Source organism: Staurois parvus, unplaced genomic scaffold, assembly GCF_062004578.1.
Source record: "Staurois parvus isolate SC_StPar_1 unplaced genomic scaffold, SC_StPar_1.0 ptg000151l, whole genome shotgun sequence".
Lineage (NCBI taxonomy): Eukaryota > Metazoa > Chordata > Amphibia > Anura > Ranidae > Staurois > Staurois parvus.
In genome coordinates, this window is record NW_028317947.1 from 18285121 (window position 1) to 18429299 (window position 144179).

At 42.5% G+C, this 144179-nt stretch overlaps 3 protein-coding genes across 5 annotated transcripts; 2 read left to right on the top strand and 1 right to left on the bottom strand.

Moving 5' to 3' along the window:
- Positions 1-36457: 36457 nt before the first annotated feature.
- On the top strand, positions 36458-61304 carry HIGD1B (HIG1 hypoxia inducible domain family member 1B). The gene is made up of 4 exons (XM_089674572.1): positions 36458-36548; positions 37353-37506; positions 53449-53583; positions 58819-61304. Exons 2-4 carry the CDS (start codon positions 37410-37412, stop codon positions 58911-58913), a joined length of 327 nt encoding a protein of 108 aa, XP_089530698.1. The 5' UTR covers positions 36458-36548; positions 37353-37409; the 3' UTR covers positions 58914-61304.
- A 27-nt stretch (positions 61305-61331) lies between these two features.
- Positions 61332-98997, bottom strand: EFTUD2 (elongation factor Tu GTP binding domain containing 2). 3 transcript variants are annotated; one of them, XM_089674568.1, is made up of 28 exons: positions 98853-98997; positions 92391-92512; positions 89883-90048; positions 88885-88963; positions 88720-88795; positions 86297-86362; positions 84176-84211; positions 83999-84089; positions 82650-82732; positions 82162-82328; positions 80375-80499; positions 79497-79560; positions 78199-78289; positions 77982-78117; positions 75249-75376; positions 74138-74331; positions 71963-72074; positions 71327-71467; positions 70980-71081; positions 68832-68914; positions 68583-68669; positions 68098-68224; positions 66787-66874; positions 65469-65587; positions 64008-64102; positions 63775-63928; positions 63293-63400; positions 61332-61710 (listed from the first exon to the last, which is right to left on the bottom strand). In XM_089674568.1, exons 2-28 carry the CDS (start codon positions 92499-92501, stop codon positions 61615-61617), a joined length of 2925 nt encoding a protein of 974 aa, XP_089530694.1. In that variant the 5' UTR covers positions 92502-92512; positions 98853-98997; the 3' UTR covers positions 61332-61614. The 3 variants fall into 3 exon arrangements, with proteins under 3 accessions (XP_089530694.1, XP_089530696.1, XP_089530695.1); XM_089674570.1 differs by lacking the exon at positions 98853-98997 and adding an exon at positions 98818-98837; XM_089674569.1 differs by lacking the exon at positions 98853-98997 and adding an exon at positions 97064-97196.
- A 113-nt stretch (positions 98998-99110) lies between these two features.
- Positions 99111-109236, top strand: DNAAF19 (dynein axonemal assembly factor 19). Its single transcript, XM_089674571.1, has 4 exons — positions 99111-99231; positions 100225-100376; positions 104669-104801; positions 107648-109236. The coding sequence occupies exons 1-4, from the start codon at positions 99190-99192 to the stop codon at positions 108053-108055; spliced, it is 735 nt and encodes a 244-aa protein (XP_089530697.1). The 5' UTR covers positions 99111-99189; the 3' UTR covers positions 108056-109236.
- The last annotated feature ends 34943 nt before the right edge of the window (positions 109237-144179 follow it).

Sequence of the window (144179 nt, forward strand, 5' to 3'; positions counted from 1 at the left end):
TACCCCATCCATATCAGTATAGAGATCCAGGAGATTTTTCCCCATTGAGATCTGATCTGTTTTCAAAGTGTTTCTTAAATTTTGAGCAGTGTATAAAGCGCTGCGTAAATTGATGACGCTATACAAGTACCTGAATTAAATAAAGGCAAACCCAAGGCTCCATGGACACTAGCTCCTAGAAGCTGTTATCAGCATTTGTTTCTGCTCCTAGGAGCAGGGAAAAAAATGTTTTTTGTTTTTTGCTCCATGCAAACTAGTTTTTTTTAATGCTAAACAAGATGCCTGAAAATGCTGGATAGAAAAAGCCGGTAATAGAATTTTTTTGTAGTGTTTTAGTAGCATTTTTACACTACATGTAAGAAAAAAAGAAAAAAAAGCTAGAAAAAAAAAGCTGTTACGACCATTTTACCAGCATTTAGGAGCGTTTAGAGTTTTGTTCTGCTGGAAAAATGCTCCTAAAAACTATTTTTTTTCTGCTCCTAAATGCCGAAGCTTGAAAAATGCTACTAGCCTAAAAAAAGTGTGCATGAACACTTTTTGGGAGTGTTTTTCCAGCAAAAAACAAAAAACCACTGAACGCTTCCGAATGGCACCTAACAGCTTTTTCCCAGTTTTTTTGTACAGTAAAAACACTACATGCTCCTAAACGCTACTAAAAAACAAACACTGTTACCAGAGTTTTTATCCAGCGTTTTTTGAGCTAAAAAAAAAAAAAAAAAAGCTAGTGTGCATGGAGCCTTAATGTAATCTCTGGCATCCTAATTCCTGCACCCATAAAACATGTAGATGTACCTACTGTAACGATCAAACGTCATCCTACAGACAGGCTACGATAAACCACCATTTGACAATATTAATATGCTTTTCTCTTCAGACTGCAAGCAAATCTCACGAATTGAGGACAATGGAAATGGTAGCCAAAACAGCTGCAACTGAGACGCATGAAATGCACTAAAAGCAAAAGTAGCGCTCCATCAATATACAATTAACAGCAAACGGTCAAACAATTCACAGAAAAAAAAAAAGAGCTGTAGTTCACAGGGTTGTAAAATGACTGTTGCTTCATTCCTTATAGAATGAAAAATCTTACTATTTTACTTTTTTTTTTAATGCCATGCCTCCTGCAAAACTGAAGGACCAAAAAGTTCAGGTAAAATGTTTTACCGGGAAAAAAAGTGCATTAATCCTTTTACAATGTTTTGGGGCCAAAATGATCACTCCACTGCAGGGGCGGACTGACCATTTGGAAACTCAGGCACTGCCTGAGAGCCCGGGGTCAGTAGGGGGCCCAATGAGATGCCCCTGGTACCTTTTTCATAGGCTTTTTTGAGTTTGGGCAAGGACACAGGGGCCCCATGATCCCCTATTGCCCGGGGGCCCCATGAGTTGTCAGTCTGCCTTTGCTCCACTGTGTAATTCACACAGGCCCAGAGGTCCTCTTTAAAGTTTAAATCCTCATGGTAAATGTACATTTGTTTTACTTTATCCCTACTGATATCCATTTGTTACTTTCCTTCTGTCTGCTGCCATGGTCCTGCTGACAATGCTGCCTTTCCATGCACTGCATGTGTACATACCCCAGCAGGGACAGGGAAGTGGAAGGCGTCTTGGGTCATATATCTGAATCTGGCCAAGAGACCTGCACCCGCCTGAGATCTTTATGTTAAGCACCTTCCCTTTTTTTTTTTTTGCTTAGACATTTTAATAACCTGAAGCTTAAGAATAACATTCCAACCATATTTCCTTAGAGCCACAAAGGATCAGCCAAATTAATACCAAGGCAAGGCTCCCAGTATTACTTATGAAGGTTAAGTGAAGGGAATGCCATTCTAGGTTTTTGCAAAGCAAAGTCTAAACATCTGCTTTAAATTATTATTATTATACAGTATTTATAACGCGCTAATAGTTCGCTCAGCGCTGACATATTTACAGGCTAAAGAAAGAAGAAGAAAAAAATACCTTGTGCCTCTCACCACTAGTGCAGGGGTGGGCAACCTGCGGCACTTCATCTGTTGTGGAACTACAATTCCCATGAGGCATTGCAAAGACCTGAAGTTACAAGCATGACTCTACAGGTCCCATGAGACATTGCAAAACTGACAGTTACAGCTATGACTTGCAGAGGCATGATGGAACTTGTAGTCCTGCAACAGCTGGAGAGCCGCAGGTTGCCTACCCCTGACCTAGTGTGTGACAATGGCCTGTCATGCAAACTAAGCAAGGCAACCTACAATGACAGCTAAAGTGTTACTAAACCCGCAACAGTAAAATCAGTCTGTATATGCAGTAAAGCATGCTTGTTGTACTCACTTTGGGTTTAACCGTGTAAAAACGCTGTTTGATCCTGTCTTCTCTGATCCTCCTCCAGAGAGGTTTTTCCTTTTTTCTTGGGAGAGTGCATGTGATCAGCATAGGGCCAATCAGTGCTGTACAGACAGAGGTACAGGGTTCTGCATCCTCCTAGAGCACAATGAAAACTCCTCCTACAAGCGTTAACCAGTGTTGTGCTGGACACAGATAGAAGTCACAAGACTTAGCCATTTATATTTACTAAATAATTGCATTTCCATGTTGTGTGTACTGTGGGAGATCAGATATAGTGACTGCAGGGTCCGGGGAGATCACATATAGTGACTGCAGGGTCCGGGGGAGACCGGATATAGTGACTGCAGGGTCCGGGGGAGACCGGATATAGTGAATGCAGGATCCGGGGGAGACCGGATATAGTGAATGCAGGATCCGGGGGAGACCGGATATAGTGACTGCAGGGTCCGGGGGAGACCGGATATAGTGACTGCAGGGTCCGGGGGAGACCGGATATAGTGACTGCAGGGTCCGGGGGAGACCGGATATAGTGACTGCAGGGTCCGGGGGAGACCGGATATAGTGACTGCAGGGTCCGGGGGAGACCGGATATAGTGAATGCAGGGTCCGGGGAGACCGGATATAGTGAATGCAGGGTCCGGGGAGACCGGATATAGTGAATGCGGGGTCCGGGGAGACCGGATATAGTGAATGCGGGGTCCGGGGAGACCGGATATAGTGAATGCGGGGTCCGGGGAGACCGGATATAGTGAATGCGGGGTCCGGGGAGACCGGATATAGTGAATGCGGGGTCCGGGGAGACCGGATATAGTGAATGCGGGGTCCGGGGAGACCGGATATAGTGAATGCGGGGTCCGGGGAGACCGGATATAGTGAATGCGGGGTCCGGGGAGACCGGATATAGTGAATGCGGGGTCCGGGAAGACCGGATATAGTGAATGCGGGGTCCGGGAAGACCAGATATAGTGAATGCGGGGTCCAGGGGAGACCAGACATAGTGAATGCGGGGTCCGGGAAGACCAGATATAGTGAATGCGGGGTCCGGGAAGACCAGATATAGTGAATGCAGGGTCCGGGGAGACCAGATATAGTGAATGCAGGGTCCGGGGAGACCAGATATAGTGAATGCAGGGTCCGGGGAGACCAGATATAGTGAATGCGGGGTCCGGGAAGACCAGATATAGTGAATGCGGGGTCCGGGAAGACCAGATATAGTGAATGCGGGGTCCAGGGGAGACCAGACATAGTGAATGCGGGGTTCGGGAAGACCAGATATAGTGAATGCAGGGTCTGGGGCGACCAGATATAGTGAATGCAGGGTCTGGGGCGACCAGATATAGTGAATGCAGGGTCCGGGAAGACCAGATATAGTGAATGCAGGGTCTGGGGAGACCAGATATAGTGAATGCAGGGTCCGGGGAGACCAGATATAGTGAATGCAGGGTCCGGGGAGACCAGATATAGTGAATGCAGGGTCCAGGGGAGACCAGATATAGTGAATGCAGGGTCCGGGGAGACCAGATATAGTGAATGCAGGGTCCGGGGAGACCAAATATAGTGAATGCAGGGTCCGGGGTTTAGTAACACTTTAAATATAAAACAACTAAAATATTTTGTGTTGTGTCGCTTTAGTCCTCTTAATTGAAAGCTGGTTAAAATTGCCTGAAAAATTGCAGTCCGCAAGGGCAGCATTAGAGGGGACAATGGGACAGAACGCAGAGGAGATCTTTTCAACAGGGACACAGACAGCATTAAATCCAAGTCTGAGGTTGTAATCTTCCCCCCACTCTACCAGGTCGATTGAATACGCAGTAAATGGGTCTTTTACTTAGCCAACAGTTGAATGGGGAAGGGAGTATAAGTTGGTTGGGGGGCCCTTTGCAGAGACATGGTCACTTTGCCCTGCATGGTCAAGATTACAGGGTCTCTTAAGCAAACCATACTAAAATGCATTACAATGCAAGTGCCAGAGCCACCTATGAAGAGTTTGAGTCCTCCTGGAATACACTAGATCCACAAATACAGGTGACACCATACTGTATGTACAGTCTTAATATTTTCCGTTGCATGAAAACAATGCTTTACTTTTTTTATTTTTTTGTAAATTAATCAAGCTCTATTTGAGCTGGGAATAGACAAGTGTATTAAAGTATATGTAAAGCTTCACCTTGTAAAAACAACCCAGTCAGTTTAAAATAAAAACAAAAAGGCAAAACATTTGTGCATATATTAATTATAAATACCTTTTTCCCTCTGTTCTTAGCTGCATCAGAGTGGAGGGGGCTGGGTTGGGGGGAGAAATGGCAGTACACTAATCTACCCAATGAAAGGCTGTGTATGTGGTGGGGGTATCTGTTAGGACAAGTCTGATCATTGGAGGAGAGCAGGTATATCACACAAAGGAAGCAAATACAAAGAGAAGAGGATACTTTTTTATACAAGTACATGACACAGCAGGCACATATCAGGAATATGAAATGTTGGGTTTACACATTCTTTAACAAAGTAAAAAAAAAAAATGATGTAGAGGCCGGTATGATATTAACTGAAGTAAGGGGACCAGCTCTTGCTTTAAGGTCTAAGGCTCCGGAGCCAAATCTTAAGATGTGTCCATCTCCGCTTCGCTGCAGAAACTTACAAACTACGTTTAATAGAACGGTCAACAATCCTTTAACCACCTTCCACCCGCCATATAGTACGACGGGTGCAAGGCGGTTCTCTCGTTCTGATAGGACGTCATATGACGTCCTTCCATTTTCACCGCGCATGCGCGGCTCAGGGAGCGTGCAGCGTGGCGATCGCGGGAGCGCTGTGTCCCTCGGACATGAAGAGCGGTCATGTGATCAGCTGTGTCCAATCACAGCTGATCACATGTAAACACGGAAATGCCGGTTATCAGCAGTTCTCTCCTCTCAAGCTGTCAGAGAGGAGAGCCGGTAATCGGCTTTGCGCAGAGGGGACATGTGCACTGATCATCAGGGCACTGATGATCAGTGAGCCCTGATGATCAGTGTGGCCCCAGAAGTGCCACCTGTCAGTGTCCATCAGTGCCAGCAGTCAGTGCTCATCAGTGCCACGTGCCAGTACCCATCAGTGCCACATATCAGTGCATACCAGTGCACATCAATGCCACATATCAGTTCCCATCTGAGCTGCCTTTCAGTGTCACCCATCAGTGCCAATCAGTGCCACCTATCAGTGCTGCCAGTCAGTGTCGCCTATCAGTGCGCGTCAGTGCCGCCTAACAGTGCCATATATCAGTGCCATGTATCAGTGCTGCCTTTCAGTGCCCATCAGTGATGCCTGTCAATGCCCATCAGTGCCATCTACCAGTGCCTCCTCATCAGTGCCCATCAGTGCCACCTATCAGTGTCCATCAGTGCCACCTATCAGTGCCCATCACTGCAGCCTCATTAGCGCACATCAGTGAAGGAGAAAAATCACTAATTTACAAAACTGTATAACAAAAACTAAAAAAAAAACATTTTTTTCAAAATTTTCAGTGGTTTTTGGTTTAAGAAAAAATAAAAATCCCAGAGGTGATTAAATACCACCAAAAGAAAGCTCTGTCTCAAAAAAATGATAAAAATTTCATATGGGTGCAGTGTTGCATGACTACGCAATTGTCAAAGTGTGACAGCGCTGAAAGCTGGAAATTGGCCTGGGCAGGAAGGGGGTATAAGTGCCCTGTAGGCTAGTGGTTAATAAAAAGATGAAAATGGTTATAACCCAAGCAGAGCTGAAAGACAAAAGCATACCACAAAGAGCAAAAGGCGTAATAACAACCTTAGAAGGAAACCCAGCACAGAATTAGCATGAAGTTAATTTAGCACATACTTGACAAGCTTCCAAAAGCTCCAAACTTTTTCCCGTAGGCTACAACAACAGAATACATAAACAACTTTAAATCTGTGCCAGTCTAGCAAAAGCAGGAACCTTCGAGAGCTACATATTAAGATTCCAAGGTCCAGCAAGCTACTGACATGGAAACCTCGAGTCCCTTTCAGCAAGATAAAATGTGGCAGGATCTTTACATTGGGTCACGTATAGGAGAGTGTTTGATATGAGTATTAACTCAATACTTGCACAAAAGGAACATGAAAATATTTGCAGTGACACCTGTCAAAAACAAATCCTAAGCAGACACCAGAATCATCTTCTTTAATTAGCTCATCGAAAACGTTGATGTCAACAATTGTCGCTGCTGAACGTCTTTCTGAGCTGACACGTTGTGAAGGGCGTGCTGACTCTGCAAGAAGAAAAGGCGGCATGCAGATTCAAGCACTGTATCATCAGCACTGTGTACATAGACCAGATCATCGGCTAGACATTAAACAAGGTCTGTGATCATTTCTGGTCATATAAACAAGTGAACACTGGTGTATCCCTCAGTCTGTGTGGAACTACACTGAAAAGAAAAAAAAAGTTCGAGTTTGGTTTTCTGTCAACCAAAACTAGTGCCTCATACTCTTGATTAGGGGCGGACTGACAACTCATGGGGCCCCCAGGTAATAGGGGATCATGGGGCCCCTGTGTCCTTGCCCAAACTCAAAAAAGCCTATGAAAAAGGTACCAGGGGCATCTCATGGGGCCCCCTACTGACCCCGGGCCCTCGGGCAGTGCCCGAGTTTCCAAATGGTCAGTCCGCCCCTGATCTTGATAATGATACATTCAGGATCAATTACTTTTTTGGTTACCTACTTGTGGAACGCCTGCCTGCAATGTACTGCAGATGGGGGCCCATACAGGCACAGAGACATACGTGTACATCTCTGGCCTCTTCCGGGCGTGCGCCCCCCCCCCCCCCCCGCCGACCTAGAATGGAATGAGTCAGATTTGGCTTTTTGTTTCTCCACTTTTTTGTGTCATGCCAATACAAACAAAAGAAATAAACACGAGAATGCCTAAATATTTGTAATTGCAACAATTTTCTGGGCAATGCAGTGCATGGACTGAAAGAATTGCAGGGCTGCCAGTATTTTTGACCATGACTGTATATACCATAGTCTGTAGACGCTATAACTTTCAATCAATATATACTAACTGGGATTTTTTTTTTTATTAAAAAGGTATGTAACAGAATACATTTTGGCCTAAATTTATGAAGAAATTTAATTTTTTTACTGGATGTTTTATAGCAGAAAGCTTTTAAAAAAAAAATAAAAAATGTTGGGTCTTATTTCGTTTATATAATAAAAAATAAAAAAAAACCCCAGCGGTAATCAAATACCACCAAAAGAAAGCTCTATTTGTGTACAAAAAAAAAAAAGAAGAAAATTTCAATATCATTTTGGTACAGCGCTGCATGACCAGTTAAAGTAGTGCAGTGCTGAATTGCAAAAATGGCCTGGTCATGAAGGGGGTGAAACCTTCAGGAGCTGAGGTGCTTATTTTTGAGGATTTTTTTTTTTAGGTCTAGATTTAAAAATCTCTAAATTGAATATCCAACCAAAGTGTGGAATTTAAAGTTCACCTTTGGTAACATGCCCGTTTTTAGAGTGGAACATGTAACGCACGGGTGTCAAACTGGCGGCCCTCCAGCTGTTGCCAAACCACAAGTCCCATGAGGCTTTGCAAGATTGACAGTTACAAACATGACTCCCAAAGGCAGAGGCATGATGGGACTTGTAGTTACTCAACAGCTGGAGGGCTGCCAGTTTGACACCCCTGATGTAACATGTTCCCATAGCTGCAGCCACAGCCTGCTGCCCCCCCTTCCTCTGACAGATAGTACGGGGAGACTTCTCTCCGTACTGTCAAATTTGCAAACAGCGCGGCCGTGCGGGGCTCCGCCCACATGGCCACATCATTCATTCATTCATGGACTTCTGTGAATGAATGAACTACAAGTCCCAGCAGCCTTACCAGCTGTCTGCTTGTAGTTTTCAATGAACTACCACGGCGCTGTGCAATTTTCACCCACACCAGGTGTCCTTAAAGCCATCACTAGGCACGGAGAGCCAAACCACAAAAAAAAAAACAAAAAACAAAAAGTAAAAAAAACCCCAAAAAGTAAAAAATAAATAAATAAATAAAACCACACACGCACCTTTTGCAAATAGGTTTCTATTTAGGTGTACTGTAGTAAAACAAAATGCGTAATAAAACGCCTTTTTCTGTGTTCCAATAAAAGTTAAAAAAAAAAAAAAAATTATATATTATATATATATATATATATATATATATATATATATATATATATATATATATATATATATATATATATATACACACATACATACATACATATACACATATAACTTTTCAAGTTACACAAGTCTAGTCAGGTCACATTGATGACATATGTCTGTAGATATGTTGTAAGGAATTGTGGGAAACATTATCCCCTTTACGGTCACAGGGGTAAAGGATTAACATAGGATTGCTCTATACACCAGTTTCACATACAACATTTCCATGATTATGCATCGTCTATAATTTTGGCACATCAGAGACGGGAAATGCCTAATTTATCAGTTCATCTGACTCAAATTTTCCATTCGTTTTCAGAAACGTAACAATGAGCAGTAAATCACCACGCATGACTGTATACGCTGTAACCCTTCTGAATCTTTCTCTGTACAAAGATAATTGTAAACTACACAAGATTCGTTACCATCACTGTCTGGACACTGAAAGCTGTAACCCGTGTCACAAACAGTCTCTTGATAGAATAATAATCTCCTAAAGGCAGTTCCTTGGGAAGAATAGACTGCAACAAAAGCAGTCCTGAAAGAAAAATGCCTTTGTTCATCGCCTTCTGAGAAGGCTAACTGGTTGGTTGTCACGCTTGTCCTGAGGCTTCAATACTTAAAGCGGCTTCAGCCTGCGGGCTGAATGGAAGAAATCTAAAGCTGGGTATACACTAGGAGTAGAATTGTGAATGAAAATTTGTAGGAAAGTTCTCAAATATTCAAAAGATTTTGTTTGTTTTTAAACATTTGATTTTGGAATGAATGGACTTAGGTGCATAAAAACCACATTCTTTGTTAGAAATGTGTACATTCAAGAAAAATGTTTCATCCTGCTCCAGCAAATTTTCTTATCTCTGCGGTCGAAAACAAAACGTCAATTTGACTCCAATGAACAAATTAGAAAAATTCAGTTACTTTAATTAACCACTTGCCCTCCAGAGGATTCCCCCCCCCCTTCCTGACCAGGCCATTTTTTGTGTCACTTTGACTGACAATTGCACGGTCATGAAACGCTGCACCCAAATGAAATTTATGTCCTTTTTTCCCCAAAAAATGGAGCTTATTTTCCATGGTATTTGATCACCTGTGCAATTTTTTTTTGCGCTATTAAAAAAAAATAATAAAAAAAAGGTGAATTTTGAGAAGAGAAAAAACAATATTTTTGACTTTTTGTTATTAAACAAGTCCAGTAAAAAAAGATTTAAAAAAATTAATTTCATCATAAACTTAGGCCAAACTGTATTCTGCAACTAAAAAAAAAAAACCCAATACGTGTAAATTAATTGGTTTACATGAAAGTTATGGCGTTTATAAATGGAGGTATAGATACTGGGATTTATTTATATATTTTTTTACTAGTAATGGCAGTGATCAGTGATGTATTGTGGGACTGCGGCAGACATTCTGACACTAGAGGGAACCGACTTGGTGTCCCTGACATCCCCAGTGACACCTATACAGTGATCAGTGAAGGAAGAAAAAAAAAAAAAGCAGACACTGTACTAATGGCACTGGGCAGGAAGGGGTTAACAGGAGGGTCACTCAAAGGGTTAAGTGGGTGCTGGGAGTGTTTTACTAGGGAGAGGTGTCTGTGTGCTTCACTGTAATCACACTGCTTTGGATGGCTGTGCTGTGCACAGCCATCCAAAGCAGCGTGCCTGAGCTGACAGCGAGGAGAACTGTTAGCAAACAAAACAGTTCTCCTCTCCGTCTGAGATCTGCGGAAATTACCAGGCGCTGGCTCGTGCCCCCCTCCACCTGGTAATGCAAAATCACGGGTATATATATATATATATATATATATATATACATACAGTTGCAAGAAAAAGTATGTGAACCCCTTGGGATTACGTGGAGTTTTGCATGAATTGGGCATAAAATGTGCTCTGAACGTCATCTAAGTCACAACAATAGAAGAACACAGTCTGCTGAACATAATACTACACAAACATTAGATGTTGCCATGGTTTAATTGCACATAACATGTAAACATTCACAGTGCAGGGAGGAAAAAGTATGTGAGTCCCTAGCTTAATGACTTCTCCCAGAGCTAATTGGAGCCAGGAGGGAGCCAACCTTGACTCCAATCAGTGTGATGATATTGGATGTGTTGCTGACAGCTGTCCTGCCCTTAAAAAACACACACCTGTTTTGGGTTTACTGGTTTCAAGAAGCACTGTCTGATGTGAACCATGCCTCGCAGAAAAGAGCTCTCAGAAGACCTATGATCAAGAATTGTTGACTTGCATGAAGCTGGAAAGGGTTACAAAAGTATCTCCAAAAGCCTTGATGTTCCTGTGTCCACGGTAAGACAGACTGTCTACAAATGGAGAAAGTTTAGCACTGTTGCTACTCTCCCTAGGCGTGGTCGTCCTGTAAAAATGACTGCAAGAGCACAGCGCAGAATGCTGCATGAGGTAAAGAAGAATCCCAGAGTGTCGGCTAAAGACCTACAGAAATCTCTGGCACATGCTAACATTTTTGTTGACACATCTACAATAAGGAAAACATTAAACAAGAATGGAGTACATGGGAGGACACCACGGAGGAAGCCATTGCTGTCCAAAAAGAATATTGCAGCACGTTTGAAGTTTGCAAAAGAGCACCTGGATGTTCCACAGCACTACTGGCAAAATATACTGTGGACAGATGAAACCAAGATTGAGTTGTTTGGGAAGAACACACAACACTATGTGTGGAGAAAAAAAGGCACAGCACACCAACATCAAAACCTCATCCCCACTGTGAAACATGGCGGAGGGAGCATCATGGTTTGGGGCTGCTTTGCTGCCTCAGGGCCTGGACAGATTGTTGTCATTGATGGGAAAATGAATTCCAGAGTTTATCAAGACATTTTGCAGGAAAATGTACGACCATCTGTCCGCCAACTGAAGCTCCGCAGAGGATGGGTGATGCAACAGGACAATGACCCAAAGCATACAAGTCATTCAACAAAACAATGGCTGCAACAGCACAGAATACGCCTTCTGGAGTGGCCCAGTCAGAGTCCTGACCTCAACCCAATTGAAATGCTGTGGCATGACCTTAAGAGAGCGATTCACACCAGACATCCCAAGAATATTGCTACACTAAAACAGTTTTGTGAAGAGGAGTGGTCCAAAATTACTCCAGATCGTTGTGCAGGTCTGATCTGCAACTACAGGAAACGTTTGGTTGAGGTTATTGCTGCCAAAGGAGGGTCAACCAGTTATTAAGTCCAAAGGTTCACATACTTTTTCCTCCCTGCACTGTGAATGTTTACATGTTATGTGCAATTAAACCATGGCAACATCTAATGTTTGTGTAGTATTATGTTCAGCAGACTGTGTTCTTCTATTGTTGTGACTTAGATGACGTTCAGAGCACATTTTATGCCCAATTCATGCAAAACTCCACGGAATCCCAAGGGGTTCACATACTTTTTCTTGCAACTGTATATATATACACACACACACACACACACATACATACATACACACATATATACACACACACACACACACATATATACACACATATATACACACATATACATACACAAACATACACGCGCACGATTTTGCACACCCGTGCTGCCCTGTAGCAGTATTTCACCCCGGACCCTGCACTCACTCTCTCTGGTCTCCCACAGTACACACAACATAGAAATGCAAATATTTCAGTAATTTTAAACTGCTAAATACCTTTTCTCATCAGCAGTATATAGCAGTCTTGTGACTTCTATCTGTGTCCAGCCGAGCAGATGTTAAAGCTTGTAGGAGGAGTTTTCATTCTCCTTTGACTGTCTTATGAGGCTGCAAGACCCCTGAACCTCTGTCTAGACAGTGTTGATTGGCTTTGTGCTGATCGCGTGCACCCTCCCAAAAAAAACAAAACAAATACACACCAAACAGAGCATGTGCAGACTTGCCACTGCTGCTATGTGCTATGGCAGATGGATTGGGGACAGCAGAAGAAGGAGAGGATCAGAGAAGACAGCATCAAACAGCCTTTTTACACAAAGCAGGGGATTAACCCCTTAGGTTCCACAGTGAGTATAACAAGCATGCTGTACTGCATATACAGACTGATTGTTGCTTGGGTTTAGTAACACTTTAAATTCTAAATGTAAAGATATTAGTCATGTAAGAAGTGAAGGAGGGATAGCAGCATATCAAAGATACAGCAAGTCAGGCAGTACAATCTACCCTTTCTTGCTCATTAAAACTTGTATCCATTTAGAAGTGAAAAGGTCATACTTGGTACCCTGCAGTTACCCAGTGCTTCCAAGGCTCCATTCACACTAGGGCATTTCAAAATCATGGGCGGAATCGCCATGATTCTGCTCGCGATTTCAAAACGCCCTGTTAAAGTGTGGTAATGCGCGATCGCGTGTTCAGGTACTATTCATGTCAATGGCACCTGTAAACACAGGGCATTTTTGATGCAATTGTGGCGTGTTTGCTGCAAACAAAATCGTGGGACGTGCGATGGCCAAAAAAGGTTCCAGAACCTTTTTTTGGGCGTCCTGCAATTTTGTGTGCTCAATCGCACATTTGCCGCGCTGAAAAACGCACCGTGATCGTGGCAAAAACACCCTGCGTTCTCAGGTGCCATTGAGAAGAATGCCACCCAAACATGCGATCGCACGCATTCACACGTTAAAAACGCATTGTCAAATTGTGGGCAGAAATCGTGGCGACTTGGCCCGAGACTCGTTACGCCCTAGTGTGAACGGAGCCTTACGCCTTCACTTTCAGTGAAGTCGCACGATTTCAAAGTCGGATGGTATTCCAACTTGAGGTGTGACTTGCATACAAGGAAACAAACAGAGGGCACACGGGCCTAGTGCATTACCTATGGAAATTGATTTATTATATAAAAAAAGTAATATACTCACAAAAAGGATAAAATATCAAAGGCACATCATAATTAGTATAGCATGGTCCAATCTCCCTAGGTGGTATCTTTATGGGGACTATTGACCTCCAACTGGCTCTGATGAAGAGGCAAGGCCTCGAAACGCGTCAGCTATAGTCCCCATAAAGACACCATCTAGGGATTTGTACTTCTTATGATGTGCCTTTGATATTTTATCCTTTTGCGAGTATATTACTTTTATATATAATAATTCAATTTCCATAGGTAATGCACTAGGCTCGTGCGCCCTCTGTTTGTTTCCTCTGTTTGTTTCTTTGTATGCAGTTCATTTGGATTTCGCTGGTCCGGTGAGGGCAGCAAGGCGTGCATCCTATAGGCTTTGTGTAGTTATAGTTACTGTGGAGTCCATCGTCCAGCGCAGGAGTCGAAGCGTTTGCTATTTTCTGTTTGAGGTGCAGCTTGCAAGATGCCTATGCAAGTCCAACCTGAAGTAGTGCATGCCCTACTTTAGAAAGCGGCTCCGACCAAGTCTGAAATCGCACCGATAGGACCGTTTTAATTGCGGACAATAGGGTGCAACTTGCCATGTGATTTGCAACTGACATGGCATGGAAAATTGCATGGCAAGTCGCACCCGGTGTGACCGGGGTGTTCACATGGAACTAAAAAGTCTCAGTTTTAAAGACTGCGAAGAGGCAGGCTCGTTATTGCAGAAGCCACATGCAATGACTTAAAGTTCCACCTGAGAAAAAAAAAAATATAAAAGTCAGCAGCTACAAAAAATGTAGCTGCTGACTTTTAAAATACAGACACTTACCTGTCGCTCGGTCCATCAGTGTCCTCATCACGGCTGGTTTCACCGGCTGTCTTCTCTCCCTGGCGTCGCCATCTTCAGTGTGGGCACCCAGCTGTGACAGCTTGAGGCTTCACAGCCGGGTGCCCACTGCGCATGCGAGAGAAGCGCTGCGCTTTGTGAATGGCCCCCACACCTGCCACGTGTCCCAGAAGACTACGGGGAGGACAACCTTCACTTCCGATCGCCTAGGCAATCGCAGCGGGTAATCACTAAAAAGTTAGTTACCAAAGAAATGTTCCAATAAATACAACACTTCTATTATACCAACATCATTGCGCCAATATAATAAAAGAGAGGAAATACACTCACTGGATGCTGCTATTATTAAAAAACTCAAAATAATAATAAAAATTTGAAAAATATACAAATCACAAATAATAGCGCAAACCAAATCACACAACTAAATATAACCACCACCAAATAAGTGCATATTAATAGTGCAAACAAAAAAATCAATAAATAGGGAATCTCAATATAGTCCATATAAACATGATCCTCAGTAAATGAAGTAATGAGATCCTCCTTCATAAGCAATGTGGTATTCAGTGCTCAAAAAAACCCCATCAAAATGCACACTCACCATGTGCTAGTAATTAACCAGCATGTCAGTATATATCCAGCATTCACCAAACAGACTTCAAAGGACGATCCTCATGTGTTGGTAATTACTCAGCATACTACTATGTATCCAGCATATCACCAAACAAACTCCAGAGAAGATCCTCTCATATCCAGATTAGCACATGTGGGTAAAGAAAATACTCGCCATAGTGCAGTATCATCCAACAAATTTATTGCCAAACAAACCCCCCTTAAAATCACACTCACAATAAGCAAATAAAAACAAGGCGTTTTGTTATATCAGAGCTCCAGTCTCTGCATCCTGTGTCTCATCGGCCAGCCCGCATTCAAGATGGTAATGGCGCGATCACGTGATCCGGACACGTGCATCAGCATGAGTAGCGACGTCACAGGAAGGCCACACTCTGACGCGTTTCGTCCAATGACTTCTTCCGAGGGAATCGCAGCGAGTACCTGTCAAATTCAGGTACCCGCTCCCCAAAGCTGCCAATCCTTAATGTGGAGCGGAGGACAACGGCTTAAAGCAAAATTTCCCCTTTTGGGTGGAGCTCCGCTTTCAAAGAATTTTAAATTCTCTCGCACTTTTTTTCTATGTTGGGTTCCAGGGCAGTGACTCCATATGAAAGCCACATGCAGCCAGGCAACAAGCATTTTCAGGACAACAGTGACAGTTTTAATATACCTCTCATGGCAAATTTCTAAAACTGATTAACAAAACGCGGCCAAGTTCCCTAGTGATTTATAGCAATAGATTCACGTTAGACATCTAGGCACAGTTTACACTAGGCTATAATACCAAGCAGGAGCGCTGGGATTCCAGAGAAAGCAAAACACATTCCTTCTCCAACATCTTTACCAAAAAGCAACTTTATTTATGGATAATTGAATTATAGAAGTCACCAGACATACTGGCTGTGTCCTAACAACAAAAAAATAGAATTTTATGAAAGAAAAGCTCTCTAAGGATGAAATCTCATTAAACAGATACTGGGACAAATGTACAGATAAAACAGTATAAAAAGCATGCAATTCATTAAGAATACATAAAACATTAGGCTCCATGGCCGGCTGTCCCCTTGGAAATCTCTTACTGGAAAGGCAATATACCCAGATATTCATAGCAAATACCGTCATTGCCTTGTATCTACAGACAGGGGCGGACTGACAACTCATGGGGCCCCCCCACAATAGGGGATCATGGGGCCCGTGTCCTTGCCTAAACTCAAAAAAGCCTATGAAAAAGGTACCAGGGGCATCTCATGGGGCCCCCTACTGGCCCCGGGCCCTCGGGCAGTGGCCGAGTTTCCAAATGGTCAGTCCGCCCCTGTCTACAGACATCTACACTGGGCTACACAAAATCATGAATTTTGAACCTTTGTCAATATTTGGTTGAGGTTTCTGTACCACATGAGGACCCACTTTTTTCTTGGTGACCATTGCAGGAGTTTTGGAGCGCTTTCGGAAAGTGCATCACACCCAAAGGATATAATAGAAGTCCATGGCAAAGCGCAGCTAACCCGGGAAAGATGGAGATGTACGGCACTGCACCCACGGTGCGGGTAGACCGCAGCACATCAGTGTGAAAGCAGTCTTCTAGGGGGCGCAGAACAGTAAGGGTTTACATTCACAGTTTGAGGGGTGGTAACCCCCCCCCCCCCCATTGTTGGTGGGTGTAGACTAATCCAACATCTAGAGAACATTGACACTAGAACATTTTAGTTGCAGGTTACAGGCGAGTGCAGCAGGAGAGGGGGAAGAGAAAGTCAGGTACCTCTGAGGGTTCCCAGCCACTTTAACAATCTGAGTGTACAACTAACCGCAGACAAAATATTTCATTTACTAATGGACTGAACACGGCCGTGATGCTTGCCGTGCACAAGAGGCATGTGTTGCTCTGGAAATCTATAGTCTGGGAAAGTGGCACATATAGATTTTGTGCTATGCATCGTCCTAGTTTGACAAACGCCTTAGGACCCCTTCTCTCTGCAAAAAAAGGAGGACCATCCTATGTGTCACTTACTGGGATATTCGGCCTGCATAGCCTGTCAGTAGAGGTTCCAATGGTGCAGGAACTAGGTAAGCGGTTAGGGTTGTAGGATTGGAATTGGGGGGGGGGGGGATTGGTAGAAGAGCTAGGGGGGTGCATTAACCACTTGCCCTCCAGAGGATTTACCCCCCCCCCCCCTTCCCGACCAGGCCATTTTTTTGCATTACAGCACTGCATTACTTTAACTGACAATTGCGCGGTTGTGCAACGCCGCACCCAAATGAAGATTCCAGGGAAAGAAGATGGCCAGTGAAACCAGCCGCGGTGAGGACGCCGCTGGACCGAGGGACAGGTAAGTGGATGTATTTTAAAATTCAGCAGCTACAGCTGTGTATTTATTATTTTTTGTTAAGAGGTGAACGTATACATTAACAGCTTGCCTGCTGCCCCATAGTAGAAGTACTGCTACAGGGCGGCAGGGCTGTGCAAAATCATGTGTGTATGTATATGGATAGACAGACAGACAGACAGATACATAGATAGACAGACAGACACATAGACAGACAGACAGACAGACACATAGACAGACAGACACATAGACAGACAGACACATAGACAGACAGACAGACAGACAGACACATAGACAGACAGACAGATACATAGACAGACAGACAGATACATAGATAGACAGACAGACAGATACATAGATAGACAGACACATAGACAGACAGACAGACACATAGACAGACACATAGATAGACAGACAGACACATAGACAGACACATAGACAGACACATAGACAGACACATAGACAGACACATAGACAGACACATAGACAGACACATAGACAGACACATAGACAGACACATAGATAGACAGACAGACACATAGACAGACAGACAGACAGACACATAGACAGACAGACAGATACATAGACAGACAGACAGATACATAGATAGACAGACAGACAGATACATAGATAGACAGACACATAGACAGACAGACAGACACATAGACAGACACATAGATAGACAGACAGACACATAGACAGACACATAGACAGACACATAGACAGACACATAGACAGACACATAGACAGACACATAGACAGACACATAGACAGACACATAGATAGACAGACAGACACATAGACAGACACATAGACAGACACATAGACAGACACATAGACAGACACATAGACAGACACATAGACAGACACATAGACAGACACATAGACAGACACATAGACAGACACATAGACAGACACATAGATAGACAGACAGACACATAGATAGACAGACAGACACATAGATAGACAGACAGACACACAGATAGACAGACAGACACACAGATAGACAGACAGACACACAGATAGACAGACAGATATACATGTGATTTGCATTTCCGGGTAGTGGCACACCTCTAACCCTACCTGCGCTGTGATTGGAGGCTACAGATGTCAATCACCAGGTCCCAGCTGGAGATTCCCCGCCGGCACCCAGCAGTCGCTGAGTAAACACTGACAGGGGAGAGACCTGTGTGTAAGCAACACAGCAGAGAAATACAAAGCAGCATGTCTCCCTAGTAAAACACACACAGCACACAGTTAACCCTTTGATCGCCCCTGATGTTCTCCCCTTCCTGCCCAGTGCCAATAGTACGGTGTCAGTGCTTTTTATTAGCATTGATCACTGTATTGGTGTCACTGGGGATATCAGTGACAGTTAGTCAGTTCTCCACCAGTGTCAGCATGCCCACTGAAGTCCCGTTATAAGTCGCTAATCGCCGCCATTACTAGTATATAAAAAAATTAAAATCCCAGTATATATACGGCCATTTGTAGACGCCATAACTTTCACGTAAACCAATTAATTTACACGGATTGGGATTTTTTTTGTTAGCAAAGATATGGAGCAGAATCAGGGGCGGACTGACAACTCATGGGGCACCCGGGCAATAGGGGATCATGGGGCCCCTGTGTCCTTGCCCAAACTCAAAAAAGCCTATGAAAAAGGTACCAGGGGCATCTCATGGGGCCCCCTACTGACCCCGGGCCCTCCGGCAGTGCCTGAGTTTCCAAATGGTCAGTCCACCCCTGAGCAGAATACATTTTGGCCTAAATTTATGATGAAATTTGATTTTTTTTTTTTTTTACTGGACATGTTTAATAGCAAAAAGTCAAAAATTGTTTTTTTTTTTTCAAAATTGTCGGTCTTTTTTTTTGCAAAATATAAATACCACTGAAAGAAAGCTCCATTTGTGGGGAAAAAAAAATGACATAAATTTCATTAGCGTGCAGCAATGCATGACCGCGCAATTGTCTGTTAAAGTAACGCAGCGCCATAATGCAAAAAATGGTCCGATCAGGAAGGAGGGTAAATCCTCAGGAGGGCGAGTGTTTAAAAGGGCAAAGCTAAGAAGGCCATACATGGGTCAAACTCTCAACGATTTTTCGATCAAAAATATTGTTCGTTCTGTAATCAATGGTGCCACCAATGATTTTGAAAATCGGTCATGTTTCAGAATTTTTCCGACATGCCCGATACACAAAATGGGGAGGAATCATGAAAATCGGCCGGTGCCATTGCCACACTAACAGAGCAAAAATTGGTTGATTATTCTTAGGTCCGATTTTTGAATGAAAAATCGTCCAGAAATCGCCCCATGTATGGCGGGCCTTATGCAGGCCATAGACAGGTTGAAAACCGGCCGTTTTAAAAAAAAAAAAAAAAAAAAAGAAGAAAAATCGGTCGTTCAATAGGCCGACGTTACCACCACTGGTATTACAAAAAAAAAAAAAGCCATTTTTCGTCCCGTCTACGGCCGGCATTTAATTACTTCTGTCCCTGCAGAGAGCTCCGCCATTATATTTGACATGAAAAGGTCTTGCGGTTGCAACAATGTATCCATTTGTATCCATTTCGTATACAGATGGTTTTATTCGGATACAAATAGATACAATGTTGCAACCGCAAGACCTTTTCATGTCAAATATAATGGCGGACTGGAATGCTTCTTCTTCTTCTTCTTCTTGCAGGTCACGACTCAGGTGCAGATTTTTATCGGTAGATAGAAAAAATGTGCCAAAACCCAGAAAAACGGCAGACCAATTAACCCATTAAAGGTGCGAAAATTGGCCGATTTTTTTTTCCGGCCGAGAGATCTGCCAATTTTTGAGCAGTCTATGGCCTGCATTAGGGAGCCAGGAAGCTGGACTTATTACACAGCACCTGAGTGTAGAACAGATCAGAGCACAATCCCTCCAGGTGGCCAATCACAGTCATCTACTACAGCTGAACATTCTACACACAGGTCACACGCCTCCATACAGAGGACACGGCTCATTACACAGGAATGGATCGCACAGAACTTGGGGAGGGGCTTCAGCGTCTTCCACCTCCCATCCTGTGTATATCATACAAGGTGTCCCTCCTCGGTCCCTGTGTGTACATTGCTACAGTTCTATGACATAGTCCTCACCAGTCCATACATCTCTGTGTACTGACCCTGAGCGGGGAGATGATTACAGATGTGTATTCCTACCTCCAGCCACACATTTCATTTTAATCATCTATCCCATATACAGAATCACTAGGTTAGTCACAGTGTAGGAGCCCGGTCTGTACAATCTCAGTCACAGTGTAGGAGCCCGGTCTGTACAATCTCAGTCACAGTGTAGGAGCCCGCTCTGTACAATCTCAGTCACAGTGTAGGAGCCCGGTCTGTACAATCTCAGTCACAGTGTAGGAGCCCGGTCTGTACAATCTCAGTCACAGTGTAGGAGCCCGGTCTGTACAATCTCAGTCACAGTGTAGGAGCCCAGTCTGTACAGTGTCAGGCACAGTAAAAGAAAAAAAGTCTATACAGTGTCAGTGGGTAAGTTACAGTGCACAGTCCAGTCCATACAATGTATAATACAGTCAGTGTATAGTACAGTCCATACAGAGTACAGCCCAGTCAGTGTATAGTACAGCCCAGTCAGTGTACAGTCCGTACAGCCCAGTCAGTGTATAGTACAGTCCAGTCAGTGTACAGTCCAGTCAGTGTACAGTCCGTACAGTCCAGTCAGTGTACAGTCCAGTCCATACAGAGTACAGCCCAGTCAGTGTATAGTACAGTCCAGTCAGTGTATAGTACCGTCCATACAGAGTATAGCCCAGTCAGTGTATAGCACAGTCCGTACAGCCCAGTCAGTGTATAGTACAGCCCAGTCAGTGTACAGTCCAGTCAGTGTACAGTCCAGTCCATACAGAGTACAGCCCAGTCAGTGTATAATACAGTCCAGAGTACAGTCCATACAGAGTACCGTCCAGTCAGTGTATAATACAGTCCATACAGTGTACAGTCCAGTCAGTGTATAGTACAGTCCATACAGAGTACAGTCCAGTCAGTGTATAGCACAGTCAGTGTATAGTACAGCACAGTCAGTGTATAGTCCAGTCCGTACAGCCCAGTCAGTGTATAGTACAGCCCGTACAGCCCAGTCAGTGTATAGTCCAGTCCGTACAGCCCAGTCAATGTATAGTACAGTCCATACAGAGTACAGCCCAGTCAGTGTATAGTACAGTCCATACAGAGTACAGCCTAGTCAGTGTACAGTACAGTCCATACAGTGTACAGTCCAGTCAGTGTATAGTACAGTCCATACAGTGTACAGTCCAGTCAGTGTATAGTACAGTCCATACAGTGTGCAGTCCAGTCAGTGTATAGTACAGTCCATACAGAGTACAGTCCATACAGAGTACAGTCCATACAGAGTACAGTCCAGTCAGTGTATAGCACAGTCCGTACAGCCCAGTCAGTGTATAGTACAGTCCGTACAGAGTACAGCCCAGTCAGTGTATAGTACAGCCCAGTCAGTGTATAGTCCAGTCCGTACAGCCCAGTCAGTGTATAGTCCAGTCCGTACAGCCCAGTCAATGTATAGTACAGTCCATACAGAGTACAGCCCAGTCAGTGTATAGTACAGTCCATACAGAGTACAGCCTAGTCAGTGTACAGTACAGTCCATACAGTGTACAGTCCAGTCAGTGTACAGTACAGTCCATACAGAGTACAGCCCAGTCAGTGTATAGTACAGCCCAGTCAGTGTATAGTACAGTCCATACAGTGTACAGTCCAGTCAGTGTATAGTACAGTCCATACAGAGTACAGCCTAGTCAGTGTACAGTACAGTCCGTACAGAGTACAGTCCAGTCAGTGTATAGTACAGTCCATACAGTGTACAGTCCAGTCAGTGTATAGTACAGTCCATACAGAGTACAGTCCATACAGAGTACAGTCCATACAGAGTACAGTCCAGTCAGTGTATAGTACAGTCCGTACAGAGTACAGCCCAGTCAGTGTATAGTACAGTCCGTACAGAGTACAGCCCAGTCAGTGTATAGTCCAGTCCGTACAGCCCAGTCAGTGTATAGTACAGCCCGTACAGCCCAGTCAGTGTATAGTACAGCCCGTACAGCCCAGTCAATGTATAGTACAGCCCGTACAGCCCAGTCAATGTATAGTACAGTCCATACAGAGTACAGCCCAGTCAGTGTATAGTACAGTCCATACAGAGTACAGCCTAGTCAGTGTACAGTACAGTCCATACAGTGTACAGTCCAGTCAGTGTATAGTACAGTCCATACAGAGTACAGTCCAGTCAGTGTATAGCACAGTCAGTGTATAGTACAGCACAGTCAGTGTATAGTCCAGTCCGTACAGCCCAGTCAGTGTATAGTACAGCCCGTACAGCCCAGTCAGTGTATAGTCCAGTCCGTACAGCCCAGTCAATGTATAGTACAGTCCATACAGAGTACAGCCCAGTCAGTGTATAGTACAGTCCATACAGAGTACAGCCTAGTCAGTGTACAGTACAGTCCATACAGTGTACAGTCCAGTCAGTGTATAGTACAGTCCATACAGTGTACAGTCCAGTCAGTGTATAGTACAGTCCATACAGTGTGCAGTCCAGTCAGTGTATAGTACAGTCCATACAGAGTACAGTCCATACAGAGTACAGTCCATACAGAGTACAGTCCAGTCAGTGTATAGCACAGTCCGTACAGCCCAGTCAGTGTATAGTACAGTCCGTACAGAGTACAGCCCAGTCAGTGTATAGTACAGCCCAGTCAGTGTATAGTCCAGTCCGTACAGCCCAGTCAGTGTATAGTCCAGTCCGTACAGCCCAGTCAATGTATAGTACAGTCCATACAGAGTACAGCCCAGTCAGTGTATAGTACAGTCCATACAGAGTACAGCCTAGTCAGTGTACAGTACAGTCCATACAGTGTACAGTCCAGTCAGTGTACAGTACAGTCCATACAGAGTACAGCCCAGTCAGTGTATAGTACAGCCCAGTCAGTGTATAGTACAGTCCATACAGTGTACAGTCCAGTCAGTGTATAGTACAGTCCGTACAGAGTACAGTCCAGTCAGTGTATAGTACAGTCCATACAGAGTACAGTCCATACAGAGTACAGTCCATACAGAGTACAGTCCAGTCAGTGTATAGTACAGTCCGTACAGAGTACAGCCCAGTCAGTGTATAGTACAGTCCGTACAGAGTACAGCCCAGTCAGTGTATAGTCCAGTCCGTACAGCCCAGTCAGTGTATAGTACAGCCCGTACAGCCCAGTCAGTGTATAGTACAGCCCGTACAGCCCAGTCAATGTATAGTACAGCCCGTACAGCCCAGTCAATGTATAGTACAGTCCATACAGAGTACAGCCCAGTCAGTGTATAGTACAGTCCATACAGAGTACAGCCTAGTCAGTGTACAGTACAGTCCATACAGTGTACAGTCCAGTCAGTGTATAGTACAGTCCATACAGTGTACAGTCCAGTCAGTGTATAGTACAGTCCATACAGTGTACAGTCCAGTCAGTGTATAGTACAGTCCATACAGTGTACAGTCCAGTCAGTGTATAGTACAGTCCATACAGTGTACAGTCCAGTCAGTGTATAGTACAGTCCGTACAGAGTACAGCCCAGTCAGTGTATAGTACAGCCCAGTTAGTGTATAGTCCAGTCCGTACAGCCCAGTCAGTGTATAGTCCAGTCCGTACAGCCCAGTCAATGTATAGTACAGTCCATACAGAGTACAGCCTAGTCAGTGTACAGTACAGTCCATACAGTGTACAGTCCAGTCAGTGTATAGTACAGTCCATACAGAGTACAGACCAGTCAGTGTATAGTACAGTCCATACAGAGTCCAGTCAGTGTATAGCACAGTCCGTACAGCCCAGTCAGTGTATAGTACAGCCCAGTCAGTGTACAGTCCAGTCAGTGTACAGTCCAGTCCATACAGAGTACAGTCCATACAGAGTACAGCCCAGTCAGTGTATAGTACAGTCCAGAGTACAGTCCATACAGAGTACCGTCCAGTCAGTGTATAATACAGTCCATACAGTGTACAGTCCAGTCAGTGTATAATACAGTCCATACAGTGTACAGTCCAGTCAGTGTATAGCACAGTCCATACAGAGTACAGTCCGTACAGAGTACAGTCCATACAGAGTACAGTCCATACAGAGTCCAGTCCAGTCAGTGTATAGCACAGTCAGTGTATAGTACAGTCCATACAGAGTACAGCCCAGTCAGTGTATAGTACAGCCCAGTCAGTGTATAGTACAGCCCAGTCAGTGTATAGTACAGCCCAGTCAGCGTATAGTACAGTCCATACAGAGTACAGCCCAGTCAGTGTATAGTACAGCCCAGTCAGTATATAGTGCAGTCCATACAGTGTACAGCCCAGTCAGTATATAGTACAGTCCATACAGTGTACAGTCCAGTCAGTGTCCAGTCCATACAGAGTACAGCCCAGTCAGTGTATAGTACAGCCCAGTCAGTGTATAGTACAGCCCAGTCAGTGTATAGTCCAGTCAGTGTATAGTACAGTCCATACAGCCCAGTCAGTGTATAGTACAGCCCAGTCAGCGTACAGCCCAGTCAGTGTATAGTACAGTCCATACAGAGTACAGCCCAGTCAGTGTATAGTACAGTCCATACAGAGTACAGCCCAGTCCATGTATAGTACAGCCCAGTCAGTGTATAGTACAGAGTACAGCCCAGTCAGTGTATAGTACAGTCCATACAGAGTACAGTCCAGTCAGTGTACAGCCCAGTCAGTGTATAGTACAGTCCGTACAGCCCAGTCAGTGTATAGTACAGTCCATACAGAGTACAGTCAGTTACAGAGTATAGTGCGGTGCCCAGTCCATAGAGTGCGGTGAAGTGAGGTGTCGCAGTGTGTACTCGGTGTCTGTCACTCACTCAGGTCGGTTGCTCGGTGCTCCCATGTAGTGTCCGGTGTCCTCTCCGCTCTCTCCGGTTCTCCCATAACAGCGGCATCAGCGAACCCCGAGCCGTCCCCCTCACGCTCCAACCCCTCCCACTCCCCGCCTCCAATTCCCGCCTTTCTATGCTTTCTTTTTTTTTTTCTGTTACCAGCGGTTCCAGCACTACCGCCCTTTTTGCTCCGCACCAATGAGCGTGCAGCACTGAGGTGGTAGAGGAGTCGTGCGCAGTAGGCGGAGCTGTCCACAGGTGTAGGCGGAGCTGTCCACAGGTGTGTGTGGTGGGCGTGGTCATGTATTGTACTTGGTGTAAAAGTAATCCTGATACTGGAGAACTACAGAGCCCAGCATTGCTGACCTGAGTGTGGACATTCCACTCACCTCAGTTCTATGCCTGTATTTATGTTTATATCTAGCTCTGGCAGTGTATGCAGTGCTGCACATCCACATCAGTCCCCGCTCCCAAGGAGCCAATGAACCTATCAGCAGGGGAGGACTGACCATTTGGGAACTTGGGCATTGCCCGAGGGCCCGGGGTCAGTAGGGGGCCCCATGAGATGTCCCTGGTACCTTTCATCGGCTTTTTTAGGTGTGGTTTGAGTGTGGGCGAGGACACAGGGGCCCCATGATCCCCTATTGCGCAGGGGCCCCATGAGTTATCAGTCCGCCCCTGCCTACCAGCATGTCTTTGGAGTGTGGGAGGAAACACACACAGGTACAAGGAGAACAAGCAAACTCCATGCAGACCATGTCCTGACTGACAGCTGAACTGAGGACTCAGGTGCTGTAAGGCAGAGATGTTGGTCACACAGCCAACTGTCCTGAATCCCACTCCAGCCAGGACCATCTCAGCACTGGAAGAGAATCCCATAAGCCCAGGAAATGTCCTGCCATAGAAGCCAATGGACAGACTCAGGTCATGTTTTGCACTGTAGAAGTGAAGGAGCTGCTGCCAGGCCAAGCTGTCCACCATAGAAGTAAACTTGTGGAGGCCAGGGTAAGTCATCCTCCATAGAATTGAATGGGTGGAGGCCAGGCCAAGCTGCCCACCATAGAAGTAAATTTGTGGAGGCCAGGGTAAGTCATCCTCCATAGAATTGAATGGGTGGAGGACCGGCCAAGCTGTCCACCATAGAAGTAAATTTGTGGAGGCCAGGGTAAGTCATCCTCCATAGAATTGAATGGGTGGAGGCCAGGCCAAGCTGCCCACTATAGAAGAGAATTTGTGGAGGCCATGGTAAGTTGTCCTCCATAGAATTGAATGGGTGGAAGCCAGGCAAATCTGTCCACCGTAGAAGTGATATAGTGGAGGCCAGGGTAACATGCCCACCATGGAAGAATTAATGGGTGGAGGCCAGGTCAAGCTGCCCAACACAGAAGTGAATTGTTGGAGGCCAGGCCAAGCTGCCTACTAGAGAAATAATGGGCAGCCACAAGGCCAAAACTGTCCACCATAGAAGTGAACAGGCCAGAGTCTAAGAGGGTGCTGGGATGTTTTATGCCCCCTCCTCCAACCTCTGAGAGTGCATCCAAAAATCCATGAGACCTGATGGGGACAGTGGATGCAAAGGGGGCACTCTGAAGGGGGCAATTGATGTGAGGGGGCACTGTGGAGAGAACACTTGATGTAAGGACGCACTCTTTAGGAGCCTAGATGTAAGGAGGAACTCCGAGAAGAACTCCTGATATAAGGGGCACAGGTTCTGTTTAATCACCCTAAACTAATGACAGCATTCCCAGTTCACTCCAGCACCACCTCTGCACTGCCTGTCAGATGATACTTCCGGGTTATGGTTTCGAGCTACAGAAGTGTGCCGAGTGAACAGGGAATATTGGTTCCATGTGTCGCTGTCACACTACTGACATTATGCCCCCTGACTTTTTTTTTTTACTGCGCCCCCAGATCAGATAGGCTAGATCCGGTCCTGGAAGTGAGTGGGCAGAGCTGGGGCCGAGCTGTCCACCATAGAAGTGAAATAGTGGCTCCCAGGCCAAGCTGCCCACCAGAGAGGAGAATGGGTGGAGGCCAGGCCATGTTTTCCACCACAGAAGTGAAATAGTGGCTGCCAGGCCAAGCTTCCCACCATAGAGGAGAATGGGTGGAGGCCAGGCCATGTTGTCCACCACAGAAGTGAAATAGTGGCTGCCAGGGCAAGCTTCCCACCAGAGAGGAGAATGGGTGGAGGCCAGGCCATGTTGTCCACCACAGAAGTGAAATAGTGGCTGCCAGGCCAAGCTTCCCACCATAGAGGAAAATGGGTGGAGGCCAGGCCATGTTATCCACCAGAGAAGTAAAATAGTGGCTGCCAGGCCAGCTGCCCAGCATAGGGGAGAATGGGTGGAGGCCAGGTCATGTTGTTCACCATAGAAGTGAAATAGTGGCTGCCAGGCCAAGCTTTCCACCACAGAGGAAAATGGGTGGAGGGCAGGCCATGTTATCCACCAGAGAAGTGAAATAGTGGCTGCCAGGCAAGCTGCCCAGCATAGGGGAGAATGGGTGGAGGCCAGGTCATCTTGTCCCCCATAGAAGTGAAATAGTGGCTTCCAGACCAAGCTGCCCACCAGAGAGGAGAATGGGTGGAGGCCAGGCCATGTTGTCCACCATAGAAGTGAAATAGTGGCTGCCAGGCCAAGCTTTCCACCATAGAGGAAAATGGGTGGAGGCCAGGGCATGTTGTCCACGAGAGAAGTGAAATAGTGACTGCCAGGCAAGCTGCCCAGCATAGAGGATGATGAGTGGAGGTCAGGCCATGTTGTCCACCAGAGGGTTAATATTAATTCTTACAGGGTCAGAATGGTAAAGAGCAGGCAAGCAGTCTATGATAGTTCTGGTAACACAGGTGAATGGCTGGAGGGATCCCAGGCCCAAAAACACAGTGCGGCCACCCTACTGCAACTGCAGTACTTTGATCACAATCAAGGAGAGGCTCCCCACAGTAGCTAGGTCCTCCAGAAAAGCTGTATGCTATTAGGCTTCTGCCCAGCTGTCTGCACGCCGGTTCTGACAGTGTAGGGCCTCTCACCAGGTCGTAGATCACTTGCCCAGCTGCCTCTGCCTTATCAGGTGTGTCCTCTCTGACCCACAGAGGGAGGGAAGCTAAGAGACTTATCTTCTCTGACCAGGGGCGGACTGACCATTTGGAAACTCGGGCATTGCCCTAGGGCCCGGGGTCAGTACGGGGCCCCATGAGATGCCCTTGGTACATTTTTCATAGGCTTTTTTGAGTTTGGGCAAGGACAGAGGGGCCCCATGACCCCCTATTGCCCGGGGGCCCCATGAGTTGTCAGTCCGCCCCTGTCTCTGACTATGTCCGAGAACCCAGGGAGTTATTGGAAAAGGGGTTAAAGGGCCCTGCTCCTGCATCTGCGCATGGTGAGTGAATGGGCACTACAGGCCTTTACAAGATACTTTGCCATAAATGGGTCAGATGACAGTGCCTCTTTAAAAGGAGGCATTGATGATGAAGTTAGGGGGTAGAGCTTTATGGTCCAAAACATGGACAGTTACATGTTAATATTAGAACATTGATAGTCATCAAGTGGTCGGTGTATAATATTCGTGAACTAATGGCTTAAGAGACAGGAAGCATTGCTTCTCCGTAGGGTCTCATTGCTGAGATTCCCACAGAGAGGGACTAACCTCTGAACCTAAGCCGTGTGTCTATTCAGAAGTTGCTGTCGGCAGAAATTACATGCAGGAATGCTAAACTGCCAGTAATAGGGAGATAATATAAAAGGACAGTGCAAAGAAAACTATTTCTCAACATACAGTGCCTTGAAAAAGTATTCATACCCCTTGAAATTTTCCACATTTTGTCATGTTACAACCAAAAACATAAATGTATTTTATTGAGATTTTATGTGATAGACCAACACAAAGTGGCACATAATTGTGAAGTGGAGGGAAAATGATAAATGTTTTTCAAAATGGTTTACAAATAAATTTGTGAAAAGTGTGGCGTGCATTTGTATTCAGCCCTCTTTACTCTGATGCCCCTAACTAAAATCTAGTGGAACCAATTGCTTTTAGAAGTCACCAGTTAGTAAATAGAGTCCACCTGTGTGTAATTTAATCTCAGTATAAATACAGCTGTTCTGTGAAGCCCTCAGAGATTTGTTAGAGAACATTAGTGAACAAACAGCATCATGAAGGCCAAGGAACACACCAGACAGGTCAGGGATAAAGTTGTGGAGAAATTTAAAGCAGGGTTAGGTTATAAAAAAATATCCCAAGCTTTGAACATCTCACGGAGCACTGTTCAATCCATCATCCGAAAATGGAAAGAGTACGGCACAACTGCAAACCTACCAAGACATGGCCGTCCACCTATACTGACAGGCCGGGCAAGGAGAGCATTCATCAGAGAAGCAGCCCAGAGGCCCATGGGAACTCTGGAGGAGTTGCAGAGATCCACAGCTCAGGTGGGAGAATCTGTTTACAGGACAACTATTAGTCGTACACTCCACAAATCTGGCCTTTATGGAAGAGAGGCAAGAAGAAAGCCATTGTTGAAAGAAAGCCATAAGAAGTCCCGTTTGCAGTTTGCAAGAAGCCATGTGGGGGACACAGCAAACATGGAAGAAGGTGCTCTGGTCAGATGAGACCGAAATTTTGCTTTTTGTCCAACAGTCAAAACGCTGTGTGGTGGAAAACTAACACTGCACATCACCCTGAACACACCATCCCCACTGTGAAACATGGTGGTGGCAGCATCATATGGTGGGGATACTTTTCTTCAGCAGGGACAGGGAAGCTGGTCAGAGTTGATGGGAAGATGGAAGGAGCCAAATACAGGGCAATCTTAGAAGAAAACCTGTTAGAGTCTGCAAAAGACTTGAGACCGGGGCGGAGGTTCAACTTCCAGCAGGACAACGACCCGAAACATCCAGCCAGAGCTACAATGGGATGGTTTAGATCAAAGCATATTCATGTGTTAGAATGGCCCAGTCACAGTCCAGACCTAAATCCAATGGAAAATCTGTGGCAAGACTTGAAAATTGCTGTTCACAGACGTTCTCCATCCAATCTGACAGAACTTGACCTATTCTGCAAAGAAGAATGGGCATAAATGTCCCTCTGTAGATGTGCAAAGCTGGTAGAGACATCCCCAAAAAGACTTGCAGCTGGAATTGCAGCGAAAGGGGGTCCTACAAAGTACTGACTCCGGGGGGCTGACTACAAATGCACACCACACTTTTCACAGATTTATTTGTAAAAAATGTTGAAAACCATTTCTCATTTTCCCTCCACTTCACAATTATGAGCCACTTTGTGTTGATCTGTCACATCAAATCCCAATAAAATACATTTACGTTTTTGGTTGTAACACGAAAAATACAGAAAGTTTCAAAGGGTATGAATACTTTTTCAAGGCACCGTACTAACATTCAATTACCTGTATAAACCCCAAACCATACAAGTACACAAACATACATTTTAAAGTGCACCTGTCATAGAAGTACACGGCTGCCATTTCCGGCTGTGCCAGCTTCTACAGTTTGAGTCTCCAATTCTATAATCTAATAACCTTCATTTTTGTCCTCATTTTCAAAGAACAACATGTACAGTACATGCAGTATCTCAGGATGAATAGCTCTGCAAATGTTTTTATTGATACATACCTCGGAGCCTTTGTCAGTTTTGCATCAGTCTATGTCCCCATTGGGAGAATTTGCCCCTCACTTCCTATGTGTTCACTAGGAGCAAAAAAAAAGTCTTTTTTTTCTACTAGTTATTTTAATATAGTCATCCTAACACTACCCTAGCTAACAAAGGAAGTACACTGGAATGCTCAAACTTCCATCATTGTCATATGGTTTATGTATGTTTTTGTTCATTTTCCAGCTAGGCAGGGAGTCCATCAGTCAGGGATGTGGCTGTCTTATCTCATCCGTCCCTGTCCCCCTCGATCCCCCCTTCCCCTCATAGATACACAGTGTCCCCCACACCCTCTGAGAGCAAAGGAGACTCATGGACGTCCGTTTATGAGTCTGTCCCCGTGTGTAAACACAGGACCATGAGAAAGAAACATGCGGTCACATCCGATGGGAACTGCGTTTCCTCACAGCTGGAGGAAGACTGCACATAGCGTGTCACCCTTCTTGCCCCACTGCTCCGGCTACCACTAGCCTCATCATCAAACGACAGTGTGGTGTGGAATGGGTTAAATCTAGATTTCCTCTTCAAGACAAAAAAGCAAAATGAAGATTAACTTCAAAGCGGGACTCATTTATGTAGTTTAACCACTTCAAGTCCGGACACTTTCACCCCCTTCCTGCCCAGACCAATTTTCAGCTTTCAGCGCTATCACACTTTGTATGACAATTGCGCGGTCATGCAACACTGTACCCATATGAATTTTTTAGCACTTTTTGAAACAGATACAACTTTAGTTTGGTGGTATTTATTCATCACTGGGATTTTTATTTTTTTTTCTATATAAATGAAAAAGTCAAAAAAATTTGAAAAAAAGGTGTTTTTCTTATAAAATATGCAATCTATCTTCATAAATCTTGGCCAAAATGTATTCATCTATCTTTTTAGTAAAAAAAAACAAAATTAGTTTATAACCAAAAATTATAATTTTTCAAAATGTTTTTTTAATTTTAATTTTTTTTAATATTATTGTTTTTTCTTTTGGTTTTTTTTTTTTTAGCATACTGTCACCCTAGCAGTAGTGTCACCATAGTGACACTGTACTACTTGTGGGGGGGTGATGATTTTTTTTTTTACACTGTTTGCTTTTACACCCATAAAGGCTGTAATAGCAATCGTTTCTCCTTCTCTCTTGCTGCATTCCTGCAGTCATTGAGAAATACTGTGTGAGCTGTGATTGGTCACAGCTTGTCACATGGTACAAGGCTGTTGTGAATAGCCTTGTACCATGTGATCTCTGTGATCATTCACAGATTTCACTAGCAGTAAGCAATGATGTCAGGAAGCGAGATCTTGTTTATTACTATTCATGTGGTCACTGATTGGCCAATCAGTGATCTCATGAATCGGGACCTCACACAGAGGTCCTGTACAGCAGTCTGTGTTCCGCTGTGTCCTCCGGACAAAGCGGGCACCTATCGCAGTGCCGCGTGCACAGGCAATGGCTGCGGGGGGGCATTTAGAAACGTCCACCAGCATCGGCAGCGATCCCGTCCGGCCGTTTATCGACATGGGCTGGAAGAGAAGAGGTTAACATGCATGCAGCTAATTCCATGCTAAAGTGGAAAGTTGAAAATAATAAAATGTGAACAGGCAGGCTCTATATTGCATAGTAGACATACAGGGGTTTATTTACTAAAGCTGGAGAGTGCAAAATCAGGTGCACTTCTGCATAGAAGCCAATCAGCTTCCAGGCTTAATTGCCAAAGCTTCATTGAACAAGCTGAGGTTAGAAGCTGATTGGCTACCAGGCACAGCTGCACCAGATTCTAAGTGAACCAGCTTTAGTAAATCTCCCCCGCAATGCCTCTCCTGCAATAAAATACACTGTCTGAAATTCCCAGTAGAATGTACATAGAGCTGTGCATGCGCAGCTCATTTAGCATCCAAGCCTGTGTACCTGCAGAACTGCACTGCTTCGCATGCATCGGAGTGACGTAATTCCACGTTGACCAAGACAAGAACCCGGAAAAAGCAGAGGAGAAGTTGCTGGCACCAGCAAGGAACCTCATGACCAAGACAAGAACCCGGAAAAAGCAGAGGAGAAGTTGCCGGCACCAGCAAGGAACCTCACAGGTGTCAAACATTTGGAATTATGGAAATTATTTTTAGCCCCACTTTTTTAGTATCCAGCACTCAGAGCCAGCTGGCCTCTCTTGCTTTCCATAGTGCCGTCAGTCTACGGGCCAGTGTTGGTGAGCGTTTGTTCATATCAGAACTGCTTTTCTTCCCATGCAAGTCCATGGGAATGCAAGCACCTTGAAGCGGGTCCAATGGAGATCAGAAGGAAAGAGGTCAACAAATTCTGAATGATCCCAGAAGCATCTCAGACTGATGTCAAAGGCAAACTGCATTTGGTTATTGACTCAAGGCCTAAGCCCATCCACACAGGACCTAAACAGGTTGGAGGGTGAGTGAAGGATGACCTCATCGGTGGGGTGTGTTCTTGACCAGACTGTACTGCTGAGTAGTCTGTAGGGAGGTCTAGAGTCAGGCTATGGTCTAACAAGGGTACCAAGGACATGTGGGTCACACAGTTTACATATGTATTTCAGATGTGCAAATAGCTGTCTGCCTGCAGATCCACCTCAAGAATCAGTCAAGTAGAACTGAAGAGCAGGTTATAACCCCTGTCGTTTTTTGTCATCTGTGTCTCACAGTGGAGTATCCTAACACTTCCTGTCCCATATCCAAAACAAGCTGGGAAAGGATATCCCTTCAAAGTGAGGGAATCCATGGTTGTCACCTGAACTGGTGTCTTTATTATTTATCACAGATACTTATATAGGCACCGTCACTTTACACAGCGCTTTACACATATATTGTACATTCACATCAGTCCCTAACCCTCAAGGGGCGTACAATCTAAGGTCCCTAACTGACATTCATACATACACATACTAGGGCCAATTTAGGCTGGAGCCAATTTACCTACCAGCATGTCTTTGGAGTGTGGGAGGAAAGTGGAGTACCTGGAGGAAACCTATGCAGGCACAGGGAGATTATGCAGACTCCAGGCAGGTGGTGCCGTGGTTGGGATTTAAACCAACGACCCTAGTACTGCTAGGCGGAAGTGCTAACCATTTAGCCACTGTGCTTATTGGAGGGTTTCTGTTCTATTTCTGTTGTGGTGACAATTTGTCTTGGAATGAAAGTTTTATGTATCTTTGGTTTCTATTTTTTGTTGTGCTCCTATTAGTTCCAGTGTAACTGTGTCCCTTTGAATGGAATGCATTGTTGAAATTTCTTACAGTATGCAGAATTGGGGGGCTTGCAGGTCAGTGTTAAGTGGACGAATTCCCCCTTGGCCACTCTTATTTGAGAGAAAAAGGGCAAGTATTGGTGATAGGTCCAACTCTAGGCTATTTTTGTTTTAGTGTTCTGCTGGAGGTCCCCCTACAATACTGATTTCCAGCCTGAAGTTGGCCCCTTTAGTACCTCTGCTTTGCCACAAGATGTCCTCAGCCTTCCAGTGTCACTCAATCCAGAAGACTGAGGAAAGACTGTGAGTACAGGGTGATGTGACCTCAGCCCCCGAACACAATACCATGCACTTTCAAGTGTAGTGATGCTGGGACTCGCGCTGATGTCATCACAATAGCACCGTTTTCTGAATCATCCAGGAACAGGAGCAGACCAAAGAGGAAAGTGTCTCTGCATGTCCATAACTGGTAAGGGGGCACCAGGAAAAAGTAATGAAGAAAAAAAGCATAACATGCTCCTGGCATGAAACCTCAATAGAGGAAGACAGTCTTCAGAGTTGGACTTCAATAACATAAAGTGATAGTCTTGACAAGTTTATATTATATATTGAATGATATAGGCTGAAATGCCACTTTAGAAATGATCAAAAACAATGGTACAGCAAAGGGTTAACAAAGACACACAGTGTTGCTTAAATTATCATCAGTGTTGAGAAACCGCATTACTAGATGACATGATGGGGTACGCACGCAAAATTCAGCTATGTTCAATTACTTTTAGCTGGTAAGAAAAATAACATACACCTTTCTCATGCCCCATAGTAACCTGCACAAAGACCAGTCCGCCCCAGTGACGTTACATGGATTGCCTGGGATGATGTCTTGTCTTTCTTGGTATGTGGGACTAGGGTGTTGGGTGCGTCTTAAGAAGAACTGCCAATGTTGCTTATCCTTCATTTCATGCAGTAGCAACATGAAAGGAAGTATCTGATGACTGCTATGAACTACACATGGTCTTCTTTATCAAACTGGACTTCCTTAACAATGCCACATGGGTACGGCGTGGTCATATTTGATGCGGTAAATGTAAAGGGCTCTATTTGATTGTTTCACATCAATTTTTTATCAGTCTGAAGATTAAAACAAAAATACATTGCAGGTATATCACAGATGGGGAGACAGAACTAATAAGATTTGTTGGGTCGGTGGTGAGGGGAGATACTCTGGTGAGAGAGGACTAAAGGAATCAAAAAGCCCTCCTACCAATATTTATATGTCCAATTTCAAAACATATCCCAAAAGATAAGAGGATCATCCCTCATTTGAGGGCAGTGGGTGAAATCATGCAAATCATTCCATTATGCTCCAAAATGCCAAATGCACATCCAGAACCACTGGTATATAGTGCAAATATTGCTTAATATTACAGAGCCATTTATTGTAAACTTCATTTTTGCAGTGTTAAGAAACCATGGCTTCTCCAATGAGACCCAGACAGTGTAACCATACAAGGTAAGAAAGGACTAAAAGAATCAAAAAGCTCACCAACCAAGGCAATGTGTAGCACAGTAAAGTATTCTTAAAAACTTTTAGAAAAACAAACTTTTACTGGCCCCTGCCCATCCTACAGGTTTCTACTGCTTAATCATTGGCATAGAAAGTCCTATAGGTCGATGGAAGTTGGTAGGGTGTGATGGCATGGGCAGTAATCAGCAAATGTTGAACATTATACATGGGATTTGGGCTCTTAAGCTACAGATAAATGCAACTAAAGGTTGGCACTACTTGGTGCCTGTGCATTGCAGCACCTGAGCTTGTTCAGTACCTTTACGTACATACAGTTCTGACAGGTACACTTTAAATTGGAAGACACATAGAACAATTTATGTCTACTTTAGGCGATCACCTGAATTGCATATTAGCAGCTTCACCAAAACAGCCCTGCTTCCTTGGGTTTTAAAGGTTAAAGCTTCAGGGCTTCACTATCAGAGGCAGGAAGTGATGGAAAATGTCCCCAGTGGGGACACAGCCATAAAACAAAAACATATTTTTAGTCGATTGGGAAAAGGGTAGAACTTCTGAAATGTGTTTATTGCTACTTTGTCTTCTGGTCTCTACTGCACTCCTTGTTTTATGCATGGGTGTCATAGGGACAGAAAGGAAGAAAAAAGATCCCCAATAGTGTCACATAAAAACAACTTGATCACAACTCTACCCCACTCTATGCAAAAATGTTAAACCGTTTTGGCTGGAGTTAGGCTATAGGTAAAGTTGTGTTGAAATGAAGACAGTCTTACAGATGGTAGGACTTGTGTTTAGTGTACAAATAAAGATAAGCGGCTCATCTTTAACCTCCCGCTGTCAGGTCTAGAGGGTGCCATTAGGTCGAGATATGAGGTGTTTGCCAAACTGAATTCTCTCTTTCTTTTCATGTGTGTGATAGAAGGTCAGCCGGCGACCTAGGCTAGTCTTCCCAGGCTCTCCATGGAAAGCAGCCCAGTCCTCCTCGTACATAAAGCACCTCTGTGAGAGAAGCATCCATTCCTCCCAGAGTGACCTGGAAAGAGGACAGGGCTGTGTGCTCCTCAGATGCATCACTCATATAGGTGGGTATCACTCATTATCTGTCTCCTGTGCCTGGTTATTATCCATGTGTGTACATAACCTGTCTATTAATGTACATGTTATTCTTTGGCTGACATTTATCTTGTCTTGTATACACCAGTTTGGAATCTATGTATACATATGATCATCACCAATCTCTTGAAACGCTGTCCAGACCCTTCATCAAACTGACAGAAAATCTGACTTTGTTACTATCAGCAGGTCAATATGAGAGAACCTGGTCAATTGATAAATTAAGTGGTTGGGTCAGATTTATGGAAGCTAAAAATAATGTGACATGAAACAACCATTTAGATGCTGCCTTTGCTTTCCAGCAATATCAAATGGCTTTTGAAAAGTTGCGGCTGTTATGGGCACTGCAAACACTTTATATTTGCCATCGAAAGGCTCATATACTTGAACAGTCTTATGTGCAACTTCCTGGACATTAAAGGGGGACATATGGCTCAATTTACAAAGCTTTAACAGCAGTCTAAGCTGCTCTACTTTCAGCCCTGAGAATATTCAAATGTCACTAGACTTACCTGAAAAAACTGTCTTTTTTTTTTTTTTTAAATAAAGTTGCTTATCCTGGTATTGTAAACTGAGCCCACAGAGTGTTATTTGCTTTTATGGTCGGAGCTGGATGTATCTCTATTTCCAAAGTATGTAAAAAGAAAGTCTTTTGGGTGCCATGGAGTATGTGTTCCTGGAAATCCCTTAAAGGTGGCAGTAACAGATATACTCTGGGTTTTGTTATCCCTTTATTTTATTCCACATTAATGCCACTTTCTCCTCTTTTGCAGATAAGTTTGAAGTCTGGAGCTGGACACCATGTGACAGACTGGTACAAAGGTGGCAACATGTCTGCAGACAAGGATGAGTGGGTACCGGAGGAACAGGAGACTGTCACCAGCAGATTGCAACGTAAAATAAAACAGTCTCCTCTCTTCCCAGTGGGTAAGTGAGCATCACAATATGTATCACACTTTATGCATCACATTAGGTGTGACATACCATCTTACTAGACATTTATAATTCCTCTCAACTATATTCATATTCACTGCCCCATGTATTAATCTAAACATTTCATTTTTTTGTTGCTTATTCAATTTTGTTCCAAGTTCCATTTCCCACTTCTCCAAAAACCTTTGGGACACTGGTCCATCTGTTTCGAGAAGGGTTTTATAAATCCTAGAGGTAGCGTGCTTTTGTATTCTATTTCAGCGAAACAATTGCTCTAAAAGGATACATTCCTTCCTAGGTCCTTAGTGGCTGTGGGAGCTTTCCAACAAAATGTCTTATTTGATAATACCAAATATAAAAAGGGGGGGTGCAGCGCTATATAACTTAGCAAAATAGTAATGAATAAACACCGATAATACACAATAATAGTGACTGTGTGTTAATAGCGCCACTGAATGGTGGCTATGGAGTGAGGGAAGTGAAACAGTCCAATGGAGGAGTGCTCTTAAGATCCAGGATGATCTTCAGACGTCCAATGCTAGGGACCGTCAGGTGCTAAAATATAAAGATTGCCCACTCACCAGATACGCAATCTTTATGCGCATTTGTGTAAATATCACTGGACCTCCTGTGTCATCATCCTGGTCTGGTCAGATCTGGTCAGCATATCCCTCATGGCCTGGTACCCGGATAGATGCAGCTTTTCTGTGGATTTGGCCGGTTCTCACCAGAACTCAAATAAATAGAAAGGGCCACATAGTGTAATATCCTTGGGTATCTTTATTATAGGCACAGGATAGCAGAAAATCCAACATACAAAAATAGTACTGACCCAGATGCAAATCAAAGATGGCCGCCGGGGCCCCTCGTGGCGCCGGCGGTGAGGCATCCAACCTGCTGTAGCTTTCACTGACGCGTTTCGAGCGAAGGCTCGTACTCATAGGGGTGCAGCTTACAGTGGTGGACGCAAGTGACAGTGTTTAAATACGGAAGATGGCGCATGTGCGATACGACATGCGCCATCTTCCCTATGCTGGATGTCCGCGCGACGGGCGCCATTTTATTGTAGCCCGACCCGATGGCGCATGCGCAAACGCCCAGTCATCGGGTGCACAGAAACAAACGGCAGAAATAAATGCTGTGAGCACCAGGGATGATTCAGTCAAATACTATGAACACCAGGGATGATTCAATCCATAGATTATAGATCACCTGTGTGGAATCCAACCCAGGTAATATAACTGTGGGCAAAGACAAAAATGGATCTTAATTAATGGATCCAGAATCATATTATATAGCCCATATTTATCATGACAACAGTAATGTAAGTATATAGATCCCATATATGAATAGAAAATATATTTACGTAAAAATAAAATTAAATTAAAATAAAATTAAAAATTCATGTAAAAACCTGGTAGTCATGCATACATAAATATTGGCAAATATATACAACCTGCCACACATAAGTATAAGTACATCATAAATACCCTTATGTATAAAAATCGTATCTAGAACCAGTAATAATTGAATCAACAATATATATATATAAATAGTACAGCTATAAAATATAACGTACATCTATAGGTCATTAGTGCATTAGTGCATGCAAAATATTAAAATAATAAAATGTTTAATAAAATATTAAAAATCACCTACATGTCAAGAATATATCGTCATAATGGCAAACGGAAACCCTCATAATTTTAATAAAATAAAATACACATTAGGATCAATGGCAAAGAGTTCATATATAAATATACATATAGAAGGATATCTAAATAGTCCCAATTAGCTGTTATCAATAAAACTATTGATATCCAATTCTATATTAAGTCCCTTGGGGCGCATACAGTCCATCTGGAATATCCATTTCGTTTCCATTTGCGAGACTGCTCTTTTTTTATTCATGCCTCTCCAGTGGGCTTGTACTGTATCAATACCTACAAACTGTAATGAAGATGGGTCCCTATTATGATGGGTCCTGTAGGGGACCCGGATGGTGATATGCCTGATATGCGCTTATGAAACTTGAAGCACATACCCAAGGGGCGATCTGGAAGGTGTAGGATTCTATCCCTATCTTGGCAACGGATGATCGTTTTCTGATATTACAGGATAAAACCTACATGCGTTTTTTTTTGACGCACTTCTGGTGAGTGCGTAATTCTTACCTCAGATTCACCGTGTGCTGCACAGAATCTTATCCCACGCACCTACTAGGATCGTTTGGATCCCCACTTCTGATTAATTTTGAGACTATTATTCATCTCATCTAACTTCACCGCAGTGTGATTTGATATTGGCACTTTTGTGTTTTTATATATTTATATGTTATTATAGCGCTGCACCTTATATATGGTCTCTATATATATATATATGTCTATGTACTTTATTTGAAGGTTTTCTCTTGGTTACCTTTTGGTGTTCTAGCCGCTTTCAGATTTCCGGATAGCGCTCGCTTTTTATTTATTTTGCATATAATACACCTGTTGCATGGGAAAAAAACGGTAGTATTATTCAAAAAGGAAGTATTTCTAGGAGGGTCGATAATATTTGGGGCTATAAGATTTCTCAGAGATTGCGCTCTTCTATAGGTGATCCCAGGTCTATCTGGGAGGATTTTGGTTAACACTGGATCCGCCTTCAGAATTTTCCAATTCTGATTAATAATTCTAGAAATAGTCTTGTCTAGAAAACGTAGTAACAAAAGGACAGATTTTTTGTGACTTTTGTGAGGTATTGTTGGCAAGCAAAGAATCTCTATCCATATTTCCTATCTCATGCATAGTGCGGGTAAGACATATCTCGTCGTATCCCTTTTCCAAGAACCTATTTTTTAGTATAGATGCTTGTGAAAAAAAGGTATCAACAGAGGTACAATTTCTTCTCAGCCTTAAGAATTGCCCTTTCGGTATGTTTGAAAGCCATAACGGGTGATGACAACTGCTAGTGGGAATGTAACCGTTACGATCTGTTCCTTTGAAAAAGGAAGAAGTTATGATGGTGCCTTCTTGGTTTATTAATGTCAAATCCAAGAAATTCACACTAGTTTTACTATAATCAAAAGTTAATTTGATATTTAAGGTGTTATTATTAAGGGTACCGAAAAAATTAACTAATGTTTGTTCATCCCCTTTCCAAACAAGCAGTATATCATCAATATATCGCCTGTAGAAGTATAGTTCCGGCCAGTCTCTGGCGTATATAACGTCCTCCTCCCATCTAGCCATGAACAAGTTTGCCAGGCTTGGAGCGAATCTCGCTCCCATAGCCACGCCCCTAGTTTGTAAATAAAAATTACTGTCATACCAAAAATAGTTTCTAGTCATAGCAAAATCCAAAAGGGTAAGAATGAACTTTTTATGTAAAAGAGATAGAGTAGATTCATTAAGATAAAAATCTACTGCTTGCATACCCTCTGTGTGATCAATGCTCATGTACAAAGAAGCCACGTCAGCTGTAACTAGAAATGTGTCATCATCAACATGGAGACCTTGAATATCTTGTAACACCTGTTTAGTGTCTCTCAGATAAGATGGTGTTTTCCGTACTAGCAGTTGTAGGAAATAATCTATGTATTGTCCTACTCGAGAACATAGAGATCCAATACCGCTTATGATGGGTCTACCGGGAGGGTTCTCTAAATTTTTATGTATTTTAGGGAGAATGTACATGACTGGTACCCTAGGAGCCAATGGACATAAAAACTCCTTCTCTCTCTTGTTTATGACATTATCCGAATAGCCTTTAACAATAATACTTTTGAGAGATTTTTTATATGCAATCAAAGGATTCTTTGGTAGACGGCGATATGTATCCACATCCCCAAGAATATTATATACTTCCTTGTTATAGCTATCTTTATTCATTAATACAACTCCTCCTCCTTTGTCCGCAGGTCTTATAACTAGGTCTTTCTGGTCAAGGAGGGAGTTAATAGCTTTGGAAGTCCCATGATGATCTTTGTAGTTCTTTACCTTCACAGCAGCTAAATCTTTAAGTACTGTCTCTTTAAAAGCATTAATATAGCTATGAGTTTGTGGGGGAGGATTGAATAGGGATGCATTCCTTAAGTTTGACTGGGTATTTATGCTAGTAATATTTTTAACGATAGGATTCGAATAAAAGTATTTTTTCAAAGATATTGATCTTACAAATCTATGTATGTCAATATATGTATGAAATTTGTCCAATTTATTATTTGGTGCAAATTTTAATCCCCTATCTAATAGGTCCAGCTCTTGGGAAGTTAGTACTTTCCCACTAAGGTTGAAAATCCCCTTGCCCTTTATAGTTTCCTCTTTTTTGGGTTTGTTGACCCTTTTGCCTCCCCTTTTTCCCCTGCTCGAACGTTTCTTTTGCGTGAGCTTCCCTGGTCTAAAAAATGAACCGGGGTGGGATTCCGATTCTCATTTTGATATGTGGGATGGTTAGTTGTTGGGGGATAATAGGTATCATTTCTATATGGTGGAGCGTACGATGGCTGCCTAAATGACTGCTGAGGTGTTCTAGGTGTAGGTGTCATGAACTCGTCATGTCTATAGGGGGCTCCATAATTCCTTTTTGGGGAATTATAATTGCCATATCCTCTATTGTAATTATTGTTAGAGGGTCTCTTACCCTGTTGTTGATATGGTTTTTTAAATTGATTGTCCCTATAACCTTGATTGGGATACCAATCATAGTTTCTTGAACCTATATTATCGTCTGACATAGACCTCAATGGTTCAAAACGATTAGACGTGGGTATATTGTTATTGTAAGTAACCCTGTTTTCCTCAGATGGCTGAGATTGATGATGATATACATGGCAAGAGTGATTAGGAACCTTCCCGCCTTTGTTATTTTTCTTTGGTTTAGATGTATGTAAATTAGTCTCCATAGGTGTGGGAGACACATTACCAAGTTCATCTACATCCGTTTGCCATTTAAAAACTTTATTTTCGGCATAGTCCCTATGATCACGTATGTATTTCTTACATTTTTTTGTCTTTTGTTCCTTTTCAGTGTGTTCTAAAAACTATTTCAGTTTCTCAGATTCTAATTGATAGTCATTCCTATCTTTAAATGGAATGAGTTTCTCTCGTACCTTATTAATTTCCGTGTCTAAATAAATGAGTTTCTTCTTTTTCCGTGTAATTAAAAACTTAAGTAGATCTAGCCCAGCCAAATTAAAGTACTGTGACCATTCTACTATACTATTAGTATCTCCTGTTTCAGGGGGGACATTCCATCTTAGGGACCGAGGGACCATTTGTTCCTTAATATATTTATCTAAGAAGGAAATATCCCACAATGTCCTAACTTCAGATGAGGTTAGGTTATGAAGCTGTGTAAATAGTCCCTTGATGTCATCATGAGGGATATGCTGACCAGATCAGACCAGGATGATGACACAGGAGGTCCAGTGATATTTACACAAATGCGCATAAAGATTGCGTATCTGGTGAGTGCGCAATCTTTATATTTTATCACCTGACGGTCCCTAGCATTGGACGTCTGAAGATCATCCTGGATCTTAAGAGCACTCCTCCATTGGACTGTTTCACTTCCCTCACTCCATAGCCACCATTCAGTGGCGCTATTAACACACAGTCACTATTATTGTGTATTATCGGTGTTTATTCATTACTATTTTGCTAAGTTATATAGCGCTGCACCCCCCCTTTTTATATTTATGTCATTGAAGGTTTGATACGGTGCCTTTTTTGGTGTACAGCTGCTGCTTATTATATATTCACATAAGCGCTCACTTATCTTTTGCTTTTCTTGATTATTTGAGAATACCGCCATTCCAGTGTAAAAAAAATTTCCTTATTTTTTAAATTGTGTAAAGAACATAAAACCCCTTTATCCACAACATCTTTTAGATGTGCATTTCTATCATTTATCTATTTCCCTGAGATATTATCATTCCCAGGTGGGAAAAACTTAGTTCCCACCAACAGGATTGACAATGAATTGAACTTCCAATCCTTTTGCTTATGCATTTCATCCCAAATCCTTAATACATTCCGTGTCAACGTGCTTGTATCTTCGTCCAGATTGCAGAACACATGTGGTATCCAAATAATCCTATCTAATGGTGCCTTACTAAGTGAACTCTCCATTTGGTACTATGATCATCTTAATATTTATCCAACCTATCCAGGACAATGTTTCCGTAGGAGTTTTCCTCAATTCATCCTTTATCTCATTTATTAGTGGAATATAATTTACCCGATATAGATTTTTTTTTATAGGCATTGTTAATTTTTTTCCCAGATACTTTAGTTCTTTTTCCCTCCATGTAAAAGGGATTTCTTTTTGTAAGATTTGTTTCTCAGCCTTTGAGACGTTTATACTTAAAATCTCACTTTTCGAGGGATTAATTTTCAGGTTTGATAACTCTCCATATTCTTTCAATTTTCTCATTAAGTTTGATAATGTTAATCTAGGGTTTGTAATATAGAACAGCATATCATCTGCATATGCTGCCACTTTATGTTCCACATCCCCTATGCACATTCCTTTGACGTTTACACTATTTTTTACGGTTGCTAATAGTGGTTCTAAGGAAATCACAAACAGTAGGGGGGATAATGGACATCCCAGTCTAGTTCCATTATACATCCTAAAAAACTTTGACAATGATCCATTTACCTTCACTGCTGCTGATGGAATACTATATAGCTCTTTTATCCACCACATCATTCTAGGCCCAATTCCTAAGGTCTTCAGCGTGACTATCATAGATCTCCAATCTACTCTATCAAAGGCCTTTTCAGCATTAACCGATAAAATTATCCCCGGTACCTCTCCTCTTCCACTCTTTTGCAGGATAAGCACTGTTCTTAGTCCATTATCTCTTCCCTCTCTACCCAGAAAAAATCCCATGTGGTCTAAGTGTATCCAATCAGACATCAACTCTTTCATCCTTGTTGCTAGTACCTTCGCATATAATTTTGTATTGGCATTCAACAAAGATATAGGTCTGTAACTGGTACACTGAGACCAATCTTTCCCCTCCTTGGGTATTACTGTGATATATACCTGTAGAGACTCCTCCACCTTTATCTCTTCTCCCAATGCATTCAAGTATATACACAGTTTGGAGACTAGATATTCTTTAAACTTCTTGTAATATTCCACACTGAATCCATCAGGTCTGGGGCTCTTACCTACAGCTGTACACTTCAGTGCTAAATTGACTTCTTCTGTTGATATTAGGCTATCTAAAAATGTTATTCTGGGTTTCTCCAATCTAGGTAAACTGGCCCCGTTCAGATATATCTGCCTTTTCCTCCTACTCTCTTCCTCTGATTTCTTCTGATTCTTAAATTCTGCTCCATATAGACCACTATAGTATCTCTTAAATATGTTAGCGATATTAGTGGTCGAATAAACCATTTCGCCTTTCTCGTTTTTAATTTTATCAATACAGTTCAATTTCTTTTCCTTCAATTTCTTCATTAGATGTTTCCCTGGTTTATTCCCCCACCGATATCTTTCCTTCGAAACTATTAAAAATCTTCCTTTTTTCTTGTTCCATGAGATCCTTTACCTCCTCTCTTTTTAGTATTCTCTCCTGTTGTAACGCTATATTTAATTTCTTTTTATGTAATTGTTCCAACTGATATAGTTCTTGTTAACACCCTGATTTTTTTCCCCCGTACTTTCTTTTTCTCTGTACCTATTGCAATCAGTATACCCCTAATATTGGCCTTATGTGTTTCCCATACAATGGCCACTGAAACCTCCCCAGATTTGTTTATGTTAAAATATTGTTCTATTTCCGGCTTCACTCTTATTTCCATTTCTGGGTCTTGTAAAATGGTCTCATTTAATTGCCACGTTTATTTTATTTTGTTCCCTTCCAAACCGTAGTCTCATTGTGATAGGAGCATGGTCCAGTAGTTATTACATCTATGTTCATTTTCACAAAAGACTCCAAGAATCTATGTTCAATCAACATATAATCCAATCTTGAATACATTTTATGCGCCGCAGAGAAGGTATAGTCTCTTTCCCTTGGGTACTCAAGCGTCCATCAGCTGACGTGGATGCAACTTTTTTTTTTAACATTCTTTAGACTCCGATCTCCCTCTCTCTAGGCGCATGAAGAGGCATCCATCTCTGGGTCCATGCAAAAATTTAAGTCACTTGCCACAACCATACTACCTCTTTTAAAGTCTATAACTTTTCCCAATATACCATTGGGTTTTTATAAGGGCAATAAATATTTGCTAATGTATACTCTCTTCCCTGCAAATTTCCTCTTAAAAATAAAGGCCTGCTGGAACTGCCAACCTTTCATCCAAAGTACATTTTATATTTTCTTACAAATCCTACCGCCACTCCCTTTGCCCTTCTTATTGGTGAATCCACATAATACCAGGTTGGTAGATATTTAGAATATAACTTAACATTTGAATCCTGGAATATGTGTGCCTCCTGAAGAAACACCACTTCAATAGCTCGTTGGTGTATTTCCCTTAAAACCTTATGTCTTTTTGTTGGAGTGTTCAATTCTTTTACATTATATGTAATGAAATTAACCATATTCCTTCCTCCCATTTTGTCTGTCCTCCACCATGTATCATTTGCAGGGTAGAAGTAAACAACATTTTGGAACAAGAGGACCTTCCCCCTTTACCTTTCTTCCCCCCCCATCCCTCCCTCTTACCCACCCTGTCCTCTTGAACACGCCTAAGACCTATTTTTGGTCATTAAATCAGTTGTGACCTACTGCCACAATTCATTCCTTTTTCTGGGTAAGACTCTGAGCACGCACGTCCATTCAAGCCCCGGTCTCTCATGTTTGAGTCTGAAATTCTGCACCTTGTTTGGCCTCCCTGCTCCCGTCATGGTACTTGATCTTCCTCACTCACCTACCTATTCTTTTTCCCTTTTTTCCTCCCTTCCTCTTCCCTCCCCCTACTCTCTAACCTAATAAATATTTTTCTACGAACCTAACAGCCCCATTTAGCCTGTCCTCGGAAGAAGAGAATTTTATCCCGGAAGTATTACTGGACAAATGGGAGGAGTAGGGCAGCGGAGAGAGATAGAAAACAAAAAAGGGGGGTAAGGGGGTTGTATAACACCATACTTGGGTCCAACCACCTCCCGTTCCTCTCTTACCTCCCTTCCACAGCCGTCGCCCCCCGCTTGTCTATCTCTTTTTAGAAACTCTTTGCCATATTTCCTCTTCCAATCTTACATTCTTACCAATGTCTAAAGGCTGTAATTCTAACTTTTCACAAAAGCATGCTGGGAATCCCCAATTATAATGGACATTTTTGCTCTTCATCTGATCTAGCAGCGGTTTCAAAGATCTTCTTCTAGTGAGTGTCTCCTGTGCAATGTCTGCAAAACTTTGCTTCTCCAGATTTTATATCTAGTAGCTTCTTCCAAATAATTTCTTTATCTTCACAATAATGGAACCTTACTATCACATCACTTAGGGTATCTGATGTAATTTTTTGGGATCTCCTTATCCTGTGCACTCTCTTTTCAATTGCTCAATCTCTCCTCTTCCCATTATTGGATTAAACAATCTTTTCATAATGTCCCATAGATCTTCTCCTTGAGACATTTCTGGTAAGGCTCTGATCCTTAAGTTGTTCCTTCTATCTCGGTTTTCCTGATCTTCTAATTTATAAGATAGCAATCTCTCTTCTCTTCTCATTTCCTCCACTTGTACTTCTAATTTATTCATTACTTGTGCTTGTTTTTCCAATTTCCCTTCTGTTTCCTCCACTCGTGTCAGGACTTGTCCCATTTCGTGGTGTAAAATCACCATTTCACTTTTTATGGAGTTTTTTAATTTTGCAAACATATCTGCAATTTCTGATTTTGTGGGCCTTTGTAGCCTACTCCATATTTCTTTTCCCTCTATCACTCTCCGGCTTTGAGATTTCTTTCAGTTGGTTTCTATTCGATATCTCCAAAGACAGTCTTGCTTGACCTCCGGTACAATTTACTTCTCCATGGCTTTCTAGTTTGTTCCTCTGGGCTGTTCTCATGCAAAGGCATGTACTTTTTTTATTGTACTTGTGTTTAAATTCAGTTTTTTTGCTCTTCCTCCTTTGACAGCTCTACTCTTCATATTCCTCAGAATGTACAATATCTTATAGTACTAGGTAGAGATTTGCTACCCTTTCTGGGTGCCCTCTTCTTTCTTCTTATGGGCTTACTTAGATAAAATCCCGTTTATACTGTCCCATTCACCTCAGAGACCCCCGGGAACACTGATATTATGTCCATGTATCTTCCTAGTCTCGGCAATAGCATATAGGGATTCAATTTTGGGGATTTACTGCCTCCTGCAGCACTCACCCACTCCTATGTGCTGCATCCACTAGCTGACCGTCAGCTGTTCACTGTTGTCTTCCGGGGTCTCACAAGATCTCCTTTGGTGATTGGGGGCTCCCAGGCTTGGTGGTCACTTCCTTGGGTCTCCTCTTCTTATGTCGTGGCCGGCGAGAGGGAGAGAGAGAGAGAGAGAGAGAGAGAGAGAGAGAGAGACTCTTGACAATGACAGAGGTTTTAGTTCATCAATGTATTTTCTCTGTGATATACCCAGACTTAGCTGTGTTAAAAAGACCATACTAGAATATTATTAATGGGGAAAAACATGTTTCAATAAAGAAGTACACTCCTGTCAAATGTTTTTTTTTGGTCACATGTCATATTACTGATAACTGTATCTACCTTTTGGCCTTATCACCTTCTCAATTCATCCTTGTCACCATTGTTACCAGACAAAAAGTGATGGCAAATTAAAATTAAATGGTTGTCAACAACCAGGTGAGGGGAAATCTTCAGATAACAATGAATTTGTGTCCCATCACTTCGGATTTCCTCTTACTTCTTGTTGTGTCTCCAGGCCAGGAAGTGACAAAAATTCACCTCAATGGGTAGACAGGAATTAAACATGGATTTAAACCAAACCATTGTCTATTCAAACTAAAAATAAGTTAGCGTATCCCCTGAAATGATGCCTTATCTTTACTTCATCCTTATCCTAACCTCTAGTCTATTCCCAAACCTGTCCTGGTCTGATACCTAATGCTGCCAAACCTCCAGTGCTGAAAACAACTGATTTCACCACAGATTTAATGAAAACATTAACTATTTAAGCTAGAAAATTCTTCGACAAATTTTCTGTCTCTAGGAAGATTTTTTTTTTTTTTAAACCATATCTGTTACTTTGCATTAGGCAAAGGAGCCAGACTGTCCAAATTAGGAACCAGAAGGCGTGTATAATGATCCAGGGAATGTGTGCCTCCATTGACAGCGTTAGAAAAGGTTTTAGGCTGTCATACACAGCATGATTTGAAATGGTCATAGTGCTGGCAGAGAGTGGGCGATGAAGTGGTTAACCCATGAACAAGGGCGATTGGACGATGAGACCCCATGTACAGGCTCCATACATGAAGAATGTGTTGTTGGAAACAGCATGCCATTTCCTAATCCTATATAGCAATGAACTGTCTATTCCAGCAATCAAGAACCTAAAGGAAAGGAGGAGACGGATGCATGTTATTTGGGTTACAGTGACCTATATCTGCAGCTTCTGTACACCCTCCCCAGAAAGATCAACAGCCCCCTTACCTGGGAGCATATAGGGGTGGCCAAGTAAAGCAAACAAAATAGACCTTTCAGTAACTTTACAATCTACATTATTAATAAGATTCTGATATTTCACATTATACAATAGTATGATTTTTTGAAAATAGACTTCTATTGGGTCGAGAGACAGATATGAGTCAATCTGCTACCCCCAAAGAAGTCTATGGGACTCTACTGCACATACATTGACACTGAGTGCAGAATGTTCGCACATAGGATGTACACATTGCAAAAGACCTTGGTGGGGAGAATGTAGTATGGAGCTTTGGGGGTAAAGGGGTGGGGTAGAAGCTGGGATAGGGGGTTAGGCTATTTCAGCACAGGGATATGGGAGCAGTAGGGTAAGGAAATTGGGTTTGAAAGTTTCCTTACTCTGTAATCTCCAGTAAAGCGACTTTGCCTAGATTGACATGTCAGCAGCCTACAGGCTGTGAGATGCATTTCCTCAGTCTACTCTCCTCCCCTGATCAGACTGCGACAATGTAGGAAGCGACAAGGGGAGAGGTTTCAGACGATCATGTGCTAAGATGAAGATGTCTGAACAAAGGAGCCTCCATCTTTCCGGAGAGAAAAGCAGATAAAGGCATTGTCAAGGGGAGCGCTGTGATCTCTGTAAGAGATAATAAATACCTCGAAATGTTGCACTTACAATTTTTTTTTGCGCTTACAATTTATTTTACATGCATGCACTTAACATGAAAAAAATATTTCGGATGCTGGGTCCTCTAAAAACTGTTAACACGGTTTCTTGCAACCCCTCCAACCCTTTCGCCCTAGGCACAAGCCACTTGCTTTATGGTAAACGAGAAGGTTGACCGCAGAAAAAGACCATGTGAACCATCAAATTTACCCTCCCCGCCTTTCTTTATATGTATTCTCTGCAGTTAGACCTGTTTATCCTAAGCACGTTTACATTCATTTTCTGGTGTTTTCAGTAAATCGTTCAGCAATGACCAAAAAAGGCATCAAAGCTTGCTGCTCCGTATGAAGAATACCACTTTTTTTTTTATTGCCAGTAAGCCATATTGCCATAGGAAAATCATTAGTGCCAGAGCACACTGGCTCCATTCATAGCAATCTGGCACAGGCTCATCCATTTTGTCCTAATTCCCTAATAATACTGCTGACTGGGGAATTATGCGGACAGTCACAGAAGGCTATCTGGCACAGTTTTTGTGTTGGGATAGACGTTTGCATAAGAGGCTGTCTGAACCTACCATACACAGCCTACTCTACTTCACAAAGAACCACCCTGGGCCAAGAATTAAAGAATCAGTGGGCTGGACTTACAGGGGGGGGGCACTCCAGCTTTTTGAAAAGCAGAGTTCCTACAGTAATATTAATGTAAAGAGCAGTAAAACTGGGCCAGTGGGGGCAATTGCTCAGGTCCAGTTTCACCCTTAGCTAAATATGACCCATTACCCACGTAAACAATGTTCCCCAACTCAAAGTTAAAGTGACCTTGAAACAAGAGGAAAAAAACCCAAGATATACCTGTGTTCAAATCCCAATAGCTAGTACATGCATTTATCCATCAGATGCTAAAGGGGTGTAACCACATATTAACACTAGAAATTCACACTAAGCGTGCAGAGGGCCCTTCAGAATTTCTTGAAACAAGAGGGTCCCTTAAAAACGAATCCCAGCATGTAAAACAGTAGCATTTCTACTTAAATGTGTAAAGATGTTACTCCTGCGCTATTAAATATATAAAATATATAGTAAGCTGCCAGAACTAAGGTGACACAACCCTGGCACCAAACACAGTCAGAAAGTAGAATTATAAAAACAGTGCAGCGCTATAAATTCCCTATCCACATAACTTAATACAAAAAGATAAAAACAACATGTGGTGCTGTGATTCCTCCCAGTATATAAATCCATCCTATTATGTGAAAAACACACAGAACAATCTTCATGCAGGTGCTCCCAATTGTAATGTGAATCCACAGTGACAGGGGTGCCCCCTCACCTTCCTGCCCAGGCCCCGCAGGACCACTGAGCCAGACAATTGCCTCTCTGTTATCCTCCCACAACACCTTGGGGGCCTCCTCAGCAGTAGTGGTATATCCTGATGAAGTCACGTGCCATCAATCGTGATGTAACGCGTAGATACGCCAGTGGGAGGAGCCCAACGGACCGCGCGGTGACGTTATATCCGGCGTCGGCGCCATCTTGGTCCATCTTCTTGTGAGGATCCACACAAGCCAGTACACCCATGGTGTGGTGAAAATGTGTATGTTTAACCACACAAATGTGAGTAGTACCAGTAGTGTGGCTTTTTAAATAAAAGGTCTATGCGGTTTTACACTATGTGGATCTTTCTTGTCTTATGTGGGATGCATATGGAAATGAGTGCGCACTAATATCTGGAGGTACCTAGTGGAAATATTACCCATCAGAGGAGGAAGTACCACCACTACTGCTGAGGAGGCCGCCAAGGTGTTGTGGGAGGATAACAGAGAGGCAATTGTCTGGCTCAGTGGTCCTGCGGGGCCTGGGCAGGAAGGTGAGGGGGCACCCCTGTCACTGTGGATTCACATTACAATTGGGAGCACCTGCATGAAGATTGTTCTGTGTGTTTTTCACATAATTGGACAGATTTATATACTGGGAGGAATCACAGCACCACATGTTGTTTTTATCTTTTTGTATTAAGTTATGTGGATAGGGAATTTATAGCGCTGCACTGTTTTTATAATTCTACTTTCAGCATTTCTACTTAGCTTTCTGGTGACCCCTGTCTTTAAACTTTAGCACTTTTCTCCTTTCCAGCTGCTCCAGCAATTTAACATATCTGTGTGTATAAATACCTGTTCCCCTTACAGCATGCTGTATTTTCTGTAGTATGCCAATACAGGGCCTATCCGAAGTGCTGAATAACTAGTAGCCGAGGAGCAGCAAAGGCCTTATGTTTAAGCTGAAATTGTATCAATGTTCTTCTTTTAAAAACTTTATTTTAGTTTATAAGTGACATTGTGGTGACAGGATCACTTTAACATCCTAAAACTGGATAATTCCTTGTGACAGAACTCAATGGCTGCTCTGTCACATAAAATGAGTCGCATGGCTCCTCCATACCCAGGACTGTTTTTCCTTTAACTCCCCAGCAATGAACAGAGCAGTAGTTCTTCCTAGGTTAGCTCCCTTCTAACTGGTTGTAAGGTTGCTAATGTATTGTCCAATCAGGTGGCTGGTGGAAGTCAGGTGATGCTAGGAAGATGCAGGAGAGGGACAGGAGCAGTGCAGGAGTGGGTGGCCATTTATAAACGTTCTCCCGTATTCCCTGCCTGTGCGTGCTCCCTGGGAGCACGCAGCACCGCCGAAACACAGATTGCTGTACGGGACCTCTGTGTGAGGTCCCGATTCATGTGATCACTGATTGGCCAATCAGTGATCACATGAAAAGTAGTAAACAACATGTCACTTCCTGACATCATTGCTTACATGTGAAATCGGTGCATGATCAGAGGTCACATGGTACAAGGCTATTCACAACAGCCTTGTACCATTTGACAAACTGTGACCAATCACAGCTCTCACAGTACTTCTTAATGGCTGCAAGAATGCAGCCAGAGAGAAGGAGAAATGATTGCTTTTATAGTCTTTATTGGTGTAAAAGCAATCCGTGTAAAAAAAAAAAAATAATAAATAATATATCTTCATCACCCCCCCCCCCCCACAAGTAGTACAGTGTCACTATGGTGACACTGTTCTGCTAGGGTGACATGTAAAAAAAAAAAAAAAAACACAAATATGAAAAAATAAAATTGTAAAAAAAGGTTTTGAAAAATTATAATTTTTGGTTATAAACTAATTTGGGTTATTTTTGTTTTTCTAAAAAGATAGATGAATACATTTTGGCTAAGATTTATGAAGAAAGATTATTTATTTGCAAAATTTATAAGAAAAACACTTTTTTTCAAAATGTTTGGACTTTTTTCATTTATATAGAAAAAAAATAAAAATCCCAGTGGTGAATAAATACCACCAAAATAATGTTTTATTGGTCTAAAAAAAATGCTACAAATTCATATGGGTACAGTGTTGCATGACCGCACAATTGTCATTCAAAGTGTAATAGCACTGAAAGATGAAAATTGGCCTGGACTGGAAAGGGGTGAAAGTGTCCGGACTTGAAGTGGTTAAAGTGAAACTCCAGGCAAACAGCTATAAAAATTAGGTAAGACGATTACCCTGCTGGACTTGCTATAGTGCTGTATTGTTCACTATGCAATATTTTTGAACCATTGAAAATATTTCAAATTTAATTAATAAAACCCTGTCAGTAACCTGTTCATTGATTCTTGTATTTTACAGGCCTGGCTGGCTTTTTCGTGGTATTAGCTTATGGTCTTTACCGTCTAAAGGAAAGGGGCAATATGAAGATGTCTGTTCACCTGATTCATACACGGGTCGCTGCACAGGCATGTGTGGTAGGAGCTACTGCTCTGGGTAAGCTTGTCCAGAAAGAAAAATATGATCTCTAAGGAATCTGTATTATTTTTTATAGCAAAAGATACCGATGGAGTTCAAGGGGCTCAATAAAGACCCATGATCAATTGCTATTCACGTTTCTCCTAGATTGTAAGCTCGAAAGAGCAGGGCCCTCGATCCCCTCATGTTTTGCATTGTATTGTTGTTGTTCTGTCACATGTTCTGTCCCCCTTTGTAATGTACAGCGCTGAGCGAACTGTTGGCGCTTTATAAATACTGTATAATAATAATAACATGGCCAAATTATTTGTGGACACCTGACCATCACACACCTACAGTATATGAGGGACATTCCACTCCGAAACCACGGCCATTAAGATAGAGCTGACCCCCTTATGTAACTACTATTATTATTATACAGGATTTATATAGCGCCAACAGTTTGCTCAGTGCTTTACAAAATAAAGGGAGACAATACAGCAACAATACAGTTCAATACAAGAGGGATAGGAGGGCCTGATCCTTGGAGCTTACAATCTAAGAGGGAGGGGCTAGTGGTACAAAAGGTAATAACTGTGGGGTATAGACTGGTAGGAGGAATAGAAGATTCCGTTATTAGCTGAAGGCAGGATAGGCTTCCCTGAAGAGGGAGGTTTTCAGAGCTCGCCTAAAAGTGAGCAGAGTAGGCGATAGTCTGATAAATTGGGGTAGAGAGTTCCAGAGGATGGGGGAAGCTCTGGAGACGAGCATGGAAGGAGGAGACAAGGGAGCTAGAGAGCAGAAGGTCATGCAAGGAGCGGAGAGGACGGTTTGCATGATATTTGGAGACCAAATTGGTGATGTAATTTGGGGCAGAGTTATAAATGGCTCTATATGTTATTGTCAATGTTAATGACTATAACAGCCTTCACTCTTTTTTCAAAAGCTTGAAATGTGTCCATTTATGAGGTCAGGTAGTGATGTTGGAGAAACTTCGCTCACAATCTGCATTTTAATTCATGCCATGGACTTGGCTTTCTAAACCTAAACTGAACAACCTGGAGAGATTTCCACATACGTTTGTCATATGGTATAATTCTCAATTTAATAAAAGTCGACTTTTCTATCAGCTTATGATTATATCCAAGGTGCCAAAAAACAACAAAGGCCTCTATGGTCTGAGAGCAGCCTATTTAATTAGATCCATCGATATTATTGTACAGTTGGATTTATCCTTGCGATCCAGCGCTACCTCCTGCCAACCCACATGCACAGGCATATACTGGGTTCTTATATAATCCATTCATGATATAGCTATACTAGTTAGTCCCACTCAACCGGACTTGTTCTATAATGTTGAAGACATTCCACCACTCTGAGAAGATTCCTCAGATCTAATGCTCTATTAGGCAAACGTTTTCAACATTACAGAACAAGTCCAGTTGAATGTTACTAACTACTACTATCTATATCTGTAATATGTTAGGATAAAGTCAAAACCTATCTCCATACTGGGTTAGCTGGATTTTTTTAGTTGTCTTAATGTCTACTTATCACTAAGCAGTGAACGTCCTGCATTCCCGCCAGTATAGTGCTAGCTTACCTTTGTTTGCAAAGATGAAATGTAAGATGAAAAGGTCTGCTCTATTAGTTCCCCTATAGTACATATGTGCAGTGACCTGCAACAAACCTGCATTATAGTTTACCCCACCGCACAGATGCGTACTGCTCTATGCACTTGCCCTGCATTGAAAAAAATATGGTGCGGGATCCATTTTTTTATGCATCAATGTGTGTTTGCATCCCATTCATTTTGAATCGGTTGCCTAATATAACAAGCCTCAATACACAGAAACGTACCCTGCAGCGCAATGCGTTATGGTGCGAATGGGCTCCAAGGGTAAGAATAATAATAATAAAAGGCCTAACAAAGTGCTATTCAAGCTGGAAAAATGGTTACGGTGCGAATGGGCTCTAAGGGTAATAATAATACTACTAAAAATAATAATAATAATAATAATAATAATAATAAAAGGCCTAACAAAGTGCAATTCAAGCTGGAAAAAAGGTTACGGTGCGAATAGGCTCTAAGGGTAATAATAATACTACAATTAATAATAATAATAAAAGGCCTAACAAAGTGCTATTCAAGCTGTAAGAAAACGACTCTGTAAATGTAAGTCGTTTCTGTGCACAGTTGGTCACAGGGAAAAGCAGGAGATAGAGGCTAACGGATATAGGAAAGGTTTGCTTTAAGTGAAGGTTGGGGTTACATGGAAGGCTAGTGTGAAGGGAGCTGTGTTAGAGGTCTTGACCTCTCCAAACAAAAAAAAAAAAAAAAACTAAAAACACATTTTATTTTTTGATGTGTTGGGAGTGATGACACATCAATTCCACATCTCGAAGTCTAGAAAGTGTTGAAATTCAGAACACTGGGCTCATGTACACGAGCAACTGCTAAACTCGAGTTTAGGAGCTTTTGGCATTTTTTTTGCCAAAGGTCTTAAACTCAACTCCATAAAAGCCTGTGTTCATGTACACACAGGCTTTTAGCAGAGTTTAGGAGCTGCTGAGGTTCGTGAGGTTAAACCTCCCTCTCCTGAATGCAGAAGAATCGCGTTCAGGATAGGAATGTGTGACTGCTGGCCGTGGGAAACACAAAACGTGGCAAAATCGCGGTACCGCACTTGCCACGGCCAGGGTAGATTTGTGTACATGGAGCCTAATATGGCTAAGTACTATCTTGTTTTGGAAGGATACTATGCGGTTTGCTGACTGTAGGAAATTATCCTCGTGTATGTGACAATACACCAGCCCTTGGGCTAAAACAGTTCTAAGATGGTTTCCTAGAAAAGCATAACGTGTGAGCTTGTATTCCAGGGAATGTCAGGGATTTATAGTGCTGGGAGAAAGGACATGGGTCCCGGGAAGGAAGGACTAAGAGACAAGGAAGGAAACACAGCATAAATGCTACGAGCAAGCTTTAAAGTAGTGCTGAGGTTTGGAGCCAGTCCCAACATTGCCATAGGAGGACCCCTGCATTGCCATGGACAGTTAGCTTTCTTATTGACTAGATCAGTGGTCGGCAAGCCGCGGCTCGCGAGCCACATGCGGCTCTTTACCCAGTCTAATGCGGCTCTTCTGTGTGCCGGGCGCCTGCTCCCCTCCCTCCTCTCGGTCGGCCGCTCCCCTGCCTCCTCTCGGTTGGCAGCCCCAAAAGTCCGCGCGGACCTTTTAATCCGGCCTACGGATGTGGCTGTCAGGATGTGTGTAGGCGGGGCAGCGTGCCGAACGTGAGGGGAGGGGAGCTAGGCTCCTCTCACAGTCCGCCCTGAAGACCCGAACGGCGCGGGAAGACAGCGAGAGGAACGCAAAAGGTAAGTGAATTGACACGGGGGACTTGGCTTACTAGAAGGGGGGGGGGGGAATAGTACTGTGGGGGATGAAATACTATATGAGGGATGAATTACTTTATGAGGGATGAAATACTATATGGGGGGATGAAATACTATATGAGGGATGAAATACTATATGAGGGATGAAATACTATATGAGGGATGAATTACTATATGAGGGATGAATTACTATATGAGGGATGAAATACTATATGGGGGGATGAAATACTATATGGGGGGATGAATTACTATATGAGGGATGAATTACTATATGAGGGATGAATTACTATATGAGGGATGAAATACTATATGGGGGGATGAAATACTATATGGGGGATGAATTACTTTATGAGGGATGAAATACTATATGGGGGGATGAAATACTATATGAGGGATGAAATACTATATGAGGGATGAATTACTATATGAGGGATGAAATACTATATGAGGGGATGAAATACTATGTGGGGGGATGAATTACTATATGGGGGATGAAATACTATATGAGGGATGAAATACTATATGAGGGATGAAATACTATATGAGGGATGAATTACTATATGAGGGATGAAATACTATATGGGGGGATGAAATACTATATGGGGGGATGAAATACTATATGGGGGGATGAAATACTATATGAGGGATGAAATACTATATGGGGGGATGAAATACTATATGGGGGGATGAAATACTATATGAGGGATGAATTACTATATGAGGGATGAAATACTATATGGGGGGATGAAATACTATATGAGGGATGAATTACTATATGAGGGATGAAATACTATATGGGGGGATGAAATACTATATGAGGGATGAAATACTATATGGGGGGATGAAATACTATATGAGGGATGAAATACTATATGGGGGGATGAAATACTATATGAGGGATGAAATACTATATGAGGGATGAAATACTATATGGGGGATGAAATACTATATGGGGGATGAAATACTATATGGGGGATGAAATACTATACGGGGGATGAAATACTATACGAGGGATGAAATACTATACGGGGGATGAATTGCTATGGGGGATGAATTACTATATGGGGGATGAATTACTATATGGGGGATGAATTACTATATGGGGGATGAATTACTATATGGGGGATGAATTACTATATGGGGGATGAATTACTATGGGGGATGAATTACACCATGGGGGATGAATTACACTATGGGGGATGAATTACTATATGGGAGATGTATTTTCAGTTTTAAAAATGTGGCTCTCAAAATAAATTTCAATCATGGTTTTGGCGAGATTTGGCTCAGTTGAAAAAAAAGGTTGCCCACCACTGGACTAGATCACCACAGAAAAAATACTGTAAGGTCTATGCTGATGCCTGGGAATGGCAATGAACTGGTTCCACAAACAGGTGGGAAAATGACTGGGTTCCTTGTATATTTTACCATTTCCATGGATTCAAGGAAGAATTGTAAACACCTTTTTAGAAAGTTTTAGAGATGTATAGCGGGCTGCAGTGTGAAACAGAAATGAGTGTGTGTTATAAAAAAAAATAAAAATAATAATAATAATATATATATATATATATATATATATATATATTTTTTTTTTTTAATTTTTAATGACATTTTTATAATGAAATTAGAGTTTTGCTTTGACAGATGCAAACTACATAGGCGGGTTTTATTTAACTTTATATTTGTATTCTTTAAGTACCAGTCTACGTGTGATTAGAAAATCTGCTTAATATTGTATATTTGTAGCCAGATCAGTAATTAAAACATTTTGCAACAGGTAACTAGTGGAAATCTAATTCATAAAACCGTAGGCAGATTTTGTCATTGCCCGGTGCAGTGTTTGCAGGTACTGTTACCCATTTGTTCTGTTTATCCCCAGGGACAACCTACACAATGTACAAGGAGTACAGACAGCGGCAAAAGGCAGAGAGAGAGGCCATGCAACGAATCGAAGGAAACTCTACAAAGGAATAGACTATGCAACTAACACAGGGAACCAACACTCGAATATTCATCTGATTGGTTACTCTAAATTTACAGTGTTGCAATGCTAGAATATAAAACAGAATGTATTTAAACACACTTACCATACAATAGATCGTTTTCTGCTTCATTTCTACAGGTCACACACTTGCAGGCTATCATATATAATATGTACCACAGATCAGGGTTTCCTGGCCAGCCTTTACCTTACTGAAGATTTACTGCCATTTTGGAGAAAGAGCGATACCTTGGTTAGATGCAAAAAAGTGGATCTAAACCAATGATCCAGGACGGAGAGACAGTGTAGACGTGGCTAAAAATATAATTACCAAAGCACAGATAGATGATATGTGAAGCCTGAAAATACTCTACCCTCTCAGAACAATACACATTGACCCGCTATAAATTCAGTGAGCTCCTAACTTCCTGTAGTGAACTGGCAATGCTGCACTTAAATCCTAAGCAGTGTTATCAGCCACACTTGAGTTCTCTGGACTACAGAACACCTCCCCTTGTTTTATTGATCTGAAAAGAGGGGGAGGTGTACCTGGACAGATCTGACAACAGTGCTCGCAGAGATATACAGGATTGTTTTGTTTTTTTTTTTGTTTGTTGCTGGGAGCTAATTTAATTGAGAGCATTGTGATTACAGTTAGCACTTGTTCACATCTGTGTGGTCTGCGATTTGCGCAGGCACGAGAGCCCATTCATCTGAATGGACTCCCATGCCCTGGGAAACGCAGGGAAGAAGTCCTTGCACTAGATCGGAAATCGCAGCCCACATGGACCGAGGTTCCCGGTACGTTTGCAATTACCGGTGCAGGCGGAGTGCCATTAGAATTAATGGCACCCACTCGCGGGTCCCACATTCCTCTGTGTGGGTGGTGCAGCTGCAGGCATTTGTGCAGGTCCCGCATTCCTCTGTGTGGGTGGTGCAGTTGCAGGCATTTGTGCAGGTCCCGCATTCCTCTGTGTGGGTGGTGCAGCTGCAGGCATTTGTGCAGGTGCCACATTCCTCTGTGTGGGTGGTGCAGTTGCAGGCATTTGTGTGGGTCCCTCAACGGCACCACCTGCACAGATGTGAACCGAGGGTAAAACACTGCATGCAGTAAAGGTACAATCCACTGTAAGGGCCTGGGTAGATGTCATTCACTACAGTTTGAGATGCTTCTGCGTTTAGAATTCAGTTGGCCTCCTTTTGACCTGCATTTCCCATGCTTCAAACCAATTTTTTCATCCCATAGACTTATGAAAATGTAGATGAAATTTATACGTTTCTTAAACATATAGAAAAGTAAATCCAGTCCGATGCAAAAGCCTGTCCACACAAGCTCTAAATGTGTGGAGCTGAAAGCCAATTTGAAGCCTTCAGCACCAGGTAATTCTACAGAAATTTAAGGAAATCCACCATGAGAGAAATAAGATGACTACCACTACATACCTCTCCATTGGTAATTCCAGTTATCTGCCTTTCTGTTCATACTGAAGGTTCGAATCATTGACCCAGAAGTATGCAGACAGGGACTCATGATCAGCATACTCGTGTTGGATTGGAGAATATTGAAGCCAGAGGGTTAGAATAGGTCAGGTGACTAACAACTGCAGAATATGGTAAGCATTGGCAACCCTGGTCTCCAATGACAGGTCTACTGTACTTAAAAGTTTCATTTTAAATAAAAAAAACAAACAGAATGAAAAAAAAAGAGACACAATATTTACTGCAATGCTCATTCTTAATCTAGTGCTCACCCCCAGCAACAATTCCTGTCTACTACTAAGCATCCTCAATCTTCTGGTATGAATGACAGCAAGCCTCATTCAACCCACCTCCTTTGAGCCCAGGCTGTTATGGACACAGCTCCTGAGTTGGCATCATCGCCCTTACCCAGAATAAAGAGTAGCACTGCAAATCATTATGTGAACATTGTTCTCTGCAGCATTAGGGGACCGCCAACTGTCACCACCAGAGGAGACCAGTTAGAATACTCTTTGTTAAAGGATGTAGAATTTGATAAAAAAAAAATTCTCAGGAAGTCACTTCACACAGTTTTAATCTTTTTGACGATTTCTCGACTGAAATTCTCTTCTTTGACACAATATTTCCTTTTGCCACTCACTGACCAATCCCTAAGGAGAAGGAGCACAAGGCATCAGCTCCTATGACTGGGCATTACTGAGTAAACCAATATTACCACAGAAGTCATTTATATTAGAAGTTGTAGAAGGCTGCCACTGAGTATAAAAGCAATCTTGTGAATCTTGACAATTACATCTAATATATTTAGTACTTAAATGTTTACATAGACATTTCGTTCCGCAGTCTGCATATACTTTCCATGTTTAGTAATCTTTAAATAAAGCCTCTTGGTGTTTTATGACAAAGAGCAGAGATTGATTTTCAGACAGTAATCCAACAAATCAGTAAAGTTTATTTAAACAACTAAAAATAAACAGTATGTACACATCACAAGGAGAGCTCCCATGGTAAAAAAATGTGATCGTTCTGTGAAAAGCATAGCCAACAGAGGGTTCTACAGACTCACTGAGACAACACATCCAGGACTGCAGAGGGTTCCATGGTAGGGACTCACTACACTGCAATATGGAGGGCTAACCTGGAAGGTTGTTTGTGGAGGTTGGTTGAGATCTGGTATTGACGGCTCGGAATGACAGGTATCTTGACGACAGCCGCTCACATGGGGTAATTCAGGACCACATCCTGTTTGGCCAACTCCAATAACATAGGATCGTCGAAAAATTTGCTGATGCTTACGTCTTCACTAAGACCCTGAAATATGGAGACATCTTATGAGTACTGGCCTCTGTAATAAGTCATCACAATGGGTCAACAGTTGGCTGACATGTAGGAGCCGATTTATAAAGCAGCATTATGGCCAGACAGCAAGAAAAAAAAACTGCACATTTATAAAGCATGGTGAAGTGCTTCATAAATGTGCTTTAGCACTTCTAAGCCAGTGAAGCGCTATTTAAAGTGATATTAAAGGCTTACTTTTTTTTTTAAATAACAAACACATCATACTTACCTGCTATCTGCAGTGGTTTTGCACAGAGCAGCCCAGATCCTCCTCTTCTCAGGTCCCCCACCAGCGCTCTTGGCCCCTCCCTCCCGTTAGGTGCCCCCACAGCAAGCAGCTTGGTATGGGGGCACCTGCTGCTCCATGTGTCCATTCACAGACAGGGCCACAGCTTGATCCCGCCCCACTCTCTTCTCATTGGCTCACTGGCTGTGATTGACAGTAGTGGGAGCCAACAGCCAATGAGGGGAGGGAGTCCTGGGATTGCTGAGACTCCAGTGCACATCTTTGTATTGAGAGGGGGCTTAGGTGAGTATTAGGAGGGGGTTGGGGGGGGCTGCTGCACAGAGAAGGTTTTGTACCTTCATGCATAGAATGCATGAAGGTAAAAAAAATTTTAGCGTTTACAACCACTTTAAAAGAATAGCGTGAGGAAAAAAAAGGCAGGTAGAGCGACCAGTCATGTGACCTGTCAAAGTAATGTAAACTATTGGCTTTCCTCCAATCAAGTTCTCTCTGCTGCATTAAAGTGCAACTAAACCAATCAATTTAACATGCAAGGAATGCTGTCAGTTACTTGTGCTCTCAACCAAACTATCAAATGGCTGGTGTCATTAGTGAATACGTGATGCATCAGGGCTGCCCCAATGTACCTATATATGAAAACTTAATAGAATTTTTTTTTTAGCATTAAAAAGGTGTTGATGAGAATTTATATTATCATTATTAAAGTGGTTGTAAGGGCTAAAGTTTTTTTTCTACATTAATGCATTCTCTGCATTAGGGTAAAAAACCTTCCATGACTAGCTCCCCTCCAAATACTTACCGGAGTCCAATATCGATCCAACGCTGTGCTTGAAAGCAGCAGCACTACTCTCTTTCCTCACAGGATTCAGAGGCAGTAGCCATTGGCTCCTGTTGCTGTAAATCAAATCCTGCGAGGAGAAATCGGAGAAAAGGGCCTTGCTGCACTATGTGTGTCAATAGACGTACACAGCCCAGCTCAGGATGGAGCCCAAATATGTGCCCACATAACAATCGACTTGCTATGAGGATACTTGGAAGGGAGGAGGAGCCAAGAGAGCTGGAAGAAAACCCCAGAATGGAAGGTTCGGGGTTCTCTGTGCAAAACTATTGAACAGAGCAGGTAAGTATAACATCTTTAATATTTTAAGGAAAAAAAATTTAAAACAATCATTTTAGGTTCAGATATGTATCAATAAACAACTTAGGGTTGATCTACTTTAAATGACACAATCACTTTGAAGATTTGGTTGAACCAACAATGGACAGTCCCCCAAAACGTAAAGTTTAATGCCAAACACTTTTACATACCTTTCTTCGCCTTGTCTTAATCATGAATTCCCTGGCAAGGTGAGGTGCTGGTTGGGGCTCCAAAGGTCGAATAATGATGCTTTTATCCAAGGGATCACCTGGCACAATCTGGAATTAGGATGAAATACATCAGTAGGTTTGACTGTAAATAGTAGAATTCCAATTGAATACCACTGAGATGACTTAAGATGGCCATATATTGATCAAAATTTGGCCAGTTCAGCAGTATGTGGCAGTTCCCACTCAACAGAAGATCATTTGATCAATTTCTGTTGAAGGAACATGTCAGAAAACTTTTTTTCTGCTGCAGAGCACACTGATTAATGTATTCTGACAGTTGAGGGTGTTGCTGTCAGAATACAATGTCCCGGTGGGACAAGGGATGCTTCTATTTACCTGTTTGTGTACAGGAAGACACTGGCTGGAAAAACAAAAAACAGTGTATGGTCAGCTGTGTATGGTCCCAACTGTTTCCAACTTACCTGCCAGTGATGGAACACAGACAGGCAGAAGGCCTGTCCCTGGGTGTGTGTGCGCAGATCTGTCTCAAAACCAAAAGAATCTATAGCAGGGATGAATGCTTTGATGGTGTAGAGTGGGGATCCAGGTATAGGGGCGTCCTGTGTGACGTGGCCTCTATAAGACAAAACCAGACAATTTATGAAGGAGGGACAATGCTTTTATTGGGTATATAGATAAAGCATCAGATACCCACCTCCTCCTGGCCAGCACAGTATACACAGCGGAGACACAGTCTGCAGGAGCTTGCACTTCCACAAAGTAATACGGCTCCATAAGACGGGGTGTGGCCTGCATGGAAAAAAAACATATTGTTATCTTGTTCATCATAATTGATGTTTCGTTCCGCAATAAGGATGCAAGTTCCTGTACCTTTTTTTTTTTTTTAATATCATGATGGAAGAAAGGGATGGGGAATCACAAAGAGGGTTATATAATGGCACTGTCACACATAACGAGGCCTGGCTCAGGCCTTTAAGGGTTACATGAAGCTTCTTCCTTATTTGTGTGTTGCCCGGCACCCTCTGATGTGAGCCCATATCACAGGGCCCTGCTCTTTCATATGCATGGTGGAATCAGCGTGGAAACAACTGTCCAAATAGAACTGACCAATCAACAGGAAGGGTTAGACTTCAGCTGTCCATATACTGAAGAGATACGAGTCTGAACATGCTTTCAGGGCAAGGTGGAGTTTGTCAGTCTAACAACTTACTGTAGCTGTGACATGAATCACTCGCTCTTTAGCCCAACACAGTGCCATATACAATTGAAATGCCAAGTTTCTAGTATCCAAATGTTGGTTGCCCACAGTAACCAATTAGATTTTCAAAAGTAGCCTTTATTCCACCTTACAAATATCTATGCTGCCAGGGTACTAGCTATAGCTTCAGTTCATTCTGAAATATACTGTAAATGTTCTGTATTATCCATATCTCCCAGATTAAAAAAAAAAACTTCAAGGCCATCTAAGGGCATAGATGTTTATAAGTCTGAAAATAAAACAAGACACCTGTCACGTGCTGAAGAAGATGACTGGACACACACAACTCTTAAATGTATGGTTTAAAACCCCCCGAGTGTTAGGGCCCTATAAACAGACCCAGCTGAAGTGGTCAAGCTGCCCCTGCCCTTTGTGAGCTGATCTCACTGTGAGTTAGGTAATGATCATGAGAAGCAGATGTCAGTATTTTCATCTATTTTGACAGTAAACCTTTAAGATAGGAGATAAATGCTCTTAGCATGTGGGCGATGTACAAGAACTGGAAGTTGCTTTACCCACCAGTTGGTGAGGTGGTGAGAGAGGCCACGCACTCACATATGCTGGCCTCTCAGTGCCATCTGCTAATACAATTTAAATACCTTACAGTTCTGGGTCTCTCATGAAGAAAAAGATTTTACAGTGAGCAAAACACAATACAATTTTCAGAATAAGCATAAGATACGTTTTTTAGGCTCTTCCAAAGTGTCTGAGAAAAAGGCTATTGATTGTTTGGCTAAACTAAGTCAACACACAGACATATTATATTATGCTGTGAACAATCAACACGGGGTTTTATCTAAAAGCATGAGGAATGTGAGAAAATGTGGGCATTTCTGGATAAAATAGGAAGGGACAATGACTTCTTGTATAACTTTATGATGAAAAACAAGAGCTCACCATAAGGAAGGCAGAGTATACCACTCTGCGGGCTGTAGGAATGATCTGTCCCCCACCACGGTGCAAAGGCTCCTGAGCAATCACAGCATCCAGGATCTTGAACTTCACATTCCTGATCACTGAGAGGGATAAAAAGTAAAGGGTATTCAATGATGAGTAATAGAGGGTGAATTTCAGAAAAGCACCAAAAATTGATCATTTTACTGTAAGCAGTTAATCAACCCCTAAGACAGTGGCTATGGTCTTATCATTAGGATATACCCCCAGAACTGCAGCCAGTCCATTATCATCAATGGTGAAATATATCTTATCTTTATCTTTTCTTTACATATTAGATAGGGTGGGGTGGTTAACAAGTGTTTTTTTTTCTGTCTGTGTCCCTTTAGGGAGTCTTACCTTCAGACACAACAGGAAGTCAGAGGAAAGCTCACTAAATTGAGGGGAAATCCCCTAGTAGACAGTTGTCAACTGAACAGGTGTCCCCATTGAAAGATTTTCCCTTTGTTCCAGTTCCATTGACAAGTGAAACATTCTGAATTTTCATGCCACTGTCTGTCACAGTGATGATTAAGTAATAAAGAGGGTGAATTTCCCCAATGGGGACATAGGTAGCAATGATACCCTGAAAGCGATTCTTTCTATTTAAAAATCTATATAAAAAAAAACAAAAGAATTTCTGACTATAAATACACTTTAATAAGCAATATAGGTGTGTGGCAATGTCCTTTTCAGGCACAAGGTTCAGCACAAGGAATGCATCCCTCAGATCTCAAAAGACATACAAATTTAGCAATTAGTCTAGTAAGTCTTAGAGAAAATGGTCAAGCCAGAGTCAATCTTTAATGCATCTTTAAACTAATCAACACTTACAGCATTATCTAGAGCAGGGGTAGACTACTGTGGCCCTTCAGCTACTGTGGAACTACAAGTCTCATGAGACACTGCAAGATTCTATCAGCCACAGGAATTACTTCCAAAGGCAGAGACACGATAGGAATTGTAATTTTACCACAAGCTAGAGTGCCATGGTTGGCTTCCCCTGACCTAGAGCTTCCTGGTGGGTCTGTCCTGTTTGGAATGTACATCTTCATACACAGAATAGTACTCTGTAGTGAACAAACGTGCAAATTTACTGTGCTTGGTAATTCAGTATTACTACTGTCTAACTATACACTAGCTGTATCATCAGAAGAATGTTTAATTCTGGTCAGAGGCCTTTTTGCTCTTGTTCTTTTGTCCCTGAATTCAAAAATTCTGTACATGTAATAAAACTTTTTTTTAGCTAAAATACTTTTTTTCCCCTTGTTGGAATACTCACGTTCATCACAGAGAGGCCCCTCTCTTGTACCCCACTGGAATCCTTGTACTATACTGTCCTTTACTGAACTCAGCAGAGCTTTGTCCACCTAAAAAAAAAAAAACACACAGTAATGAATGTGTGTACAGCTAATTTATACAATACATTTTACTGCATACGGCTAAAGTAGAGCTAGGACAGTATGATAACTCTGTGGTTCATCTGGAGTGTGTATTTGCAACAGAGGGGCTAATTTAAAGGAAATGTACGGGAGGATCATCTGACATTTCACTGAAAATTACATTTTAACTTGCTTACAACAGCTTTCCTAAAATCTAATAACTCAAACAATATAGAAGCATGAAGAATTGTTATTTCAAAACTGTTGCATACTGACAGACACCACTGGACACTAAACAGACATTGATGACTGGAATCCTTGGTTGAACTTTTAGGAAACATTGGGCTTTAAAGTGCCACCCCACACCATGAAAAGAAGCTTCACCTGCTAAAGTAAAAACTGCCTGAAATTGGAACTAAACTAAACAAGATGTGCTCAAAAAAGGCAAACAGAAGCAAAGGACTGTTCACCAGTACTGACTTTCTTCTTCCTGTAGTTGATCTTTCCCCACTATTGACTAGTCATGCCTTGTGTCACTATATGAAGGCAGTTATCTTTGTACAGGCAGGGCCTATTTCCCTATGTCAGAACCTCCACCAAGGAGAAAAATTAGTGTTACAGTAGTGATATGACCAAATCTTATTCCAAATCTAGTGAGACCAGCAGTCAGAGGCAGTAGTGGCTTAGATCTCACACTGTAGATATACAGCTAGGAGGCTGCAGGCGCAGGAGTAACTAAGTACCCTCACATACCAAGAAGCACACTGCTATTTTTCAGGATAAATTCAAGACAAAAAGGTAAATTTTTAGGGTGATGTTTATATACAATTAACACTTTTGGATATTATTTCTAACATAGCCAAAACCAGTTTCACTTCAATGTGAGTGGTATTTTTACTGGAGTTTCTGATAATGGGCAGATCTTAGCACACCAAAGGGTGCTTAACAGTTTGACCTGTGTTCTGATCACATAAACAACACACTTATTGGATTAGAGAGGCGTATTTTTTTATTAACATGTGTCCACAAAGATCTGTCAATGTGTACTTAAAAAAAAAATTATATATATATATATATATATATATATATATATATATATATATACCTATATCTTACACTTTTTTCATTAGGTTCCTTACCAACAATTACTTTGTTTTGCTGATGCTTGTCATTGCTCTGCATTTAACACACGGTTACAGACAAACACATACCTCAGATGGCAGAGTATCATCTACCAAGATATTGGGTCCAGTAGTGTCTGGTCCGAAAGCCCAGATAGAACGGGCAGCCAGCAAATCCCAATCGTATTTGGTCTGGAAAAATTCTCCTAGTTTCTTCCTGTTGATCAGCAAGATAAACAGTTAGGAAGAACAACAGCTAGTGATGTGACACCCCCTCACCTCCCCCTCATAAAAGTCATGCAAATTCAGATGCATGCAGGAGTTAACTTGGAATGACATTTCTGCAATACCACATTTAACCGTCAGATGGAGCCGACGATCAACAATGAATCTGCGTGAGGCAAAGCAATGGCATTCAATTATATCTGAGAGTTTCTATTTTTTTCGCCAGCCTGAAAATCCTTTTAATCATTAGAAATCAAAATGATGGGAGTAGAACTCTTGAAATATATTTGTAAACCATCAAATAACATTGATGCAGGATTAAACTCCCCTCCATCCATTACAGAACTCACCTGTTCCAAGAGATCTGCACCACTTCATTTTCAATGTCTTCAGCTAGCCCTTTCTCCAGGGGTTCTGCAATCATTGTGATCTTATTCCTTCATACAAAAGGATACATGTTAGCCATACATAAGAGTCCATACGTTAAAGATAAGAACAAAACAACAATTCTTACTATGACTAGAGACAGAGACTGACAAAAATGTTGAAGGAAAAGGAATAAAATGCTCAAACATAAATCCTGAATTATCAATCCTTACTTCTTATTAGGTGTCTCAGCAAAGCACTTCAGTGACGAGGTTTCCACAACAGTCTCACAAAACGTCACCACGGGATCTGCTACCTGCAGGGCCAGTAAAAAGTTAACACCGATCTGAAAGAGACCTTTTTGCCAGACCTTTCAATTCAACAGAAACGTTTCTAGTGGATTATATGTGCATTAAACACATTTTTGGCATGTTATTTACCTGCAAAAGCCTCCCTTGTGTAAACATCCAAAAGCCCTGAAACTGCTGCTGAGCACCACCATCTTGGGTGTAATGTTAGCAGCCTCCTAAGACCCAAAGCTGTCACTCAAGTGACATACTATAGCATTCTCCTTCACTTCAACAGGTACATAAATGTGCCATATTTTTTGCTCCATTAGACGCACTTTTTTCCCTCAAAAAAATGGGGGAAGATGTCTGTGCGTCTTATGAAGCAAATATGGAGCGGCTGTTCTGGTATTCCCCGTCACCGCGTTAGAATACGGGGCCTAATCAGGTCTTCTGAAACAGTCAAAACACAGCAAGTAAACATTTAAAATGCGTAATTTTTCTGTGCTTTTACCTGCATTTTTTTTGCTTGCTGACATTGCCTTTTTAAATCATTCTAGCAGAGTGTGCCCTTTCCCCGTACAGCGAAATCACAATTGTGTAGTTTATTAAGGTGTCATTGGTTTTTATTTACATAGTACATACATAGTATTTAATATTTCAGTGTAAGCCTCCAGAAACTTTGAGGAGACAGTGTAATTCCATGGCAGAAGTCACACAACTGTCCCTTTTAGGCTACATGCTTTGGAAACTACTGAGCACTTAAACATGGGATGTTTGCATATGCTCAAATTATTATCTAAAGTTGAACTCCAGGCACATATAGAAGACACAAAAAAATGAAGCTCGGTAAGCATTAGAGCTGGGCATCTGTTAAATGTATCCATGCAGCGGGGTCCCCACTGCAAAATATTTGTTTGGCTAGGGGGAAAGGACAAAAATCTGATTTCACTATGTAAATAGCAGAACCAGCAGTACTGCATTGTATGAGAGGACCTGCCCACATCCTAGGAGTGTCCCACAGAGGAAGCTGCCAGGGCAGTGAGGAATACGATAAGTACTTGTACATATTCTTTACCCCATAGCCAAGTGAATACTTAATCCATGTTGATAGGAGAGACTATAATGACTGAAAAAAGCTAATCAATCTGCTGCTTCTTTCGCTGTCCAGTCACAGGGCTGAGGGAGGGAGGCAAGACCTGTAGATGTTACTTAAAACAAATCTACACTCACCTCAGTTCCAGCGATGTAGTGTCTCTCTGCTCCCCACCCAGCTGCTGACATCTTCAAGCGGCTGGTGTCCAGGTCTCGATCACCAGCCGCTATCATTGGTCAGGTGGGGATAACGCCACAAAGCATGTCTCTTCTGCATTAAAATTCCCGCCTGTCTGACAGTTTTCTATTTTTTTTTAGCTAGAATTCCACTCTAACTGCAGAAAATGAAAATCAAGTCTTCTGCCCTGCCAAAAAGCATGGTAGGGCTGTGTAAATCTCAGGACTACATGAATACACAAATCTTTTGGCAGGTAGCTCTCTTATGCTATACAATTGTTTGCCTGGAGGTCAGCTTTAGGACTGTTGAGGGATATTCTTTTCTTGTTCAATATTTTGTATTAATGAGACAGTGTACAAGCATTATTCAAGTCATTTCAAAATTGTGCTGCTATACACTCAGGAAATAATGTAAGATCATGCAAATGGTTTCATTCGTAATAACATATTAAAAAAAAAAAAAGAGTACCAATTGGAGCAATGTACACTGCAATACTCATTAAGAATGCAAAGGAATAACCCCGATTCACAGGGAAAGTTGCGCTTAAGAGCTCCCTGGTACAAGAGGTGGGGAGCTGCTGGGTGTAGGGAGGAAAAGAAGGGGTGGGGGATGGACATTCTTTTTAAACGCTGTGTTTGTTATTAAAAGGCAATTGCATGCTTAATGCTTGTGCTGATAACATACATCTGGAAGCTATATATTCACCCATGAGTTAAAGGAAAGAAATGAAAATTAAAGAGAAAACAGAGGTGCTGCCTGGAAAAAAATTCAACTTTGGTCCTATAAGAAACAAGAACTTTACTTTTAATGGCCACACTCACCTTAATGTCAATCTCTGAATACATTTTGCGGAGGTCATGCATGACACAGTCCAAGTACAGCTCTCCGGTACCCAGAATAACGTGCTCCCCAGATTCCTCCACCTAGACACATGTATAAAGTTACTGCAGCAGATATTGTATATACAGGAGCAGTACCGTATGACTCAAGACTTCAGTCCCTAAATTTCCAATGCTGACCATCCACATCACATTCTCAGTAGTGTTCACCAGGATGGGTAAGTTCCCTCCAATGACTACTGTAGGATGGTGGAAACCGGCTACAGAATTAGCTGCGGTGATGGACATAGTAGACACAGCCAATGACAAATACCAGAAAGGCAAGATACCTTGGTAGTAAGCGAAGGGTAACTCTTGTTGACTTTTCTTAATCCATCTAACATCTTTGGAAGCTCTGAAGGATTCACAGGCTCCACAGCAATCTTAATGACTGACGTGGTGTTAAACTTCAATGGCCGGAAAATCTGAGCCTAGAAAGACAAAATTTATAAAACATTACCTTGCTTATTGCTATTAGTTTGCAATATTACATATTCGAAAACAAAAGAATTCCATATTTAAAATGTAACTCCAGCCAAGTCATTCTTTTCATTTTGGATACTGAGTGAAGAGCTAGAACCTCTGTCAGATTTTTATTACAGCCTCATTGGAGAAATTTCTCTGTAATTCCACTTCTAGAGACACAACAGGAAGTAGAAATCTCCCTAAAATGAGTTAGAATCCTATCTATGATGGCTGTCCCTGGTGGAAGACCTCTCCATTGGTAGTGCTTGGCAGACAATCCTACCATTTTGCATTTTCCCTCACTTTTTATTTATTTTTTTTAAAGTTATAGATGGTCCTGAACAGTACTGTATACATGGATTATCCAACTGGTAAGAATGGTAGCATTTCGATCAGCTTTCCAATTTGTTGGTGCAACCAAAAACCCCTTTATATAAGGCAGGCATGGGGCTCATATTTACCTCCTCATTGCCCCGTGGCTCAGTGATTGTGGCAGTCTTCACAATTGGCTGGTCCACTCCCTCAATAAGAACCCAATTTCCAGCTGGCACTCTGTTCACTTCGATTTGATACCTGTAAAGATCAGAACATTGTCACCTCTTGTAGGATGGAGAGTGCAACTAACCTCATAATGCAACAGTGTTGGAAGCCATGTCTCTGTGCTGGATACTAGATAACAAATGATCAGAGAAGGAAACTTACATATCTGCAGAAGTTATGATAGGCTAAATTACTAAGCATAATAAATTAGATAAGAGTACATAGTATCAAATATATTTATTATACACTGCTCAAACCAATTAAAGGAACACTTTGAAAACACATCGGATCTCAATGGGGAAAAATCTCATGCTGCATATCTATACTGATATGGACGGGGTAATGTGTTAGGAACGTAAGGATGCCCCATCGTTTGATGGAAATGACAATTATCAACCTACTGAGGACTGATTTCAAAGACAAATCAAAAATCGAAAATCAAAGTGAAAAACGATGCAGTAGGGTAGTCCATGTTGCTGAAATTTCTTTGCAGCAACTCAAAATGGTCCTCAGTAGTTGTATGGCCCCCACGTGCTTGTATGCATGCCTGACAACATCGGGGCATGCTCCTAATGAGACGGAGGGTGTCCTGGGTTATTTCCTCCCAGATCTGGACCAGGGCATCACTGAACTCGGCTGGACCGAAACATGATATCCCAGAGGTGTTCTATTGGATTTATGTCAGACGAGCATGGGGGCTATTCAATGGTATCAATTCCTTCATCCTCCAGGAACTGCCTGCATACTCTCCCCACACGAGGCCGGGCATTGTTGTGCACCAGGAGGAACCCAGGACCCACTGCACCAGCGTAGGGTCTGACAATGGGTCCAAGGATTTCATCCCGATACCTAATGGAAGTCTGGGTGCCAATGTCTAACCTGTAGAGGTCTGTGCGTCCCTCCATGGATATGCCTCCCCAGACCATCACTGACCCACCACCAAAACGGTCATTCATGCTCAACGATGCTACAAGCCGCAGAAATTTCTCCACGGCTTCTCCAGACCCTTTCATGTCTGTCACATGTGCTCAGGGTGAACCTGCTCTCATCTGTGAAAAGCACAGGGCACCAGTGGGGGACCTGCCAATTCGGGTGTTTAGTGGCAAATGCCAATCAGGCTCTATGGTACCGGGCAGTGAGCACAGGGCCCACTAGAGGACGTCGGGCCCTCAGGCCACCCTCATGAAGTCTGTTTCTGATTGTTTGGGCAGAGACATTCACACCAGTGGCCTGCTGGAGGTCATATTGTAGGGCTCTGGCGGTGCTCATCCTGTTCCTCCTTGCACAAAGGAGCAGATACCAGTCCTGCTGATGGGTTAAGGACCTTCTATGGCCCTGTCCAGCTCTCCTAGAGTAACTGCCTGTCTCCTGGAATCCCCTCCATGCTCTTGAGACAGGGTGCTGGAAGACACAGCAAACCTTCTGGCAATGGCACGTATTGATGTGCCATCCTGGAGGAGTTTGACTGCCTGTGCAACCTCTGTAGGGTCCAGGTATCGCCTCATGCTACCAGTAGTGACACTGACCGTAGCCAAATCCAAACTAGTGAAAAACAGTCAGAAAATGAGTAGGAAAAAAATGTCAGTAGCCTCCACTAGTAAAACCAGTCCTGTTTTGGGGATTGTCTCATTGTTGCCCATCTAGTGCACCTGTTGTTAATTTCATTAACACCAAAGCAGCTGAAACTGATTAATAACCCCCTCTGCTACTTAACTGCCCAGATCAATATCCCAGGAGATTCACTGACCTGCTGCTAGACTCTGATTAAAAAGTGTTCCTTTAATGTTTTTGAGCTGTGTATTTGTTAGGTTAACACAATCTAAGTATCATGTAGATGTGACTCTTACAGATATTTATTACTTCTTAAAGAGATCACAGTCCCCCCTGACATTGCCTTTATCTGATTTTCTCTCCAGGAGGACAGATACATCTTTTTAGGCAAAATCCAGGTTCAGCATCCTCTTCCTGGACTGAGATGCTGGTTCAGGGAAACCCCAATCATGTATACCCTGGTGTCTGTGTGGTGTGTTTACAAATGTCGGACGGCTCAGAACAGAGAATGCATGTGAGTTGAAGGTCTGTTTTTGTGGACTCACCTGGCAACGGAGACCCACAATCTTCCCACAGTGCAGACCTGGGAGTCCTCTTCATCCTCTAAGGTGTAATTCTCCCCCAACACTTTTACTGCTTGCCCAGCATGAATAGTGCCACTCAATACTCGACCAAAGGCATGAAACTGCACCCCGTCATCTGTACTGTACATCTTGGTGGTGTGACACATTAGAGGTCCCTAATACATAGATCAGAGACAAGTATTACTGATTGGACAAAGCAAACAGGCGTATCATCCTTCAAAGCAGGACAATCTTCTTTTCACATAAAACTACTGTGCGCTGTAAACTTACAACAAAACAAATTACTTTCATATCACACTGTTCAAAACTTAATGCAATATCAGATTGTTTTTCTCCATTAAGGACAGAGGAAATTTTTAAAGTTTAATTCCATCTCACTGACTTGGTTTTATGTTACACCAATATTTAGGGTGCTCCCCAATAACATCTGGACAGTCAAAGCTACATTGCCTGACAGGCCCACAGCCGTGTCCTTGCACAGAGTGTTCCCTCTACAGGAGGTCATCTAAGTATTACACAATGAAGATGCCACAACAGCACAACAAGGCTATTACTGGGGCTTTGGTGAGCACATAAGGTTCAGATGAGAGGCCAAAAGGCAGGACCACACACTGGAAGTGTAGAGGGTAACAGTAAAACATAGGAAAGGGTTGGGGGTCAGGGGCAGATTTTGTAAAATCCATGGGCAATTTCTAGACTCAAATGATGACTTTTAGAGATTTGAGATTCAAGATGAGACAGATGGGTTGGGAACAAGTGAACAGGCTGGAGTAGAACTCCTGAAACAGTTCTGCCAAAGGAATTGGGGCAGTATAGTACATAGCGCCAAGCTATATGCTGTAATGCTTGACAGTCACCCCTCCATGCAATGTTCCGTGGTCTCCCTGCTAGAGGACACTTAATTGCATAAGTCAAGTCTGAGTTCTGAACACCTTTTATTTATTCTCTGCCCACAATAGTGGAGACATGAAGCCTTGTCAAACACACAAAACCATAGCACAAAGCATATCTGAAGCTGCATTATGAAATTGTTCTTTGAGCGAATTAAATGGGAGGGATTATAGGAACTCACATCTGAATCACACTGGCTCATTTCCTCTCCTAGGTCACAATCAATGCCTCCAGTGTACGTGTGCTCAATCTTGGCTCTCCCGCCACTCTTAGGCGAAGGGATGTGCTGGACACACATATCCACAAAACCTTGACATTGCAGAAATAGGAAAAAAAAAAAAGACAAGTGAAGGAGTCTATAGAAGAGAAAGTCAAATGTTTCATCAGACTGCATTAACACATGACCCTAGCCCAATAATCATAACCCCCCCTCCACCCGCCAAGGAAAATACTTAACACAACTTTATACACAGGTAATGGGACAAATATTTAGGTCCAAGTTAGGTTTTCTGCACAATTAGTGCACAATTCTGCACAAAAAGGGATTCACAGGTAAGGATATTGCTTCTATTAAGACTGCACTGAAATCAACCATTTATCGGATCAAAAAGAACTTTTTCAATTGTTGTGAAGAAGGCTTTAGAGCGCCCAAGAAAGTCCAGCAAGTGCCAGGACCGTCTCCTAAAGCGGATTCATCTGTGGAATCAAGACATCACCAGTGCAGAGCTTGCTTAGGAATGGCAGCAGGTAGGTGTGACACATCTGAACGCACAGTGAGGAGAAGACTTTTGGAGGATGGCCTGGTGTCAAGAAGGGCAGCAAAGAAGCCACTTCTCTCCAGCAAAAACATCAGGGACAGACTGATATTCTGGAAAAGGTACAGGGATTGGACTACGGCAAAGTCATTTTCTCTGATGAATCCACTTTCCGATTGTTTGGGGCATCCTTGTCCGGAGAAGAAAAGGTGAGAGCTACCATCAGTCCTGTGTCATGCTAACAGTAAAGCATCCTGAGACCATTCATGCGGGGTTGCTTCACAGCCAAGGGAGTGGGCTCACTCACAATTTTGTCTAAGAACACAGCCATGAATAAAGAATGGTACAAAAACATCCCCCGAGAGCAACTTCTCCCAACCCTCCTTGCCATAGGGAAAAAGTGATAATTTTGGGTTCATGGCCAGGAAACTGCCCAAACCTAAATCCCATTGAGAACGTGTGGGTCAATCCTTAAGAGGTGGTTGAACATAAAAAAACCCCACAAATTCTGACAAACTCCAAGCACTGATTATGCAAGACTGGGGTGCCATCAGTCAGGATGTGGCCCAGAAGTTGACTGATAGCATGCCAGGGCGGATTGCAAAGGTTTTGAGAAAAAAAAAAAAAAATTAACACTGCAAATATTGATTTTTTGCATAAACTTTATGTAACTTGTCAATAAAAGCCTTTGAAGCTTATGAAATGCTTGTAATTATACTTCAGTATTCCATAGTAACATCTGACAAAAATATCCAAAACCACAGACTTTGTGAAATGTAATATTTGTGTCGGTCTCAAAACCTTTGGCCAAGGCTTTAGGATGCCACTGCAGATGTGCTTCATAAAATTATAATTTCATGGCTGCCTCGGGCTTCAGAACTTAATTAATGACCCAGAATGAGCATGCAGAGGAGTTCTTTAGCATCATTGGGATATTACTGTTCTGTTATATTGATTCAGAAACAGTCCTGTATCCAGACACAACCAGTGTTTCCAGAAGGCGGTTAGTGATAGCAGCCTTCATATATTTCGATGGTGTACTTAAGAGGGAATCTGTCCAAAAACCAAAATGACTGCCTTTGAAGCATCAGAAGACAACTACTATTCCCTGACTTGCACACTGTAAGCAAGTTCCAGGGCTGTGATCTCACGGACAGCAAAGCTCAGTAGGTTCAACCACAATACAGTTGAGTCGCTGTACAGCTACTTCCACAAGAAATATTTAGCTTTGTGAGATGTTCCTTTTAACAACAAAAAAAGTCTTCATTTAATCTTGCATGCTCTTCTCTGAGGCTGTTGTGAGCTGCACTGTGCAAAAATTGCAGTCTGTCAGTCTTGGAGGATTCTGCTATTTTTCTGTACAATGACAGAATTACAGAATTTCCTGTGCGTAATGGTCACTTGTGGCAACCAGTAAAGAGAGTAAAAAACACAACACAAAATAAAAGATGAACTGAATAAAATTGAGAAAATGAAGACTGCATAAAATACAAAATATAAAAATCACTTATTTAAGCTATATAGCCAAAGGTTTTGGGACACTTGATTATCACAACGGTTATATGTTAAAAACTACGTGGACACTCCTCCAAATTATTCAGCTCAGATGTTTCCAGGAAGGGTAATAGGGTAATATTAACTTCAGAGCATAAAAAACCATCATAGACAACTGTCTGCTTTCAACCTTGTGACAACAGTTTGGGGAAAGGACCCTTTTTGGCTTCAGCAAAAAGACAGCTTCATAAAAGACATGATTTGACAAGTCTGGAGATGAGGAACTTGAGGATCTTGCATAGAACTCTGGCCTCCCCCCTACTGAAAACTTTCAGGATGAAATGGAAGGCCAATTGTGAGCCAGATATTCTCATTTAGCATCAGTAACGGACCTCGCACAAATGGACACATTTTCCCACAGACACACTTCTAAATCTTGTGGAAAGCCTTACCAGAAGAGTGAGGGCTGATAAAGACTATGGTGACAAAGACTACGGGTTTGTATTCAGTTGTTAGACAGATGTCCACAAACGTTTGGCCATAAAGTATTTGCAAACATTGCGCAACCTTGGATTAAGTTGCAAATACAAGATATATATATATATATATGTATATATATATATATATATATATATATATATAAACAGATGATCCTGTGAGCTTACCTGTAAACTCCCCAAAAAATCGGTTACACACAAGCCTCAGAAGAGGTCGGATGTTCAGTTTTAACTCCTCCTTGGTGAGATGAATCCCCAGCTCCTCCAAGGTATGAGGCAGAGTTGTGTCTACATCACCCACCACCTGCACAACAAAAAAAGGGCAATGAATAATTCAGATCAGTGTGCACCAGGACCAGAACCTATACATTGCAACCCAACAGACCTGAGCCAGGATCTTGTAAAGAGGTTCCAGGACAAACTCCACAAAACTGCGCTGCGAGCTGCTTGTTGGAGCTTTCTTGGTAAATTTTCGACTTGAAAAAGGGTGGAAAAGTTAAAAAGTTAGAAACACAACACAATTCTTAAGATGAAAACTCTTCTGTACAAAGGATGCTAAGACTTTTAAAAATCTGCAATGTGTCCTGATTTTTTCAGAGCAGAACCAAAATATGAGAACTATGTTTCAGTGCACACATTTATAGGGAGAACAGACAATCTACCTACACAGGGACGTAACTTCAGCACAGCAAAAAAAAAAAAATCTGCTGGCTGCTGTCAAGCACTGCAACAAGCACAAAAGTAACAGATCCTGCAATGGAAGACCTCAATCCAATCCTAATTTAAAAGAAAACAGAAGCTAATGAAATATTTGATGGTATGGGTTCCCTTTGGTACTAGTGGCTGCAACTATACACTTTGTCTTGTGCATTATGTTTCCTACACATTTACAGAGGGTTCAGTTATTAGCACTGTGTCCGTGGGTTCAATTCTTACCAAGTACTCCTACCTGCATGAAGCTTCTATGGTGCTTGTGTTGTCCCAGATCCCTGCACCCCAAACCAAAACCATTTCAAGACTCTGAAGTGAGCCTATCGCTAGGCTATGGACATTCAGGCTTTTATTTATTCTTAACAAGCAGAAAATGGGTATTAAAACAATCCCTCATCGACCTCTGCAGCTTCAGGCACTGTGAAGAAATTAATTTAAGGTTGTCCCAGGCCTTTACTCAGCAGCTCAGCTTACCCTACTTCTTCTCTCAGCAATGACTCAGTAGCCTTCCAGTCTTCTAATCTCTAATGTACACACAAAGCAGGCGCTCTGAGATTGCTGGGCTGCTGAGAGCATGACTTAGATGATTTCAATTCTCCTGCTGAAAGGATGATTTGATCCACAGTACCTGAGCTACAGGGGTCACTGAGAGAATTATTACAAAAGGTAATTTACAGCTTTCTTAACATGTAAATAATTGTATGTCTATAGTCTGGCCACAGGTTCACTTTAAGCAGCTTTCATCTAAGTGGGATGTGCTAAACTGTGATTGGGATATAACATTGTAAGCTCTTTCAGGGACATAATCTGAGAAAAATGTTTGAGCTAAATAAACAAGTAAAATACTGTAAATGTCAAAAGATAACAAAAGACTGACCACTACCCTTCTTTTGGCAATGACACTACATATCGCGCATCTTCTCATCAATGCTTTTGCGCACATATACGATGTCTTCCTTAAGACATACTTACGTCTTTGGATTGAAGTAGATATCACCCCACAGTCGTTTAGAGAACTCTAGATGATTAATATCACCTAATGAAAACATGAAAATGTTACAAGATGCTTCTAACAATATGAACCTCTTCTGCATTAAGGAAGCCTTAAAGGATTTAATTTTTAAAAGTTGCAACAAAACAGTATAAATGTCTACAGACCAGTCAAAAGTGGGGATGTAAGGCTACATTCACACCGGGGTCTTAAACTGGTAAAAAATGTAGCAACAGGGATCTTCTGATTTCTGCTGCAGCTTTGAGCGGCTAGGTGTGGCTGCTGGCCTCTTTCACTGTACTGACAGGTTGCCGACAGCCGCAGGTATCTGCAGTTGTCCGCACAGCCAGTGATTACATGCAGTGATCACATGCAGTGATGCAGTGATTTATGTAACACCATAAAGGGTATTATTGAATGTATATTAGGCAGTCCATTCGCGTTCTTTTCTCAAATGTATGCATTGCCTCAGCTCATATTCCACAAAGCTGTGCATTCTAAAAAAAAAATTCCTAAATTTCAGCTTACTTTATCCTTTACTCCTCTGCTGCTGGAACTAGTGATAAGCAAACTTCAATATGTGACAATGAAAGTTGTACTATAGTGTTTCTGCCACTAGTGGAGTGTTCTTGGGTGACAGAACTGCATGTTTGCTACAGGCCCAACATGACAGGCAGTCTATTCTTCAACCAACAACTACCTTTTCCTTTCATGTAAGTGTCAACATGTTTTATCTGACAATAACAGTAGGTTTTGTTTTCTATTTTCGCATATAACCAGGCTAATGTTAGAATTTTATATATTTTTTTAAATACTTTTTGCAATATCATACAATAATTAGAACAGGAAGTTAACATACCAAATGTGTCTGCGTAGATCTTTGCAAAAGAGCCCAGGGTGAAGCATATGCTGTACTGTGAACTTGCAAAGCAGACATTCCCCAAGAGAGGAGACAGAATGAGATTCTCGTCTGTGGAATACATGCTGAAGACAGAGACAAACAGATATTACTGGAAGAAGGAACACGCCAGTAGAACTGGTCATCGACCTACAAAATGCAGGTAAAAAACACAGGCAAAGCAAGTATTTTAAAGGCAAGCTCTGGTAATCTGCTATGCCAACACTGCAATGGTTAACTGCTTGTTTTGTCTGGGGGAGTGAGGAATTGCTTTTACTAACATGATCCTATGCTCCCCAATGCTCTGGCTGTGGACTGTCCCCTGATATCTTCACACCCAATGAAGAGCTATGGACCCTACAATGGTCTTGATGACATCAGGACCTTAGACCGCTGAAGCAAGGGGGAGAAGACACTGTGGGGACCGGTCTAGCAGCGCAGTGGATCGGGTAAGTGAATCTTCTTTTCTATGTCCCTTAGACCTAAACAAGCAATTAACTCTTGTATTGCAGGTGCTGCCCCACTACAAGGGAAAATGTAGGGCCAGTTCACACTACATGCGTTTCAGTTGCTTTTTTTCTGCATCCAAAATGCACAGAAAGTAGGTTATATGGTTGTCAATGTCATAGTGCACATCAGTGCTTCCGATGGAGTGCTTCAGGTTCCAGTGCGTTCCGGTTGCAGAAAAGAAAAAGTAGAACATGCTGCCTTTTTTCTGCACAGAACTGTACTGGAACGCGGTAAAACTCATAAAACAAGCACTGGAACGCACCAAAACGCACATCTCCCTATTTAAATTGAAGAGAGAGGAAAAAACGAACTGGAATGCATAAAAAAAATGCACCAGAATGTATCAAAAATGCGCATGTGGAAACACATCCGGAACGAATATGGACTGCGTTTCTACAGTGTGAACCAGCCCTTAACGTTTCCCCAAGTTGGGCTTTAAATACGTACTCGCAGTGTTTTTTCTTTTCATAAATTTTTTTTTATTTACTTGCAATGTGTCTCTGAACTTGCTGTAAAACCTGTCTACTCCAGGAGAGACAATTTCCTAGCATAGCCTCCTAGCTTATTACTGTCTTTGCTGGAGTTCCTCTGCCCCTAACCTCCCTGCACAGCATTTAATGTAACTGTCATAAGTGAATTGAAGGGGACTACTACAGAGTGTGATTTGAGTAATAGCTCAATAGCTGGGCTGCTGATATCACATCCAAGATGGCGTCACCCAGCAATATTCCCATGAGGCTTTTACGGGTAAATAACATGCATAAAATATATTAAACGCACATATAATTTTATGGGATGATTTTTGTTGAAAAGAATGGTCTGGCGACAAAGTATCTTCAAAATACACCTGAACTTCAACAATTCATGGCAAAGCAAACCGGTTCAATTTAATGTCATCCTCTGCAGCTGTTTATAACGACTTTTACCTCCTGCCCACCTGTAGAAATTAGATGGAGCTCTGTGTAAGCTCCAAGTCAAGGCTAAAAACCCACATTGTACCTCCACATGACCAGGCTGAGTGCTTGAACAGCGAATCACCAAGCTCCAGTGCTATCATGTGGGAGGAAGGGGAGCGCCCCAATATACAGATGAAACTGATATGTCATTTGGCTTTCCGGGACAAATAAAGCAACAGAAAGGTGAATATAAGCAGTTAGCGGGGGCAGCATTCAAGCTGCCCCTAATGGGAAGGGGACAGGTTCACTTTAAAATTTGCAGCACTGAAAAGGTCTACTCACCTCAGCAGCCCATTAACCTCATCCACAATGTGCCTCAGCTTATAATAGGCATCAGTAGGGGGAAGCTTTAGCTCCAGAATCAAACGGTCAATCTTGTTAATGCAAACAGTGACAGCCAAGCGTTCCTGCACGGCATGCTTTATCAGACGTTCTGTGTTTAGCATGACCTGTATAGGCATAAGTAAGGAAGGTAAGGAGGCAGGCAAAACTGTTGGGATATGAATGGAATACAGATAGAAAATCTGGAATTTTGCCTGAGCCGCACATTTGAGGAAGACTCCTAAGGAGGTTAAGCGGTACCATTTTAAACTATTGATAGGACACAAGAATAAAATCTATGATGTCAGCAATTTACAGAAAGATGTTCCTTATTGCATGTGGAGTAGGTCCCTGAGAATGTGCCCTCCTGGTTTTAAATGTAAAATATAAGCGAACCGAGTGAAGTAAAGTTTGGGTGCACAAACCAGCTGTGGCACAAGAAAGCTTACCCCTTCAGCAGCATCGATGAACAGGACAATCCCATCTGATATGCGAAACCCGGCTGTCACCTCATCAGAGAAGTTCACATGACCTACAAAGCACAGGAGGTAACAATTCACATCTTTACGCTGCATGGGAGGAGCTTCTCATAAGAACAGACAGCTCTTTACCCAAGTCCCCATTCTGCACAAATACTCTAATTGCACCAAGTGTCATCCTGGCATGGGAGAAATAAGCAGGCTGTCATTGTGGCCCCCCTCCCTTCTGAAAGTGCCAATTGCCTGACTGGTGAAGCTGAACCCGACCTGAAAAGTATGTAATTTAAAAAAAATTGACTGTGTACTTGTTCAGGACTGGTGGCTCAGTGCATGTAATTCAGAGTGTCAGCATGACAGGCATCCTGGCAACTAACATTTTCAGGAGTAAAGGTCAGCAATGTTCCATGTTCCTCTTGTGGCAGGTTTCCTTTAAAAACACAGATACAAGGCAGACTATGCCATAAATGAATAAATTATCTGAATGAAAAACTAGTACTCAAAATATGTACAGTCTTTGAGTTTTGACTTCACTTGCCGCATGCTTGTTCTGCGGCTGTGACTCAGGAAGCACATAAGTGCTTAGTGGTAGGTCAGTGATAGCAGCCTATAAATCTCTCTTAGTACAGCTAGAACATTTTTCTAATCATATAGAGGCATCTTTGAATGGCTTAAAAAGTGTTGAGGTAATCTTCTCTCCAACTGAAAATGTCATGCCGTTGATAAATATATTTTTTTGCCCTGGGGTTCCTTTATTTTCTAGGCCTTTTAGACATTTAAATTTAAGTAAAAAGGTTTACTTTAGTGCCCTGTTCACCGGCCAGGCACACTCAACTTTCCTCATGACCCACCAAGAACAATGTAAGGAGGCCCAGTGTACGTTTCTAGTTGCTCTAGCCACATCCTACACAGGCCTCTTTCTGCCCCCATGTTACAGTACTGGAACAATTCCCAAACATCAGTGCTGTAGCATGAAAGTAAAGGGAGTGAGGCACATTACTCCCGAACCTGGCATACCAACAGGCACTTTCCTTGTCTGAACAAAGTGTCAAAAGTGTGAAAAAACAATGGAGTAGGTGCTGCTGGGTATGAGAGGGCATTAAACCAAATCTGTTGTTTTGGCCTGTATGGAGAAAACACAGGTTTACTTTAAAATTTAGCTCCACATAATGAGCCTAATTTACATTACTAGTACAGACTATGTAAATACAGGAAAACAGTTAAAATGCATGCTTCCTTCAGAATGGTTATAAAAATCTGTCATTGCAGGCAGCAAGAAAACCGAAAGAAAATTAACCACCACCTCTAATGATTTAACATACCGGGTGTGTCCATAACATTAAAGAGGTAAGATTTCTCTTTGGTGTCTGGAAGAACGATTGTTACCGGCGTACTCTTCATACCGACTCCTCTCTGCAAAGAGGGCACATAATAATTGTGTGTTCATGCATAACCACAAACTGCTACATGCATACATCACAAACAATGCAACCACTCACCTCCTGCTCTGTGAACAGAATGTCAGTGTAGCAAAGCTGAAGAAAAAAGGAACATACATCAGATAAAAAAAAACAACAAAAAAACAAAAAAAAAAAAAAAAACACAAAGTCGGCAATTCACTGAAAAGTGATTCTACAACATAGCTGCCCCATTGATAAGAGTGGTCTCTGTGTATGCTACAGTTAGACACAGTACTTGAAATTGGAAGGAATTATATTACACACACACTTTTTATTTTTTTTTAAATTCTAGTTTACAAATCCTTCTGTAACCATGAGTGAAATAATGAGGCTGATTTACTAAAGGATTGAGAATCTTAAGAATAAATTGTGTGAATATTCACTTTAATGATCCAGTCGTTATTGGATAATTTGAAATTAATTCTCACAAATTTATTTTGTAAACTTTCTCAAATCCTTGAGCAAATTAGCCTCAATGGTTCATCGGAAAGGCATTCAGCAAATAAAATCAAATGCAGCAGGAAAAGTGGGTACAAAAAGTATTGAACACGTCACCATGTTTTTCAGCAAATAGATTTCTAAAGATGCTATTGACATGAAATTTTCACCACATGTTGGTAACAACCCATGCAATCCATACATACAAAGAAACCAAAACAAATAAGTTCAGAAATTAAGTTATGTGAAATAAAATGGAATGACACAGGGAAAAAATATTGAAACCGCTAACTGAAATTTATTTAATACTTCATACAAAATCCTTTGTTCGTATTGACAAGTTCAAGACGTTTCCTGTATGGAGAAACTAGTCGCATGCATTACTCAGGTGTGATTTTGGCCCATTCTTCAACACAAACAGTCTTCAAATCTTGAAGGTTCCGTGGGCCTCTTCTATGAACTCTGATCTTTAGTTTTTTCCATAGATTTTCTGTTGGATTCAAGTCAGGGGATTGGCTGGGCCATTTGAGCAGCTTTAGTTTCTTTCTTTGAAAGCAAGTGAGAGTTTCCTTGGCTTTGTGTTTGGGATCATTGTCTTGCTGAAATGTCCACCCTCGTTTCATCTTCAACATCCTGGTAGATGGCAGCAGATTTTTATCAAGAATGTCTTGGTACATTTTGTCCATCTATCCATCCTTCTTTCAATGATATGAAGTTTGCCATTACCGTATGCTGAAAAACAGCCCCACACCATGATGTTCCCACCTCCATGCTTCACTGTTGGTATGGTGTTTTTGGGGTGATGTGCAGTGCACATCCACAAGTGGTCCTTGACTCTTGGACAACTCTTCTGATAATTATTTTCACTCTTCTGTCAAAAATCTTGCGAAGAGCACTTAGTCGTGGCCAGTTTATGGTGAAATTATGTCATTTGCACTTCCGGATTATGGCCCCAACAGTATTCATTAGAACATTCAGAAGTTTAGAAATCCTTCTGTAAACAATGCCATCAGTATGTTTTGTAACAATAAGGTTGTGAAGGTCCTGAGAGCTCTTTGCTTTTATCCATCACAAGATGTTTCTTGTGTGAGACCTTGATAATGAGACACTTTTTTTATAGGCCATTGGTTGCGACTGAACCAGCTCATATTAATTTGCACTGACAAGGGACAAGATTGCTAATTACTAATACATTTCAGCTAGTGTCTTAGCTTTCCATGCCTTTTTGCACCTCCCTTTCTTCATGTGTTCAACACTTTTTCTCTGTGTCATTCCATTTTATTACACACAAGTTAATTTGTGAACCTATTTGTTTTTTGTATGCATGGATTGCACGGGTTGTTACTGACGTGATGAAGATTCCATGTCAATAGCACCTTTAGAAATATATTTACCTTCGCGACATGTTCAATACTTATTTTACCCACTGTATATAGCCAGCAAAACAGAGCAATACTGATGACAACAGGAGCAAATTTGCATCCATATGGTAACAGTAGGAAAAATTAAGAGTATATTATGATTGGCTGCTATGGCAAAAACTCTATTTACTCGTTATAGTTTTCTTACATGGCACATGAGGAGCACTAAATTGAGCTCTAACACTCCACAAAGTGCAGGCAGTACCAATACACTGGAGGCATACTGTCCAAAGACTACATGCATCCTACTTTGTAGGGAATGTGCAGTACATGGTCACAGGAATAAAGGACAGGTACTCACATCCTGATCATGGCGCTTCCGGACCTCTGGATGAGTTTGCTCTATCAAACAGTCCACAAAGCAGGTCTGAAAAAAGGGGTAGACATACATAAGTTACTGTGAATTAAAAAAAAAAAAAAAAAAAGACTAAGAAAAAAATATATATATACACATCCTGCGACAAAGTTAATTGTCAATTTTATTTACTCTGCATAAAGCTGAACTCCAGTCAAATAGCAAATACACATATAAAATACACATCATTTAATTTAAAGGCTGCATCCAGAAAGTATCCACAGAGCTTAACTTTTGCCACATTTTGTTATGTTACAGCCTTATTCCAAAATGGATTAAATTCATTTTTTCCCCTCAGCATTCTACAAACAATACCCCATAATGACAACGTGAAAGAAGTTAGTTTTGAAATCTTTGCAATTTATTAAAAATAAAAAAATTAAAAACACATGTATTCCCAGCCTTTGCTCACTACTTTGTTGAAGCCCCTTTAGCACCAATTACAGCCTCAAGTAGTTTTGAGTATGATGCTACAAGCTTGGCACACCTATTTTTGGGCAATTTCTCCCATTCTTCTTTGCAGTACCTCTCAAGCTCCATCAGGTTGGATGGAGAGCATCGGTGCACAGCCATTTTCAGATCTCTCCAGAGATGTTCAATCAGGTTCAAGTCTGGGCTCTGGCTGGGCCACTGCAGGACATTGACAGAGTTGGCCCGTAGCCACTCCCTTATGTGGGCTGTGGGCCGTTGTCCTGTTGAAAGATGAACCGTCGCCCCAGTCTAAAGTCCAGAGCGCTCTGGAACAGGTTTTCATCAAGGATGTCTCTGCACATTGCTGCATTCATCTTTCCTTCGATTCTGACTAGTCTCCCAGTTCCTTCCACAGAAAAGCATCCCCACAGCATGATGCTGCCACCACCATGCTTCACTGTAGGGATGGTATTGGCCAGGTGGTGAGCGGTGCCTGGTTTCCTCCAGACATGATGCTTGGCATTCAGACCAAAGAGTTCAATCTTTGTTTCATCAGACCAGAGAGTTTTGTTTCTCATGGTCTGAGAGTCCCTCAGGTGCCTTTTGGCAAACTCCAGGCATGCTGCCATTTGCCTTTTACTGAGAAGTGGCTTCCGTCTGACCACTCTACCATACAGGCCTGATTGGTGGAGTGCTGCAGAGATGTTTGTTCTTCTCCTCTTTCCACAGAGAAACGCTGGAGCTCTTTCAGAGTTACCATCGGGTGCTTGGTTACCTCCCTGGCTAAGGCCCTTCTCCCTCGATCGCTCATTTTGGCTGGGTGGCTTGCTCTAGGAAGATTCCTGGTGGTTCCAAACTTCTTCCATTTACGGATGATGGAAGACACTGTGCTCATTGGGACCTTCAATGCTGCAGAAATGTTTCTGTACCCTTCCCCAGATCTGTGCCTTGATACAGTCCTGTCCTTGGACTTCATGGCTTGGTTTGTGCTCTGATATGCACTGTTAACTGTGGAACCTTATATAGACAGGTTTATACCTTTCCTAATCATGTCCAATCAACTGAATTTCCCACAGGTGGACTACAATAAAGTTGTGGAAACATCTCAAGGATGATCAGTGGGAACAGAATGCACCAGAGCTCAATTTTGAGTGTCATGGCAAAGGCTGTGCATACTTATGCACATGTTTTTTTTTCCGTTTTTAATTTTTAATAAATTGCAAAGATTTCAAAATTAACTTCTTCCATGTTGTCATTATGGGGTATTGTTTGTAGAATGTTGAGGAAAAAAATTTATTTAATCCATTTTGGAATAAGGCTGTAACATAACAAAATGTGGAAAAAGTTAAGCGCTGTGAGTACTTTTCTGGATGCACGTATGTGCCAAAGGATTTGTTTTTCTGTCCATCCAGTCCTGCGATGTACAGAGTCCAATCACATAACACAGCCCTGGCATAGGAGACCTAATTTTTCTCTGCCCTTTCCCAGCTTGTGACTGGGCATTGAAAGTGGAAGCATCAGACTGAAAGGTAATCTCTATCACTCTGATCCCTCCTAATAGCATGTTTTATGTCAACACTTTGAATGCAACACCCGATTGCCTTACAATCCTTCACTTCTCTCCAAGACTTAGCTCTGCTGTAGAAAAGACTCTGAAAGAGGCTGAAGTCATATTCAGGTATGCATGCTGCTTGCATTTAAATATATTTAAGAACTGAATTCTTTTGTGTTCCTGTGTCTAGAGTTCAGCTTTATATCTGGATTTTTTAGCAACACTAAAAACTATTTAAAAAGTGAAATAAAGGTATTTAAAATAAAAACAACAATATCACTTTACCTATGCAACTGAAGTAAGCCAACTCCTGTTTGCTTGCTACAGCTTACTATACTTTATACATCTTCAATGTCATAATTGATTAAGCAAGTACATCTGAAATTACAATTATTCCATCATCTACCTTTCCATGGTGGAGGTGACCACACAGAGTGACATTCCTGATAAGCTCAGAGTTATCCATTAAATCAGCAAGAAACCTAAAAAATGGAATATAAAAAGAAATATGATGAGATGCAAGCTGGGCATTGTGGCATTGAAGGAAGAAGCTGTGGGAATAGACACTTACTCCATGGAATACACAGTGGCTGGAAGCCCTTGCTCCATCATTGAGAACTTCTTTGTCTTCACTGGTTTGATAATGGGCTCTACAACAAACAAAAAGAAAAGTTAACAGTGGATTATACAAAAAGACTACATGGACTTCAACAGGTGTATTAATAGCTGATCACTGGGAAAGCAGGAAAAGCAGTTTTACTTCCCTGATCTTCTGCTCCTGCTAATTCTTCTGCACTACAAGACCGGTCCCTGCTGCCTTTACTCACCTATGCTCTGGTGGTCGGCTCTAGCAAACTGGACGTGAGGACACAAAGGAACAGTCCACCACCACAGCATAGGGGAGTGCGAGGGAATGTTAAGGATTAGGTATGTAAAATTGCTAGTCAAGAGAAGATTAACTAAAGGTTAGATAGTAAAAATGCCTTTACTGAAAACCAAAAGCCTATTTTTTCTCTTTAAAAGATCTCCTGCAGTTCAACATGCAAGCAGATAACAGAATAAATCGGTGATCTGTAAGGCCTGGTTCACATTATCACAGATGGTTGTGGGTGTGGGAGACGCAACGAAAAAAGTCTTTCCTGCAGGAAAAAGGTTCCTGCGCCAACTTAAAAATGCAGCGGGCAGGAAATCTAATGGTGCTTTTGCACCATACAATGTAATTTCCATGCAGTTCCAGCAACCATGCTGCGTTTTTAGATGCATGGGGTGCTATTAAGAAAAAATGGCAGCCCCGTGTGTTTTTAGACAGCAGCACCCACGATAGTGTGAACTAGGTCTATGACTGAAAAAAACAAAACAAAATGCAACAATGTAGTTACATAGCTTCAATCCATGATCACGTAACAGTCTGTCACACTGATGATTTAGCAGAAGCTGCTGTGAACATCACAGTTCTATATTATAAGATATGGAATCTCATTAAAAGAATGTCTTGAAGGTTTAAGTAAAGTAATTTAGTACATTTACATACAGAAGGTCCACAACTAATTAATATATTATTTCACTCACCTGTCAGGGGCTGAGTATCCTCCTCTTGCACAATAGTCTCCACTTCTGGGCCATACACTTCCTCTGCTGTAGGGTAATACTTCTTGTCCTCATGGAGAACAACTTCCATCCCACCCCGATCCTCATCAGGATCTCCCATATAGTCATCGTCATCATCATCATCTGCCTGCAGAGAGACAATTACCAATTTATTGTTACAAGACAGGAGTAATGTCAGTAAGTGAACTGTTATTGCCAAACTGCATTCCTGCTAAAGAGAAAGAAAAAAGTTTAAGTGCTTCTAAAGGCTCAATGTTTTTTATCTTCATGCATTCTATGCATGAAGGTAAAAAAGCTTCTGTGTACAGCATACCCGCCAGCCCCCCTAATACTCAACTAAGCCCCCTCTCGATCCAACGATGTGCACTGGAGTCTCCGCTATCCCGGGACTCCCTCATCTCATTGGCTGAGACAGAAGCGGGAGCCATTGGCTCCCACTGCTGTCAATCACAGCCAGTGAGCCAATGAGGAGAGGGGGTGGGGCCGAGCAGAAGCTCCGTGTGTGAATGGACACACAGAGCAGCGGGTGCCCCCATAGCAAGCTGCTTGCTGTAGGGGCACCCGACAGGAGGGGAGGATCAGGGCTGCTTTGTGCAAATCCACTGCTTACAGCAGGTAAATATAGACGTTTGTTATTTTTTTCTTTAATCACTTGCCCTCCAGAGGATTTACCACCCTTCCTGACCAGGCCATTTTTTGTGAAATTAAATTTACGTCCTTTTTTTCCCACAAATTGAGCTTTCTTTCGGTGGTATTTGATTGCGATAAAAAACCTATTTTGAGAAAAAATAAAAACAATATTTTTTACTTTTTGCTATTAAACCTGTCCAATAAAAAAATTTTAAAAATCAAATTTCGTCATAAATTTAGGCTATAGTGTATTCTGCTACATGTCTTTGCTAAAAAAAATCCCAATACATGTAAATGAATTGGTTTACGTAAAATTTAAAGCATTTAAAAATGGAGGTACAGATACTGGAATTTTTTTTTTTCCTTACTAGTAATGGAGGCGATCAGAGACTTATAGCAGGACTGCGGTGGGCATTCTGACACTGGGGGGAACTGACCAATACAGTGATCAGTGCTAATAAAAGGCACGGACACTGTACTAATGGCACTGGGCAGGAAGGGGTTAACATGTGGGGCGATCAAAGGGTTAACTGTGTGCTGGGTGTGTTTTACTGTGTATCACTGTAAGCATACTGCTTTGTATGGCTCATACAAAAACAGTGTGCAGGAGCTGACACGGGAGAGATCTGTGTTATTTATACACAGGTCTCGCCCCTGTCGGAGATACTCGGTGATCAACGGGTGCCGGTGAGAAATCATCGGCCGGGACCTGGTGATTGACAGCCGAGGCTGTAAATGGTGGCGCGCTTCCTACCCGGAACTGCAAAATCACATATATATATGTGCGCACCCGTGCCACCCTGTAGGAATATTTCTGCTATAGGGCAGTGTGGAAGCGGTTAAAAAGAAAAAAAAATTAAAAATGGCTTTAGAAACACACTTTAAGTTTTATCTTAATAGGAATGTTATATTATGCTTTGCAATGAAATTCAACATGCGGCACTTTTTCAAACTGAAATGGAACTAAACTCTTCTACCCTTTAAAGAGTAATTAAAACTTTTTTTTTTAGTTTTGGATAGAGTGGGGAGGGACTGAAACCCCTATTAGGTTTTTACTGAAGTCTATGCCCCTATTAGGGAGATTCACCCTCTCTATTTGTTCTGTTTACCATTATCATTGAAAGTGAAAGTAAAGAAAAACCCCAATTTTGGGTTGTCCCCGGAAAGGTAATAGAGGGGTATGTTTCCAATGGGGACACTAGTTCTGGTGACCTAGGGGTTCCTAAGGAATTCCCTTAATTTGCAGGGATTTAGTCTCACTTCCTGTTTGGCTATCAGATAGGAAGTGAAGGGAAATCTTTGCAATGGGACACAGATGGTGAAAAAAAATCTGACGGGTTATAACCCTCCCTTGCTCTATCCAAAATAACAAAAAAAAAAGGTTTTGCCTATAGTTCTAATTTAAGGATGAATTACTCAACAGAGCACAAAGCTCCCGGTCAGAGGGGGTACAATTACTGCTTGTTACAAATGTATAAATATTTGAATACATAACCTGATCACAGGTATAGTTTAGGAAGGACCTTTGATTTTTAAAATTATCTTCCACCCATTGATTAAGTGAAAGCCATAATTTTCTTATCCATTTATCTGAAAGAACATCTACTGTCAGATCTACCTTCATACAAAAAGTTGGACTCATCTCTGGTCCCCTATGGCATCCAGTTTTGCCTTAACGTTTAATCCTGCAGCAGTCTTCAAACTAACCTTTCTCACCTCCTAACATGGCAATCACTTCTTAGCTGCACATTTCAAGCTACATATCCAGCCTCGCTGGTTTACATCAGAAGCATTGCCATATTGTTCAGTTCAATCTACTTTTATGGAAAAGTGTCTCACCGCATCAACATCCCTGTCATCTCTGCCCATATCGTCATCATCGTCGTCATCATCTGAGTCCAGCTCAGGACCGATGTAGTTCCCAAACTCATCATAAGGGTCCGTGTCCATGTCTGCAGATCCTGGGCATAAATAGAACAAGTAAATGATATAACACATCATCATTAGTAATATAACTATACCCTAATCTGACAAGACAGAGCAGCAAATCAGCGACCACAGAGTTACAGCTAGAAGCAGGTCAGACGTACAACTAACAAAAAGTGTAATTTAAAGTGCAAGTCTAGGCAAAATTAAAAATAAAACAACCCCCCCCCCCCCCAAAAAAAAACACAATTTAGTACATCTCTGGACTACATGCGTATTTCACTGTGTTTTATGCCTCTAAATGCCTTGCTAGTACAGAAAAGTAACTGTTGATGTGTTAGAAACGAAGAATGCTCCTACCTTTCTCTTTGACACAACACATCTCTAAATTCTTAAGCCTGAGGTGTCAAGCCCTACCTACTTCCACTCTGATGGATTACAAAGGACACAGACCTTTCCTCATGCCCCCCCCCCCCCTTCTTGTGCCTAGGAAGTTATCAGTTTACAGGATTGCTTACAAAATGCAGTTATTTCTTCAAATAGATATAACAAAACACTTTCCATTGCATATTTAGCAAACCAAAATAGGAGACGTTCATTGTTTAGTTTGCATACATTTTAAAGAGTAATTCCAGGCATTGACATGTGTAATGCCTGCCATAGAGGGGTCGAAAATCATCCGATTTTTCAGCCGAAAAAAAAATCGTCCGATTTTCGCACTGTTAGTGGATTAATTGGTTGGACGTTTTTTGCACAGTTTTTTATCGGTCATGTTGGAAAATTCACGGCCGATTGGACGATCGGCTGATTTTCCCGGCAATGATGGGCAAATCGGCCGATCGTTTTACCGATAAAAAATCTGCACATTAGCTGTGACCTGCAAGGTTGCCAGCATTCTTTTTACTGAATCCCATATATATATATATATATATATATATATATATATATATATATATATATATATATATATATATATATATATATATATATACACACACACACACATAATTTTTATTTTCCCCTTGAATCTTTCCTACGAACTGGAAGTCCGGTCCTAGCTATTATATTATGGAAAAAGTCTTGCGGTTGCAACAAATGTATCCATTTTTATCCAAATAAAAACATAATGTTTTTTATTTGGATACAAACGGATACTTTTGTTGAAACCGCAAGACTTTTTCATATAAAATATAATAGCTAGGACAGCAATGGGCAAACTACGGCCCGCGGGCCGTATACGGCCCGGCGGACCTTTTAATCCGGCCCGCGGAGCTAGGCTCCCGCAAGGCCAGTGGTCGGCAAGCCGCGGCTCTTTACAAATTTAGATGCGGCTCTCCTGTGTGCCGGGCGCCCGCTCCCCTCCCTCCTCTCCCCTCCTCTCGGATGGCCGCCCCCCCTCTCGGATGGCCGCCCCCCTCCCTCCTCTCGGACGTCAGGACTCTGCAGCTGTCAGGATGTAGGCGGGGCAGCCAGGATGTAGGCGGGGCAGCGTGACGAACTCCTCTCACAGTCCTCCCTGAAGACCAGAACGGCGCGGGAATACGAGAGGAACGCGCGGACCAAAGGTAAGTGAATTGACACAGGGGGGGGACTTACTATATGGGGGACTTACTATATGGGGGATGAATTACTATAGGGGGGACTTACTATATGGGGAATGAATTACTATATGGGGGACTTACTATATGGGGAATTAATTACTATATGGAGGACTTACTATATGGGGAATGAATTACTATATGGGGGACTTACTATATGGGGAATGAATTACTATATGGAGGACTTACTATATGGGGAATGAATTACTATATGGAGGACTTACTATATGGGGGATGAATTACTATATGGGGGATGAATTAATATGGGGGATGAATTACTATGTGGGGGATGAATTACTATGTGGGGGATGAATTACTATGTGGGGGATGAATTACTATGGGGGATGAATTACTATATGGGGGATGAATTACTATGGGGGATGAATTACTATAGGGGGGATGAATTACTATGGGGGACGAATTACTATATGGGGGACGAATTACTATATGGGGGACGAATTACTATATGGGGGACGAATTACTATATGGGGGATGAATTACTATGGGGGATGAATTACTATATGGGGGATGAATTACTATATGGGGGATGAATTACTATATGGGGGATTAATTACTATGGGGGATTAATTACTATGGGGGATTAATTACTATGCTTACTATGGGGGAATATTACTATACTTACTATGGATGACACATACACATCATTCATCTACTCTTGGTCCGGCCCCCGGGTCCAATATATGAACCCATTGCGGCCCTCAAGTCAAAAAGTTTGCCCACCCCTGAGCTAGGAGCTAGGACTGGACTTCCAGTTCGTAGGAAGGATTCAGGAGGAAAATAAAAATGATATATACGATCCCTGTACGTATTGCTGTCACATTGATGGCAGCATCCATGGCAGCAACGACTGTTTTTTTGTTTATCGTCCGACAATTCGACTGATAAACGACCCGTCTATGGCCTGCATAACTATGTGTACTGTATTCTATACCTGGCCACTGCAAATCACTGAAGTAGACACCATTACTTCCGTGATCTCCACTAGCTTGCCGGGTCCTGTACCAAGTGTCGACCTCCTATATTTACAATGCAGGAGAGCAAGCAGCTCAGCACAGACACCATTCAAAGAATATTTAGCAGTTTCTCAATGAATGTGCAGCATTCGCTGCTTAGAGGAGGCACAGAGCATCATGTAATTACCCACCTCGTCTAATCAGAAAACACTTTGCATTCAATCATAAAATGCAAAGTATTTTCTGAATGGCGCCCATGTCGAATGACCGACCTCCTGTGTTCACAATACAAGAGAGCAGTCATTTGGTGCAGGACTCAGAAGCAAGTGGAGATCACTGATATAGCAGTGTCTACTTTAGTGATTTCCAGCTTCCAGTGGCTTTGGCCAGGTATGGTATATATATATAGTTACACTGGTCCAAACTGGACCAATATAATTATGTACAACATGGTGATACCTGGACTTATTCTTTAAAGTGGTAGTAAACCGCAACCTTGTTAAAGAAAAACAATCTGCAAGACAATGCATGGCATATTAGCACAATATGTGAAACTTACCTTAAAATGAAGCTCTCCAGCGGCGCGCTGTCACCACTGACAGGGTTTCCATCTTCACCCTGTCCTTCTCTTGGCGGCTGGAATGACCAAGCCGCAATAACGTCACAGCCACGTATGCGTGTGGGAGTCACTTATTGCGGCACACAGCCCTGAAGGAACAGCACAGTCATGCCATTCCTTCAGAGGACATGCGCCGGTGCTCTACACAGGTAAATATCTCCTAAATGGTGCAGATTTAGGAAATATTTACAGTACCTACAAGTAAGTCTTATTATAGGCTTGCCTGTAGGTACAGGAGAAAAACTGACTTTCCTACCACTTTAAATTCAAACTCCAAAAAGAGAAAATTAAAAACAAAAAACATTTTCCATTTCACATATATAGAATGAGAAAGGGTTAGGACTTGCGTGTTTGGGATAGGACTTGCGTGTTTGGGATAGGACTTGCGTGTTTGGGTTAGGACTTGCGTGTTTGGGTTAGGACTTGCGTGTTTGGGTTAGGACTTGCGTGTTTGGGTTAGGACTTGCGTGTTTGGGTTAGGACTTGCGTGTTTGGGTTAGGACTTGCGTGTTTGGGTTAGGACTTGCGTGTTTGGGTTAGGACTTGCGTGTTTGGGTTAGGACTTGCGTGTTTGGGTTAGGACTTGCGTGTTTGGGTTAGGACTTGCGTGTTTTACTAATGTATGTATGCTGTGACTCCATTGCAGAAATCTCACAGATTTTCCTGTCCTTCTAAGACAAGGATGTGAAATGAGGGGAAATCTCTCAAGTGATCCAAGGACACCAGTATAAATCTGACAGATGTTCTAATATCCTCAGTAACAAGGAGCATGATTTCCTCATTGCTGAGTTCTAACTCTGCTACAGCAATGGGGATATTTAACCTCTGCAGAGAGACCACTGCTTCTGCACAGAGGGCAAGAGTCCTTCTCTGCAGCATGCTGGAAATGAACAGGCTTTGGCTGCTTTTCAAAGAAGACCAACTGTAACATTTTGCATGCCTTTTATTACATGAACCTGGAATATACTTAGCTAATTTAAACTGAAAGTTCAGTTGAGCTTTAAACCTACAAGTGCTTTCCTTTATCCTTTACACTGTATTTTCAAAACAAGAAAACAGTAACATAGACCGGTTGGATGAAAAACATACAGATTAATTTAGTGTATGCAGTTTAACAGTTGTGGTAGTTAAAATGGAACTAAACCCACTGATTAAACAGATTAAAAAAGAATGTTACATTCCCAGCATGCCTAGAATGCTAACTGTCACATTTGCCTGCTTAACCAAACTGTCAACCATCAAATGGTTGGTGTCATAACTGATCGCATGTGTAGCACCATGGCAGTTGCAGATCAAACAGAAGCTAAAATGGAAACTTCCTTGGATGAAAAGGAGAGGAGGGTTTAGTTCCGCTTTAAAGGCCAGCTGAACTTTCAGTTTTCAGCGCATTCAAACCTGTTCAGTTGAGCTATGATTTGATAAGGAAGCCAGGAGATTTGAAACGCATCATCCTATTGGTGAGAGTGCGACCCCAGGTCCACGCCTCTTCTGACAAAGCAGCTGCATCATCACTTCCGGTTTGCTGCTCTGCCGAGGATATCACATCTGGGTTTGTGTATACACGGGAGTAGCCATCTTTTTGGTGGTTTTCCCCTGGTTGCTGTATAAAGTTTGGTGTGAACTGTAAGCACAAACGCATCCGAGGTGCGTATAAGTGGTGTGATCCGATCCTTAAAGTGAAAATTAAAGTGGTTCTTCACCTTCTGCCATCCCCCACCCCCCATTTCTTTTTACCCTCCTTACTGGGTTGTGTGTTCTGAGCACTGCAACAAAATGCATCGAAAACGCACCGGAACGGAGTGTGGTGTGAATTTTAAGCAAAAATGCATCCGGGGCCCTCCAGCTGTTGCCAAACTACAAGTCCCATGAGGCATTGCAAGATTGACAGTTACAAACATGGCTCCCAAAGGCAGAGGCATGATGGGATTTGTAGTTTTGCAACAGCTGGAGGGCACGCCTGGTTTCGAGGATGAAGATCGGCTTTGAAGTTGGAAGTTGACTGATTGCCATGCACAGCTGTTCCACATTCCGGACACTCCTCCCCCCCCATAGCGCCATGACCTGCGGTTCTCCACACTGGATACATGTTGCCGCCAAGACACGTAGAAAACAAATGCAGCTGAAAATGGAGTGATGAAGAAGCGTGAATGAGTCCCTATCATACTTTTTGTGCAATGTCATGCTTTTTTTATGGTGACAGGGTCTCTTTAACCACCTCCCACCCGCCATATAGTACAACGGGTGTAAGGCAGTTCTCTCGTTCTGGGAGGACATCATATGACGTCCTCCCATTCTAACCACGTGCAGCGCAGCAGTGCGCTGTGTCTCTCGGACACAGTGGATCACAGATCAACAGAAAGAGCCGAAGATGTCGGCTCGGTCATGTGATCAGTTGTGTCCAATCACAGCTGATCACATGTGAACAGGGAAATGCCGGTTATCGGCATTTCTCTCCTCACGAGCCGTCATGCTGACAGAGGAGAGATGGTAATCGGCATTCCTCGGAGAGGACATCTACACTGATCATCCGGGCACTGATGATCAGTGCCAGTCAGTGCCGCCTAACAGTGCCATATATGAGTGCTGCCTTTCAGTGCCATATATCAGTGCTGCCTTTCAGTGATGCCTGTCAATGCACATCAGTGCCACCTATCAGTGCCCATCAGTGCAGCCTATCAGTGCAGCCTCATTAGCGCACATCAGTGAAGGAGAAAAATCACTTATTTACAAAATTTTATAACAAAAACTAAGAAAAAAAGGTTTTTGTTTTTTTTTAATTTTCAGTGTTTTTTGGTTTAAGACAAAATAAAAAACCCTGAGGTGATTAAATACCACCAAAATAAAGCTCTGTCACAAAAAAATGATAAAAATGTCATATGGGTACAGTGTTGCATGACCGCGTAATTGTCAAAGTGTGATAGCACTGAAAGCTGGAAATTGGCCTGGGCAGGAAGGGGGTATAAGTGCCCGGTAGGCAAGGGGTTAAATACATAGAGCTCCATACAACAGACCAGAAAAGAGGGACAAGCGGGAAGGACGGAGGGACCTGGGTTCAGTCAGGAGCCGTGGGTCCACCTTCAGGACTGTTTTACAGCACCAAGCCCCGGCCCTCCTGACTTGTCCACCTCACACACACAACAGCTCCGTACCCCGGGAACGTTCCCCAGACGTCCCATTCACTCACCTCACGCCGCTCCACACAACACTTCCGGCGACACCAGCGACGAAGGACCCCTGTGCGACCAACACATGCTCCGCTGAGGGCTGACTTTTTTACCGCCTCGATTCTGCAAAAAAGACACGCTTCTATTTTATATCAGCTCTTTCTTACAATAGCCTTCATCTCCTTCCTTACAGTTTTGCTGAAAAAAAAACTCCCAAAACAAAACCAGAGGAATTTCTGGCATTTAATTAGACACCTATAGCAGAGAGGAAGGCGGCAGTCGTTCTTTGGGCTGTGGGCGTGACGTTCGTGTTTCCCATTGGCTCGTGTGGCTGTGAAAAGCTGGAGGTTTGTTGCCATGGTGATCGATGCTGTGCATGACTCGTTGGATGGTGAGCAGGTAAGTGCCATGTGCGGTCAGTGCAGGATGGCAGGTCACTGACACCAGCGGCCTTTTGCTACCAAAGTCGTTTTTTTCTATTTACGTGTGTGAAAAGACCATAGAAACACAGTCCTGGTGCGTTATTGATGCGTTCCAGTACATTCCCCCCCCTCTTTTTTTCCTCACCACTTGCCCTCCAGTGGATTTCCCCCCCTTCCTGACCAGGCCATTTTTCATGTTACGGCGCTGCGTTACTTTAACTGACAATTGCGCGGTCATGCAACGCTGCACCCAAATTTAAATTTACGTCCTTTTTTCCCACGAATTGAGCTTTCCTTCGGTGGTATTTGATCGCCTGTGCATTATTAAAAAAAAAAAGACAATTATTGAGAAAAAAACAATATTTTTGACTTTTTCTATTAAACATGTCCAGTAAAAAAAATTTTCATCATAAATTGACACCAAAATGTATTCTGCAACGTGTTTGCTAAAAAAAATACCAATACGTGTAAATTAATTTGGTTTGCGTGAAAGTTATAGCGTTTACAAATGGCGGTATACATACTGGGATTTTTTTTTAAATTATTATTTTTACTAGTAATGGCGGCAATCAGCGACTTATAATGGGACAATGGCAGACATTCTGACACTGGGGGGAACTAACTTGGTGTCACTGACCTCCACAGTGACACCAATACAGTGATCAGTGCTAAAAAAAAAGCGCTGACACTGTGCTAATGGCACTGGGCAGGAAGGGGTTAACAGGAGGGGCAATCAAAGGGTTAACTGTGTGCTGGGAGTGTTTTACTGTGGGGCGGGGGTGTGTGCGCTTCACTGTAATCACACTGCTCTGGATGGCTGTGCTGTGCACAGCCATTCAGAGCAGTGTGCCGGAGCCTACAGGGAGGAGGACTGTTAGTAAACAAAACAGTCCTCCTGCTTTTACATTTCTTAGGGGGAGGGATTGGTAAGCTGTTGACGTATACGTTCCAATAACCTCCATATTCTCAGTTCTTTACCATGAATAGCCCAGAGGTTCTTGACTTTCGGGAGCTGGAGAGAGAGCTGGCTAATGCTGTGGCTGCAGATGAGAAGTACCGGAGGGAGAATGATGCCAAGTTCCGTGCCATTCATCAGAAAGTGGCATCCTATGAGGAGTTCAGGTATTTGCAAGGAGCAACCAATCAGATTCCAGCAGAATGTTACAGAATAAAGAAGCTGATTAGTTGCTCTAGTCACAGCTGCTGAGACTGAATCCGTCACATTTACTATAAGCAGTAGGATTTTTCCCAGGATGCTTGCAAGCCAAGGCAGTATAGAAAACCTTTCCTGTACAAATCTGAATTTATAGAATGACAGGTTCTCCTCCGAGCTATTATATGTACAGTAACTATTGAATTGGAAACAGTCTATAAGAAAGGATACAGACATGTTGGAAATGAGAAGCCCAATCATTTAGGGAAGATATGAATAACTTGAAGGAGGGAAAGACCCCTTCTCTAGTAACAAAAATAGACCTGAATGAGTGGAAGGAAGACCAACCCCTTCTCCTCTAGTAACAAAGATAGACCTGAATGACTGGAAGGAGGACCAACCCCTTCTCCTCTAGTATCAAAGATAAACCTGAATGACTGGAAGGACCGACCCCTTCTCCTCTAGTATCAAAGATAAATCTGAATGACTGGAAGGAAGGACCGACCCCTTCTCTAGTAGCAAAGATAGACCTGAATGACTGGAAGGAAGACCAACCCCTTCTCCTCTAGTATCAAAGATAAACCTGAATGACTGGAAGGACCGACCCCTTCTCCTCTAGTATCAAAGATAAATCTGAATGACTGGAAGGAAGGACCGACCCCTTCTCTAGTAGCAAAGATAGACCTGAATGACTGGAAGGAGGACCAACCCCTTCTCCTCTAGTATCAAAGATAAACCTGAATGACTGGAAGGACCGACCCCTTCTCCTCTAGTATCAAAGATAAATCTGAATGACTGGAAGGAAGGACCGACCCCTTCTCTAGTAGCAAAGATAGACCTGAATGACTGGAAGGAAGACCAACCCCTTCTCCTCTAGTATCAAAGATAAACCTGAATGACTGGAAGGACCGACCCCTTCTCCTCTAGTATCAAAGATAAATCTGAATGACTGGAAGGAAGGACCGACCCCTTCTCTAGTAGCAAAGATAGACCTGAATGACTGGAAGGAAGGACCGACCCCTTCTCTAGTAGCAAAGATAGACCTGAATGACTGGAAGGAAGGACCGACCCCTTCTCTAGTAGCAAAGATAGACCTGAATGACTGGAAGGAAGGACCGACCCCTTCTCTAGTAGCAAAGATAGACCTGAATGACTGGAAGGAAGGACTGACCCCTTCTCTTCTACTAAGAAATATAGACTTGAATGACTTGAAGGAAAGACAAACCCCCTACCCCCACACACATTACTAAAGCTGACATGCTTTACCCAGCATGCTTTCTGAGAGTATTCCCATGTCTGCAGCCTACAATAAATATTTTTTGAGCAACATAAGATTCTATATAAATTATTAAACAATAAACCGTCTAGTTTCTTTTGCAGCTGGCCATAGACCTAAACCACTACTGGCTGACCAGTCTCTAGGGAGAACAATACAGAATCCATGTGGTGCCTCCTCCCCATCCCATATCCTCTCACCCTAGTGTAAACCTGTGCTGTTTGTACCTCAGACAATCCATCTACCTTAAAGTTATTTTTATTTAAACCGTTCAAGGTTTTTACAATGTATGAATCAGAATTTACCTATTCCAAAAACTATCACATGAATAATAGTGAAGCACCTAAAAAAAACAATATCATACAACACTATTTATCACAAAGCCACCCAATATGTGCACAACCTTCTCTTAAGGCTTTATATCACAAAAAACATATGTGAATAACATAATTGAAAATGAAAGTGATTAATAAAGAAGAACGACCACAAGTGTCAAGAGTGTCCACTGGTGTAAAATGACTTCCACCTTCTAAGGATCCACACCACTGCCGCATTCACCCGCTCCAATGCTGCGAAGACAGAGTAGCAAACAGCGCATTAATGTCAAGGAACTTCCAGCCCCTCCTACATGGTTATCCAGCTTCACCAACATACTGAAGTTGCCTGGTAGTACCGACTCTCATCACTGGACACTGTCACATCACCTATTCAAATGCTGTATGGAAGAGAAGTGCTCACCACATGGAGCCACACAGCTGTACCGTATATAGTGTAGTTTGTTTATTAAAAAAAGTTAAAACTGCACATAAAAAGCATCTAAATGCCAAAAAAGTAGCAAAAATCAGATCAAATTCAAAGTGCACTTCCTAAGATGGCCACCAGTTCTGAACCCAGAAGTGGCGGCGTGACGTCAATGTGTCACGCCACCACTTCCAGGTTTGGAACTGGTGGCCAACTTAGTAAGTGCATTTTGGATTTCACTTCATCTGCTAAAGCATTGTGTATTATAAACCGTTGCATTTTTACATGAAATACTGTTTTTTTTTTTTTTTTTTTTTGTTTTTGTTTTTTTTTTCTCTTCCATACTTTTTTTTTTTTTTTACTCTTAATGTTGCTGATCCCCTCCAGCCTCCTCAACCACTTCCCCCCTACATTTAATTGCTCCAGTGTCAGCCTGCCTGGAGCACAACTAGGATAAAAGCTGTCACCTCATAACAGGAAGTGCTTGAACAAGGACCTTCCTGGCAGGATCACCGAATATCATATTAAAGAAAGCTGCCTATTTAAAAAAATTTCCAATTTTTTAATTTATACTAACATTATTTTAGATTTTATCAATTGCGTGTAGTTTGACTTTTAAAGTGTAATTCAAATCTAGAACTAACTAAGCCTAAGTATAGGTTCACACCTATGCAGGTCGCGTTTGATGCATTTCTGCATTGCGTTTTGCGTTGAATTTTTGCCGAATTTATGATGCCTTTTTTTTTTCCTAATTCTTCTTGTTGCTAGGCAGATTTTAAACACAAATCGCAGCAAAAACGCAATACATGCTTTTCTGCAGCGTTCCCATTTGAAGTCTATAGAACCAACAACACAACGCTTTGCATTCCAAAAAATACCTGACCCTTTCCAAAAACCGTATGGGGTGAAAACGCAGAGATGTGAACGTGTCCCATAGGAAATCACGTTATATGGACTGTACTGCGTTTCTGCAAAATGCTGCAGAAACCGCATAGGTGTGAACCTGGGGTAAAACGGCTCCCACCCTCCTTCTAACACCTCTACTAACTACCCTGTAGAAGGAAGATTCTTATACTTGCCTATTCTCAGGGCACTCCGGTCTGGTCATGTGAATGACTCCCTGCTCCAGCTTTGGAGGAGAGGAGGGACAACCAACTGTTGCCCTATAGTAAGTTTATGAGTGACGCCACCACCAAGGTATTCCATACGTTGTCAGCAGTCTTTCCTCTTCCCTGAAGCCGGCTGCTGGGGGGATCACATGACCCGAGCAATCTGAGAATAGTATGTATAAGCATCTTCCTTTTACAGGGTAGTTAGTAAAGGTGTTAGAAGTGGGTTGGAAGCAGTTTTACGCATAGCTGGTTTTAGACTTGATTTTCACTTTATGAGAAAACTCAATATCCCCCTCCCCACCTTCTGGGGTTAATTTAGCTTTTAACCCCCCTATATACTTTTTTGCTGGGTTATGCTCAAATAACACATTCATACTCAGTGAATCCAATGTTGTCCTACTGTGATCCCCACTGCACCACGGTTCCTGCATTGCCATTTTATTTCTTTGTCATAGGGGGCCAACTGTTTTTGCAGCCACGCCTCGGTTGTGCCACCAGGTCCATCCTTCTCCAGCTGCTGTATGCTCTATGCCACGGGTGTCAAACTGGCGGCCCTCCAGCTGTTGCCATATTACAAGTCCCATGAGGCATTGCAAGATTGACCGTTACAAGCGTGACTCCCAAAAGGCAGAGGCTAAATGGGACTTGTAGTTTCACAACAGCTGGAGGGCTGCCAGTTTGACACCCCTGCTCTATGCAGATGCCTCCTAGGATATCTGATGTGGATACCTCAAGAGGCTGATAGAGTGGAATACACATCATTCATGAGTAGGTGAGAATGAAGGCGGGGGGACAGGCCAAAGCAAGAAATAAAAAAGTCAGCCTTGATTTGGGGGGGAGTTTTCGCAGAGATGTGAAATAATTTTTGGAAGTGAAGGTACACTTTAAGTTACAATATAAGTTTTACTCTTCATAGAATTTCCTTGCATCTATTTACTTATATGCTTTCAATAATCCATTTTGTATACCTTTTTTTTATTATTGTTTTTTTTTTATTTTCAATTATATAATTTTTTTTTTTTTTTTTATGTAACAGGAATTTGGATGATGTTTCAGTAAAGTATTATATTGCCTTTGTCAGTATTGACTTTTCCTTTGAACAATCTATTCCATGTTCACTTGTCCTCTGCAGAGATATTGTACTCGCATCTAACCTGAAACCCTTGGAGCGGAAGGACAAGATTGGAGGAGATAGGAAGCAGCCATGGAATCCAACTGCCACAACAAGCGGCTCATCCAGAGAGGCAGTTTGTACCGTATTACAGGTGAGGCGGAAGAAGAAATTGATTGCATCTGCTTGTCTGGGCCGCTCGCCTTTTTCCTCCATGACATTATTGCAGACTCCATCCTCTCCATCCTCTCTTTTAATCCAGATATGTCCATCTGATTACCTCCAGAAATGTTGCGGTTTGTCTTCGATTATCACTTCGTACAAGTGAAATGGTACTTGTTTTAAGAAAGTATTCCCATGGAGCCCGTTTGGTGTGTCCAGGTGGCCTTTTCTCTGGACATTTTTGAATTTGGGTTATGAGGCAAGGTACTAGGTTCACTTTACAGGTGGCAGTATAATCAGTCAGTACCTATCCTGTCACCCTGATCTGCCACTTTCAATGTTCTGTGCATGATCCCCCCCCCCCACCATTCCCATGAGACCTACAAGGGACACTCAGACATGGAGTATTGCATTGTAGAGAGACATGGGTGATGTCTGATGTCGTTACCCCCCCTCCCCCCCCAAGCCTGGAAATATATATTGCTTTGGCAGTGATATGTGCTGACTGCTTACAGTACCTCTTGTCACGTGAATCTGTTTACTTGCCATAGTATGGAAAAAGTACAGGTTCTCTTTAAAACCCAACTTCACGCTCAGAAAATATAAATATACTGGGGTTGATTTACTAAAACTGCAAAATCTGGTGCAATGATGCATAGAAACTAATCAGCGTCCAGGCTTTATTGCCAAAGCTTAACTAAACAAGCTGAAGGTGGAAGCTGATTGGCTACCATGCACAGTTGCACCAGATCCTGAGTGCTCCAGTTTTAGTAAATCATCTCCATTGCATATGGAGGGATGTACATGTAGGTTGGTATAAAATAGGGTACATGTTTGCAGCAATGGTCTGAACCAGGGTGGATTTGATTTAAATCAAACTGATTTAAATCACTAGTCAGTAAGGCTTGATTTACCGGTAAATCATAGTTTTCTACATCCCTTTTTTTTTTTTAAATCATTGATATTTATCCCCCCTTTCTGAACACATTCTGTGTAATATGTCATCTTATTATGTTCCTTACGTGTGTGCGCACTTTGTCAGATAGTAGACACACCAGTACAATTGGAATATAGAACATCCATATATTGTAATATGGTGAACCCAGATTTATCAGCAAGTTGCGTTGTAACAGTAACAGTCTTTATTTGACTCTCAAAACAAGCATAAAAATCAATTTTCTTCACCAAAAACAAAGCATACAGTCCATAATGTTGGACTGTAACAGCTAGCCATGTGCACACAAGAAATTTTGATTGACCGTTTCTGATGCATGTCTTAATGGAAGAATTTCTTTTCATCATATTCATTATGTTGAACAGATTCTTCTTCAGAATTCGTTTAGAATCTTTGGCATTCGTTTCATATATTCGTTGGTCTGGGTGGACTTGGAAAAAAAAAAATGACTGGAAGGATTCAAATTGATCTGAATTCATTGTGAATAGCTGGTTAAGGAGTGGGTGGTCGTCGCATCCTTAACCACTTCCAGTCCGGACACTTTCACCCCCTTCCTGCCCAGGCCAATTTTCAGCTTTCAGCGCTATCACACTTTGAATGACAATAACGCTTTATTTTGGTGGTATTTATTCACCACTGGGATTTTTTTTTTGCTATATAAATGAAAGTCCAAAAATTTTGAAAAAAAGTGTTTGTTTTTTTTTTATAAAATTTTGCAAATAAATAATATTTCATCATAAATCTTGGCCAAAATTTTATTCCGTTATCTTTTTAGTAAAAAAAAAAATAACCCAAATTAGTTTATAACCAAAAATTATTATAATTTTTTAATTTTTTTACATTTTAATTTTTTTTATATTTTTCTTTTTTACATAATTTCACCCTAGCAGTACAGTGTCACCATGTTGACACTGTACTACTTGTGGGGGGTGATAAAGATTTTTTTTTTTTTTTTCTTTTACACTGATTTGCTTTTCACCCATAAAAGCTATAAAAGCAATCATTTCTCCTTCACCCATAAAGGCTATAAAAGCAATCATTTCTCCTTCTCTCTGGCTGCATTCTTGCAGCCATTGAGAAATACTGTGTGAGCTGTGATTGGTCACAGCTTGTCACATGGTACAAGGCTGTTGTGAATAGTCTTGTTCCATGTGACCTCTGTGATCATTCACAGATTTCACACATAGTAAGCAATGATGTGAGAAGTGACATCTTGCTTACTACTCTGCATGTGATCACTGATTGGCCAATCAGTGATCACATGATTGGGACCTCGCACAGAGGTCCCGTGCGACGATTGGGATCGCGGTGCTGAGCGCTCCCAGGGAGCGTGCACAGTCCAAAATGGCAGGCGCCGTTTATGAACGGCAACCCGCCCCTGCACTGCCACCGTCCGGCCGTTTACATACAGCGGCCAAACAGCAAGTGGCTAACAACTCTCTAGTTAAAAAAAAAAAAATTTGCAAAAGAGAAATCAGCATGGGGTCTCCAAAGGGGAGGGGAACCCCACACTGAAAATGTAAAAAAATGGTCCCTCCCAAAATCCATACCAGACACTTACCCCAGATCCCTTAAAGGGACCTCAGCCCAAATAACAGGGACACATGCCTCTCTTCCAGGACACATCCCTGGTGTCCTGTACAATATGCAGTGTCCTATATACAGTGAAGAGAATTGTTTGTCCAGTGAATGGGAAAAAAATGTATAGAAGAGAAGGTGAGGGTTTCCGTAAGAAACCAAAAAGCTCTCAGCTAAAGAGCTGTAATTAATAGCACTTTCCTTTTACAGAAGGTAAATACATAACCTTCCAGGATTCTATTTTATATATAATTCATGAAAACTGTAACATATTTATATAAAGTTTCTTTAATTTTTATTCATAGGAATCCCCTTTAGAACCCAGAGATGCGTTTGAATTTACCCGTGAGTGGCGCAGAATAGAGGTGAAGAAAAGATACGACTTTCTCCTGCAAATTGGAGCCAACAAACTGTCCCACATCTTCCATGCGGAGGTGTGCTCGGCCCTCCTAGGAGAGATCCTGCAATTACTGGAGGAGAACTTCCAGACTGTACAGTGGCAGGGAATCATGGACATCTTGAATTGTCTGGCACAGACGCAACGTTTCGATCTCAACCTGATCTTCCTCAGCAAAGCTGAACGTGCCAGCTGCAGGGATTTATTTGGGAAGCTACAATGTATAGTAAAGGAGGAAAAGGAAACTGATGTTAAAAACAATGCAAAGCTAATCCATCTTATGTCTGTTTATAAAGTCACAGAATCCAGCATCTAAAATATCAGGATGAAAAAACATTTTTTCTAACAGTGTATGTGGTTTTCATTCAGGAAGTTACATTAGTGGTTGTAAACCCTTACATATACACAGTGAAATGACTGGCCTCAGGTGATTACACAGAGATGAAACAAATTCTTCTACATAAGTTGTACCTGTTTATCTAAAGATGTCTGTCCCCTACATCTATTCAAAGTGCAGAATTTACAAAGGATTATTATTATACAGGATTTATATAGCACCAACAGTTTGCTCAGCACTTTGCAATTTACAATTTAAAGGGAGACAATATAGCAATGGTACAGTTCAATACAAGAGGTTTAGGAGGGCCCTGCTCCTTGGTGCTTACAAAGGATCTGTCAGCTCTGAAAAGCGGGGGGTGGAGAGCTGAAGATACACTTGGTGAGGAGAGCTTTGAGAGCTGATTGGAGGGAAGGGACACACCCACCTTCCCACAGGAACAGAGCTGAGGATGTCAATCACAGGTTGTGTGCTGGAGCTCCATCCCATCACCATTTTTTTTTCTCTTGGTGTCAGGAAAACTGTCAGATGTGACTCATGCTGATAGCAGAGGAGCAAGACAGCAGACAGAAATGACACTTAAGTGGTTGATTTACAAAAATAAAAATTGATCAGTTCTTTCTTCTGCCATGTCTGAGAGACACAGCACAGAGATCAGGAGAGCTGGAGTTATATGCTTTGATCTCCCTGCTGTTCCTGCTCCCCCATCCCTAGCTGGCCGAGAGTGGGAGAGAGGAGAGTTGTTAACCCTGTGCAGACTGGTGGAGTGTAATCACTGCACAGGCAGATTGTGGGATGTGAGCAGTCTACTGATAGTGCACATCCTATACAACATAGTTGCACCTGGCAGGAATCTGCGGCAGTTTTCTATATGGAAAACTGCCGTCTTCACTCTGTTAATAAGGTGCAGACCTGCACTAGTTTCTATTTATGGATTATTTGCCTGCAACAATGTATAAGATGTGTGCTGCTCATTTTGTCAGTTATAGTTCCTGACCTTTTTTTCTTTTTCCATTTTTATGTTGGGACACATGGCATCACAAACTGTTCACAAGTTTCTGTATTCTACAACTGTGTGCCGCTCAAAACAATGGTGTATATGTTACATGGACTTATCACCTAGATATAATAAATGTAATATTTGCCAAGACGACTGGTAATTTTAGACATTGATTATTTTTGCTTTGGGTTGCTGAGAGTGAATGATTATTCTATTCTAGCTATTGGTGCAACAACTCACACTGAATGATTTAATTGGCTCAGCATTTTTTTTTTTTTTATTTATTGAGTTGTTGATAGAGCAGAAGCTGGCTGGTATTCTGGTCTCCATTGTGCAGCTTCCCATTTTCTTTCTGTCCCAGGCACACAACAGGAAATGAGTGCAAATCTCTCCAATGTTAGAGGAAGTCCTCTCTTAGGCTACGTTCACACTAGCTTTATCAACAGGTGTTGCTTTTCAAACGCCTATGAAAATTCTGCACGACAGCACACAGTGCTGTTCACACGGACGCGTTAGCATCGCGGGAGAACTGATGCATTGAAGCCTCCCATTCAAGTCTATGGTGCCGCTCCGCAAACGCCTGGCAGGCGTGTGCGGTTGTGACGCGGTTGTAGAGCGTTAATACCATTTAACTTCATTAAAGGAGTTTGTGGTGCGGTTTTAACGCTTGGCAAACGCCTATCAAACACCTCAAAACCGAGCATAGGGTGTTTTGGGAGTGTTAGGGAAGCGTTTTTAACATTCCTCAAATGCTATAGGGGCGTTTGGCAAGAGTTAGAAAAAAGTCAAGTGTGAACGAGCCCTTAGACAGGTGTCCCTGTTGGAAGATTTCCCCTAACCTCTTTGTCTGGTGACAACTGTAATATGTTGGATTTCTTATCACTTTTTGTCTCCATGACAGTGGTTACCAGTGGGGATGCACCAATACCAGGTTTTTCAGAGCGAGTTTGAGTACTGATACTTTTCCTCAAGTACTCGCTGATACCAGTTACCAATACTTTTTTTTTTTTTTTCTGCTATTTGAGCCCACATAAAATGAATGGGCTAAAATCGCACTGCAAAGAATCACATGTGTTTTGAACAGGATTCACGGTCTGAATCAAATGCGGCTTCCTGCACCGCCTGTGTGAACCCAGGCTGAAGGCACTATGACAAACAAGCCTAGGTTCATGCAGGAAACCGCATATGATTTGTAGAGGAATCTCACTGCGTTACTGTTGAAATCACATGCACATTGAGCCAATTTATTTTGTATGGGCTCAAATCGCACCGCAAAAAATGATTCGGTTTTGGATATCGGAGCATTTGTACAAGTACTTGTGCAAATGCTTAATATCGGCGTCGATCCTGATATCGGTGCAACCTTAGTCACCAGGACAACTACAGAGGATGACACCCCCCAGCATGGGCACAGACAACTGAAAAAAACCCCAACAAGGGTTCAAATTGTTTCCTACTCCATCCAAAACGTGGTGAGCGTACAAATCAAATAATCTACTATGCCTTTGTGCCGCCTTAGTGCTCACATAAGACAGAACTTTTGATTTCCAGCTGTATCTAACATAACACAGGGTCTTGTTCTTCAACTCTGGTAGAAAAATGTCCATTTTCTCTTTTACTAGCAATGCTTGTCTGGGAGGACACATCGGCCATGTTCAGCTCTGGTACTATGGGACTTGCAGACTGAAGACCAAACTAGAATGTCACATGTTCTGATAAAGTAGTACAATCATAAGAAATCAGCACAGAATCATGGTCAGATTTTACACTTTTTTTTTGTATAGAAAACACATTGTACTTCTTTAGGATAGGTAATATGGCCAAAGGTATGGTGACACCCCTCCAAATGTATTTATTGCAGGTACTTATATAGTGCCGTCAATTCATGCAGCACTTTACACACATATTATACGTTCACATCAATCCCTGACCCTCAAGGGACGTACAATCTAAGGTGGTTGTGTTCAGGTCCTTCCACTGAAGGGTGCAGTTAATGCTTCGAGTGGGCCTTTCCAACCTTGTGGAGACTGGGGGCAGAAAGTGTGTTAGGGCTACAGAACACCTCCCTCCATCCTCATTTCCATAACATGGGACTGGTGATGTCCTATAGGTTACAGTGGAGAATGGGGCAGAGCTAATAAGGCATGCCTTGCATTGAACAACATTGGATTTCTGGCAGGATCAACCAGTACCTACAAAACACCTTTAATGGTATATTTAAACAGATCAAAAGGGAGCAAATCATAGAAGATCATTGTTAGAGGTAATATTAATTGTAGCAAAGCTGACAAATGATATCCCCCCCGTTATAAAAAATTAGAGCCTTTTTCCAGGACAAAGATTTAATTTTTACGGTGCTCACAGCACTTTTTAGGGCATCTTTTCTCCCCTTTTGTTCCTTGTAAAGTAATGTGGTGGCACCTCGCTGCAGTTAAGAAGCTTTGTGAGTACAGAAGAAAAGAGGATTACATCTACAGTACGTTATTCTCAATGAGAAAATGAAAACCGTTGTGTGTCAGCAGGTGGCAGCAGTGAGCTACAATTCAGCAGCCTGGCACACATAGACCCATGCCCTGTGGGCTCCACAGATGATACTTTTCACATAGAGTTCATCTATACCTGTGACAATGGCACATTTCAGTTGGTAATTAGCTGTGTCAAACTAAAATGTTATTTGTTACATCTTGTGTTAATATTTTTTTTTGTTACATCTTGTGTTAAATAGAAAACTATGCCAATAAAGGTGAAGTCCGGGATAAGCAAGCATCATCTAAATACAAGAGGCATTCGCATTCTTCCTTGAGTCTTGGCGTGCTTTGTGTATTTCTTCCAGATCTGTGCAGTAATCCAGTGTGATATTTTTCCTTCCTCAATAAAGACTACTCACTGCTGCTGTCTCTCCTTGTGCAGGGTGACTGGTCTTGTCTACGCCCCCTCCTCTAGTTTTCTACAGGCAGCCTGTAGTGGGTGGAGCCTGATTGGTCCCTCCCACATTTCTGCTCTCTGCATAGACCATGTACAGCACAGTGATGAGGTCACTGCTACTTTTACAAGGTAATATCTCAATTTTCCAGTTCTACCTACAGTACCTCTGATACTTCTGTGCTGCTTGATTGCTAACACAAAATAAAATAGACTGACTTCTTCTAGGTCTGTTCTCACCCCAGGTTCACACCTAAGCATTTTCTGCAGCGTTTTTCAGAAACTCAGTACAGTCCATTTAACATGATTTCCTATGGGACAGGTTCACATCTCTGCGTTTTCACCCGGTGCGTTTTTTGGACTTTTTTTTTAATGTAAAAAGTTGCGTTTTTGATTCTATGGACCTTAATTGAAATGCTGCAGAAAAGCATGTATTGTGTTTTTGATGCATTATTAATATGTTTTTGATGCGCTTTGTGTTTTAAATCTGCCTAGCCACAAGAAAAATTTTATTTAAATGAAAAAAAAAGCAAAAACGTGTCAAAAACGCATGTGCCAAAATGCAACGCAAAACTCAATGCAGAAACGTCTCAAACGCAACCTGCATAGGTGTGACCCTAGCCTGAGGGTGCATTTCAGACCTGCTAGAGCAAATGCAAAGCTAAATGATGGAGTCACACTCACATGATGGACTCTCCACTAGTTGTGTGGCTGGCATTTTAGAAGGAAGACACAAACTACCGAGGGATGGTGTACACAAGTCCGCTGCAGTAACACACATTTAGCTACACACTGCATTAAGATGCCTATTTTTAATGAGAAGCCAAAGTGCAACCACACTAAAACTGGACAGGTCCTGAGGGCTTATTCATACAGTGGCTGGGGGTGGTAAAAACAGACAGCTGAGCCATGCTTTTATGCCCCCCCCCCACCCCGGTTCTCCACTTGAATGCTAACATTACAGCTCGAAATGTGAAACGTGCCACACAGCATTTTTAACTCAAGCCAAAGAGCTTGACAGGTAGTACTGCCTGTCAAAAATCGCCCACTGAGTTCAATGGGGGCCACACAGAAACTGTGAGCCAAATGCAGCCTGTGATGTAAAATTTTCATTTGGCAATTAAAAAAAAAAAGTAAAAAAAACAGGCATCCATAAGTGGCAGTCAAATTCCAAAAATGTTCGCAACAGGTTAATACAAAAATCTTCTTTATTGCATAAAGGAGTGAAAATATTCCATGGAAAACTTACGCTAACATGTTTCGGTTTAAAACCAGACCACATTCATGAGTGACAGTAACTTCTGAATGCGTCAGTTAATGTGCTATCGCCCTCTGAAAAAAGATCCACAATGGATCTCTTTTCAGAGTGCAGGAAGCATTGCCGCCTGTCTGAAAGAGATTCAATAGAAGAACCTGAAGATGCTGGCAAAGTGATTTAATCCACCATTGCCTACCCAAGAACAAAATATCAGTCATTGGCTTTTGGTTGCTTCAAAAGGGTTTTGTCTATAGCATGGGTGTCAAACGGGCGGCCCTCCAGCTGTTGCCAAACTACAAATCCCATGAGGCATTGCAAGATTGACAGTTACAAGCATGACTCCCAAAGGCAGAGGCATGATGGGACTTGTAGTTTTGCAACAGCTGGAGGGCCACCAGATTTACACCCCTGGCCTATAGGAATATAAAACAGGCCCCTTTTACATGGACATACTGATCGGGTCCGCCTGCCCGTTTTTCAGGCAGATCCGATCGGAACCTCTATTTTCCTCTATGGAGCATCGGGTGTAAATGGATATGTGTCTGTTTACACCCGCAAACATCCAATCCGATCTGATTCACCAAAAAGAGATGGATGGGGATCCATTCCCCTTCCGTCCATCGGATTGGATGGGATGGAAGTCGGATGGAAACGGACAAGCGGTCACTTTCCATCCGACCGCCTATAGAGGACAGCAGGCTGTGCCTGTGTCCCCTCTGCAGCAGCGGAGCAGACACGGACCTGGACACGGATCCACTTGCTCAGCAGGGATCAGCAGAGAGATCCCCCGCTGAGCAAGTGGATCCACTGACCAATCCGCCCCGTGTGAAAGAGGCCAATGTGTTGTATAGCTTGTTATTCATATAAAATCTTTATTTTATAAGTAATCATTACTGCGGGGTACAATCATGACAATTCTACTTCAGAACTACTGCCTGCTTGCTTGCTTTCCGCCTGTGTAGAACTGAGTAAGACAGAGAGAGTCATCTCTGCTAGGTAAGGGGGGCATCCTTCCTCTGAAGTTTTTGTAATCTGATCTCCCTCCCCTTCAAGTTCTATTTTAAAACAGAAGTGTTATCTGAGCCTCTGTAAAATCAGTGTTCTTATTCAGACATCGCCAACTGCTGGATGAAAATGGTAAATCTGAAATATGTATATGCAATATTTCAACAATACCTGTTTAGAATGTGTTTGTGGTGTTGCATTTTAGATTGATCATAGTGAATAAATAAAGAAAAGCAGTTTGCATCTCCTAATAATAAAAAAAACTATATATATATATATATATTATGCATGTGTAAAAGAATGCGCTGTGCCTACACCTTCGATCGTTTCAGGTGATTGGATAATTACTTTCAGTGCATCTGGACCATCAGCTTTATACTTTCCATGTGCAATAATGAACCCTAATTAATAGCTTGGTACCAACAGGACAGATGTTCTCTATCCGACTTCAAACAGATATAACATTTCATCAGCACGGTGGAAGGAAGGCTAATGAAAAGAATGTCTGGCCAATGGCAGTGATTATATTCATAGTAAAAAAAAAAAAACAAGAAAAACTTCACGGAAGAAAGAAAAAATTCTGTAAACATAATCAATATCCTGATTGCTGTATTTTAAAATGTGAGCTTCAAAAGCTGCTGTAGCTATTTCTTTTTAAAGTGACACTTTTACGGAGGTATTTTATTGCCGTGTCCCCAATGGGGGAATTTCCCTGTACTTCCTGTGCTGCTGACAGGACTAAAAATCAGGAAAAATCTCCCAAAAAGAGACACAAACAGGAATAAAAACCTGGCTGAGGTTCCAGTCGTTTCACACTTTTTTTAAAAACCAAAAAAAAGCTTAGGCCTATGGTTTATTTTGCCCATAAGGGGCAAATGTATAGAATTTTATAGACAGATACAAAAAGAAGCAAAGGCATAAAGGACTTTAAGGGTGCTTGTATACCCTCAGGATGAAAAACATTGACACATTAAATGTATAAAAAACATAAAACTATATTACACATAATAAAATGAAACATACCCACCCTCCCATAAAATCAGGTAAGTGAACCCTTCAGTACAATCAATCCCATATCGCACTTTCCATTTTCTAACAATACCCAACCATGACTGAAAGGTCACCAGTGTAACAAGCATCAATATGGGAAGGTGATATGATGGTAAAGCCCAATGCGTTTCGCTGAGTTGGCTTCTTCAGGGGTCCAGAGGAAGGGAAAACACCATACTGACAGTTGCTCAGACCAAAGATCGACCCTAAGAGAAAGAGAGATGGGCACAATGGGACCGGATATTGCTGGGATCTCCTGGGTCAAGGCACACCACACTGCCCGACAGGTGAGGACTGACCATTTGGAAACTCGGGCACTCATGGGGTCAGTAGGGGGCCCCATGAGATGCCCCTGGTACCTTTTTCATAGGCTTTTTTGAGTTTGGGAAGGACACAGGGGCCCCGTGATCCCCTATTGCCTGGGGGCTCCATGAGTTGTCAGTCCGCTCCTGCTGCCCAAGGAAAAGGAGATTGCTAGTTCATAGTTATCATCCTCCAAATCATAGAAACAAATGGCCCACAAAGAATTGGCAAGATATTATATAGCTGATCCCTTGGAGAGAGGTTTATGTAGGAAAAGACAGAGAGCTATATTGCCTACCTGAATTTTGCTTTTCGTCTCCCCACGGAGGGAGGATTAATGTTTTGGAATTGCTAGGGTTCCAGTTACTGCAGGCACTTGACATCATTCAAACCAGTCTCTGTGGGCCATTTGTTTCTATGATTTGGAGGATGACAGCATTCCGTGAAGAAAATATGCATATTTCGGTGAGAATGAACTCTTAGGTGGAATTAAACCTGAATAAAACACTGACCCTATTGGTCTTTTCCATCATAAACCCTTCTTCCTGCCTATCAGCAGTCGTGTACACTGAGCCACGCATGCGCAGCCCAGTGTACATTTACGGCACTGTTCTGTGCCACTATGATGGGATACGTGGGAAGTGATGTCATCAAGGCTCGGGCCAACCAAGCAGTCAAAGATTAAGAACTTGGAAGGAAGGCCAGTTGACGATGGCAGCACCCATGACTGACAGGAGCTCTGACAGCGCAGAACTGGAGGGGGTCACTAGACAGGTAAGATATGCAATGCATTCTAGGGCATTATGGAAAAAAAAGAGAAAGAATTTTGGCAAATGTTTCATTCTGCTTTAAAATCTTTTTAGGCTTTATTTACACCTTGCGTTATCGCATGCAGGTCAACATGCAATATGCAATATGCAATAAGGCATTCCAATTCATTTTGAACAGGCTTAATTGTCTGCAACAGAAGAAGGAGGGTGTGCTGGAGAGGTGAGAATAAAGTGGTAGAGGGTGAGATTCATACAGACTGTCCCTTTGCCCAGAGTGGGTGACAGGGTCTCTTTAACCGCTTCCCATCCACTGTATACAGAGCGGCACAGGTGTGCAAAATCACATATATGTACATGATTTTGCATTTCCGGGTAAGGGGTGTGCGTGCCCTCCCTGCGCCGCCATTCGCGGCTGCATCCGTCAATCACCGGGTCCCATCCACTTGCCAGCGCCCGGTGTTTTCTGAAGATCTCCGATGGGGGAGGAGGACAGTTTTGTTTACTAACAGTCCTCCTCCCTGTCAGCTTGGGCACACTGCTCTGGATGGCTGTGCACAGCCATTCAGAGCAGTGTGTGTAGCAGGGAAGCACACAGACACGGCCCTCTAGTAAAACACTCCCTGCGCACAGTTAACCCTGATCGCCCCTCATGTTAACCCCTTCCAGCCTAGTGCCATTAGTACAGTGTCAGTGCTTGTTTTTAGCACTGATCACTGTATTGGTGTCACTAGGGATGTCAGTGACATCAAGTCATTTCCCCCCCCGTGTCAGAAAGCCCACCGCAGTCCCGCTATAAGTCGCTGATCACCACCATTACTAGTAAAAAAATAAATAAATAAAAATTTCTATATACCGCCATTTGTAAATGCTATAACATTCACGTAAACCAATTAATTTACATGTATTGGGATTTTTTTTTTTAGCAAAGACATGGAGCAGAATACATTTTGGTGTAAATTTATGACAAAATTAGATTTTTTTACATTTTTTTATTGGACATGTTTATTAGCAAAAACTCACAAATATTGTTTTTTTTCTCAAAATTGTTGGTCTTTTTTTCTTTATAGCACAAAAAATAAAAAACACAGAGGTGATCAAATACCACCAAAAGAAAGCTCCATTCGTGGGATAAAAAGGACGTAAATTTCATTTGGGTGCAGCGTTGCATGACCGCGCAATTGTCAGTTAAAGTAACGTAGCGCCGTAACGCAAAGAATGGGATGGTCAGGAGGGGGGGGCGGGGGGAATCCTAAGGAGGGCAAGTGGTTAAGACTCCTACAAAGTGAAGGCTGTGAGATTTGGAGACTGTCGGAGATGTTTGTGGGGCATTGGCTGTGCAGAATGTCGAATAGAGGGTGTTCAGTGAGGTGTCAAGGATCTCCAAAGACCTGACTCATACCCTGGAGCTAGCTCTCATTTACATAATATTTAATGCATGGGGAGTTGGTGGGTGTTGGGTGTCACATACATAATACATATTTTATAGATTCACGGGATAAAGGAGCTCCGTGTTATCGCTCTTGTTTTTGATATGTGAAATGGTGAAATGATAATAAAGCTTCAGAACTGCCTTTGTTTCAGGAGGTATGAACTGTCCTTTGTGGCTACATTTTTTTTTTAAAAGTATATACGGGAGGGGAAAAATAAACAAGCAATGATTTGGGGTATAGGAAGAGTAGATGTAAACCCAATTACTAAAATCTCATTTATTTGTTAACATGCTAATGCCACTTCAAAAGAAAATTTTCACTTTTCGTAAAATCTTCAGCTTTCATAGAAACATAGAAAAGTGACGGCAGAAAAAGACCAAGTGATCCATCTAGTCTGCCCATTTTTTTTTTGTCTTTGTTTTTTTTGGGTTAGTTTTTTTGTTTTTATTTTTTTTTTTTAATAACTTTTTTTGTCTGAGTATAGAGCTATGCTTGTCCCAAGCTTGTTTGAAGCTATTTACTGTTGACTGGCTCACTACCTCTATAGTAAAATAGTACTTTCTGAGATTAGTTTTGAACAGGGGCAGGCTGACCATTCGGGCAACAATGATTTGAGCTCTTCCCCATACTATCCAAATCTTAAAAAAAAAAAATTGGAGTTAGGTTGTGTGACCATTCGGGCACCCGGGCACTGCCCGAAGGCCCGGAGTCAGTAAGGGGGCCTCATGAGATGCCCCTGGTACCTTTCATAGGCTTTCTTGGATGTGGTTTGAGTGTGGGCGAGGACACAGGGGCCCCATGATCACCCATTGCCTGGGGGCCCCATGAGTTGCCCTGGTTTTGAACTTTCCTCCAGTAAGTTTAAGGTTATAATTTTGGTTTCATGTTGAAAATGCTGCCCTCCTGAACCTCATTCACCCCCTTAATGTATTTAAAGGTTTCAATCATGCCCCCCCTTTCCCTTCTTTCCTCCAGACTGTAGATGTTAAGTTCTTGAAGTTGATATGTTTTATCCCCCAGACCTTTCATTAAAAGAAAAGGTTGTGATCCTACCATGAAAAGCTGTGTTCAGGCATTTCCTGACAACACTCTGTCCATGGCTCCTAATTGTGCTCCAGGGTTGTCCCCAGGGGCGGACTGACCATTCAAGCACTCGGGCACTGCCCGAGGGCCCGGAGTCAGTAGGGGGCCCATGAAATGCCCCTGGTACCTTTTTTATAGGCTATTTTGAGTGTGGGCAAGGACACAGGGGCCCCATGATCCCCTATTGCCCGGGGGCCCCATGAGATGTCAGTCCGCCCCTGGTTGTCCCCCTGTCAAATGAGCTTCCCCTGTAGAATAGTAGTGGCAGTTTTATAGTACATTGCAAAGGCATGGTCCACTGATGTCACCATGAGAAGATCTGCCATGGGAAATGCCATGCAGCCATCGCTGGAGAACACATAGACAGGAAGTGACTGTAAATCTGATAGGAACCACTAAAATTTTACAATGCCTCAAAAAAAGGAAATAAAAAAATATATTTTTTTAAAGAAAAACGTTTACGCTTTAGTGACCTAAATATTAGGTTAAGCTAGTCATAAAAGTGGAAATTTGATCAAATAATCAAACTTTTATTTATTTAGATGTAATTATAAGGCAATGGATAAGTTGAATTGGTGGTTTGGATTGAACAGACGAAGAAAAAGATTATCTTGGTCAAAGGCAGAAGAAAAATCCAATCACTTATGATGAGATCGGTATAATTTTTTCTCATTTCAATTTGATTGCATATTTATGTACAGATATTTATATAGCACCAACAATATACACAGCAATTCACTAATATATTGTACGTTCACATCAGTTCCTGCCCTCAAGGAACTTACAATCAATAAGGTTCCTATCTCACATACAAACTAGGGCCAATTTAGACAGGAGTCAATTAACCTACCAGCATGCCCTTGGAGTGTGTGAGGAAACCCACGCAGGCACAGGGAAAACATGCAAAATCCAGGCAGGTAGTGCCATGGTTGGCATTCAAATCAATGACCCTGGCGCTACTAGGCAAAAGTGCTACCACTTAGCTGCTGTGCTGTCCTGTTAATGTTTACATTCCCCGCTGAATTAGTCATTTACTACACAATTGTGGTGTTACAGGATAATCGGTGACCTGTGTGCAAGGCATGACAAAGATGCAGCCTGCAGTATCTGTATCAAAAAGGAGAGCATAAAACACGTGTTGCTCACTTGCATTCCACGTTTAATCTGTTAAATAGAAATGGATCACATTATACAGATAATTACTTTCTTTATAGTGGCAGAGCAGGCCACATAGAAAAGAGCATAATTTTGTATTAGAGAATTACCATAACTAACATATAGGATACTAAACAGAGAGCGTAAATGTCAGAACAAACACAAAACTAAACAAAGATAGCATAAACAAAGTGTGACTAACCTGTATCAAAGAGGAGAGCATAAAACATGTGTTGCTCACTTGCATTCTGCTTGTTGGTATTAGTCTCCTGAAGTCACATTACAAATCATTGGAGCTCCCTCTAGCTGCAGCCTAGTAAAAGTGTTACTGGGAGTTTTATTCATTTACTTTCTGCACTTACTGGTGCACAAGCGCAGAATGATTTCGGCCAACAGGCATTCATAACGCCTGAATGCTTAGCTCATTCTGCACACGTTTTACCACCCCTGCTTACACACTCATGATGTTTAAATTTCAGCCCTGAAGTACTAGGCAGCTGTGGCACACATGGTTTATCCGTGTTGTATGCATGTAAACGTTTGCAGATTTACAGCATAAAATATGGCCAAAATCAGGACAGTGGCGGCATTTGCTAGCAACCAATCACATTAGCTGTTGTAGTCATTGGCTTGTTTTCCTGTCACAACCTGCCTCGGCATGAAAGTTTTTACTGCACTCCAATATCCCCATCCCTTGTATCAGCCTAATATATGGAATATTCTTCATTTCAAGAGCTGCAGTATGCGGTTCCTTCACAAAAACAGATTTACTGAGGATTGTAGCTCAGTTTAAATAAGAACACAAACAAATCCGGGAGGTTTACTGAGACTGGTACATTCGCACACTGTCTGCCAACAAGTCAATTATTGAGACAGAAAATGTGAATATGTCAAATGGGAGATATGGGCAGAGAAAGACCATGGAAAGACGAAGGGACGGATGGATGGACGGACTGAGGGAGGGAGGTTTCATTAAAATAAGAAATTCCAATTTTGTGTGAAAATGTACACATGAATATCATATGGGTTGAACTGAATGGACTTTTTTCAACCAGACTATGTGACTGTGTCATCTAAAGAGGCAACCTAATACCTAAGTTCAGTACAGCGTGCAAAGACCCCATAAATCATATCTGTAAACTATGCAGCCGATGTAAACTACGCCAATAATAGTATAGGAGGTACTCATCCGGACTATAGATCAGCTTCACATTTCCTGCATTTCCTGGCCAATCCCCAATCTGCCCTTGTAGGATTTTATGTGAAAGTTGACTTTTTGAAAGTCAGTATTAGCATAGGGTTAGGAGCCAATGGGAGTTGTTCATAGGACCTACAAAGGACCAAGCCACCATTGAAGGACCATTGTAATACATCATCCATGGCCAGATGTCCATTACTAAAACCTGCTGGCACACTAAACAAACATTTAATTTACACATTGCATGGTTTTTGCTCATTATAGCCTGACCTGACTTAATGCCAACATCCAGAATAATCTTCCCCATGCTAAACCTTACCTCAGTAGGCCCCTCTAACTAATCCTGCAATTAGATTTAAAAAAACAAACCTAAATTAAATGGCCTAAATACTTACCTGAATTTTCAGGGATGTAGCACACTGGGTCTCAAGTGTTTCTTCTTCTGCACTGAAGAGTGGGAGGGATCTTCTTTGAGCAGCCACGTCTCCTGGGGTAGAGTGGTGATTTCACAATGAGTGGTGGCACCAAGACTGGCCATTAGAGGGACCAACTGTGTCAGTGGAACACTGGTCTCCACTTGCAGAATGGGTGACATGGAAGGTTAGATGAATAAAAACTCTTGTTAGACTTTCGTTTTTTAATTGTTGAGTGACCCATAATTAAGTTCTGCTGGAGGTAAAACATGTTGAGTCTTGGCTTTGGGTGGTAATGAGCCATGTGCTGTCATGGCTTCCAACCCCTTCAAGACAATCCAAAGCTAGAAAAGTCTTGGCTGAACTTATACTTTAAATCTACATTTACCCTTTACAATAGATGCACAGACTAAACCTATGATGTGCAGGTGCAATACATTGGACCAATAGAAGCAAGGTATTGATATTGCTGGATATAACATAGAAATCAGTCCTTCTTCAAAGTGGCTGATGAGGACTGAAGGTGCAATGTAGACGGACCTTGTTCTGGTCCTGGGCTGCTGCCTTTCTGATAGCCTCAAGAATACTCAGTAGGTGACAAAATCTGGGGTGGGTTTTGAGGAGCAACCAGTACGCAAGTTTATGACACTCAGAGGTCAAATCAAAAGGTTTTTTGAATATAGTTATCAGAAAAAGCCAAGGCGTTTCAGAGGACATACCTGCTGCTTTCTCTGGCTGAACCCATGGATATGATTGGAATCGCAATGAGAAACAATTAGGAGACCTGTCTTAGGGCTCAATGCTGACAGGTTGCAATATATCCAGGATGATATGTCCAAGATGACAGTTTGGATCAAGATCTAACATAAGTCTCCTAATTATTTCTCATTGCATGTTTAATCAGGATCCAGCCCTGAGGAAGCGGGAGACATTTCCCCAAAACGCGTTGGATTCATCTGCAAAAAACATTCGGATTTTACCTCTGAATGTCATGAACTTTTGATCAGTTTCATGTTTCAGACACAGCTGTGGAGGTGCAGCAGTACCGAGACAGGTTCGTCCAGGACTCAGAGCAAGGATGCAGAACTCCACCTCCATCATGCCAAAGAATGGGTGTAGAAGAGGTGTACAGCGCTGCACCCATTCTCTGCCACCCTGCTTTGGCTGCCCATAGTTGGCATCGAATGCATACTGCATATACGTGGCTAATTGCTTGCTTTCCAGCAACTACAAGGTAGCATGTACAATGTGTTTTTCATATCAGCTATGGACGGATTATGTGGAAAGTGAGCATGTTGGAGCACAGTGTGACAGCAGTAGCTGTCAGAGCAGACATGACGCCACAGCCCACTGGTTGCCAGCCATTGATCTAGAGCAGGGGTATCAAACGCCATTTCATCGTGGGCCATATCAGCATTATGGTTGCCTTCAAAGGGCAGGTTGTATCTGTAAGACTAGATGTCCAGAGCACCCCACCCCATTACATTAGATGTCAAGAATCCCACACCCTCCCTAACATCACCGTGCACCCCTTTTTAGGGCAAAGCTGGAAAACAGAAAGTGCAGGGTCTGGAGGACTAGAGGAGGAGTGGAGTCAGTTACCAGAGTTTGCAAAATGCTGAGACTAGGGGAGGCAGAGATGAGGGGTGTGATGGAGTTACTTTGGGTGGGGGGGCTCATGGAACACAGCTCACTTTGGAGAGGTGGGGAGACCCCTGTCTCAGATCCCCATATCCCTCTTATGTGTAAGTCACCCTGTGCCTGTTTGGGGTACAGGGTGATCTGTCCTAATATTGTGTAGAAATGTATTGGAGATAGGTGGGGTTTGTGGATTGTTTAATGCCATATGGTTGCATCCCATTGTTCTATTGTGTGTCTTGCTTGGGAGCAAACTATTATGGGATGTATGCAGGTGCGGACTGACAACTCATGGGGCCCCGGGCAATAGGGGATCATGGGGCCCCTGTGTCCTTGCCCAAACTCAAAAAAGCCTATGAAAAAGGTACCAGGGGCATCTCATGGGGCCCCTACTGACCCTGGGCCCAGGGGCAGTGCCCAAATTTCCAAATGGTCAGTCCGCCCCTGGATGTATGTGTTTTTGTGTATTGGCTTGGTGGGGGGTGTTTCCAGCAGCCCTTCCTTCTGATGGCACTGTCTGCTGGTGTGTCTCTTTTTACTAAATGTAGATTGCCCCGCCCTGTGTCATTATGCAGGAAGGGGGAGTTTATTCCCTTGAATGTATATATCTTGTATCTGTGTTAAAATAAAGTAGTCGATTTCCTGGTTTACTTCCAAGACTGGTGTCGTCTAGTCTTGTATGGTCTGCTGTGGTGTCTGTGGTCGGTGTTCAGACAGGGAAGAAGTATCCTAACGAAAGTACCAAAGTGCAGTCGGGGTCCGGTTCCGTTACAAGGGGGTGCTGCAGCTGCACTGAGAGGGACAGGATTTGGTAGAGGAGTTCTATTCTCCTCTCTGCTGCCAACTGGTGAGACAAGGTGAAGGTGGAGACAACGGGGTACCTGCAGGAGAGAAGCAAGGGCCACATGAAATGGCCTGGAGGGCCGAATTCGGCCCACGGGCCTTGTGTTTGACACCTGTGATCTAGAGCATGCATGCAGTGAGAGGGTGCCCCCCCCCACAGCTGGGCTTGGGGCAGCTGCCCCTCCTGCCCACCCCTTGTCCTGGTCCTGAGGTGCGGGGATGTGTTGCAGCAGCAAACACAGTTCAGACGTAAGTAAGGCAGAAACCACACAGAGTGATTATAGACTCAGCCACATGACACAGGGGACACAGACAGAACCGAGAGCTCACTAAACACACACAAAAGGAACACGGCTGGTTTTCTTGTAATACTTAAAATATCGGAATTCCTTTTTTAACAATAACATATTCCTTGTGGTCGGATGGCTTCAATACTTTGTACTATACTTGGTATGCATTGTCTGTCTCATTACTCCTGAGTCCATATACACACAGCAGCAGCACTCCGGTACGGATGGGTACACAGTGATCCTATATATTGTTAGAACATGAATACTCTGGAGATCTGCCTGGCTGTTATCTCAGAAAATGTGTTAAGTTACCGCAGAACCTGAAGGTTAATTGGGTTAAAGTAAACCTTCCTGGAATTAGCGACGGAGTGTCCATTTTGTTCTCTCAACCATAATTTGAACAAGAAAAAAATCTGAATGTTCTCTTAACTGTCCCTAACTTGTAAAGTGTTCCAAAGCATGGACTAAGGCAGTGACTAATACTCAAAGTAATATTAAACCTTCAACGTTTTTAAGCCTAACGCACTGAGCTCAATAAATTAAACATTCCCCCATGAACTATTTGTTTAAATTCTTACCCCAGGACTTTACATGACAAACGCATGGTTCAGCAAACCATGTATATGTAGATAATGAAGAAGTTCCAATATGGGCAGAGGTAATCCAGTAAGCACTAAGGGCAGGCTGCGATGGAGCAAAGAGAATTCTGCCGTAGAAGAAACAAAGGACACTGAGCCTCTAAGTGTAGACTGTGTGACAAGTTTTTTAATAAGAAGGTAAGCTTAACAACTCACATCTTGGGTAGTAAAAACAGGCTAATAGGGAAATGTGGATAATAAGAACAGGCACGTAATGAAGTGATGGATAGTAAGAACAGGCTCATAATGAAGTGATGGATAGTAAGAACAGGCTCAAAGGGAAGTGGGGGATAGTAAGAACAGGCTCATAGGGAAATGGTGGATAGTAAGAACAGCCTCATAGGGAAGTGATGGATAGTAAGAACAGGCTCATAGGGAAGTGGGGGATAGTAAGAACAGGCTCATAGGGAAGTGGGGGATAGTAAGAACAGGCTCATAGGGAAGTGGTGGATAGTAAGAACAGGCTCATAGGGAAGTGGTGGATAGTAAGAACAGTATAGTATGAGCCTGTTCTTACTATCCACCACTTCCCTATGAGCCTGTTCTTACTATCCACCACTTCCCTATGAGCCTGTTCTTACTATCCATCACTTCATTACGAGCCTGTTCTTATTATCCATCACTTCATTATGAGCCTGTTCTTACTATCCACCATTTCCCTATGAGTCTGTTCTTACTATCCACCATTTCCCTATGAGCCTGTTCTTACTATCCATCACTTCATTATGAGCCTGTTCTTATTATCCATCACTTCATTATGAGCCTGTTCTTACTATCCATCACTTCCCTATGAGGCTGTTCTTACTATCCACCATTTCCCTATTGAAGTGATGGATAGTAAGAACAGGCTCATAGGGAAGTGGTGGATAGTAAGAACAGGCTCATAGGGAAATGGTGGATAGTAAGAACAGGCTCATAGAGAAGTAGTGGATAGTAAGAACAGGCTCATAGGGAAATGGTGGATAGTAAGAACAGGCTCATAGGGAAATGGTGGATAGTAAGAACAGGCTCATAGGGAAATGGTGGATAGTAAGAACAGGCTCATAATGAAGTGATGGATAGTAAGAACAGGCTTATAGGGAAGTGGTGGATAGTAAGAACAGGCTCATAGGGAAATGGTGGATAGTAAGAACAGGCTCATAATGAAGTGATGGATAATAAGAATAGGCTCATAATGAAGTGATGGATAGTAAGAACAGGCTCATAGGGAAGTGGTGGATAGTAAGAACAGGCTCATAGGGAAATGGTGGATAGTAAGAACAGGCTCATAGGCAGGGGCGGACTGACAAATCATGGGGCCCCAGGGCAATAGGGTATCATGAGGCCCCTGTGTCCTTGCCCAAGCTCAAAAAAGCCTATGAAAAAGGTACCAGGGGCATCTTATGGGGCCCCCTACTGACCCCGGGCCTTCGGGCAGTGCCCGAGTTTTCAAATGGTCAGTCTGCCCCTGCTCATAGGGAAGTGGTGGATAGTAAGAACAGGCTCATAGGGAAGTGGTGGATAGTAAGAACAGGCTCATAGGGAAGTGGTGGATAGTAAGAACAGGCTCATAGGGAAGTGGTGTAATACATTTGTCGCCAGATGTAAAAGGCTGTTCCGGAGAGGAGTGAACCCTGGTCAGCCAGCCAGGGGCGTATTTACCACAAGGCAAACAAGGCATTTGCCTAGGGCGGCATTTTTCAGGGGGGCAGTGGCATTTTTCAGGGGGGCAGTGCTGCCCCCCAAAATAAGGGACACATGCAGCATGGGGACCATGTGGGGTCTGAGAGAGGCTGTGGGCTGCTTGATGGTGTATGTCCGGAGCTGTGAGGGTGAGTGTTCTCTCTCTCAGGGTCGGTGGTACTGGAAGGCTCTCTCAGGTGGGGATGGGGGGGGGGCTAGGATGTTGTTGGTCAGTGTCAGGCTCCCTTCGTGGGGAAGCCAATTTTTGTGTTGCCTAGAGCAGCACGAAACCTAAATACACCACTGCGGCCAGCAGGAGGGGCTGCATCAAGTAAGGCATAGATGGTGAAGCCTGGCTGGGTCTCCAATATGTCCGGAGTTAGTCATGTTGGGTGTCTGACGTCATCAGGATGCAACACGTTTCTGGCTTGCCTGATGAAAGAGCGTGCTGGCTGATGTTGGTCCCGTGCATGCTCAGAAACGCGTCACATCCCGATGATGTCAGACACCCGACATGACTAACTCCGGACATTTGGAGACCCAGCCAGGCTTCACCATCTATGCCTTACTTGCTGCAGCACCTTCTGCTGGATGACCAGGGTTCACTCCTCTCCAGAACAGCCTTTTGCATCTGGCGTGTTATTACACCACTTCCCTATGAGCCTGTTTTTACTATCCAAGATGTGAGTTTTTAAGCTTACCTTCCTATTAAAAAACTGTTACACTTTTTACACTTAGCGGTGCTGTGTCCTCTGTTACCCTAGGACTTGCAGTTTACAACTTTCAATGCTGCTGGCTCCTGTGCTGGCTCTTGCTCTCTCAGTGCTGCTTCCCTGAACTTCTGGTTGTCATAGGAAAGAGCTAAGAGTGGACAGTGCAGGCTCCAGATAGTCTGTTAGCTTACAGAAAGGAGTTATGAGGGAGTAGGGGGTTGCCTTGCCATCCTAAGCTATGGGGCTGTGTGTTTCTATTGATGTGCATAGTGTAGGGGGACAAATCACTAATCTCTGCATATAATGGGGGGAGGGGCTCCATAGGATGCGGCAAGAGAAAGGAGCCACCCTGAAACAGGAAACCTGAGGCAACGATCACGGCACCAACTTAAACAGGAACATAGGCAAGGATTATTTTTAAAGAGGCTGAGTACTAAGTAACTCAGCCTTTTTCAACCAGGGTGCCCAGGCACCCTGGAGTGCCTTGAGGTTTCTTCAGGGGCACCTTGGCAAAATGTCTAAAAATTGTCCAAACTTTGTATACAAGCCAGCGGGTGGAACAAGCCTGCCTCTTAGTTACAAAAAACCACAGGTTTTCATTGTGCACCATTACAACCTTCTAGCCACCGGCGTCCTGACAACCAATGACATCATCGGTTGATAAGGAGGATGTCGGCTGTCTGCACAGCATCCTTGTTTGACCCTCCCCGTCCCTCTCCATCAGATTGGGGTCACATTGGCTCAGTCATGGATACAAATTGAGGGAGATGATTAATATTATTATTATTATACAGGATTTATATAGCGCCGACAGTTTGCTCAGCGCTTTACATTATGGTGGGAGACAATACACGAGACAGTACAGTAACAATACAATTCAATACACGAGGGGTTCGAGGGCCCTGCTCCTTGGAGCTTACAATCTAGGAGGGAGGGGATAGTGGTACAGGTGGAAATAGCTGCGGGGGATGGAGTGGTAGGAAGAGTGGAGGAGGTCAGCAATTAGCTGAGGGCGGGGTAGGCTTCCCTGAAGAGATAGGTTTTCAGAGTGCGCCTAAAGGTGAGGAGGGAAGGTGACAGTCTAATGGATTGGGATAGGGAGTTCCAGAGGATGGGGGAAGCCCTGGAGAAGTCCTGGAGACGGGCATGGGAGGAGGAGACCAGGGAACTAGAGAGTAGGAAGTCTCATGAGGAGCGGAGAGTACATTTTGGGTGGTATTTGGAGACAACATCGGTGATGTAGTTTGGGGCAGTATTATGAACAGCTTTGTACATCAATGTTAGCGTTTTGAATTTTATCCGTTGGGCAATCGGAAGCCAGTGGAGGGATTGGCAGAGGGAGGAGGTGGATACGGAGCGGTTAGTAAGGTGAATGAGTCTGGCTGCAGCATTCAAAATAGACCGAAGTGGGGATAGCCTGCAGTGAGGTAAGCTGGTGAGGAGGGAGTTACAATACTCAAGGCGTGATATAATAAGGGAGTGAATGAGTTGCTTAGTGGTTTCCGAGGTTAGGAACGGACGTATCTTGGAGATGTTGTGAAGGTGAAGTCTACATGAGTTTGTCAGCGATTGGACCTCTGGCTGAAAGGACAGAATGGAGTCTAGGATGACACCTAGTACTCTGGCTTGAGGGGAGGGACTGATGGTGGCGTTGTTGGTCTTGAAGTCAGGGGGGGTGGGGTGGGGGGGCTGGTTAGGGGGAAAACTAGGAGCTCAGTTTTGGAAAGATTTAGTTTGAGGAAGTGGAGTGACATCCAGTCTGATATGTCGCTCAGTAGGCTTGTGATTTGGGCGGAGACTGAGGGGGTGAGGCGAGGGGTAGAGAGATAGATTTGCGTGTCGTCGGCATAGAGATGGTAGTTGAAGCCGTGGGAATGTATCAGTTGGCCAAGGGAGGAGGTGTAGATGGAGAAGAGAAGATTACATCATCTGTTGAAAAGTGCTGAAATAATGGAAGGGTAAATATCACTTTAGAGGGTATTTCCACTTTTGCCCCCATATTGGGATAACATCTACTTTACATTTGTCAAATGTTCCCATTCACATTGCCATCTATTCTAAGCAATAGAATCTGTCCATACAGTGCTACGTATAAATCTGCTGCAAAGAAACAACTGGACAGGTAAAAAATAGTTTTTACTGTTATTTTTAGGTATGCTATATAAACGGGAACCCATAACAAATATATAGTTGGGGGTCTCTCAAACTTCTGAAAAGTTGAAATAGCAACTAAATGTCACCCAGGTACAGTTTACATCTACTTAACTCTTTACTTTAGCAAATATTGTCTAAATACATTTGTGATGTGTATTCTTCCATGAGTCGCGGTGTGTTTTGTGTATTTCTTCCAGATCTGTGCAATAATCCAGTGTGAAACACTACCTCTGTGCAGGAGCTTCCTTTGATAAAGACCGGTCGCTGCTGCTCTATCACCTTGCACAGGGTGACTGGTCTTGTCTCCGCCCCCTCCTGTAGTTTTCTGCAGACAGTCTGTAAAGGGCAGAGCCTGCTGAGCCCCTCCCACAGCTTAGTTCTCTACACAGGCTATGTACAGCACAATGATGATGTCACTGCTACTTTTAAAAGATAATATCTGGGTTTGCAGTGCCATTTGGTGCACACAGAGTGGATATACAGTGGGGCAAAAAAGTATTTAGTCAGCCACCAATTGTACAAGTTCTCCCACTTAAAAAGATGAGAGAGGCCTGTAATTGGCATCATAGGAAGACCTCAACTATAAGAGACAAAATGAGAAAAAAAATGCAGACAATCACATTGGCTGATTTGGAAAGAATTTATTTGCAAATTATGGTGGAAAATAAGTATTTGGTCAATATGAAAAGTTCATCTCAATACTTTGTTATATATCCTTTGTTGGCAATGACAGAGGTCACACGTTTCCTGTAAGTCTTCACAAGGTTGGCACACACTGTTGCTGGTATGTTGGCCCATCCTCCATGCAGATCTCCTCTAGAGCAGTGATGTTTTGGGGCTGTCGCTGGGCAACACGGACTTTCAACTCCCTCCAAAGGTTTTCTATGGGGTTGAGATCTGGAGACTGGCTAGGCTCCAGGACCTTGAAATGCTTCTTTCGAAGCCACTCCTTCGTTGCCCGGGCGGTATGTTTGGGATCATTGTCATGTTGGAAGACCCAGCCACGTTTCATCTTCAATGCCCTTGCTGATGGAAGGAGGTTTGCACTCAAAATCTCACGATACATGGCCCCATTCATTCTGTCCTGTACATGGATCAGTCGTCCTGGTCCCTTTGTGGAGAAACAGCCCCAAAGCATGATGTTGCCACCCCCATGCTTCACAGTAGGTATGGTGTTCTTTGGATGCAACTCAGCATTCTCTCTCCTCCAAACACGACGAGTTGTGTTTCTACCAAACAGTTCTATTTTGGTTTCATCTGACCATATGACATTCTCCCAATCCTCTTCTGGATCATCCAAATGCTCTCTAGAAAACTTCAGACGGGCCCGGACATGTACTGGATTAAGCAGGGGGACACGTCTGGCACTGCAGGATCTGAGTCCCTGGCGGCGTAGTGTGTTACTGATGGTAGCCTTTGTTACATTGGTCCCAGCTCTCTGCAGGTCATTCACTAGGTCCCACTGTGTGGTCCTGGGATTTTTGCTCACCGTTCTTGTGATCATTTTGACCCCGCGGGGTGAGATCTTGCGTGGAGCCCCAGATCGAGGGAGATTATCAGTGGTCTTGTATGTCTTCCATTTTCTAATTATTGCTCCTACAGTTGATTTGTTCACACCAAGCTGCTTGCCTATTGCAGATTCAGTCTTCCCAGCCTGGTGCAGGTCTACAATTTTGTTTCTGGTGTCCTTCGACAGCTCTTTGGTCTTCACCATAGTGGAGTTTGGAGTGTGACTGTTTGAGGTTGTGGACAGGTGTCTTTTATACTGATAACAAGTTCAAACAGGTGCCATTGATACAGGTAATGAGTGCAGGACAGAGGAGCCTCTTAAAGAAGAAGGTACAGGTCTGTGAGAGCCAGAAATCTTGCTTGTTTGTAGGTGACCAAATACTTATTTTCCACCATAATTTGCAAATAAATTCTTTCCAAATCAGCCAATGTGATTGTCTGGATTTTTTTTTCTCATTTTCTCTCTCATAGTTGAGGTCTACCTATGATGCCAATTACAGGCCTCTCTCATCTTTTTAAGTGGGAGAACTTGCACAATTGGTGGCTGACTAAATACTTTTTTGCCCCACTGAAGATCCTTTGTGAGGAATATCTTTAAAGGAAAGTTTTTGTGCCCGGAGTTCAGCTTTGATATGTAAATGAGATATTCTGTGTACTACTCTCTAGTGTCCTCAACACTTGTTTAGTCATTACTGTTATTATACAGGATTTATATAGCACCAACAGTTTGCTCAGCACTTTAAAATATAAAGGGAGACAATACAGCAACAATACAGTTCAATACAAGAGGGATAGGAGGGCCCTGATCCTTGGAGCTTACAATCTAAGAGGGAGGGTCTAGTGCTACAAAAGGTAGTAACTGTAGGAGATGGACTGGTAGGAGGAATAGAATATTCCATTATTAGCTGATGGCAGGATAGGCTTCCCTGAAGAGATAGGTTTTGAGAGATCGCCTAAAAGTGAGCAGAGTAGGCAATAGTCTGATAAATTGGGGTAGAAAGTTCCAGAGGATGTAGAACAAGCATGCAGCCAGTGAAGTCAGAGGAAGTCAGCACTCCTGATCCACCCCAGGACAGTGAGTGCCAAGTGAGAACCCTTTCAACCACTTGCCGACTGCCCACATAGCATTTACTGCAGATGGGCGGCATGTACAGGCACGATCACATGCATATACGTAGCACAGTGCTGAATAGGAAAAAATGGCCTGGTCATGAAAGGGGTAAAATCTTCCTAAAGGGGTTAATGGGCCCCCACAGTGGTCACAGCAGGTATGTGCAGACCTAAGACCTCAGCTCAGAGATCTCACAGAGTCCTGGGGCTGGGTTCATGCTAGTCCACTTTCTGCAATGTGATCCACGGTTTATTGCTTTTCAGAGAACAGCTAACCAGCTGTTGTCAGATGTTCAGGAGGTGATCCTGCAGCCTCTGGAATGACTGTTTTTTTGTGTGTGTGGGGGGGGGGGGGTTTACAATGAGACTAATGCTCTGCAACTGCTTGGCTTGCAGTTGTGGCGCAACACCATTGACTTGATTGACTGAGTTTGACTTGGCCCCATGGACAATGGACCCATTGACTTGATTGGCCTCATGACAATGGCCCTTTGACTTGTATACCCCATTGAATGGAATGTCCCATGTGAAAGAGGCCTGAGAGATATAAGAAAATGTTGGGTGGTTTGACCCTCCAACATCCACCAAACACTCCACACATCCACCATCCACAAAAAAACAATTGATGAATATCAATTCTGAGTGGACTGGTCCTTTAAATGCTATATATGTAAGATTTCGGGAGGGTTCTTATTTAGCGGTACTTTGTTCAGTCATTGCGGTCATGTGTCGTTCAGTAATGCAAATACATGTATATGGCGTCTGAGCTCAGACAGACGAATGTGTTTGTGTGAGTAATTATCCCTGTATCTATAACATGTCACTTGTCAAAGCAGCAGCCCCCTCTTTTCTCCTGGCAGCGTGTACGTTTCTTTGCCGAGATCCATCTTCGCTGTGTAACGAGGCTGAGAGATTTGCCCTAATCTCGGGAGCTCACACTCTTCAGGCTTGGCTCAGCTCAGGGTTGTACACTCACTCCGCTCCAATAAATGGGTCACTCTCAGCCCGGGGTGAGCCGCCTTAACTCTTCCCCAGCCACAGACACATGATATGTGTCCCTTTTTACTATCTGACACTTATGCGGGCCATAGATGAGATGAAAAACGACCGAAAATCGGCCGGCAAAAAAAATCGGCCGATTTTCGGATCGTTAGTGCGGTAATCGGTCGGCCGTTTTTCGTGATTTTTGACCTTTTAGATTATCGGTCCTGCTGGAAAATAATTGGCCAAATTTGTTGTTCTGCCGATTTTCACGGCAATGATGGACAAATTTGCCGATCTTTTTCCGATATTTAAAAATGCGCAAGAGCAGTGACATGAAAGAAGAAGGAAAAGAAGAAAAGGAAAAAAATATAATATGAATGAGAAGAAGAAATAGAATATGAAGAGGAGAAGAAAAAGAAGAAATAGAATATGAAGAAGAAGAAGTCCCATATTATATTTGACATTTAAAAGTATAGCAACATTGTATCTATTTGTATCCGAATAGAAACATCTGTATCCGAAATGGATACAAATAGATACATTGTTGCAACTTTTTCTTCTTCTAAATATTCTTTCTTCTTTTTATTCGTATTCTATATCTTCTTCTTCTTCATATTCTATTTCTTCTTTTCTTCATATTCTATTTCTTCTTCTTCATATTCTAGTTCTTCTTTTTCTTCATATTCTATTTCTTCTTAAACTTCATATTCTATTTCTTCTTCTACTTCTTCCTATTCTATTTCTTCTTCTTCTGCATATTCTATTTCTTCTTTTTATTTGTATTCTATTTCTTCTTATTCTTCATATTCTATTTCTCTTCTTCTGCATATTCTTTTCCTTCTGCTTCTTCATATTCTATTTCTTCTTCTTCTGCATATTCTATTTCTTCTTTTTATTTGTATTCTATTTCTTCTTATTCTTCATATTCTATTTCTTCTGCTTCTGCAAATTATATTTCTTTTTTTTATTTGTATTCTATTTCTTCTTCATATTCTATTTCTTCTTCCTCTTCATATTCTATTTCTTCTTCTTCTGCATATTCTATTTCTTCTTTTTATTTGTATTCTATTTCTTCTTCTTCATATTCTATTTCTTCTTATTCTTCATATTCTATTTCTTCTGCTTCTGCATATTCTATTTCTTCTTTTTATTCGTACTCTATTTCTTCTTCCTCTTCATATTCTATTTCTTCTTCTTCATATTCTATTTCTTCTTCTTCTGCATATTCTATTTCTTCTTCTTCTGCATATTCTATTTCTTCTTTTTATTCGTACTCTATTTCTTCTTCCTCTTCATATTCTATTTCTTCTTCTTCTGCATATTCTATTTCTTCTTCTTCTGCATATATTCTATATAATTGCTGGCCGTAGACGGGGCGAAAATCAGCTGACCTTTTTTTACCAATAGTGGTAATGTTGGCTGATTGAAAGACCGATTTTTCGTTTTTAAAAAAAAAAAACGGCTGGTTTTCTCCCCGTCTATGGCCTGCATTAACCTCATGGATTCCATGGAGCAGCTCATCCGCATAAGAATACCTTTTTTTTTCCAAAATCATGTTAAGGAATTTCGCAACTTTATGGGACAATCTGAATGGACAGCAGTGTCTCCCACCAACAATGTAATATATGTAAAGTCTTATGTAATAAGACCTGGAAAAAGAAGAATGACGTTCAGGGCGATGCAACCAACGACGGCCAGTCTCATTTCACTTGAAATGAATCTAAAGGCTTAGATTTGTTTTTAAAAAAATAGAGACCCGAGTAAGTAGTACTGCACAATGTCGGGTCTCTATTTTTCATCTTCTATGTGATGTTTGTTGTCGAGTATCGGAAAGAGCCATCATATATCTTGGAGACTCTGAGTCATCATTGGAGGAATCCATTCTATATCTTGAAAGGGGTCTATTTCTTGGACAATCATATATTCAAAAGCTCAAAACGCCAACCATGAGAATGGAAGGCAAATATGTTTGGTGAGTGAATACCTGAGAGGGGAGCACGGCACAATTTCAGATCGTTTCACTAATATTCACGTGGTCTTTATTGGAATAGGAATATGATTATGAATCAATTTCACGTGGCGATCACAAAAATGGACTGAATTATTTGGACTTTTTCATGCGTTTATATATTTTGGAAATGATTTGTTTGAGTATAAGCGCCACATTAATATTTTATATTTTTTATAGAATATTATTATAATAATAAATACCTAGCCGTTCGCTCCTTTATAAAAGAAAATAATTAAAAAAAAACATTTGGACCAGAGGTACAAGTTGACTGACATCTGGCAAAAGGCATATACTATATGTTGTAAATTCACTGGTATAACTATATGCAATGTCTCTCTCTCTCTCTCTCTCTCCCTCTCTCCCTCTCTCCCCCTCTCCCCCCCTCTCTCTCTCCCCCCCCCTCTCTCTCTCTCTCTCTCTCTCTCTCTCTCTCCCTCTCTCTCTCTCTCTCTCTCTCTCTCTCTCTCTCTCTCTCTCTCTCTCTCTCTCTCTCTCTCTCTCTCTCTCTCTCTCTCTCTCTCTCTCTCTCTCTCTCTCTCTCTCTCTCTCTCTCTCTCTCTCTCTCTCTCTCTCTCTCTCTCTCATATATCTGTTGGGTGGCACAGTGGCTTAGTAGTTAGCACATCTGCCATGCAGTAAATAGGTCATGGGTTCAATTCCCAACCATGGCTCCTCCTGTATGGAGCTTGCATGTTCTCCCTGTGCCTGTGTGGGTTTCTTCTGGGTGCTCCAGTTTCCTCCCACACTCCAAAGACATGCTGGTAGGTTAATTGGCTCCTGTCTAAATTGTCCTAGTTTCATCCCTGGCCATGCGGGATCTCCTGCATGGTAGGGGTTGGGGAAAGACCTGGCAACCCACCCTGTAAAATAATTGCTAAGAGAATTCATGGAAAAAGTTGCTTACGAGTGACAGTCCATGCAATCACCAAGAGTCAGATACGACTGAATAGATATATTTAACATAACAGTTTCTTTTTGTAAGGTAGATATAAAATGTAGTACACAAATGTTTGGCATTTTCATTCCCATCCACCAGGTCTGTGGTTCTTTATTCGCTCCACCTTCCCTGCTGGAGTCAGGAGTCTAATCGCTGTGTAAGCTCTGTATCAGCCAGTGTCAGAGCTTACACAGGAGTCTGCCCCTCCCTCATCTGACAGGCCTTGTGATTTGCTACTCAGGCCTGAGCACTGCATCCTCAGGGGAAGGTCACATTGATTTCCATATCCAAGTATTCCCCATAGGCCCTTACATAGAAAGGATTAGGGGGAGGGATATCAACTTATCTTTAACCCTTCCCCTACCAAATCACATATCAAGTTTATTTTAATCTTAAGGTGCAAATCTCTATCACATGAATGTAAAAATTAAAATCCATTTCCATATTGTGTTGTCTCCTTTAGAATGCCATGCTGCCCAGGAGACAGATGTGCTTTTAGAGGTCATAAGTATGATTGAGGTGAATGGTAGTCTAGTCAATTCTTCACAAATGTGCAAAACTCATTTTATTTTTTTAATACTTAATTTATTTTTATTTTGTTTGGTGGTAAAGAAACCACATGGCCCCATCCCCCTATTTTCTTCTTGGTTCTATTTTCACCTAATAAATGTATTTTCCTGAACGTCTACAGAAGCTTGCTGCTTCATCCAGATAGTAATTAGCAGCTAATTTATATGAGATTCATTAATTTAATTATCATTACTTGATGAATAAGATTTGCCCTTTTAACAGTTGCACAAATATAGAAAAGTACCAATAATTAATGAAATATTTATTCAGTGTGACCTCACTGAAAACAGTCAAATGGGGGAAGATTTTGAGAGTGTGACTAATGCTATCCCGTAAACATGCAACCATGCTAAAGTCAGAAAGATTTCCCAATTCACCTTCAGCCCGGGTTCACACTGATGCGGTGCGGAATTTGCAGCGTTTTCAGTGCGAATTCTGCACCGCATCACTCATGCGAACCGCTGCGGGTGTGTATGTTAAGTTACCAACACCCCAAAAGCGGTCGCGGTGCGATGTGCAGAATCGGATCGCATAGATCTGAATACCCATGAGATCTGATTCTAGTGCAGACCCAAAAAAGGATCTTGCACCTTTTTGGTGCGGGCGCGGTGTGATTAGAGCCATACAAAATGTATGGCTCCAATCGCAGCGCACACAAATCCCATGTGATTTGCACAGGAATGCGGTGCGGTTCCTGTGCGAATCACATGCTTAATACCGCACCGCGTATATGTCAACCCAGGCTCAAGCAGAACTAAAGGCACACATTTGTTTTCATTTTTGGATAGAATAAGGGACTGTTATAACCCCAGGCATATTTTTGTCATCTGTGTCCCATTGGGGAGACTTCCCTTCACTTCCTGCCCCAAAGCCACAACAGGAAGTGAAAGGAAATCCCTGGCTGTCACCAAGGCCTTCAGAGCCAGTTTGAAGATTTCCCCTCTATTGCTGTTCTGGTGACAACCCACAATTTGGCATTTCACTCAGTAAACAGAACAAAGAGAGAGAGTGAACAGAGGGTACAGACAATAATATAAACCTGACAGAGTTTCTAGTTTCTTTCCACTTCATCTAAAACTACCAAAATAAAATGCAGGAGCAGGAACAACAAGGTGACAACTCTATCAAAACATTAGGAGGTGTTGATTAGCGTTGTCACCCTGTTACAGGATGCCCACTCAGACTGCACAGGACCTGGCGAAATCAATGGATATTTTATACACCTTTACTAACAGCAATTAAGAAGTCAGCAATTAAGAAGTCAGAAAGGCAATTAAGGTAAACACCTGCATTTGATTTGATTTCATTCTCCTGTTACCTCTTGTACAGCATTCTGACTGGGAGATGGAGGGGCAACAAATGGGACAAATAAAGGGTCCTGTATTCAGATATAATGACAAGGAACATACTGACAAGGGGAGAGAGAAGAGTGATGGCCTCATCAATCTGTTGCTGGCCCTTTACAACAATCACAACATGGGGGCGGGGAGGTGACCAGCATGTGTTGCTTAACTGAAGTAGAGAAAAGTCAGGTCATCAGGCATGTCTATGGTTTGCAGCAGCACTGTGTAAGTCTAGGACCTGAGAGTGTAATGTTTTCTGAAATGGGTTGGTTGTAGTCTCAGGTAGAAGCCTGTGTTATATGGTGCCAGCACAGGAGAACGCATGGGAAACAAGGACTGAACCTTACCATCCTTTAACAGGAAGTGCCTGAAAGAGGACCTTCATCCAGGATCTCCTGGAATTAATTTAATGAAAGGTTTGACATTTTGAAAAATACTATAGTATATTAACATGTTGAAGCTCAATTCTGGGCTCCCTCTTCCAAGGACCTCTTCTTGAGCCACTCCTCCTGTATGTATTTTATGTTTTTTTATACTTGTTATATGTTAGGTCCTCTTCTGATCTTTTCCTGTTGGAGGAATTTCCTCAAAGATGTAGATCAGTGGTTCTTATCCATTTCGCTATGGCCAACCCTCTACTGGGCCTCCATGTAGCTGCAGATTCTTTATCCTCCCACAGTGCTTCTCAGCTCCCATTGTTGCCCACAGTGCCTCCAGGCCTACTAAGAGCTCTTAGCCTCCACAATGCTCCTCAACCTTCTGCAGAGCCTCCAGCCCTCTATAGTGACTCTAACCTCCAGCATTGTCCCACAGTGCCCAAACCCCCCACAGTGACCCCCAACCTTCTGCAGAGCCTCCAGCCCGCTATAGTTCCTCTAACCTCCAACATTGTCCCACAGTGCCCCCAACCCCCCCACAGTGACCTCTAACCCTCTGCAGAGCCTCCAGCCCGCTATAGTGCCCCTAACCTCCAACATTGTCCCACAGTGCCCCCATCCTCCCACAGTGCTCCCCAGTCTCCTTCAGAAACCATGAGGATGACCCCTACAGGGCCACTAAATCTGTTGCAGAGTCCCTGTTCTGTCTCCAGCAAGGAAATTCATTATTCCTGTCCTGCCTGCAACATTAAATTTGGCCACTAGATGGAGCCCAGAATAAATTTACTGTTTTACAGAAAATAGAAACTGTTTGCCTTATTGAAAATAAACCTCCCTTATTGTAAGAAAAGGAAACAGGTGCATCCTGGGAGGTTAGCAACTGTAGCTGCTGACTCTTAAAATACAGACACTTACCTGTCCATCGGTCCAGTGGTGTCCTCACCACCACTGGTTTCACCGGCCGTCTTCTCTCCCTGGCGCCGACATCTTCAGTGTGGGCATCCGGCTGTGACTTTGCTCACCCGTGTCGCCCCGTAGCAGTATTTCAGCTATAGCGCGGAAGCGGTTAAAGCGTATATGAGATTTTAGCGATTGGGTTGAAATGTACTTTGACTCCTTATATTTTTATCTGCGAAAGTTAATGAAAGCCCTTTCATGTAATCCAACTCGTGCTTTAAATGCTGCAGCTCTTTATGTACTAACTTATTTTTTTTGCATGTCACCTTCTCCTTATTGTTAAAGATATCCTTAGGTCTGGCACCTCTCAATGTGGTGTCCCTCCCTCCCGGATCCTGAAGACGTGATAAATAACAGGCTACACAACAGCTGTGCACCTCCTCACCTCCATCAGAATCTGCATCAAACATCACCAAAAATACATGTTTAACGGTTCCAATTAACGCCCTATTTGGGGACACGTTTGCTCCCTAGGGAGCATGTCACTTCGCTGTTCCTGAACCCCAGAGCATCCGATTTGTAAGCCTCCTTAAAATAACTTAGACTTTTGTGTCGTCAGTGAGGCTTTGTCACTGTATATTAGTTGATCCAGGCCTCTGGTGTTGAGGGGGTTACCTGTCAAAGCTGTGCCATTGTTTTCTATACCGATAATTCCTCATTTAGAAACCTCAGGCTGGCAGCAAGAAAAATATATATATTTTTTTCTTAACTTTTATATGCTAACAGTGACAGTATTGCAGCACATCAACTGTAATTTTCTGACTGACAGAAGGAACGATTTAGTCATAACAAAAATGATGAAATAACCAACCTGAGAAAAACAATTGTTACCGTGAAGCCGTGGTACCCGATGTTAACGTAAAACTGTGAAAATTCTTCAAATTCTGGCCACATGTCTAAAAGCATAGGCATTTAGTCATGTGGTCTCTGCTAAAAGAATTTGGATTGGCTGGTCCTCCCCTTTGGATAAGATCATGTAACCAAGTGCCTTGGTCTTCAAATATATAGCCACATTGGCATGTAGAAGTCCCCTTTAAGGATTGCTCTACCTACTGGTGGAGTATTTGTGTAATGTGCCCCTATATAGGGTGGGAGGAGGTGGGTCTTGGGAAGTGCTGGGATGGTGACCTGCAAGAAGAGGTTACTAGCTGTTTTTTCCCTTAAGGGGAGTGGTGGTTGGCATCAAACCATACCAGAAAAGGACTAGAGGGATAGAGAAATATTTTGGATCCATGTACCACAATGTATCTGTATGCAACTAAAATAGCAGGTGTTGATACTGAACAATCTTATGTCAGCCATGATTTGGAAATTTCTGTCACCAGTATCTGGACTATTCTGTTTTGCTTATTAACACAAGTAAGATGTTTCATTGCAACCAAGAGCCTCCATGAGATGACCTAATGGAGCAAGATGTTAGGTACAGCCAATACTTGGAAGTGAAGAGAGTTCCGGTGCAAGTCTGGTCTGCTCTGGTGTGAGTTGTGACGGAGGAAAAGGAGTCCTCTGCCTGACAGTGAGAGAAAACCCCCTCATGCAGCATGCTTCAGGTGGACTGGGCCACCATGTCTTTTGGTTCCCTGAAGGTTGGCTAGATTTTTGGAGCTTCTTTCTAAACAACATGTCAAACATATGGCTATGTGAGTCCTCCAGGTAGGAAGGGTTTAAAAGTGAAGTGGCTATGAGGATGTGAAGAAGAAGTCCCAGACTGTCATCCATGCACGTTACAGTATGCGATTTGGGCTGAACACCTTGTGATGCCCTGCAACCCTGTATGTATAGGTGGAGCCAATACTTGGAAGTGAGGAGAGTTCCGATGCAAGTCTGGCCTGCTCTGGAGTAGGTTGTGATGGAGAAAAAGGAGTCCCCTGTCTGACAGTGAGAGAAAACCCCCTCATGCAGCATGCTTCAGGTGGACCGGGCCACCATGTCTTTTGGTTCCCCGGAGGTTGGCTAGATTTCTGGAGCTTCTGTCTAAACAACATGTCAAACATATGGCTATTTGAGTCTTCCAGGTAGAAAGGGTTTAAAAGTGAAGTGGCTATGAGGATGTGGAGAAGTCTCAGACGGTCATCCATGCACGTGGCAGTATGTGGTTTGGGCTGAACACCCTGTGATGCCCTGCAACCCTGTATGTATAGGTGGAGCCTAGCTGTGTGCGAAAGCCACATGGAAATAATCTGGGACCCCTTACAGCCACTGCTACCGTTGACCATGGCATACATTTCCACTTTTCACGGGACTTAAACAATGCTATCTCCATGACGAGGCTCTCAGGTTATTTTGGATCTTCGGCTGGCCATAGACAACTCAACGAAAAGAAATAATTCTAGTTTTGCTTGTGATTTCTGCGGCCCTGATTGTCACATATGAGTTATCAATAAAAAGAAGAGTCATTATCGAAATGGGTGCAGCAACAAACAAGTATCATAGAAAGCCCTGGTACCCCCTCATGTCATACAAGGATGGACAGATATCTCCCTAATAATGTAAATATAGAAAAAGTGTTGCGCTATCACTTTAAATCATACATCTTAGATACTATTTGCATATATCATGCAATTCAAAACAGTTGTGCAAACAAGTGAAAAACTCTGACAATTGCAAAAGTAAACATTTTTAAAAATGGCCATCAATGGTGAAAGCAATAGTGAATAAAGTCCACTTTCTTCAATTCCAAGAAACGTTATGTGCAATGAAGCCAGTGACACTCTCCTCCACCTACATACAGTAAAAAGTAGGTCTCCTATCATTAATGAAGACCCCTTCTTACAGGAGGTCAAGCATGCTTCCCAAGAGCAATGGATCAAGATACATGGCGATAAGCTCCACCAGTATAAGCCTCTGTTCCAACAGTGGACTCCAAAACATCAGTATTATAAAGTGGTCATATTAAAAAGAATGAGACCCCACATACTGTAATATTGTACAAGCAGTTTTGGTTTATTTGTATAAAATGATATTCAAAAGTAAAGGAAACAAACTGGCATAAAATAAAGCAACCGCTGAGCGTGCGTGCACAATGACATCAGATTGTATGTGCCGACTGATGCATTTCTTCTGCACTGACGTCATCAGGGGACAGGAACATGTGTTCCAAGCCCCTGATGATACCAATTATGACAAAATGTGACAACGGAGCATTGATTCTGATGTCATTGTGCACACAATGTTTTATTATTTTTTTAATATGTACTGTATCTTAAAGTGTTGCTAAACCCACAACAGACATGCTTGTCATACTCACCTTGGAACCTAAGGAGTTAATCCTCTGTACAGGGGCGGACTGACAACTCATGGGGCCCGGGGCAATAGGGGATCATGGGGCCCCTGTGTCCTTGCCCAAACTCAAAAAAGCCTATGACAAAAGGTACCAGGGGCATCTCATGGGGCCCTCTACTGACCCCGGGCCCTAGGGCAGTGGCCGAGTTTCCAAATCGTCAGTCCGCCCCTGCCTCTGTATTGTTTAAAAATTCTGTTTGATCCTGACTTCTCTGATTCTCCCATTCTTCCAGTGTCCCCCTCTTATCCCCTGATAAGACATATTGTGTGGAGTCACTCTGCACATGCTCAGTTTGGTGTGTATTGCTAGTGAGGTTTTTTTTCTTGGGAGAGTGCATGTGAACAGCACAGGGACAATCAGCATTGGTCAGACAGAGGTCAGGGGTTTTGCATCCTCCTAGAGCAGAAAGAAAACTCCTCCTACAAGCTTTAACATGTGCTCTACTGGACACTGATAGAAGTCACAAGACTGCTCTAACTGCTGATGGTAAAAGGAATTTAGCAGTTTATATTTACTAAAATAATTGCATTTCCATGTTGTGTGTACTGTGGGAGACTAGATGGAGTGAATTCAGGGTCCGGGGAGACCAGACAGAGTGAATGCAGGGTCCGGGGAGACCAGATAGAGTGAATGCAGGGTCCGGGGAGACCAGATATAGTGAATTCAGGGTCCGGGGAGCCCGGATATAATGAATGCAGGGTCCCGGGAGACCGGATATAATGAGTGCGGGGTCCGGGGAGACCAGATATAGTGAGTGCAGGGTCCGGGGAGACCAGATATAGTGAGTGCAGGGTCCGGGGAGACCAGATAGAGTGAATGCAGGGTCCGGGGAAACCAGATATAGTGAATGCAGGGTCCGGGGAGACCAGATATAGTGAATGCAGGGTCCTGGGAGACCAGATAGAGTGAATGCAGGGCCTGGGGTTTAGTATCACTTTAAATCAAATAACCAATGTAGCTACATCACATAGAATACACTGACCACAATGGGTTTAACAAAGAGAGAACACAACAGATTCTGCTTGCTTTCAGACTGTCTCTCTCTTATGGAAAAGCTGTATGAAGTCACATAGAGTAGGGATAGGTCATGCCTCTCACCTCCTCAGCTCTGTGTGCTGAGTGTCTGCTCTGTGTCGGAGCTTCACCTATACAGCTCTGTTACGCATTGGACTTCTTTGCCTCCAACTCTTTCGGGATCCTGAGGAAGCTAATAAGCGAAACGTGTCGACCTCTGGAGGACTTTTGTTGTCATGACATTCAATGCCATATACTATTAGGATGACTAGCCAAAATACTGTTTTATGGTAAATTTTTGGAAGATATGTTTCAATAAACATGTTTTTATACAATAATATGAGGTTGTCCGTTTTCTGTACCTGTAAAGTCCCATTTGTTTTTTTCTGTGGTTCTTTATAGCTCTGTTACGTAGTTACATATACCGTTGAAAAAAGAGACAGATCTATCCAATTCAGCCTATATGTGTGTGTATGGGTGTGT

Excerpts from the sequence above, each read along its gene's own strand:
- EFTUD2 (XM_089674568.1), bottom strand. The coding sequence starts at position 92,501 with ATGGACACGGACCCTTATGATGAGTTTGGGAACTACATCGGTCCTGAG. Across the intron at positions 74,332-75,248 it reads TGAGCCAGTGTGATTCAGAT|GGACCTCTAATGTGTCACAC; the intron begins GTGAGTTCCTAT and ends TCTATGTATTAG. Across the intron at positions 71,468-71,962 it reads AGCCACGGGGCAATGAGGAG|GCTCAGATTTTCCGGCCATT; the intron begins GTAAATATGAGC and ends TTGTCTTTCTAG.
- DNAAF19 (XM_089674571.1), top strand. The coding sequence starts at position 99,190 with ATGGTGATCGATGCTGTGCATGACTCGTTGGATGGTGAGCAG. Across the intron at positions 99,232-100,224 it reads ACTCGTTGGATGGTGAGCAG|TTCTTTACCATGAATAGCCC; the intron begins GTAAGTGCCATG and ends CCATATTCTCAG. Across the intron at positions 100,377-104,668 it reads GCATCCTATGAGGAGTTCAG|AGATATTGTACTCGCATCTA; the intron begins GTATTTGCAAGG and ends TGTCCTCTGCAG.
- HIGD1B (XM_089674572.1), top strand. The coding sequence starts at position 37,410 with ATGTCTGCAGACAAGGATGAGTGGGTACCGGAGGAACAGGAGACTGTC. Across the intron at positions 37,507-53,448 it reads GTCTCCTCTCTTCCCAGTGG|GCCTGGCTGGCTTTTTCGTG; the intron begins GTAAGTGAGCAT and ends TGTATTTTACAG. Across the intron at positions 53,584-58,818 it reads GGTAGGAGCTACTGCTCTGG|GGACAACCTACACAATGTAC; the intron begins GTAAGCTTGTCC and ends GTTTATCCCCAG.